Source organism: Nymphalis io, chromosome 2 (genome assembly GCF_905147045.1).
Source record: "Nymphalis io chromosome 2, ilAglIoxx1.1, whole genome shotgun sequence".
NCBI lineage: Eukaryota > Metazoa > Arthropoda > Insecta > Lepidoptera > Nymphalidae > Nymphalis > Nymphalis io.
Genome location: NC_065889.1, coordinates 13,880,254 through 14,024,432, shown reverse-complemented (window position 1 = coordinate 14,024,432; position 144,179 = coordinate 13,880,254). Strand labels below are relative to the sequence as shown.

Sequence of the window (144,179 nt, the reverse complement as noted above, 5' to 3'; positions counted from 1 at the left end):
TTATTTGTAAAATGCTTTTATGGGACAATGTATACACTTTTACAACAGGATCCCAGAAAACGTTTAAAAATATTCAATTGTGAAATTTAAACGAATCGTTAAGGAACGCTTGTGTGCTAAAGGATATTACACATCGGATGACTTTTTAAATGATTGCACATCCTGGGAATGAAACGATCGCCTCCAGGTTATCTCAAATTAAAAAAAAAGGTATATATAATTTGGATAGTATTGTATATGTATTGCACTTCTTGTAAAGAAATGAGATATAAAAAAAAACCCGCTGAGTTTCTTTCGCCGGTTCTTCTCAGGTCTGAGGTGTTTATTTTCGAACCGGTGGTAGAATAATGACAATCAATAAGCAAGTGTAACGCTTCTATATTGAATAAAGATTTTTGACTTTGACTTTGCTATACATACTTATTTATATATACATATTTTAAGCAAACACACATTCGATCATAAACACTGACACTGTTAAATATATTAACGACCTCTCACAAAGTCAATGTGCTATTTCCCTTGTGTCTTATATTCCACTGACTTACTCCCCTTTCAAGCACATAACAATATATACTGTATAGTGGTACAATAAATATTACTATTACCCTAATTATCCAGAGTAGATACACAGACTAATTTACATTAAGTCATATACATAAAGTCGACCCGCCGGAATTGCTAATTTATTTTATATTTACGTTCCCGTATAAATAATTCTTGAACTACTTTAATAATATATCAAAGAGAAATCATTCTCGTATTTAATTTATTTTTACCTACGAATTATTTTTATTCAATCAACTTGGAATTTTCTTTTATCGCGTTTGTTTATCTGTGATGTATGAATTATGTACATGCTAATTACTTATTAGCTTTCACTTTACTCATAAATGTTTGTTGCAGGGTTATAAGTATTATGTTATATGATATTTTGACCGTGATTATACTTTTTATTTATTTAACCGGCGTAGTGAAAATCTATGAAATTAAAATTTAGTAACAGTAACAGCCTGTGAATGTCCCACTGCTGGGCTAAGGCCTCCTCTCCCCTTTTGATGAGAAGGTTTGGAGCTTGTTCCACCACGCTGTTCCAGTGCGGGTTGATGGAATACACATGTGGCAGAATTTCAGTGAAATTAGACACATACAGGTTTCCTCACGATGTTTTCCTTCACCGTAAAGCACGAGATGAATTATAATCACAAATTAAGCACATGAAAATTCGGTGGTGCTTGCCCGGGTTTAAGCTCACGATCATCGGTTAAGATTCACGCGTTCTTATCACTCGGCTTCTTATTAATAAAATTTAATTAATGTAAAATTTATAATATACATCGTAAATGCTTAAAAAGGTAGCAGTTGTATTTTTACATTATAGTTAAAACTTACTGTATCCTCCCCTCTATTAAGAGTAGAGTTTTGATAAAAGCCGTAGTGACTGCTAGCATCGGATTATAATAAAAAAATTGATTAACGTTTGGATTGTTAATTTAATTAATTGTCATAAAATTTTAATCTTATTACATTAATTTATGAATCATTTTCGAAGTACCTTTTTTAAAAAAACTTTTCATGATTTTAAAACATCCTGTATCACGAAGATAGATGGCTCGTTTAATATTCACGAGAGGAAAGCAATCGGTTCAAATCGTCCGATCGGAGACATCCGAACCTTGGTGTTATCAGGTATCGAATTTGAGACCGAGGGTGGTTTTTGCAAAGGAACAGCCACACTTTGTAATACTCTAAACCATTTAATTTATTCCGGGACAATATGAGATAACGCGGTGTAAGTGGATGCAAATTATAATTATTACGCAAATTTGTTAAGTCTTGTATTAAGAAATAAATATGCTTCGAGTCCAAGCTGAATATTTTGTCAAGCCAAATCTTAGTTAGAAAAATGTGTTGCGAGCTTCAAATCAATGAATTTATCAGCCAATCACAATACATTACTGGACATAAGCCTTGTTTTTTTCACGCAGTGAAAACCTTCAGAAAGGTACCCAGCTCCCATGAGGGGGGGAACTGGGTTATGTGGGATTCTTACCCACTAAAATCACTGCGATGGCCGTCCTCGGCACGGATCGGAGAGGCTGCGGGATCGTGTTGATATAACGCATCCAAGGCCTCGCCCGTGCTGTGCTCCGCTCGTGGCTCGGCGGAGCTTTCCTCAAGAGGCGAAGGTAATCACCCTCCGCACTTCTCACTAGTGCGTACGGCAGCACGAGGCCATCCCGGCTGCCGTCCTCTTCAGGGCCGTCTGAAATAGGTCACGCGAGGCTCACGCATCCACGCTGGACATAAGCCTCTCCCAAGAGGCGGCACAGCTTTCGATTCTCCGCCTTCCACATCCAGTCTTCTCCTTCTCCATCATATCTTCTTCAGATCGGTTTCGTTAGTATTTATTGTTAAATCTTCACAGCCTGAGCGTCTGGTGTTCGTTGACTTAATCGCATGGTTCATACTTTTGATGTTTTTCTCACTTAAAGTTCTTTGCCATTTTATATTTAAAAAAAAAAACACCCGAATTTTTTTAGTATCCTGCGTCAGGTTTTTCGTAAAGTTATTCGTTTTGTATTTTAAAATTATCAATTATTAAATGGTTTAATATATATGTATATATTTTTTGTATGGTTTAGGTAGGCGCCCGCCTATATATATAGCATATGGGCCACCTGATGGTAAGTGGTCACCAACACCCATAAACATTGGCATTGTAATGTTAACCATCGCTTACATCACCAATGCACCACCAACCTTGGAAACTAAGATGTTATGTCCCTTGTGCATGTAATTACTCACTCTTCACTCGCTTATTCACCCTTTAAAACCGAAACACAACAATACCAAGTACTGCTGTTTTGTGATAGAATATCGGGTACCCTACTCAGACGAGCTTGCACAAAGCCTTACCACTAGTACCAGTTGTACAAAATTATTGTTATTATTCGATTTTTATTCTTTAACTAGTAACAGCCTGTAAAAATTGAATGAATTTGAATGGGTGAGAGACGGTTAATTGATGTGTTGATTGACTAAGTGAAGTGGTGGGAACGAAATGAAATTATTTTGTTTTTTTTTTTTTTATTTGATAGACAGAAAGACAGCGATGGATCAGTACGGATATCAATTTACTATTATAAGAGCAAATTGATACTGTTGGGCAAGCAATAACTGAACTGTCAAGTCGAAACCTCTGCGCCTTGTTCATAAGAGAACGATATCGGGAAATCTATTTCCTTGTAGACAGACACTCTTGAGAAATAATAGCTTCAGTTTCATTTAATTCCTATATTGTATGACATATAAATGTAACTGTTTCTTGTTTAATTTACAATGTTTTGACTGGTGGTCGCTGACCGCCAGGTCAGGCCAGTAAAATATTTCAAAAACAAAATTAAAATATGTTACTTAAAGACGATTTAGCAAACTTTTCAGCAAAAGTTATAAAAATAATCAATTAAACCTAAATTTTGACTAAAAGTCGACTTACAAATGTTAATACATTAGAAGTATTACGAATTATCAATGAAATTGAAACGCCAATTTTCTTGAGTATATTGATTAGCAAACGTATTAAATATGACTCTTTGTACAAAACTGTGTTATTGCCTTTATGAATGGCTACGCTTCGCCTTTGATCTATATAAATGCTGGTTCTTCTCTCAGTCTGAACTAGACTTGGAGTAAGGTATCTTATTATTAGTTCGATATCTGATAACTACAACGACAAATAGACAAAGAACTATTTGTAATGTTTTTTATTAAATAAAGAAAACTAAATTAAATACCTATATTCAAAGTAAAAGTGGCAATCTGAAAATCCACTCACACAGCTGACTGAAGATATTGTATTCCTATCGTTCGAAGCTACTGGTTTGAGTTTATTCCATCACGCTGCTGCAATACGAGTTAATTAATTAATATGTGGCTGATTTTCATCGATATCTGATAACTACAACGACAAATAGACAAAGAACTATTTGTAATGTTTTTTATTAAATAAAGAAAACTAAATTAAATACCTATATTCAAAGTAAAAGTGGCAATCTGAAAATTCACTCACACAGCTGACTGAAGATATTGTATTCCTATCGTTCGAAGCTACTGGTTTGAGTTTATTCCATCACGCTGCTGCAATACGAGTTAATTAATTAATATGTGGCTGATTTTCATCGATATCTGATAACTCCAACGACAAATAGACAAAGAACTATTTGTAATGTTTTTTATTAAATAAAGAAAACTAAATTAAATACCTATATTCAAAGTAAAAGTGGCAATCTGAAAATTCACTCACACAGCTGACTGAAGATATTGTATTCCTATCGTTCGAAGCTACTGGTTTGAGTTTATTCCATCACGCTGCTGCAATACGAGTTAATTAATTAATATGTGGCTGATTTTCATCCTTATTATGTAGGTTTCTTCACTTTATTTTTTATCACCGCAGGGCATGTTATTAACTTCATTTCCATTTAATTCAAAACAAACTAGGATATTTAAACGACAAAAAGATTAAAACTATGTATAGTTTACGTGTAAAAAATATGATTTTTATTAATGTTATTTGATTAAAAAAAAAAAAAACTTTTTAGGATATAGTAACGACGCTATTCCTATTCGACTGCTCCCTTAATGGTTTTAATACTGTCTCTTATTGTCATTTTTTATGTATCTCTTTTCAGATATAAGGAAACATAACATAACACTCTATACATATTTCTTTGCTAGGGATATTTCGTTGTATTCTTAAATTAAGAAATAAATTAATTTGAGTCTTATTTTTTCAAAGACTTTTTTCTTGAACACACTAATCTCAGGATCTGCAGGAGCACATAGTATTTTATCGATTGTCCTAAATAATAAAACAATTGATCAAAAGTAACTCAAGCAAATTGACATAATAATAACATATCAAACTGCATATGTTTCTCATAATGAAGACAAGTCGATATTCAAACCCGATAAAGCAACATTAGTCGTGTCAAGTAACGTATTATAACAGCATTGCCAAATTCAAGGTATAATTAATTAATTTTAACCCCTATATTACTCGAGTGTCGTAAGTCAAAGTGACATCGTGGAATAATTTAGTTTGTGTCGTGGCAAGATGGTAACGTGTGGCTTCGTAACGTAATTTGAGAAGTACATTTATAATATAAGATAATTTCAGAATTGACTTCGTTTGTCTTATTAAGAGGACCAGTGGTTGATATGAAGTACGAGTAAAAAAGTTAATTAACAGCCAGTGATCCATTGCTGGGTTTAAGCTTAATCTGTATTTGAGAAGATTTGGAGCCTAACCACTATGCTGCTCTAACACGGCTTGAAGGATACGTATGTACCTCATTGTAGATTTTGGTACATGCAGGTTTTGTCAAGATGTTTCCCTTAACTGGCTTTGTACAGCTAGCCTGGGTAGATACCACCCACTCATCAGATATTCTACCGCAAAACAGCACTACTTGGTATTGTTGTGTTCTAGTTTGAAGGAGCCAGAGTAATTACAGGCATAAGGGACATAACATCTTAGTTCCCAAGGTTGTAAGCGATGGTTAACATTTCTTACAATGCCAAAGTCTATGGCCGTTGATGACCACTCACTATCAGATGACCAATATGCTCGTCTGCTTACATACACTATAAAAAACCACCGAGCACGAAATTAATTATAAAGTACATGAAAATCTGAGCAAACTCAAGTATAGTCTCATTAATAAATAATAAATTTTGAAGTCTAATAATAAAACACCTTTATATCCAATTTGTAAAACAGGCCTTCATTATATTATAATGTAGATCATTATAAGATCATAATTTAATGCTAAAAATGTATTATGCAAATAAAAAAACTCATTTTTTTAAGTTAAAAGGCCTGGTTTTTCAATAACATTAATGGCTCCGAGCCACCGAGATTGCACGTTATTAGCGTTATTAAATTAATCATGGTTTGTGGTTTTAGCAAGTATATATACAAGATGATTTTTATCGTGTCCATATAGTAAATACATTATTTATGTAAATAATACACAGATTATTTAAAATATGATCATTTAAATAATAATAGATTATGTAAAAAAATAACACACAATTGGGATTAGGGTGAGTCTGAGTGAGAGCATCGTATTTTTTTATTTTTAAAGATAAAGATAGTTTCTTATTCAACCACGTGAATGAAGTCAGGACACATCATCTCGTATTCAATATTCCAATCTCTCTTAACGCATGAAGAATGCTCATTACCTAAACCGACAGCGAGTCAGATTGATGATGTGATCCTACATTTACATACTAATGTATTAGCTCCAGTGCCCCAAGTTATTAGGGTTCGGTGGAAAGCACAAATTCATGGAGCGAGTCTCGTGGGGTCGCATTTATTGAACCACCTCTAAAAGCTGCTTATTGCTATATTTTAACATTTTAAGAAGCAGTTTTAATATCTCATACATGTATATTTTTAAAAAGAATTTATAAGTACTTTCGTTATTCTATTTATTTAACTTTATAATGGCCACTAATAACAAATTATTTAAGGTTTTATGAAATTAATTTGAGTAAAACAAATACTAACTGAAAAAAACGTCTAGTTATCTAGTATATCTAAAATCTTCTATGATATTATTTTAAAAAACTCAAACAAGATACCTCTGCTGTGAATTTGTTAGAAGATTGGTATCCTCCTAATTCTAGATGATGCTGCTTTTCATTTATTTTATTGAAATCACAAGATATAAGTCGAGATGGCCCAGTGGTAAGAACGCGTGAATCTTCGCGTGAACCGATGAACGTGGGTTCAAACCCGGGCAAGCACCTCTGAATTTTCATGTGCTTAATTTCTGTTTATAATTCATCTCGTGCTTTTCGGTGAAGGAAAACATCGTGAGGAAACCTGCATGTGTCTAATTTCATCGAAATTCTGCCACGTGTATTCCGCCAACCCGCATTGGAGCAGCGTGGTGGAATAAGCTCCAAACCTTCTCCTCAAAAAAAAAAAAGGGAGAGGAGGCCTTAGCCCAGCAGTGGGACATTTACAGGCTGTTACTTACTTACTACAAGATACTAACTTTGCTCACATACTTTCAATAACTAGAAATAGCTTACTTTCAAACAGCTCAACTTTCTTTAAATATAGCTAAAATACATTCTCAATCAAATTACTCAACAAATATTTATGATGGGAGAATAGGTTTAAAAACACTTTTATACAATTACATACATCATAAAAATGACCTAAAAATAAATTATTAAAAAAAAATCTCTCAATCTCATAATGTCTTAAATCTCGTAAAAATGTTTACAAGATTTAGTCTGTGATAAAATATCTTAATTGTGCGCTTATTTACTTTATTAAAAATGTTTTAACTAAATGAATTATAAATATTCGTAATATTAGACATCCGGAAGTACGTCGAGCATTAATCAACAAAAATCAGTAATGAAACTCAGAAAGAATAGTTCAATAAGAAAGTCTATTATATTTATTACAGCGTATTTGTTACAAAGAAATTCGATCTCGAACGAAGAAATTGTGAAGCTAGTGTGCAGCAATTGAAGGCAATTTTAGAAGGTAGAAGGTTAAAATACGACAACCAACGATTTTATATTTTCACTTTCTTTGTCTATTGATTTTGTCAGATTATTTTGTCGCCTGTTTTATTAATAACTAGTTTCTGCCTACGACTGCTCTTGCAGAGAAGGAGATGGGGGTGTTGGGTACCCTATGTCCTTTTCGGTAAAGTGTATCAATGGTGGTAGGGCTTTGTGCAAGCTCGTCTGGGTAGGTAGCACACAATCATCAGACATTCCACAAAACAGCAGTACTTGGTATTGTTGTGTTCCGGTTTGAAGGAGCCAGTGTAATCACAGGCACAAGAGACATAACCTCTTGGTCTCCAAGGTTGGTGCCGCATTGGCCATGAAAGCGATGGTTAATATTTCTTATAATGCCAACATTTATGGGCGTTGGTGAACACTTGACATCAGGTGGCTCATATGCTCATCCGCCGACATATGCAATAAATAAAATCGTAATGATCGGTTGCTTACATAACACATAAAAGCGTCACAAGCAAACAAATTCATTTTCACATTTTTAACATTCGTAAGGATAAGTAAATAACAACAATTCATGAAGCGTTTAATGTAACTACATATTAGCAATCTAAAATATATCGATAAAAACAAGACTACAATATCAAGCTGTGATATCCTAAGCCAAATTGGACCATATCAGCCAAAATTTAAGATTTTCAATCCCTTAATATTTGTCAACTTCTTTACTCGCGTTATAAGATAAATATTGTTAAAAAACTTGCACGTTATGTGTGAAATTTTAAGATATGCTGTCGAAGAATTGGATGAAGAAATTGGTTAAGATAACACCAAATAACCAACTTACTAATACAATATCGCCAAAAACTATTTATAAGCCTGTAACGCTATAGCTACGGAACCGATCGACGTTTTTAGACAAACAATTTTTTATTTTTAATAACGCCTCCTTTGTGATTTATGAACGAGCTGCCGTTTCGCCGTCTTTCTTATATAGATATTTCTTATGATCGCAAAATTATTTTATAAAGTCTATTATGAGATATTTCGAAAAGTTATTTTTACACGAAATTTCAAATGAAGTGTAAAATATAGTCACAAAACTTGCGACCTCTATTATATTTTTGTATGTTTTTATAGTTTTTTTGAAGGAAAACATTTTTGTTGCAATTTAACGAACAATATATAACCTACGTACATATGTACCTACAGAACTAGGTTACTACTAAGTTGTAAATAATTTTAATACGTTTAAGTCTCTTGTATCGGATTCGAAACCTTGAAGGGAATAAAACACACTTACACACGCTGTTAATTTTGCCATAATTTCTAAAATAGATCTCTGCGTAAGATATGTACTAATTAAAAAGTCAAACGTGAAATTCGACGAATATCAACGCCTTATTTTGTGTTCTACGCGACTTGTAATAAAAGCAATAAAAACACTCATGACAATGCCGTGATACGAAGCCATAACACAAAGCAATAATACTTGAAAAGAAATGACAGACTTTAGTCTAGTAATGTTTTATTTGACTCATATTTAACGACCCAATTTTTATGAAACGCTTGATTTTATTACTAGAGTGTCTAGGAGGCTCAAGGGATGGATCTTTTACCATGAATTTTCGTGAATCTCTACCGAAGACTGTGGGTTCAAAATTTGGCATGTACCATTGAGTTTCCGAACGACGGCCGCTGGGGCAGAAAGGTTCTCGAGTGGCGACCACGAACCGGAAGACGCACCGTGGGCAGGCCCCCTACAAGGTGGACTGACGACTTAGAACGAGTCGCGGGAAGCCGTTGGATGCGGGCAGCGCAAGATCGACCAACGTGGAAATCCTTGGGGGAGGCCTTTGTCCAGCAGTGGACGTCTTTCGGCTGATATGATAATGATGATATGATGATTGAGTTTACATTTGCTTATTATTTGTATCATAAATACTTCTCTAGTGGCTAGATGTAGGGCCACACACCCAAAGGTCCTGGGTTCAATTCCCAGGTTTGGCAAATAAGAACTTCACTCTGGAAGTTTGTGCCTTTGGTACTACTCCTGAACTCTTCCTGGTCGCGTCGGATGGCCGTAACATCGGATTATGAGAGTTATGGAACATTTGAATATTTACAGGCTTACTTTGTTTTTTTAAATTATGTATAAACTAAATTGAATGCGATCGAAAATAAAGCACACAGTTTATTACTTATAAATGCAATAGTAAATTTATCAAACTTCAAATGTGATTTTTTTATAAAGAGTACCAACTTCAGAGTAAGTTTTTTTTGTTGGAAAATGCCTTAAGACTTCCATTTATAATATAAAACTTGTCTTGGAACTATCAATGTCAAACTAAAAGTATTTTATTTGGATCAATCTCGGTCCTCGGTATCCGTGTTACACTTTATATATTTATTAGTATAACGATATATATATACTTTTTTATTATATTGTCTTGTAGTATCGACAGATGTGCCGTCCGTGTCTTAGTTTGATAATATTGTAATAGTGTCTTTATTGTAGATCAACATTCTATGATCCAGAATCTCCTTTATCGTCGCCATTTGTGCTCCGTTCACTAGTTTTCCCGCCGCATTGTTACTGTCATCGGCTTAGTATGCGAATTTCTTCTTTTTTATAGTTAAAAACTTTATTATAAGACACGCATATAACTTATACTTATAAACGTTATTATTATAATAAACAATAAGATTACCAAAGTTCAGTTCACATGACGTCTGTGAATTTAATATTTGTTAATTTCATGTATATTTTTAGTCACATTTTATTATTTTGTGAATTAATGAATAAAATAATAACATGCACTGCAAGACCATGAGATGGTAGATTAAGCTCCACGCACTTTCTTAAGAAAAATTAAACATTGGTAGTAGTAGAATATAACAGGCTTGTTACATTACAATTGAAATGAAATGTATATCTCGCAGCTAACCACCTTCACAAGTTTACTTTTAATCCGTGGAATATTTTCGCTTAGAGTTTCTTTAGCTAGTATAATGCTAACGAAGTCTAAAATGTAATTATAGATATATATCCTTATACGTGTACTATATAATCACCTTCTATATAAAAGTGCAGTTGTATGTTATCAAAAAAACGTTATTTATTAAGCTAATTAAGTTTATGCAACTTATTTATTTTTATATTTGTTATTTACTTATTCAAATTATTGTGAATTTCTTGTAAGAAAAACTTCATAACATTTTATTAGTCTCACCCGTCGCTTGAACTCAAGCCCTCGAGATTTTCAGCCTTATATATGTACTAAACTTAACGAAGCATATGCATGCATACATATATATATACAATAGATAATGTCCTTCAGGCTGATTTCGGTAACATCAGCTTTTTTTCAACGAGGGTAGACGAGTATTATTTCTTTCCATTGATAGTTTTTTTTTTATGTAAATTAATAACCACATGCAACGATTGTGTGTTGAGTTATTAATAAAGCACACAGTTTATTACTTATAAATGTCAATAGTAATTTTATTCAAGATATCAAGAGACAAACTTTAAATGTGATTTTTTTATAAAAAGTACCAACTTCAGAGTAAGTTGTTTTTGTTTTTATTTTTATTCAAAATATAACATGTGCACTAATGTGTGCAAAAATACAGGTACTCGTACAACTTACGCAGCATTCTTATAAAAAGTGCAATTTTTTGATTTGTCAATGTGTGGGACTTGTCTTGACTTGATAATAAACTAAAACGGGATAAACTCAAAAAGTTTACAAGCATGATTTTTTTATTATCAACCTGATAGTTCAGGAAGATAGGATAGATCAGGAAATCAAATCGATTATAATATTAAATTATTCATTCAAATTATATGTACTTTATTTGAAATGGGTACGACAATTAAAATTAAGTTTAATTCAATGGAATGTTTATGAAACTTATTCTACAAAAAATTAAAAGCATTTTCACTCAAAGAGTGAATACGTCGGCAATCTGTAGTTCCTTTCGTTAAAAGTCGATGGGATAAGAACAATCGAGGTGTATTTGCTTAGCCATTACAGGGATTGGGAATGCTTTTAAATTCGGCGCCTTCGCAGTTGTTTTATTTGCATGTTTTTATAGGATCAGAAAGTTGACGGGAATTCGTGTAAGAGCTAACGATATATGCAAAGGACTACCACGAGCATTTCTCACTACTTTTGTGTTATGTTTTTTTTTTGAAAATGTAATGTTCTCCACCTGCCTTAAATATTGGCATTGTAAGAAATGTTATCTATCCCTTATATCGCCAATGCGCTACCAATGGGAACTAAGATGATATGTCTGCTGTACCTGTAGTTACATTAGCTTACTCATTGTTTTAACTGGAACATAACAATATTAAATATAATAATTGCTGTTTGATTTGGTAGTACCTAGATACCCGCTCAGACCTGTTTGTCCAAAGGCCGTTTGTCAGTAATAAAATGTTTTAATTTGAATATGTTATTATTTATTTATTAGCTTAAAGAATTAAAGCCTTAAATATCGCTAATAGTGAAAAATAAAACTCCTCCATCTCGTCTAGTCTGTCTGTGTGAACGCTATAAATTCAAAAAGTACTGAACGGATTTTCATACGGCTATCACCAATAGACGGATTGATTCATAAATAAGGTTTAAGTGTACAATGCATTAAGGTTTTGTGTAAATTGTCTGAAATAACGATGATTGAGGATGTCAGAAAAACCTGAAAGCGTTAAACAGTCGAAACAAAGTCAAATGTATTACGATATAAACGTGTTATGTAGGTCATTATTCAACTCGAGCAAAGCCGGAAAACAAGCTACCCGAGCTTGTATACGAAAAAATAAAATAGGTATGGTATGTTGTTGTCACATTTCGTATTTCTAAATAATTCGGTTTAATAATTAAATCGCCTCTTCTAAATGATATGAGGAAAACGAAATGTTGAATTAAATTTGGGCCCAGTTTCCTTTTCACAATCAAATAAACATCTCTTTGTCATGAACAAGGAATTCTCTAATTTAAAGGTTAATTTGTTTATTTCGTATGTATATCTCGGCGCCCTGGTCTCGGGTAGATAAGAACATATTAAGCATGTTCAAGAGCTCTTTGTCGTGTCTTCAAATTATGTATATATAACTATAAATAAAACTTTACTAATATTTTCATATCATCATTAAAACCGACTTGCAATAAGAGTAGGGTGAGATAAAATTTAATTTCTCTGATCATTTGAAGGCGTATAGTTACTTTAATTGCATTTAGATTTGTTCTAGTCTGTTAGGTGCTGAGGAGGTTTATATATATATTTTCTTTGACGTATATTATAGTGTTTCAGAGAAATATCTATATAAGGCTAAATTTATTATTAGACTAATCAATGTTTGCTTTTCATTAATAGAAACCCCAACAAGAGGAGTAGTTTTAATATAACGATTTTCCTAGTAACTTATTTATATAGCAATACAGCTTACTTTAGTGCTAGCACCATGGTTCTCCCACTTCCCGAGAACTTTGTTTAATCGCAAAAGAAAATTACCCCTTAACTTTAAAATATATAACTAACTTTTAACCTTAGTAAAGTAACTGTAAATGTCCCGAGGCTGGGCTAAGACCTCCTCTCCGTTTGAGGAGAAAGTTTGGAGCCTATTCCGCCATGCTTATCCAATGTGGCCTGTTAAGCCTAAAGATAATCTTAGCAAAAACTTTAAAGGTATTTTTGTCCTTTTAAGGTTATTTCAATGTTGTTTAATTTGTTTTCAGGCAATAGTATTCTCAATACCGTTAATTTAATAACATTTTTTATAAATTCGAAGACGAACTTTTTTAAGTTCTTTCAGCTGTTTCGATTGTTCTTGTTTTGTTAATAATAAATAATTAAATGTAAATGATCGGATATTCTCGTTGAATATTTATTCCAACACATGCAGGTTCATTGCGACATTTTCAGTTAGCGCTTGATGTTTGATACATAAACCCAAATTAAGCATAAGAACACTTAGAATGCTTATTCGGATTTGAATTCATAATCTTGGGTTATTCACTAGCTCATTTCAGCTCTTGAATATTTTGAATCAAATAAGATACATATTAAGAGAGCCGGGATGGATCAGTGGTTAAAACGCGTGAACTTTAACATTCATGGTTACGTTCCAATTTATGCATTAACACTGTATAAATTCCTATACCATTAAAACATTTTTGTAGACATTTAAAAATTTCACTCACATTTGTAAGAATAATGTATATTATAAATACATAAATATTTTAGCCTTTAACTAATAAACTGAATAAAATTTAAATTCTATACCAATCAGTTTAGTAGTATTCGTGTAAATCCAAAGAGAAACAAACGATACGATTCGATAATTATTATTTGTAGTTCATCTCGTAATTACGACGTCACAAACATTCACGGCACGTTTTGTAATCACATCACACTTACATTGTAATTTATTTAAAATGTGTTTGTGTAAGGAAATAATCATTATTTTTCATTCGTAATAAATGTTTAATTATAAGGTTTCTTGTCTTTACTTATAAAACATTTATAACAGTGTAGGCGATAAAAAAAGAAGGAAATGATGATTAAAATTTTTTGCCTGTCTGTATGTACACGCTAATCTTTGAAACTACTAAACAGATTTTCTAATAGTTTTAACAGGTAGATTAAGCTTACCTTGAAGCAAGAGTTACGCTTTGTTTCGTAGAAATCGGATGAGAGTGAAAAAAGTTATCATCATTCAAAGGTAAATTTAAATTCGTCTTACATATAATAAATCAGTTGAAACCGTGTGTCTGTTGCATTTATCGACTTTAACGAGGACGAAGTCGGGTTCATAAGCTACTCTTAAATATATAATACACACAAATAACGCAAGAGAAAGGAAAATGGAACAACTTACTTACTGGTGGTAGGGCTTTGTGCAAGCTCGTCTGGGTAGGTACCATCCACTCATCAGATATTCTACCCCGAAACAGCAGTACTTGTTATTGTTGTGTTCCGGTGTGAAGGGTGAGTGAGCCAGTGTAATTACAGGCACAAGGGACAAAACATCTTAGTTCCCAAGGTTGGTGGCGCATTGGCGATGTAAGCGATAGTTAACATTTACAATGCCAATGTCCTGGGCGTTGGTTACCACTTACCATCAGGTGGCCCATATGCTAGTCCGCCTGTTTATCTGTTTTAATGAGCATAATTTAATATATAAGTCTAGAATAATTTCCCTTAAAGTTACGTATGTAGGATATTTTCGGCGATACGGCAATGCGCAAGCCCAAATATCAAACTGAATTGTATTTTAGTTTAAAATATGAGTGAGCCGGTAGAATTACAGGCAATAGGGACTTTAGATATCATGTTACGATCTCAATTTAACGAATATTTCTTACAGATCTATTGTCTCCCTTTCTGTTCGTTTAAATAAATAAATAAACAATTTAAAATTAATAAAATACTAAGATAAATAGCTGCGTCTAAAAAACATAAATCCTTTTTTTTAAATGGGTTAAAATAATTTAAAAAAGCTTTATCAACATTTTCGTCATTCGTGTACACAACGTGACATCACTTAATTCAACAACGAAGCCACGCGATACAATATAACAATGTGCGTTTAGAAATATTTCGGAGAACATCTGCAAACGGAACAATTAATCATCGTCATATGAATTTCGTTTGTTATTATGTCCTTATTGTTGTAAAAGCCAGATAGACGCTTTAAATGAAATTATTACACTAGCGACACACCGGGTTCGCTTGCATGGAATCTATGAATGTAGCTTCAGTTAGGATTAATGGTGTGAAATGTCTGATTCTAGCAGAGTGAATAGAAGCACTCTCACTCACCCGTGGGTGACGTAGAGCCGAATAAAGGAATATTTGTTAAGCGCATCTATTTTATTCAACATAAATAAATTTAATGTATTACGGCCTTACTTATAACGTTGCTTAGTACCAATATAATATGTAATATAAGATAGATAAAATTTTTATTAGCACGTCAAATTGATGACTCATGTGTTGAAAAATTAATTTAAAACTCAAAAAAATTTAACTGACTACAAATAATATGACTGCTTGAACACTTTATTAAAAAAAAAACATCTTTATCTATGATTGTGGTTTTGGGGTCATTAGTTAAATAATGCTGTCTCCTTTAATGTCATATCAATGATCAAAGAAAGAGAAAAAAATTAACAAAAATGCGGCATTATAATCACAGCGTTCACTTAGTTATAGCACTAGTTACGAAACTAATCAATTGTAAGATAATAGAAACTTGATAAAACATCAAAAGATTTGTTGCAGAATTAAGGTAATTTTAAAATATAAAAAACGCTCAGATTTTCCTTAGTGAAATCGTTAACCCACGCATAGCATATAAATTGACAAAACGAATGTATTGTAGCTCAAGTCATAGTTTTAAATGACTTAGCATTCACGAGGAGATGAAGTGCTGACGAAAACTAACATCGTGTAATGCTATATACTATTAATCCAAGGATGTAAGATTCATATCAGTACAGTACAGTAACAGCCTGTTAATGTCCCACTGCTAGGCTAAGGCCTCCTCTCCCTTTTGAGGGGAAGGTTTGGAGCTTATTCCACCACGTTGCTCCAATGCGGGTTGTTAGAATACATATGTGGCATAATTTTAATGAAATTAGACGCATGCAGGTTTCATCACGATGTTTTCCTTTACCGTCAAGCACGAGATGAATTATAATTACAAATTAAGCACATGAAAATTCAGTGGTGCTTGCCCGGGCTTGAACCCACGATTGTCGGTTAAAATTCACGCGTTCTAACCACTAGGCCATCTCGGCTTTTTGATATATTTCGTTTGTTTAAACGAAACATATTTTATTTAGAGAGTCAGCATAAAAGTGGTCTAACTTCGTGAATCTAAACAAAACGTTACGGGTTAAAAATCAAGCAAGCATTACTGTATCATGTGCCTATTTCTCATGCTTGTGAATAAAAAAATCCTAAAGAAAATAGGTCTAAGTTGAAGATCTGTCATTTATATACCAAACCAGAAAGCTGGGTGAAATAAGCTTCAAAAGTGTCACAATAAGAATCTACTTGAATTATATTTTGATTTTTACATTAAAAAAAAATAAACGATTCTAGTGTTTCGCTATTCAATCACATTACTGATTTATTTATCTGCAAAGTTCTTATGTAACGCTTCTGACCTGTCACGTTGCCATCTGTTTTCGGCGTGTCCACTCCATGATAATAGGAGACACGATATGTCCGAAGCATATCGTACGTTCCTTGATAAGTGACGTATGAATAACAAGACACGATTATAATCATACACAACGATGGTAGTAATATTTATTGCACTGAGAGTTTTCGCACTTACATGGTCTTATATTATATCAAATTATTAACGTTGCCATGCATCTACATAGCAGATTGTTTCGTAAAGAAATTCAAAAACAATTACTTTGAGACTAATCAGAATATTGTATCATTTAATAAGCGATATCCAAATAAATTGTATATGTCACTTTATTAAACAGCTCTCTGCTCAAAGAGTTGTGACCGTATGATAGTGAAAATTTATAATAAGTTGCCTTCCGACATTAACGAAGTGCCTTATTTAAGATTTATGAAAAAAATACTTGACTGCTTGGTTGACAAATGTTTTTACGCTGTAAAAGAATTCCTGCAATAAATATTTGACATTTATTTGTCAATTTTATAAGTATTATTTAAATGAAGAATTATAATGTAATGCCTTTTAATTAAGTTAAAATAATTTTATCTCATAAATATTGGCATGTCATAAAATATAATATGAATATATATCTTAACATAGGTTATATGTTAATTCCTCGTTAGTTAGTAGTGTTCATTTATATAAGTTGAGCATTTTCAATAGAAGCCCACAATCTGGCTTTTAAATTACTTATTTCTTATTTAGTCCATTAGACAGCTCAGTGGTGATATGTGAATCTTAATCGAAGATTGTTCGAAACCTATCGAATATATATATTTCCTATAAGGAAAACATCGTGAGGTAACATATGTGTATCGGGTATAAACTGTCTATCCTAATTAACCCTTAGCCTAGGAGTGTGACATTTACTTTCTTATTGACCCCTTGAATCTGAATGTTCCGACTTCAGGTAGGTAAATTTTATTTAAAAATTCCTTTAATTGCCTCGCCTTAAAGTTGAAATTTCAAAAAATAATTTCTTAGTGTAAAAAAAAATCTATGTTCCAAATTTCGGTTTTCTAGACTGGGTAGTTTTAGTTATGTGTCGATACTCAGTCAGGACAAATTATTTTATGAGTATAAATCGCATAAAAAGAATTGAATAAAAAAAAATATACTTCACGTATTAAGAACGGTGGTTCATAAAATCCTGTATTCAGAATTACTTCGACATCCAGTTGGCTCGTTGATTGGTATTTTTTTATGAAAACAAAAAAATATATCCACGTTCATACATTTGCATGATCTCCGTTTTTGTTTCAACGGCACCATCGGCATTGTTCGCCGGATATTAACAGGCTAGGCTTTGTGGCCGAAAAGATTTAATTTTGAACCATGACGTCATTGTTAATATTAAACGTAAAGGCTTTCAATATTCTAACATATTGGGTTTTGATGTGAGCGAGTTTTAGTTATAAAAATATTCTATTAATTACTAAATAAGTATATACATAAATATTTTAATAATAAAACAAGTTCCATAACACGATTGCTATATGTCATAATGAGAAATAGAAAATTGGCTACAATAATTGATTATAACATTAAAATAAGACACGCATCAAAATAGTAAAAACACTGTATACCGGTTTTTAATATTTCACGAGTGAGATGTTAGTTTTTACAGAATAGCACTACTGTTGGGATTTCTCAGAATCGATCAATAGATTTCAATGTATTTTTAGCTAATCATTTACTAGCCCAGCCCAATTGAACTCAGGACCTCGTTACCTGATGATGATATAACATAAAAAAGATCAACGAGGCAATTAATTATATTATATAATTCATAATCATAAGGTAAAGCAAAATATTATTCATATTAAACAAAATTAACAAGAAAAAAAATAATAACTCGTCGACTTTCTTTATTAAATCAGTGATACAAAACGTTTGCCCCGCGGTAAAAACAAGTTTCATTATTAGAGATTAATTTCACAAATACAACCAACATACAGAATACACAAGATGGTCGTTAACAATTAGAAAATAGCACACGAGAAACATATTCAGATAAATCGTCCGAATTTATAATTGATAAAAATATTTTAAAAGCGACCAATGGATTACGGGCTGCCTAGCCACATAAATGGTACAGGTTCGATCCCGATCCCTTGGCCTAATGTCGTCCCCACCAGCTTTACGCCTAATTAGAGGGCGTATATAGGAATATTAACATTAATAGCAATGGACGTTATTATATTTTAATTTTTTGATTCTTTAAAAATAAAAATCGCAAAATATATATCAGTCTTGGCCAATGATCTAATTTTGTTGCTTATATGTACGTATGTATTTATGCGTGAATTGAAACGACTACATGAAATTAGATCCAACGCGATGGCCTTCTGTGAAAGTGTGATGTCGCAGAAGGAGGCTGTGGAGCGGGAGCGCGAAGAGGACGCCGCTGCAGAACCACTCCGCCGAAGAAGACCGGAGAGAAAAAAGAGGCGCTACGCGCACCTTCTTTCCCGCCGCAATAGGCACCGTCAGTACTAGGGCGTTCACAGTACCCTGGGGAAACCTCCTTAGAGAATTGAGGCCCGCATAGGCGGGCTGGCAATCAGACCGATACGATAGCATGCGCAAGCGATTCCGTGGCGTTTCTCGTTAAGACGGAAAGGCTGGTTTTTTGCGCGAAATCCACATACCCACCTACTGTTTCCGTGAGGGAAACGCCTGATGTGTTTTTCCAGCGATAAAAAAAGTTCCCCAAATAGACTCGTAACAACTAATAAAACACACCAATGTATATATATATATATATATATATATATATATATATATATATATATATATTTTTGTATTGTAAAATTAATTATATATATTTGCGAATTGACTAATACGTTTCGCAAGGAAATCTGGACGGTCAGGGGTAAACGATCGTTGAGAAACTGGCGGACAAACCGAGACTAATCTAACTGCGCCATTTTCTGCATCTTGGCTACAAACGAATTACTTTGAGTACCCATCTCACATGGTAAGCGGCTAGGATCAAACCGGTTTTATTTACTTCATGGGTACACTCATAATAAATATATATAAACATACACATTAATACGGTGAAGGAAAACATCGTGAGGAAACGTGCATGTGTCTAATTTCACTGAAATTCTGCCACATGTGTATTCCACCAACCCGCATTGGAGCAGCGTGGTGGAATAAGCTCCAAACCTTCTCCTCAAAATGAGGAGAGGAGGCCTTTAGCCCAGCAGTGGGACATTCACAGGCTGTTTCGGATACACATTAATAATAAATTAATGGTGACATGTTTATTGATATGTACAATAATGACAAGCGTGCACAGCATTAACCACTTGAGGACCATTATAACGATCTTACTAAAATTATTATTGTATGTTTTACATATGTCAATAGGATTGGTTTCGCGTGATTCCAGTTTATTTCCTATATATTTTGTTAATTTGTTTTTATAATTGTTGTTAGTTGCCGGTCGTAGTTAATTTCCCTTTATAAATATCTAGAAATATATAAAATTACTTTTACTGGTGGTAGGGCTTTGTGCAAGCTCGTCTGGGTAGGTACTACCCACTCATCAGATATTCTACCGCAAAACAGCAATACTTGATATTGTTGTATTCCGGTTTGAAGGGTGAGTAAACCAGCGTAATTACAGGCACAAGGGACATAAAATCTTAGTTCCCAAGGTTGGTGGCGCATTGGCTATAAGCGATGGTTGACATTTCTTACAATGCCAATGTCTAAGGGCGTTTGGTGACCACTTACCATCAGGTGGCCCATATGCTCGTCCACCTTCCTATTCTATAAAAAAAAAAATAGTTACTATTATGATAAGACCAATTATTTAGAAGTAACAAATGTACGTATTTAAATATCTTGGTTTAAATTTGAAATTCATATTCTTTAAAAGTTCGATGTTAAAATTCTAATTACAATCCGAATTCGCATCCCTTATCTCCGAAACTTGGGCACCATTTTGAATTTTATTATATATTAATTACTTGAAACTTCAAGGTCAGATATTTAAAGTACCTTCAAGAAAGTAGCACACGTGTGTTTGTCCTTAAGCACCCTCGTCAATGTCAGGCAGATTAGTGTCACAATTGATTTCCCGAGGAATGTTTTATGTTCCGAGAGTAATGGTTTTCTGTCGTTTCTATGGGTTACTTAACCCGTGTTAGAAGTTAAAGTTATAGCGTGTGGCTTTATATAGAAAATCATCTTTATACGCTTTATCAATTTTGTTTGCGATAGAAAGTTCAAGCGGTGGAATTATATAATTTCAAGGAATTTTAAAATCGTCCAAATTCTAATCCTCTTATTAAGGTTCATGTTTGAACTTACGATTTCATCTTCAAAATACGATAAATATTTTTTGACGTCATTTAATTTCGTTCGTAAATAAATTTATTATATGGAAAAAAAATCTAATCTGATCCGGAATTTGAATCCAAGACTAGGATCTGTAATTATATAAATTATATATGTTTGTATATACTGTATATGTTAAAATTTATTAATAATAATTCTTTCTTAGTTATTTTCTACTTTGCATACTTATTATCTTTCGTAAGCGTTTGTAGATTGTTTAAAAGATAACGTCGCGCTTGTCGTCGCGTTGTCAGCGCTTAGCCCAGCTTCTGTGCAATTTGCTTATATATATTATATAAGGTAATATTATAATTTAATATGGAATATCATTGATTAAATATCAAGAACTAAAACATTTTCATTTTTAATCGTGGAATGTATTTATAAGATGCTGTGCATATGACTGCTGGTGACACTATTTATATATTAGATATTATTTACAAATTTTATTTTATAATTCATTAATTATCCGAAAATAAATGATTTTGAAATATAATAAGAGTTTTCGAAGCATCAGTTGAGTTAAATCGAAAGGCGATATTGGGTAAGAATATTATATAGATATTATTTTGTTTCTTAATTTTTTAATTTGTATAAATTGCTACTGATACCTAATGCTATTATTACTAAAAATTATTATTTCATCTCATCGTATAAATTCATCCTCATTTTACACACGTATAATTATAACCCCATAAAAATATTAAAAATGAGATCAAGGTCAATATGTTACCAACTTATTATATAACATAGCCCTCCGACCGTGCCGATCAATTGCCTTCGTGTCTTCTCTGTCGCACGTGACGTGGTCCAAATAGTCTGTGTTTTGACTGATATAATAGCCATTAATATAGCAATACCAAAATAAGCTCACACTATTCATGTTCATAATGCTGTTTAATAATTATAATTATTTTTACATCTTATGATTTTTTTTTCACGCGATTTTTTTTATATACTGACCCAATATGCAAATTCAAAACAGGTTGAATAACCAAAAGTTCCCAAAATTAATGCTATAATTGACTTTATGAAAAAAATGTTATACATCTTAAATGAATTGAAACTAAGTTTTCATTTCATTTTCCCCTTTTATTATATGAACATGACTGTATATGGTTACTTTGACTTATATAATATAAATAAACAAATGCTGATGGCAAAGTTTTATAAAGGCATTTTGGAGATCCACAAATCTATTATAGTTCATCTCGTGCGCGACGGTGAAGGAAAACATCGTGAAGAAACTTGCATGTGTTGGTAGAAAAAACTGCCACATGTGTACCAACCTGCATTGGAGCTGCCTAGAATAAGTTCCAAGCCATCCCCTTAAAAGAAGACTAAGCCTTAGCAATGGGACATTTACAGTATTTGCGGAGCTGCAATCACTTGATGTACGGAAAGCTAGCGGTCCCGATGGAATACCAGTCCTAGTGCTGAAGAAGTGCGCAGCGGAGCTGTCTCCTGTATTAACGCGCCTGTTCCAACTTTCTCTCTCTTCGGAATGTGTGCCGGAAGCTTGGAGAAGAGCTAATGTGCAAGCGGTTCCCAAAATAGGGGATCGATCTGACTCGGCAAATTATCGGCCAATAGCTATCACCTCAGTACTTTGTAAGGTGATGGAACGGATTTTAAACAACCAACTGATCCATTACCTAGAAGATCATTGTTTAATTAATGATCGTCAGTACGGGTTTCGACCAAAACGGTCCACAGGTGATCTTCTAGCGTACGTAACACACCTCTGGGGTGAAGCTATCGACAAGCATGGCGAATCGTTGTCTGTCAGCCTCGATATCTCCAAGGCTTTCGACAGGGTCTGGCACAGAAGTCTTCTCTCCAAGCTACCGGCATATGGTCTGCCTGCTCAGCTATGCACCTGGATTGCCAGCTTCGTACACAAGCGTAGCCTTCGTGTTTTAGTAGATGGTTGCGCTTCACAATTCTATGTAGTGAATGCTGGGGTCCCCCAGGGATCTGTGCTATCTCCGACACTCTTTCTTTTGCATATCAATGATATGCTCTCTCTTGGGAACATACATTGCTATGCAGACGGTAGTACAGTGCATGGTGAATACCACGGACGCGCAGTGGCTGGGCGAGCGGAAATTGAGGAGAGGCGGAAGGATCTTGTCATTGAACTCGATAGGATATTAGAGCTCATCGCCAAATGGGGCTCTGATAATCTTATTGAGTTTAATGCCAAGAAAACACAGGTATGCGCTCTCACAGCGAAAAAGTCAGCATTTTCCCCTCTTCCCTCCCTCTGTGGTGCTCCACTGGTGATACAAAGCAAAATCGCCATGCTGGGGATCGACGTTCGCTGCGACCTTAGTCCAAGGGATTACATCGAGGCTGTTATAAAAACAGCTTCACGGAAACTGGGAGTTCTGAACAAGGTGCAGCGTTTTTTCACGCCACAACAACTGTGCCTGCTGTACAAAACACAGGTACGGTCTTGCATTGAATATTGCTCGCACCTTTGGGATGGCTCCGCTAAGTACCTACTGGAGGCCTTGGACCGGCTGCAGCGACGTGCAGTACGCATTATTGGCGACGTAAAGGTCACAAACACCCTTGAACCTTTACAATTGCGTCGTGAGATAGCAGCACTGAGCGCTTTCTATCGACTGTATCACGGCGAGTGCTCTGAGGAATTATTCTCTCTAATTCCTGCTTCCCCCTTCCTTCTTAAGTCCACGCGAGCTGGTTCTCGATGTCACCGCCTAACTGTGACATCAATTACATCGCGAACAAAGAAATTTCGCAACTCCTTTCTTTGTCGCACTTCCAAAAAATGGAATTCCTTACCAGCTCACGTATTTCCCTCCTCTTACAACCCGGGTTCCTTCAAACGAGGCGTGAAGAGGCATCTTGCGGGCCGGCAAGGCGAAGGCGGCTAGTGCAGAACGTTTTTCCCATCTGTACTGGCCGTCGTCGCGTTTTACTCTACTACCACTTACCATCAGGTGGAGTAGAGTCATTTGCCCTCCCGGCAAATATAAAAAAAAAAGAAGTAACAACATTACAGTATTAAAATATCTATGGTAACATTAATTGTCTTATTTATAGCAATCTTCTAAAAATGTTTTAGGCAAACTTAAAAGCGAGAAATAACTCGTGACCGCGAAACTATTATCACTTATTATCTAAATTGATGGAAGTTTACGAGTTTCGGGCGCTGTAAACAAATGATGAAACATTAACTCTAACGATGTAATTTTCTGTTAGCGAGCCGCTTTGTTGTGTGGTATAAATTGCAAGTGTCATGCGATGATATTTGTAAAATCATAATGAGACATTTGAAGCTGTAAAATGTTAATTATAAGACCACAATCATGAAACTTCGAAAGAATTAATATTATAAAGTTTCAACCCTGTTTTAAAGATGATAAAACAAGACAAGGCTCACACACACAACCACATGTATATGCATACAACCCAATATCCATAGATATAATTGACGGGCTGGTTGGCGTAGTTGCTGGGGCTGTGGGTTCGATTCCCACCCAGGACAGACATTTGTGTGCATGTGTGTCTGTTTGTCCTGAGTCTGGGTATAATTATCTATATAAGTATGTATTTAACAAAGGAAAGTAGTATATGTAGTATATCAGTTGTCTGGTTTGTATAGTACAAGCTCTGCTTAGCTTGGGATCAGATGACCGTGCGTGAATAACGTCTCTCAGGATATTAAAAAAGGAAAAAATAATCGACGCACTACAAAACCCGAAAGTAAAAATTACAATTACTTTTAACAACATAAATTATCTACATTTATTACATATGTATATTTTTATGTAAATTGGTTTTATTAAAAAAATTAAAATTGGTTAGTTGAGACTTAGTTTTAAAACACAGTAACATAAAATATATTGTCAAGAGGTTTTAATCGGTCGGGTCGTATGCATTAGAATATACGCATTAGAAAAGAAAAAGTTATTAAACGCTTTCAATTAAGAAAAAATGTATAAAGCACATTTTTTAGCCCAGCAGTGGGACATTAACAAGATTAACAGCCTGTTACTTTATTGTATAAAGTACATATCGTCCAATGACGGTAACAGCCTGTGAATGTCCCACTGCTGGACTAAGGCCTCCTCTCCCTCTTTTGAGGAGATGATTTGGAGCTTATTCTACCACGCTGTTCCAATGCGGGTTGGTGAATTGTGTGGGTTGGAAATTTGACACATGTAGGTTTCCTCACGATGTTTTCCTTCACCGTCAAGCACGAGATGAATTATAATAACATTTTTTTTTGGAAATTGGAAGATATGTAAGGACACATCTTCCAATGACGATCCTTGATCAAACTAAATAATAAAAATGAATACAGAGACCCTCTACCCTTAGCCATTTGGATCAGTACGTATATTGTTAACCTGTAAGAATTAAATTCGTTTTGTTCCGTAATAAGTGCGAGGTGAAGAAATGGAAATTTAAACGAGTATTTAATGTAACACTTTAATTGGTACTGCAGGAATCGTAAAGCGCTCGGTTGGAATTTCTCTTTGAATTCCAGCACTAATGGTAGAGTAAAATTGTTGAATAACTGGTTCACAAGGCTTTGTGCAAGAAGCAAGACGTCGTTTCTAGGTTCTACAATTATGTGTTTTCTTTCTATTAAAATTTCTTTAGATCGTCATATCTACTTGTCAGTTCGAAGAGCAGGTGCTCACATATGTTGTAAGGCTATAATAGATATAAGCATGGAAAAAAAGAGGGACCATTTCGTGTTATTTGTCTATTAATCAAATAATTATTTTAATAATTACATTTTTCAGATCTAGTTCTGGGCACCTTTTACATATAAAGTATCATTATTTCACCGAAAATAGCAATACTTACATAAATATGTTGATTTTGACAACTAACGTAAGTGTATCTGATGTACTACAAGTGGTAAGTGTAGTGTGATAATGCCAGTTTTCCATTTACCAGTTCACAAATCTGATGATTTAACTGTACTAAATTTGTTCAACTATACTAGACAAAGGTTTATAGGACGCGAATGAAACATATTTTACTTTTTAATTGATTTTTATTAAAAGTTTTTAGTCTGCATTATTTTATTAATTCTCGTATCTTAACAGACTCAATATTTGATTCATATGTCGAATTATTTATAAACACAATTGATGCTAGCCAAAACATTTTATTGAAAATTCGATACGTAATCATATTTTAAGATGAAATATAATAATAATAAGGTATTCAATCTAGAAGAAAATAATGTTATAAAAAATAAGTAATAACTACTGTAAAATAGAGTTAAATATTCCATAGTAAAAACAGCTGAAATTTTTATTTCGAAACAACAAAAATTCGCTTAAGAACAAATTGAAACTGTCTGGCATTCATACGAAACACAATATCTCGAGACGATTGAAGTAATATATGAGTAACTTAATGAACGATTAAGCGAGTCGGAAACAATATAATCTCCACTATAAGTAAAATAAATTACATATTGTTAAAGGAAAATACCCAATAGTATTGCAGATGAGGTAATTTTGTCAGTATCAGAAGAATTGCATCAAACTGAATAGCTAATATTTGCAAATATACTTTTATTATCAGATTGAATATAGAAAGAAAATTATAGATAAATATTTTCACAAAGTTATCAATCTAAAAAATTGCAGGTTTCTAATAAAATATTTAAAGTGAAGGTAGTTCAATAATTTAAGATATACATTATAACAAAGAGTTTCTATTTAATCAGTCAATGACGTAGTCATTGTAAATAGAACAAGGATTAATGCATCATTACAACCTGTTATACCGTTAGCTAAATTTATTTACATATTTACAAAAACTATTGGTCCATCTATGTAAAAAATAATGCAACAATATATTTTAAAGAAACCTATTTTGTTGAAAATCTTTATAAGATCAACTAAAATGATTAAAGAATACATGTAGGTAGCCATAATGCGTACCGTTGTTTAGCGGTGGTATAATCTTGTGTACATTAGTTTCTAGCATTTTTTAATTTAAAATTAAGACAAATCATAATAATTATTATTGCTTACTTCTATAGCATCAGTTGGGTGAAAAATTGGTGTTTCACACATAATTAGTTCTTTAATTCCTACGTATTTCCAATTTTCATATAATATTTCAGTTATATTAACATTAAGACTAAATTTTTTAATTTGATTTGTAATAAAAAAAATCTAAAATGATTCTTATGGATTTCAGCGGCAGAAAGGACTTGCAATTTTGGTATGACTTTTAGTAAATCTTCATTATTAGGATGGATATGCGGCTGAGCCTCATTATTATATATTATGTACACGAACTTAGTCTAAATTCTATTTATATACAAACATTTACATCGAATACATTAATAACGTCCAGTACATCGTTAAACACTGCAATCAGATTTAGATTCACTATCAACTTTTATGGATATGGTAATAATATTACTTTAAATAGAATGTTCGTAACATCATTTTCACTAATAATTTCACGTCTTTTAAATTTGTCACTATTAACGCCTTCTAGATGCAAGCGCGTTTAAAGTCATATATAATCTGTAACGCACTTGAGAAGGTCCGGCGGGAGTCACACGATCTCGTCGTGGTGGACCACATCACTGCAACTGCCGGCGCGCTGCAGTCAGGCACGCTGGCGTCACACCCTCAACTCTTCCATCGTAACATTCGATTTCGCGTTTAACTGAGTGTTCTTCTTTGTCAGTGTGCTAGTATTCATTATTTGCATTTGATGAGCTGATAAAAGTGGTTGGTTTTCTTGCAGTTGACCACTGGCTAGAGTATTTATATTACTTTTCCCTATCTTAGGAGGTGGAGGGGCTCGAGGTAAAGTAGCCATACCTGCGACATTATTACTAGGGAGATCGGCAAATTCTGGTGGAGGTAGCTGATGGTGTGAGTGTGTATGATGATGGCTTAAAATTGTAGCGGGGTCATTTTTCAAACTTGTTTGGAAAGTTAGAGCCCCTTCCAGATCACCACAAATATTGTTCGGCATCTGACCATTCTCTACACGTTTTTTTAAATGCGAGCCATTAGCATGGCCATCCTGACCATTCATTCTCGTCTTATCACGCTGGTAATATACCCCAGCGAATATGAGAACGTTAAGTATGAGTAATGAACATCCAATGGCAATAGTTACACTCAATGCAGTCGAGTAAGCTGCAAAACCGTCTTCAGGAGGAGATGTCGTTGATCCATCAGTTTTATGAACTTCAGAGATTGCTATAGTACTTTGAGTAACGGCATTTAATCCTACAATATTAAAGTTTAATGGTGATGTTACGTTTAAAACAGTCAGTAATGGAACTTTGGTGGCTACACCGGAATCTGTTAACACCATTTCTGTAACTTTCTTGAAAGGTGGTGTAAATGTTTTAAGAGTAGGTTGCAATGGAGATTCTTCATTTTCTAGTTGATGATGTGATTGAGGGACATCTTCTCCACCAGGTCGGTGGAGATCTGGTACTAAGTTTAACCAGAATGACAGTCTGTGGACAATACAATATCTAGTTTACAATTAGTAAATTAGTACAATAGTACTAGTATTTGTCAAATATGACAAATTAAATTTAAGAGTAAAAACAGCTCGTAAAAATTATAGAAAAAAAAGCCTAAGAGGTTGCATGGAGTTTATTTGAATTAATGTATTGGAGATTATTAGCCATATACATATTGTAAACAACGGTAGCATAAAAATGATATATTTATCTTCACTAACTCACCTATGAGCTCGATAATGATTCTTTAGCTTTGATTTGATGTCAATATTTAAGTACTTCTTATGCACCGCTTCATATGCAGTCCATTCAATATTCTTCATTCTTACCCTTTCTTGTCTGCCCGCTCTAATAGGATCACTTTCTTGAGCTTCATTTGGATTTCTGTTATGAATATTGAAATATTATTACTTACTTATATAACCATTGCGTGATACAATAAAAAAATATACTTGTAAAGGTTATTCAAGTATATATTTAACAAATATCATCACAATAGCTTACCCAGTCTTCGCGAAATTTCCCCAATACAGCATTACTGATTCAGACAGCGCCACTTCAGATTTAGTATAGTTTCGTGGAAAATGCGCCAGTCCACCGACCAGAGGTGCTCCGAATATGTATGGAAGCTCCTCACCATGAATACAGCCTTGACGCTGTTAGCAAAAATATTAATTAAATATTACGACAAACTATTAATATTGACTATATAAGAAGCCTTTATTTATAAGACTGAATTATTAACTGATATTTGTATGGAGTAGTTATTTGTTCATAACCCTTTTATCGGGTACATATTCATCAAACAACGCTTTATTGAATTTCATAAACTAGACTAGAATTTTAAAGTCCCACACATAAAGGCGATCCTATTAAATACTCAAAGAAAATTCAACCTTAATTTCCTTAGGATAAGATATAATTTAGCGGAACATCGCGTATCCAAAATTTGTTAAGTTAAAATCATAAATGCGATATTTTTAGTTAAAGCAGAACAATATGTCACATTTGAAATAAGTTCATTGAAATATGTTGGCGCAAAAAAAAAACAAATTAGTCTTTACCTATCCGGTTCGGTGGCTTGTAACATAAATTTAAGTAATATTTTTCTGTTCATATTTTATTCAAGATCATATCAACTTTTATGGCATTTTTTATTAGAATCCGTATAACGTTCAAACGTGATTCCGTAACAAGCATCCGAATATAAACATTCATATTTATAAAGTTAGTAAAGAAGCATTGAAATTATAAAAAATATTTAATATAAAATGAGAGTTTTACAACGTTCAATATTTGACTTTCAGCTACGTTACGATTTTCAAAGGCAATATTAAAATATGAAGTAACATTTTCATACACCGTTCAAATAAAATACGGGAGCGATGATTTATTTTAAAACTTTACACATTTCCGATCAAAGAGGTTATTTTTATGTCTTTTCCTATTCAAAGACACATTGGAAGATGTATTGACAGTGTAGGTTATCTAAAGTACACAGTTCGTGGTACATTTGAGATTTATGTTTCGTGGCTAATGTGTCGACCGCTTTGAGGTAGCTTTGGGTAAACAACATTTTAATAGTAAAATATTACCAACAGTAGATGATTTGTCAAATTGCATTCGTATTACATAATAATATTTCTCAATATCAACTTTGAAATTGAAACTTTGCTTAATTTGGATTGTGTACTTAACTTTTTTCTTTTCGTGTTAGGTAGATATAAGGCAGACTAGCAAGTAGGTTACTCGATGGTAAGTGGCCAGCACTACCGCTAATTAATAATAATATCCTGGTACATTATTCACAGATGGCCATCTGATCCCAAGCTAAGCAGAGCTCGTACTAAGGAAACCAGACAACTGATATACTACATATACTACTTTTATTTTGTAAATACATACTTATATAGATAATTACACCCAGACTCAGGACAAACAGACATGTTTATAAACACAAATGTCTCTCCTGGGTGGGAATCGAACCCACGACCAATTGTCTTTAATGCGACACCTTCAGATGTTATATCTCTTGTGCCTGTAGTTAAACTGACTCACTCACCCTCCAAAGCGAAACACAGCAATATTACGTATTGTTGTTTGGCGAGTATATGATGAGTGGATGGTACCTACCTAGACCGGATTGTTATATTGGATTTATATACATAAAATATTATAGCAATCTATAAATAATAACAAATATATAAAACGGTGTATCCGTTTTATATATTTGTAGAATATAAATTATCAATATGATAAGCTTTTTACAATGCGAACAATCGTACATATCAAATATTGATTGAAAAGATTATTGACGAAAATCTATCGAAAATATGAATATTAAGCATAACACTACACATAATGTGGATTAGTACTTTGATAAAACTATAAGCTATTAAATAAATTGTTTAAGCCCTGTAAACGCAATCACAGATTTTAAAATCATAACACAGGATAGAGCAAATAAAATATATTTAAAAACCTATATCGGAAAGCATAAACGTAAAAAATATTACTATCAAATACGTAATCTGAGTCCATAAAATCGAACTAAACCGAAAACCCTGTTAATTTAGGTCAACACAATAAAAATCAATTTAAAACTAGTACACGAAGTACGTTAATATAGACGAGCTAGTAATTTAGATAGGTAGCCTGACCACCTCATTGGTTCGGTATCTCGTTAGTAACAACAACCAGTGGAGTAAGTAACTTGAGATATTCCGGTATATTAATAGCTCACGCTAACAAACCAACCGCTTACGAAGACTAAAGTTTTACATAGCCCAGACAATATCGATCGAACAACTTTCTAGATTTATTATTTGGATTTAATTACATGGTAACATTAGTATTACAAATAAAAACAAATCAAGCAGGATTAATGTTTTATTGACGAGCCGGTTGGCGTGGTTGATAGATACTTGCCTTTCATGTCTGTTTGTTCTGAGTCTGGGTGTAATTATGTATATAAGTATGTATTTACAAAAGAAAAGTAATATATGTAGTATATCAGTTGTCTGGTTTCCATAGCACAAGCTTTGTACAAGCTTAATTTGGGATCAGATGGCCGTGTGTAAAAAATGGTCCAGGATTAATATCCTTTATTATATATATATATATATATTTAATAAATTAATAAATATTTTATCGGCGATATATAATATAATTATTATAAATATATAATTATTATTAGGATATTATATTGTAATTTACTTTAAATTGACAGAATTATAAGAAAACCAGTGATTCAAATATTTTATATCGTTATATATTTTCGATAATCTGGAGCAACAAAGCGGAACTTCAAATTAACATAAATGGAATTTAAATAATATCAAACGGAAGTAAATTTTTCGTTTATGAAGACGACCGTCGTGGGTTCTTTTTGTTTCAATATTAAACGTCGCCGATAAAATATTTATTAACTTATTGCGATGATGGCAATGGATAAATTAATAAAAGTTTCATATAAAATTTACTTAATTTAATTACAAATTGTAGCTCAATCGAATTGTTTGATCATGCAACTTTGGCGTTAAAAAAGTTTTTAATGATTACTGTTTCAGTGGTTACCAGATAAAGTTCAGCTGAAATGAGAAAATGAGTTTATTTGTGTTTGTTTGTTGCCTCTTTTACGTTTTCACTCCTCAATTGATTATTTTGAAATTTTATACGTTTTATACGTTTTCAGGGGTACAGAACAGGACATATGGTACCTAGCATTTGCACCCTCCTATGATTTCGCGGACTGAAACTATTTCTTGTAAATATTATTATCCTATTTCTTTTGAATTCATTTTATATTTTATATTATGAATATAATTTTATTTGCACGTACTTTAAAGTATATGTTACGGATACGGATTTGAGACTTTTCCCAGAACTCTAGAAGAGATCCATAGATAGAGAGATCGGTATATCTAAATATTGGCATTGTTAATAGTATAAATCACTCTTAACCCTGGCCTTTGTTTATGGAAGTTGTTTCGTCTCTTGGAATTGTTATTATTCTGGTACAGTCAGCGTTAAAATCGGAATATTAAATAGTCTAGAAAAAAACCTTTAAAATTTACTATGCGGAATACAAATGAGCACTTTTAATGTTCGAATCATATTTTCATTTGAGTATTATTTAAATGAGATACATAAATAATTTATAAAATGCTATTTAAATGGTATTCAAAATAATTTAAATAAAATCACATTTATCATTTGGTGATTGGGCTTTGTGCAAGCCTGTGCATCAAATTTTCTAACGCCAAACAGTAATACTTGTTACACTACAGCATTGTTGTGTTCCGGTTTGGAGGGTGAGTGATTGGGTGTAACAAGCACAAGGGACATTACATCTTAATTCCCAAGGTTAGTGATGCATTGAAAATGTAAGAATTGGTTAACATGTCTTACATCGTAACACCAAAGTCTAGTTATATTGGTGAAGATGAACATTTACCAAAAAATCAATGAACATATTACTTGTATTATATTTATATATTATATTATATTTGACTCAATTCGGTAATCCAATTCGGCATATTTATTTCAAAAGAAAATAAAATCAAAATTCCAACTGTAAATTATAGGATATAGTTTAAAAAGTTATGTGCTACCAAATAAATGATATAAAAATAAATTTTAAAGCGAGACATCTTTTATCATTCAATATTTTCTGGCAACCAATAACTAAAGTTTTATCACGCTAGTTATGCTATGAATAAATAAGAAAGGAATTCAGACGATTATGCTTTTTGGCAAACCCGGTAAGAAAATAACGTTAACGGGCTAAGTTATGTCGCAAATTTCGAAAAGGCATCTTATATATGTCAGGTTGGACTTCTATCGTAAATGGAGTATCGAATTTGGCAAGGTTTCATTTTTGTATACAATTCCTAATGCACTTAATGAGTGTATATAACTTGATCCAATATAAATAAATCTCTTAGTCCACTTATTTTTCTGTTTATAATACACAAGGCTATTAAAAATTCTATACATTTAAGACATAAGTAGAAGAAAGTCATGAAACAAACAGATAATTAAAAGTAATTGGCAGTTTTATGTTTTGGAGTTCATTACTTATTCGTGTACTTAAGGACCGTTCATTCATAACGTTTATAGCTTTTGGTTTTAAAACATTAGAGCTGAAGATATTATAATGTGTATAGTTACTTAAAATGTTCATTGATGTAACAAATTCAAAATGTTTACAAATACATAAAACCTTCACACGCTTACGTCTTCGATTAAAAAAAAATATATATATAAATTCTTTAGTTGATCATGTATTTTAAACAAGTTTAAACTTGTATTTTGGAATACAAACAATAAGACAATATATTGTGTTTTTATATTTTGCTATGAAGCGTCAATATCAGTATAGGGATTTATAAAATTGCTTTCTCAAGTTTTGAAATGTATAGATTAATGTTCACTATTACAGTTTAATTGCAGACTTAGGCCTATGATTATGGGGTCTGTAATCGTCTCAAATATTTCAAGCATTAGTTGATAAAACATTAAAGATCGAATCATCATCGAAATACAATTTATAGCAGAATTAATACTTAAGGCTTATTTGGTAGCAGATACAATACACTCATAAGCAACTAATAGATAATAAATATAATCCTTATAAAAAATACTTTCTATAATGAGTACCTTACCTGCGGATAATCTCCGTACTTAGTTTGATAGTCAAACACGTACAGATAGGAGTTCCTCCTTAAAGCCGAATGAGTGTCCGCAGTCAGAACTGTGGGGGCTACCACCTGTGCGTCACTCAAGGCCTCGAGTGTTTCGTCCCTGGTGTAATTTAAAGATTAAAGTTTATTTGTTTCTTTGCAATGTTTATAGTATTATTAATTAGTTTTTATTTGTTTAAAATGTCTACACATTTTGATTCCTTAACGAATTTGCTTTTTTATCTTAGTTAATATAAAAATATATTTTCAAACACTTAGATACATGGAATATAGTAGCGTTATACTTAAAGTACCATAAAACCATTAGACATAATTAAATAGAAGTAACGAAATTAGGTAAAAATAATTACTAATATATATTTTTTTCTATATTTCAGATATCAGCGGTCATATAAAATACCGAATCTAAATTTTTATTTTTTTTAAATATTTTATTTTATTTATTTATTTATTACAATATTGGGACATTATTACGTAATAATATAGTCAGAATTACATAATAAATACAATGAAAGAATTCTGAATCCTTTCACGGAACCAATAAATAAATCTAATTTTTCGGCAAACCGATTGAGGACGTGCTAGAGACTTTTGTTGACCAAGCTAGTCTTACTTTTCAGTATCACGAATAAATTCGGGCGTCTCTTTTGATAAATGTTTTCGTACGATATATGACTAGAAAATGGTAATTGAATTGTTCAACCTTATTATTTACCTTATATTAATAGGGTGTTGAACGGGCCTTTCCCAGTCTGTATATTCGTTAATAATTGTAGCCAAAATTTCCGAAAGGTGATAGCTATATGTGTTTCGTACAAATGATTTAAGAATCTTAGACCTCCGGTCAGCTTCTATTCCATATTGAACATCATCTCCACTGAAAGCGAAATACGCTTCTGCTTTTGTTACGCCCAACATGAGATCGTATCTAAAACAAACAACAAATATAAATATAAGGTTCTTATCTTTAAATAAATGTCCATTTTCTTTTTTCCATATATAGGAAATTGAGTTTGAATAGACACTTAATATATTGGATCAAGGAAACTTTAGGTCATACCAGATAAAATGATAAAATATATTATGTATTATAAATATTTACTTACTTCGTGAGCTGAGCTATCGCACTTTTGCGCATCAGAACCGCGTTGATAATATTAACAGCAGTCGCTCCTCTTCCAAGGGCAGCACGTGCTACCTGCCATTCATACCCTGGCTCCGGGTTAATAAGCATGTCTCCGGTATCTAAGAAAAATAAAAACAAGGTCAAGTTGATACGAGACGAGTCTGAAGATTTGAACACACTTCTTAGAATACGTGACTAGATAACACATCACTACTCTTAAGATGTCACTTTTGTACAAATAAGAGTTTTCGTTTATAATAGAGAATAAGTTACTTCTATATATAAAACATTGAAAATGTCTCATGAATTTTTATTAATCTATCATAAAACATTACATAAGCCTTATCTAAACAAAAGAGTTACACACTTTTTACTGATGCCAATAAAATAGACCAATAGATTTAACTCGCTATGAAAGATTATAAAGAGAAATTCGATATAGCCGAAGGTAAAAATTCTTGTACAACTTCGAAAAAATAATTCTCTTTGAAGCTGAAAAAAAAGGAGAAGTGAGTACAAAATCAAAAGGATTCCTCGTTGGACGAACTGAGATAACTGAAAACATCGACGACACAAGGGAACGAGATGAGAAAACTTCGTGAGACAATTTAATAACGAAGCTCGGACGCGAACGGCTTGTCAACCGAGAAATTTCACGATAACAATTGGAGAATCCACAAAAACTATCAATTTCAGATACAATATATAAAATCAGGATTCATTTGCACATGTGTACGTGTTTACCAATTAAAAATAAATAAATCTGTTATACTTAACTTTACTAGCACAAATTAAAGTACATTTCTCTAAACGTAGTTGTGGAAAGTCACCAAAATAATTTCTCATAATGAAATAAAAAAAAAAATTAAAAGTATTGTTAAAAAAAATATTGATTTAAATTTAGAATAATGTTATTATTATAGGTGGTATGTTAACGCTGGTTTAACGATTTGCAAAACAATTTAGCGTAGTAAATTGAACACTCAAGCGGTTGTACGAAATTTAACAACCTTAATTTTCACCTCTTCAAATTTCAATAAGTAATCAATTAAGAGTATCATTACGTAATGGTTTTGACTTTGTTATGAATATTTTTCTTATCATAACGCACTTTTTTTTAAGATTTTTACATTTTATACGTGATTTGGTTAATCACGGATAAAATGTGTATCTATTATAAGAACCAAGACTTACTCGTTCATTAAAAACTGTTAACGATTGTAAATCTCATCGCTAAGCAAAGGCCTGATTTCGTTACAAGGAGGAGCTTATTACTCTACCCGGCTACTTCAATGTGAGTTAATTTCATGTGATGCAAATTCTCCCGAATGTTAGGGGGGGCATGTTAAATAAGGGGGTTAGATATAAAAGTCTAATTTAAATTGTGCTATCCTGGATTAGAATCCGCTTTCTTAGGTTAAAATCCGCATGTTATATCCACTGCATCATCAGTTATATTACTAATAATAAAATTGCGACCACAAAGCGATTGTTTGACGGATTAACTTGACGATTATGGTGATAGGATCACGTATTTGTTGTGAGTTTAGTTTATCCCGAATGTCATTGTCAGGTTTCTAGTAGTCAAAGTTGATTATTTGTAAATTGGTGAAAACTTAGACGTTGGTTTGATTGATCTATTTGAATAGGATCAAAATGAATTGATTTGATTTGTCTTGAAGATGTTTCAAGTAAATTTGGAGACACGATATCTATTGCAAAATCTATAATAACCTATCTGCCTCTTTGGTCTAGTGGTCAGCTTATAATCCAATCTTACTGGTGGTAGAGCTTTGTGCAAGCTCGTCTGGGTAGGTACCACCCACTCATCAGATATTCTACCGCAAAACAGCAGTACTTGGTGTTGTTGTGTTCCGGTTTGAAGGGTGAGTGAGCGAGTGTAATTACAGGCACAAGGGAAATAACATCTTAGTTCCCAAGGTTGATGGCGCGTTGGTGATGTAAGCGATGGTTAACATTTCTTACAATGCCAAAGTCTAAGGGCGTTTGGTGACCACTTAGCATCAGGTGGCCCATATGCTCGTCCGCCTTCGTATTCTATAAAAAAAAGCCTAGAGGTTTTGGGTTCAAGCCTCACGATGGGCCATTAAAAAAGGTTATCTGTCGAAAATTTTACTTTAGCTGCTACTGAATTTGAAGTTTGGTCATATTGAAATGCCGTTTCATCGGATTAAGAATGTAATAATAAATAGCTTAAATTAATAATCTAATATGTCTATATTGGATAAAAAATTATATATTTATCTTAGATAAAGTAAAGCCAGAAAAAAACACTGAAATTTATAAAAGAAAATAAGCGTCGCTCCATTTAAATTTCAAATAATTGAATACTTATACAGCTAAAACTAAATAGAAACTTTTTGTTTACTATTAGCACGACATGAATTGCTATAACTAACTGAACATCGCATAATCCTTTGGAACAACAAAGTTGGGTAAAGGCAACTCAACAGAATTATCTTGTATTACGTAGTATTCCCGTCACGCTCTGTCCGTTCGTACTACTTGCGAATTTCCTCAAACTTATTTCACTGTTTGTCCTTCAACCGCAGTTTGCTAACTGGACATTTCAACGGAGCATTTACTTTGGAAAAGTATACATTTGTCTTCGCTATGACCGTTACATAATTTTTTAACGTATGTACTATAAAGTTTATTATATCATGTTATTATTTACGCAAAAATATAAATATCACTATCATTGTGGTCGCTCACAATGGGCCTCATAAGAAGGCTCAAGGTCACTCAAAGGGCAATGGAGAGGGCTATGCTCGGAGTTTCTCTGCGAGATCGAATCAGAAATGATAAAATCCGCAGACGAACCAAAGTAACCGACATAGCCCGAAGAATTGCTAAATTGAAGTGGCCGTGGGCGGGGCACATTGCTCGCAGAACCGACGGCCGCTGAGGCAGAAAGGTTCTCGAGTGGCGACCACGAACCGGAAGACGCAGCGTGGGCAGGCCCCCTACAAGGTGGACCGACGACTTAGAACGAGTCGCGGGAAGCCGTTGGATGCGGGCAGCGCAAGATCGGCCAAGGTGGAAATCCTTGGGGGAGGCCTTTGTCCAGCAGTGGACGTCTTTCGGCTGGTGATGATGATGAATAAATATCAGTTTGTAGATGTTTTTATATATTATATATAGTGCATGTATCGAGATTTCATGTTGAAATCTTCTTTATGATTATGTCTGAATGTAATTACTAATTAGCTATAAGACAATCCCTTGTACCATACTTTTCAATATTTGGTCCTGAATCTTTTTCTATTGTACTGTATTAATATGGCGTACAATAAAGATAAACTAACATATTGTATGCATTAAGAAAAATAATTAAGTGTTTTCTTATTATATAATAAAAAATACTCAGACACTGATGTATTTAATCGGTCGATTAAATCACTTAAAAAGATATCCTTAAGGCTCAAAATTCAATTTAACCAATCGCACTCACACAAACACACGTACACTTAAATACTTACACTCATACGGTCACTTATACATACACAAATAACAGGGTAACTACACAGCCACACTCACCCACTACATAGTCTGTGTCGCCTAATTGAATCGTACTGTTTTTTTAAAATAATTATTATTTTTTTACATTTACATTTTATTTTTCAAAACTGTGTGTTGCTACTTCTGTTAACTATTATTAGATTTGTATAATTCGATGGAACAACAGTAATTATCTAAATCTATTGTCTGTATATTTTATTTTTAATGTCAACATATTTTGTATCGTGCTATTGTTTCCCTAAATAAATAAATAAATATACGGTAACATTTGTAACTGACCAATTACGACTCCATCAACGCTGGGACCGAAAGCGTACGCAAAATCAGGTGCTTGAACAGGTGCTGATAATAAAGCTTCCAGTGGTCGTTCTCGTAAACATCGCAGTAAAGCAGGTGGAGTAAGTTCTGTTGGTTAAAAAAAGTATTATTTTATTCTAATAACAATTGCAATGTCTATTTTCAATGTCTATTTTCCTTTGCGTAAAAGCATGTGTTAAGAGCGAGTATAATATATATTGCTCAAAATATCAGGGTCCTACCAAATTCACGTTGCAAGATTGCCCCTCTACCATTATTCCAAATAATGTTCTAATGGGCTTAAATGGCAAATGACAATTTTCACTTGGACCAGCGCCTTAATGAACTTGCTTCTTAGTTAATAACCGATACTTAAACTAACTTTGTATTCTTAGCTTTTTTTCAATCTACCCACACTTTGTAAACATCAAATAATTACATATATTGTTCTCATGTAAGTGACTAGTGCCTTAATGGGAAATAAAATTCTTTTATCCGAAATGACCAACTAAATAAGAATTTATAATTAGCTTTAATAATTTAAATACATCTCTAAAATTCAAATGAATATTATAAAATGTAAAAATAGACTAAAAGTTACACAATGAAAGACATCCTTTAATATTAAAAAAAAGGTGCTGTTTAGATTCCTCAAGTCAATTAGGGTAAAATTTGCTTACCAGGGGAGCAGTTGGCGTGAGTGGCGACTATCTCTGAGTACTTATTTGGGTCAGCCACTAGTGACCAAGGACTTAAACCTGATCCTGACATTAAGATGGCTCTGTGGAAGAGCAGACCTGAAACAAAGATGAAGTAATTAACACGGTCCAACTTCGGATGAGAATTAATAATTCATTGCGAGCTTAAATTATTAATTAATTATTTCACTGAATTTTCTTGCAACCATTGTTTTCTAAAGATATCTTAAATAATCTTAATTGAATCAATGCATTCAAATAACAATATTCAGTTTCTTATTTTTTTTTTTGTTGATAATGATATACTGGTCAATTTTTGTTTGACGATTTATTTGTTGATTGAATATAATGTATTAATGTATTGAATATTGATTGATTGAATAGCTACGTGGAATTCAATTGAAGACATGAAATCCGGGCAAGCGTCAGTGGCGCTGGTGGCAGTTTTCAAGATACATATTGAAGAGGAAACCCTCTTAAAAAGAGAGGGCTTCCTTGCCAAGCATTGGTACATTTACAGGCTGTTACTTTACTAAACTTTTTAAAGGAATTCCTCCGATTACAGCTTTAATTAACTTATATCACTGGTTTATGACTATCGTAAATCAAGCTAAATACGATGTCGTTATTTATTCCGATCCCTTAATACGAAAACGGTTAAGCCGCCATTATCCATATACGATAGAATATTTTACGGAGGACTTTAGGAAGATATTTTGCGATCCACAAATACTACAAAAAAACTATTGATATATGTACATATTATATCTCAATAATCACAATAATTATAAAATAAAGCATCGCATCTCTGTCTGTCTGTCTGAAAGCGTAAAAATAAAAAATTAACGAACGAATTTTTATACAATTTATACGTTACGATTTTACCTTTGTACGGGGTTGTTTCATGATTAAGGTTTTGTATAAATACAGTTTTATATATTGCGATCGAAACCGAGATGGATATTAGTGGTATTTATGCAAAGATTTGTCTGTTGTTTGTTAGAAAATCACGCTCGAACAACTGAACGGATTCTAATGATATTTGGTATAAATTTTCATAATTCCGGAATGAAATAGGATATAGAATAGTAGTTTCCGTGCTCAAATAGTGAAACTCTAATATTCAGCTCCATGTGAGCATTGTTACATTGTATTTTTAAATCTTAATAGATAACCAGTTGAAATTTAAATGACGACTTGATTACGAAACCACGTCTTCCTTAAGTCTGACTGACTGTATTTGCAATTCATTGACATTTTATAAATCTCCCTAAATCTTTAGAAATAAGTTATTTCATTATTATATAATTTATCATTACTTTCATTTAATATTTTCAATAATTTAAATTATAATATCTCTATGTTATTTTTCAATGATTTTTATTATAACAATGACATTATTTTATAATTTAATTTCAAAAATTTTAAAATATGACCCATGATTTTTTGTTGCTTTTAATTTATGAATCTGGATCTATTAACTCTATGTACACTTGTTATTGACATGCATATTATTTTTTATTTTAATTTATGTGAATAGGATCTCCAATACGGAATACACATGACAAGCTTTTAATATATTATGCGAGTTATAAGCCTATGTGTCTCAGTTACAGAAAGCCGTAGCATCCATCACATACAAGTAACAGCTAATATAAATAGTAAAATTAAAATTAAGTACTTTAAAAATTTTAAATAATACGATATATAAATTAAAACACAAAACATAACTTCTTATGTATACTATTGTTTTATAAGTTCATTTGTTAATGCTTTATATGTATTGTAAGTGTGCTTTTACGTATAAATAAATTTAATTATTATACGTCAAAAAAGGACTATACAAATGTACAAATCTAGCAAAGTTTGCGGACCTGTTATAACTTTCGTTGCGTCGAGATAATTACCTGAAACTTAACACAAAAATGGGTATTTCCTCTTATCGTTTACTCTGTTACATCCCTGCAATGCTAGTATTCGTAATGAATAGGCGCTTAATCAGCACCTATATTTTCTAAACAATCATTTGGTAATTAAGGTTAGCTCAGTTCGGAAATAAAATTTGTGTCCATCTTAAAGATGCCTTTAAAGTCTCACGTTTATCGCCTTTGATATTTTTGCGTTAATTTGGAAGAAAAACAAAGCGTTTTTAAAATATTACCATGATTAATATAGTAGTAATAAGTCAATTTAAATTCTGATTAAAGTCTTTGAAAGTATTACCAAGATTGCTTAAGTTGTAAAATCATGTTCAATTTTATTCGAGAATAATTTTTTACTTAAAAAATATTATATTTTTTCTTCCATAATTTAAAGTAATTTACTTTTTTGAAATTGTTTTATTAAGCCTCGTCCAAAAAATAAAGAGTTGCCTTTGAAGTTTTATTAGCTAATTACACGTTTTATATTCTTTATGGAATATTTTTATTAAATGATAATAAAAGTTTCGTTAAGTAGCCACGCCTTTGATTATTAATTACCTGACTGGAAATTATATTAATTGCTCTGTTTTTTCTATCAAAATCACGATATCACTTCAAAGAAGTAAGATTCTAGAAAAAAATGTGATGTGAGTGCATGTGGGGAGAAGTTTGATAGGGCCTTGTGCAAGCTCGTCTGGGTACCACCCTCTCATCAGATATTCTACCGAAAAATAGCAGTACACAGTATTGTTTTGTTCAGGTTTGAAGGGTAAGTGAGCCAGTGTTTGATAGGGCCTTGTGCAAGCTCGTCTGGGTACCACCCTCTCATCAGATATTCTACCGAAAAATAGCAGTACACAGTATTGTTGTGTTCAGGTTTGAAGGGTAAGTGAGCCAGTGTAACGGCAGGCACTAGGCACATAACATCGTAGTTCCCAAGGTCAGTGGCGCATTGGCATTGACGATATAATGAACAATATATAATAATATCTCCAATAAGTTAAACGGAAACTACGTAAACTTTTCTAAAACTTCAATAGAAAAGTTTCTTTGTTTTGCTGAAGTAAGCGATACAGACAGCAAAGTATATATTTGCAAACAAAACAAAAATGAAATTTCAGTGAAAAATCCGTTAAAGAAGTGAAATATTTCTTCGTTTCTTTTATTTGTCGTCAAAGAGCTGACCTACTGTAGTTTTATCTTTAGTCGGAAATATATTCTTTGAAAGAATAATATTTTTTATAAAAGTAGATTTCGAAAGGTATAAAAACGGAAACAGGTTATATATTTACAACAGAACAACGAATTAATTTAAATGTCTCACTTTAAACTGAGATGGTTCAGTGGATAAAACATTGACTTTAAGAGAGATTTAATTTTAGTAAAACGGAAATCTTGGGAGATAAATTTATGTTTTGTTTCATCCCATGCTTGGTGACGAACGACAACACCTGAGGAAACCTGTGTATATATCTACAATATATTTCTACTAAGTCTTCTACTTTTCCTTTTATGAATATAATTCTAGTTATTCTCTATTGTCACGAGTTGAACTGTCTGCACTCCGCGCTTTCTTCTTCTCGCGAAAAATAGTGAGGAACGTCTTCCTGAACTATATTGTGAATATGTTTTTAATAATTGTTTTTTGAATTAAATTCGAATTTAAATGAAACTTTTTCTGACTAAATAATGTTTTACATATACTGTTACGAATTGAGTTGAATTCCCTTTATTTTGTTTTGTAATGGAAGTCCATTATTAACTTTGATACCAAATTTATATTTATTTAATTGATATTGCGAATAATACGAAAATATTAACGAAGTTACATGACTGTAGATATTAATAAAATCGCTCGTTAAGGTATAGTTAAATAAATGACATAGGTTTAATATTAAACCGCATGCACACGTATTTACGTATAAAATTCATGATATTTTAACCAATCCTAGCGGTTTACATAAATCAGCTCGATATTATTTATTTTGTGAAATAAAATTTCACAATGCATTGAATTGTTACCAATATTATAAATGATAATGTATTTTGTTTGTAACTTTTAAAAATATTTTATTTTATTTTTTTTTTAGATTTAATTTTACGTGTTTTTTTTCGGATAGTTGAAATATAGTTATGGAATGACTTATTTGGCTTAATATTTGCAATCTAATGATTAGATGATTTTTTCATTCCCAAGATATTATCATTCCAGTTTTGTATGATATTATGACATACATAGAAAAGCTCTAAAATCTCTAACGCATTTTTTAATTTGTAAAAAGTAGTTGTTACAATTTAGCATTTATATTAATAATTTCATTTATGAATAAAATCTTTGTTATTAAATTATTCGCTATCGACGGAAATTAGGTTTGATGGGCTACAAGTGAACGTTAAGTGTCTGGCCAGGGTTAAAAGGAATTTTGGAATTTCTATTTCAATTTGAAATTTTATCCCCTTGCGCCCATTGAAGTTTCGCTTCAAATAGATGAACTTTTTTAAATGGAATCAAGTCTGTATCGTCCTAGACGACCCATATGCAGATCTAAGTTTAAATTAAAATGATTTACGGTAATTTTGAGTTTCATAGACTATGTCCTAACTTCGTTATGTGTACTGAATAGTTAAAGCGCGGTCAGACGAAACGCAACTTCATATCTCATACATCGGTATATTTGTCTCCTTAATATTCAGCTTGTTTTCATTTCACGTCGAAATATTTATGATTTATTCTCGCTCGTACTATTATATATTATTATTATAATATAATAATATAATATAATAATAATATAATAATAATCTAAAAATATAATCAGCCAGAAACTTAGAAATATTGTTGTAAGAATAATATCATTAAAGGAAAAAGAAAAATAGAAAATATAACTGAAATACATGTAATATATGAACAGTATATTGAATATAAAACAAAATGGTTATTTAGATGCTGCGATGAAAAATGAATAAAAATCAGTAATTGACTATTTCTTTAAATATATTGTTAACCAGAATTTAGAATTAATTAAACAATTTAATTTTATACAACATTTTGCCAATACAATCAAAAACTCGTTGTTTAGAAAACAGTAAAATAATAAAAAAAGTATTGAATTCTCATAAACAACGCGTCGTAAGTACTACCCGCTGAAAATTTTCAATACAGAATATGTGTAGATTTCAAGCGAACAAATAAAATAATCGACGACAAATATACTATTTGAATTTTGAAATAGAAAACGAAATAAAATTGTACAGTTATAACGAATTGAATTAATTAACAAACATGTAATGTACAAATATTTTTCAACTGTTCAATGTGATTGTAGTATTTTTTGGTTTAAAATGTGTTATCGCTATCGGGTTTCCGGTCATGTTTCTACACCAACTCATTGGACGGCAGCACTGTGTAACATGATTTTCGCAATAGTCAACTTCAGTGATACGCTGGTTGAATCTGATTCATATGGAAAAGTGTTATGAAACAGTGAACACCTATTTGTATTACCATAACTTGCTGTAATAATAATTTATTATAAATACAACTTGGTTTATATTCTGTTCAGTTTAATAAAAGTATACAAAATATATCGAGGATATAGGAAACTTGACACGAATTTGGTGACTACCAAACTGCACAGGATATATAAGTATAGTACACATTATTTTACAATTTTTTTTTTGGATCAAACCCTTTTTTGTATCAAAGGCTTAAGGTCTGCATTTTTATATGTTCTTCATACGGTACCTGATCAAATGCGCAATTAGTGTGCCAAATATTATCTCAATTAATACAAAAATAGAAGTCAAATCGAAGTCGATTTATTATCGACTATCACATTGCTTAATTTTCCGGTTTAATATAATTTCATATTACTCAATTTGATGCAGTTACTTGGATAGACATAGTGGAGTAATCCCTTATAACTATTAAGACAAATTATCCATAATTAGTTGCTGTAACCGGATACTGCGTCAAATGTCAGCTTGCATCCTGGACTCATACGTTTGATGTCGCTACTAGTCTAGATTACCATTGGTTAACCGTATAATGTCACCAATGCGTCTTAATTTAAAAATCATTAACTTAAAAACAAAGTGTTAAAATAAATAAACATCTAAATTCATCCATTTAAAACCGTCACGTTAAGATGATATTATTGTCTGATATTGGGCTTTCAGAAGGATGTCTGTGTGTGTTACTATGTATTGTTTTTTCTGTCAAGTGTTCCTCATCTGGAAGCCTGGAGTAAGGTAGTGGGTATTTTACATTCCCGTGCCTTTGCAAGCACGTAAAGCCTCTACTCCTATAGGTAAACTATCTTTTTCTTACTCACAAAGTCCAATATTTAAGAGAGTCCGAAGAGAAATATCAGTTTTATATACAATTTTTTTTACAGTAAAAGCCTGTGAATTTCCCACTGCTGGACCTCTTTTTCCTTTTTGAGGAGAAGGTATGGATCTTATTCCACTACGCTGCTCCAATGCGGGTTGGTGGAATACACATGTGACAGAATTTCAGTGAAATTAGACACAGACATTGAACGCAACATGTTTAGCACGATGAATAATAATCACAAATTAAGCACATGAAAATTCAGTGGTGCTTGCCCGGGTTTGAATCCACGATCATCGACTAAGAGTCACGCGTTCTTCCCACTGGGCCATCTCGGCTCTTCTACCATGGCAGTGTAATATTGCCAACCCACGATTCAATCTGTCTATACTAAATATTTAATTTTAGTTCATAATATTTTTTTACTGTGTCGGTACTAAATTATTTATTGATGACTTTCCAGATATTTCCGAACGACAGTAGTTACTATAAACATGGAGCGGTCAAAATCACATCACTGACTAAAATATGCAGTGTTACGTAAACCGCTCGCATATATTCTGATATTTCTCAAACATTTGATTTTAGTTAGATTTCATTATATCCAGCTATCACGTAATGGATTTGTAATACGTGAAAAATATATAACAAAAAATTTAAATGTTATTAAAAACATTTCAGTTTTTTTTTTAAATTTAATTTCATTCCCACACATCTGTATATTATTCTTTGTTCAACTTTGACCTAATTCCACATTCTCAACTCATATCCAGCTCGTTACAAAAATGTAATTTACTTTATGCAGAATAACGCTTATATTACAACGATGTGAACTGAGATGCTTAGCAAAGCATTCTCTTAATACAAAACGTCTCATTTATTGTTCTCGAAAGCAGGTCCTATATAATACCCATTGTGCGTTTGGTAGAGTGGAGTATCTGTGTACCCGTAGCAATATAATGTAATTATAGTTTAAGGTGAATGCTTATTTTAATGAGTGAACTTAAATTTTTACGCTTTGTAATTATATTTACAAAAGTAATGGACGTATTGCAAATAGAATGATGTCTTGAAACACTCTTTGGAATTGATGCTCAGATATTATTTGTCAGTGCTAAGAATTTTCTTCGTACCTCATTATTATAATTTCTTGCGTGTACTCTTTAAATGTTTTTTTTTTTTAATTTAATTCCAGATAAATTAATTACTCAATCCCAATATGTATATTAACTTGGTGGTAAAGTTTTGTGCAAGCATCATCCAAGCAAGCGTGCAAGCCATCAGTGTTGGTACCCATTTATCACATATAGGGTGCAAGGAGTACCTTAATTCCCAAGGTCAGTGACTCATGATTGGCACGTATTAAGTATTTTGATTTTATTTACAATGGCAGTGTTTATGGTCAGTGTTGATCACTGACCACTGGGCGGCACATTGCAAGTCTGCCTATTAACAATATATATATATATGCATAAGCAGGTGAATAAGTTAATTTGATCATATAAATAAACATATAAGCCGCACATAAAAACGCAGTTTGTTTCGGATTATACTCTGTAGTATGGACGTTTCAAAGTTGCGCATAGCTTTATACGCGATTTGGGCGTCACGTAGCATGAGCAAGCAATCCCGTGACGGTAAGGGTAACGCTGGTTTTTTAGTTCGTACTACGACGGCGTCAGTGCCAGCGAGTCTCACATACCCCACCTCATGTGGGTAAAACGCGTAAATGGGTTTATCCAGCTAAAAAAAAGCTTTATGTTTTTATTGTCGATTTTATCCTTAGAAATAAAAGTACTATATTTCAATAAAGTATTTATAAATATTTAATTTATATTTGTTTATATTATGTATGTTTGTTTTTGTTGTTGTTATTAGATGTATTATTTAGTGCAAGTTATTCAGTATATAGTACCTAAAGTTATATGTTCTAATAATGTTATTTTTATGTAAGTGAATAAGCTCCAAACCTTCTCCTCAAAAGGGAGAGGCCTCCTCCTCAAGGTTTCCCCCTTAGCCCAGCAGTGGGACATTCACAATCTATTACTGATTATGTAAGTGATCATCAATAGAAACTATTATTATTAAATCATTTAGTAAATCGAAGATCGGAATCATTTATGATTTGACATCTTTATTCGTGGAATCATAATTAGTAATCCGTTTAGCCAAGATTAAAGACGTGACTTGACTGTATTGGAAAAGGGTCTTCTTAAAGAGATTTCACGTAATTAAGCCACAGACAATTAACGAATTCATTGATTACAAGTTTTATAAACGATTCGATAATGTAATTATTATATAGAATACAAATCAATAATAAAATTAAAAAACTAGTGTGGGCGATAAAAAAGAGTAACAGAACATAAAAATATGGTATAATATAATTAGTAAGTAAGTAACAGCCTGTAAATGTCCCACTGCTGGGCTAAGGCCTCCTCTCCCCTTTTTAAGGAGAAGATTTGGAGCTTATTCCACCACGCTGCTCCAATGCGGGTTGGTGTAATACACATGTGGCAGAATTTCGATGAAATTAGTCACATGCAGGTTTCCTCACGATGTTTTCATTCAACGAAGAGCACGAGATGAATAATAAACAGAAATTAAGCATATGAAAATTCAGAGGTTCTTGCCCGGGTTTGAACCCACGTTCATCGGTTAAGATTCACACGTTCTTACCACTGGGCCATCTCGACTTAATAATATAATTGGTAATTTACTATTCTTAACACAGGTTATCTAAATAGCCCGTGAAGGATAGTGAGTTCCAGTCACTTAAAAAAAAATCCGTTAAAAATGTTGGTTACATAGATTTAAGTCTGCAATGTAAAATCTTAAATCATATTAATTTTGAATTTAAAAATTTATTAATTGGTTTTTGGTAAATAAAAATCCATTTTTTTAAATACATCGTTATAAAACCGGACGAAGTCGAGCACATGAACTCGTATAATATAATACTAGAAAAGCCCTATAGAGTTTGTGTATGAAGATTACATTAGATGTATTGTCCATCTGCGGCAGCACCTTCTTGTGATGAATAACTCATCGAACTAAGGAAGTGGATAGTATAATAATCTTTTTTATGAAAAAATACGTATAAAAAATGTCAACTTCTACGTGAAAATTCTTCAAGTTGTGTATCCGAATTCCATTCTATAGAGTAGATTTTTCTTATAGTATTCGTCGTTTGTTTACATTATGTACTATGTTTTATTGTTATATATATATAACCAGTATCAGCTATACAAGGCATGCCTTTTAAGTTCTGTCGTTTCCATATTTCCCGGCAATTTTGAATTTGGAACTGTTCTATATTCGAATGTGTTTAAATTTTGAATCTCAAAACAGTTGAAAGTAGTAGGATTCATGATATTGTTTAGTCACAGCGTCGATTGGAATCTGTCAGGTTACGTACGAAAATGAATCTTTCTAAGGAAAATGTTAGTGCAATAATTTTCTACAACTTTAGAAGAGGCCTGACACGGCTTCAGTGTTTTGAAGAGTTAACATTTGTATTCAGTGATGAAGCCCCATGTATGCGGACTGTCGAACGCTGGTATTTAGAATTCCAGCGTGGACATACTAGTGTTAGTGACAAATCTCGCGAAGGACGCCAAAAATCCGCATTCACTGAAGATAACATCATTGTTGTGAGACAACTAATTCTGGAAGATCGTCATGTGTCGTATCGAGAGATAGATGCTCTATTAGGCATCTCAGGGACAACCATTCAGAAGATCTTGCATGAAGCGCTTGGTGTGAGAAAGCTAGTTTGCCGTTGGATACCGCATCTGCTTTCCAACGATCACAAGGCAGCCCGCGTCAGATGGTGTAAGAAAACTCTTCAAAGGTTCAACCGAGGAGAGTCAAATCACGTCTACGACATCATCAGTGGTGGCGAATCTTGGATCTATGCCTACGATCCTGATTCCAAACAACAATCTACAATCTGGGTTTTTCAAGACGAGCCAAAGCCGACTAAAGTTGTTCGTTCTCGAAGCACTTCAAAGAAGATGGTGGCCACGTTCGTTGAAAAAACCGGCCATGTTGCGACTATTGCACTCGTTTTTGAAGATCGTAGAACGGTTAACGCAGAGTGGTATACCACAGTTTGTTTACTACAAGTCTTCGCCGAACTTCGAAAATCTAACTCAAAGCGACGCATCATCCTGCATCACGACAACGCAAGCTCACACAGCGCTCGTCAAACGATTGAGTATTTGAAGCCGGAAAAAGTAGAAATTCTTGACCATCCTCCATTCAGTCCTGTCAATCATCATCAATCAAATCATGTCAATGTGTTCAATCCTGACCTAAGCCCTAACGATTTCTTTACATTTCCTAAAATTAAGAAAAGTCTTCGTAGTCAAAGGTTCCAGTCCGGTGAAGAAGCAGTCGACGCTTTCAAGTCAGCCATTTTGAACACCCCCACTTTAGAGTGAAATAAATGTTATAATAACTGATTCGAGCGAATGGAAAAGTGTATTAAGCTACGTGGTGAATACTTTGAAAAACAATAAAAACTACTATAAGGTTCTAGTTGTGTTTTTTTCTTCAAACGACAAAACTTAAAAGGCATGCCTCGTATTTGTATCACAAGACATAATCAAATAATTCGAATTTTGAACTCTACAATATTTACAAAGGGCAAAAATATTTAATAAAACGTTTTTAAAAGTAGGTCGGAAATGTTAAAACGAAATAGCTTTTTCTAGTACAATATTTCTTTAGTACTTGGGTTCTTCAGTATTCATAAAAGTTAATCTAGGTCTAGAGAGCTTAGCTGGGATCTTAAAATAGTAGACTAAGCTAAAAACAACTGTATAATTTGTGTTTCGTTCCAAATTTTAACATTTATATAGCTTAGTGTTTCGTTTTGTTCCATCTTTTATTAACAAAGCCAATCTTAATTAGAGTTCTATATTTAAATTTGAACATAAATTATTTTAATACTGCCAAGCCTAGCGTAATGACTAAAACGATTAAATCTTAATAATGATAGCAATTTCCAATTCGCGTATCCACAAAGTTCTATGCACAATAATTTATGTTATTAAACCGTACTCGGTGGTGAAGAAAAAACATCGCGAGAAATATGCATTGTTTCAAATAAAATTCTAGCACACGTGTCCGCATTGGCGCAGCGTATCGGAGCGTGGTATAATCTCCAAGTCACTCCTCAAGGGGATAGGCCTTTGCCCCCGAAGTATGATATTTACTGTACTTCATTTTAAATTTTTAATTGAAACAAAAAAGGAACATATTCTATTTTCAGCGTACGTTTATACACGTTTCTATTCTAAAGGATATTATCAGATAATACAATAAAAAAATCCGATTCATTCACTGTTGTAATCTAAATACCAAATAACTTTTTATTTTCATAATCAAAATTTTAGGAAAATTTGTAAATCAATAGGATTTACAAACTTTAATTTTATGTTCCAAATTCAAAATCAAATGATGTCATTTCAATATCGCCGTGTTATCTATATTTACATTAATAGCTTTGAGAAATGTGGGTGAAGTGAACGCAGTGGGATTATTTTATAGTAAACTGATTGTTGTCGCAGCGCTTCTAAGTTTCATTTTATTAATATTGGAAATCCAGAACAGGCGATACTCTGTAGACTTAAATATACGTGACTGCTTTGCGAGCGTTAGAATTATCTATATTAGTTTGAAAATTGTTAACATATAATACATTAAATTTATTTTTATATATTAATCGTTGTAATATTGTAAATAAAAAAATTCATTGTTTGTTGGGTTTTTTATAGTATGTAGACAAATAATTGCAATTAATTTTCTTATCGTACGTTATACTCAAGCAATGCTTGTCGAATGATAGCTAGATCGAAATAAATCAAGGATAGTACTTTCACGATGCACTTGCATTTGTATGTTTATATGTGTAGTGTTCACAAGCATATGTATATTTAACATTTTTAGTTTTAGGTATGTATGTATTGGTTTTAGTATATGAAGTATAGTAGACGCATGACGCGCGTTTTTATTATTATATATATTTTTTAATAATAATTAGTAGTAAATAATAAAGAAATATAACTTTAGAAAAAAAAATATTCTATAACGTTCCTTTATTTATTTGATAAAATGGAAAACATTTGTCACAATTGTGATTTGGAAATTGTAAAAATAATATATTATATATGAATAAAGTTATAAAATTCGACAGTGAATTGTAACAGCACAATGACTTAATCGTTATATATTTTTTCTATAGTCGTTCCCTCTCAAACCATGATGATAAAAAGCTACGTCACGTCGACTTTCCTTTGTTTTTAAGTGTCATTGAAGCTTCAATAAATTAACACAAAGGAATGAAAAACCTTGAATTTAAAATACCTGAGAAAAAGTTAACCGTTATGAAAAAATAATAATAATAATAAAAAAATATTCACATAAAATTCCACATACAAAGGTAGGACCAGAAAACTTAAATAAGACTATTAAAATTACAACATTATAGCGAAAAGGAATAAGCTAGCTTATATTGATTATGTGCTATGGAGCGAGCTATGCTCGGAGTATCTTTGAAGGATAAGATCAGAAATGAGATTATCCGGAAAAGAACCGGAGTCACCGACATAGCTTGCAAAATTAGCAGGCTGAAGTGGCAGTGGGCTGGTCACGTATGTCGTAGGACCGATGGCCGTTGGAGGAGACGAGTCCCAGAGTGGAGACCGCGGATTGGCAAACGCAACGTAGGGCGCCCTCCAGCCAGGTGGACCGATGACCTTAAGAAGGTGGCGGGGACCGACTGGATGCGGAAGGCGGAGGATCGGGAGCTTTGGCGCACCTTGGGAGAGGCATATGTCCAGCAGTGGATTACGAAAGGCTGTTGATTGATTGAAGCTTATATCTGCTTTTCAGTACAGTTTGTGTAGTGAAAGATGAACTCCTTCACTATACAAACTGTAGGTTCAATTATTTACAACATAAATAGTTACATGTATAAATTACATTGAAAAAATAATTGTATATATTTTTTATCACTAACTGGCATTGCAAGTTTGAACCACTGACACAGCCAAACTTAAATTGGAAAACAAAACTCATAACCTAATTGCAGTCAAGTCAGCCATTCTCGTTCGATCTGCGCAGGAGATGACGAGATAACTAAAGTGTATGTTAAAACTACTGAACTACTGCTGTAAGGGTGCTCTGAGAATTTCTCGACAAAAAAAAACCATTAACTTAATTGGCTTTGAACCCAGAACCTCAGGATCGAGCAGCACTTTAAACTCGTCACTAAGTCGCCGAGGCATACCTTTTTAAATTAGCACGATGTTAATAATGGCATTAGTATTGTTCACGAATCATTGTCTTGCTTTTGTAAAGAATTGTCATTCAGAGCTCTATTATAATGAAATGTTGTGTTTTGTTTTGTTTCGCATTGAAAATTAAAAGTTACCCGTCATATTATGTTCTCGTGGGTAATTATTTTAATTATCCCGACTAATATATAAATTTGAGAGTGAGTTTGTTTGCTACGCTTCCCGTATTAACTACTCAACGAATGACAATGAAACTTTGCTTTCACGTTGTCAGGGTACGGAAAAGGCCATGACCTTAAAACTAAGCCCCTTCCTACATATGGGCTTACTATATATGTTATGATATATTATTATAAATCTCATTAAAATAGCTACTAATAATGACGTATAGTTCCAAGGCAAATGTCACCCACGCAGTATCATCCCGCTCACATTTGATCCTTTTAAGTCCCTTTCACGCTTAAACGCACTTTCATTTTGAGATGGAAATTAATATTTTTATTTGAAAAATAACATTTAACCGAGATGGTCCAGTGGTAAGAACGCGTGAATCTTAACCGATGATCGTGGTTTCAAACCCGGGCAAGCACCACTGAATTTTCATTTGCTTAATTATAATTCATCTTGCGCTTTAAGACGATGTTTAAGAAAACATCGTCAGAAAACCTACATAACAGAAACAGCCTGTTAATGTGTTTCATTTCACTGAAATTCTGTATTTCACCAAGCCGCATTGGAGCAGCATAGTGAAATAAACTCCAAACCTTCACCTCATAAAGGGAGAGGAAGCTTTAGCCCAGCGGTGGGACATCACTGGCTGTTACGATTACAATTACGAAAAAATAACAATTATTCATTGATAATTACCTATAATTCTATCACAACTTCAATTTATCCTTAACTAAGCAAGCTATCCGCTTTTATAGTAAAACTACAAATACTTAACAGATAAATAAATTCAAATGTCATGGTTAAAATCATGGATAAATAAGGTTTTAATTATGATAAAAAATTACCACTGATAGAGCTTTGTGTATAAGTCGAGATGGCCCAGTGGTAAGAACGCGTGAATTTTAACCGATGAACGTGGGTTCAAGCCCGGGCAAGCACCTCTGAATTTTCATGTGCTTAATTTCTGTTTATAATTCATCTCGTGCTTTTCGGCGAAGGAAAACATCGTGAGGAAACCTGCATAAATCTAATTTCATCGAAATTCTGCCACATGTGTATTCCACCAACCCGCATTGGAGCAGCGTGGTGGAATAAGCTCCAAACCTTCTCCTCAAATAGGGAGAGGAGGCCTTAGCCCAGCAGTGGGACATTTACAGGCTGTTACTTACTTACTTTAGAGCTTTGTGCAAGCTCGTCTGGGTAGGTACCACCCACTCATCAGATATTTTACCACAAAACGGCAATACATGGTATTGTTGTGTTTCGGTTTGAAGGGTGAGTGAGCCAGTGTATTACAGGCACAAGGGACATAACATCTTAGTTCCCAAGGTTGGTAGCGCATTGGTGATATTATTGATGGTTAACATTTCTTACAATGCCAATGTCTATGTGCGTCGGTGACCACTTAGCATTAGGTGGCCCATATGCTCGTTCGCCTTCCTATTCTATAAAAAAAGCCTTGATTTAATATTTGTTAATTTTCAAGCAGAATATGCATAAATTTAATTGTATTTACTGTAATTAAAAGTGTTAAAAGTGCTACTGAGTTTCGTGCCGGTTCTTCTCGGTAGAATTTACATTTCAACCCAGTCGTAGCTTTACATTTCGATATATATTTACTCACAACAATATTAACTTTATGTAATGTTATTAAAATCAGAAATAATTTAAAGATACAATACAAACCAATAAGGTTTTGCGTCAATACAAATATCTTCAGAGATAACATAACTTGAATACCCAAACAAAGGGATAGTATCCATAATCATAAGCATTCAAGAGATATATAATATTATTTACAAACACAAACTTGAATAAGCTAATATTGTGAAGACTGTATACATAGGACTGTTAGCTTATGTACACATACGATAAAAGAAGAGTTCGTAACAGCACCCTCGGCGTTACCATGAAAGCAGTCGCGTCAGAACATTTAGGGAAGAGAATTAAATGCCTAAATCTCTGTTTACTGTATGGCGGTCGGGGCTTCGTTTTATCTGCTATATTCAAATGGGTTGTAGGGACTCGCACGATTTAGCTATCTGTGAAACGTTATTGTATTAAATTTTCGTTTTCATTTAGGCTTTTTGCGTTTTTATTGCACTATATGTTTGTTCTTTATAAAATATACCACGAAAGAGCAATACTTAGTATTTTTTGTTAATTGTGTGTTTATTTCACGGTTTCAGTGTCAACGTCTATAGGCGGTGGTGATCACTTACATTGAGGTGTTCCATTTGTCAGCCTTCCTAGATATTATAAAAAAAATTGAAAATCTGCTGTTGATCTACGAAATAGCGATAATTTTTCACCAAATTTCATCCGTATCATGTCATTATCATTATGTGTACAATCATCTTGCATTTTTATTTATTAACACAAATATAAATAATGTTAAATGATAAATACCTTCTGGTACAGCAAGCGAAGTAAGCAAGAAGTGAACACAAGCCGCACCAGTCCCATGTCCCATCAACGTCACATTGGTCGGATCACCACCAAACACAGCTACGTTCTCTTTGATCCAATGCAGTGCTGCGATCTGGTCCATGAGACCGTAGTTTGCTGGCGACCGGGGGAAGTCATCTGATCGAGGATTCAGGAAACCTGGAAATAATAAAAAAATTAACTAAAAGCTCTTTAGAATCACTATTAAAGTATTCGTAGAACTATCTTATTGATATATAATATAATATCCTGGGACATTTTTCACACACGGCCATCTGATCCCAAATTAAGCTTATACAGAGCTTGTGCTATGAAAACCAGACAACTGATATACTATTTTTCTTTTATAAATACAAACTTATATAGATAATTACACCAAGACTCAGGCCAAACAGACATGTTCATGCACACAAATATCTATCCTGGGTAGGAATCGAACTCACAACCTTCGGCGTGAAAGACAAGCATCCACCAACCACGCCAACCGGCTCGTCATAAATAATAATTGCCTATCGGCACAGATTACGTGGAAAAAATGTCGTTTTCAATAAACTGTCAACATGCTTACCATAATTATTTTATCTAAAAAGACTATATTTATCGTGAAAGTTGAACAATTTATTATTTCTGTATTTTCAGTACCACAAAATAATATAATCTATCATTATTATTTAATAATGATAAAGACTGCGGATTCGAATCCAGGTAAACGGTATGTATTTTTAAACATGAAGATGAGTTGAAACATAAGTTTGTGTATTTTGTGGTTATAATTCGTTCACTGAAAATATTTTTTAAAGCCATGAAATTCTGGACACTAGCCGAGGTGTATCTATCAACGCGTATAGGAATAGCGTTGTGGAATAATCTTCAAGTCTTTTCTTTAAAAAGGGCCTTTGCTGAAAGGACGATTGATTATTAGCCACTGGAGCTTATAATCAATCGTCCTATAGAAATACCTTATCACTAAATACATATTTAATTTAATTATCATTGTATCATCGATTAAAAAAGTCAAGACATATTTTAGGAGAACATTTCTCGAAATAATTACATTAATTCATACTTTTTAACTTTAACTCGTCGTTTTATACTTATCGTTTATACTTATATATCTTTGGCTGTGTTAAAAAGTGATGATGATAAAAGTTTATGTAATTACTTAAAGATGTCAACAAAAAGTGTAACAGATGTCTTGAATCGTGTCCACGTTCCAGGCGGTTATATAAAAGGGATACTTAGTACACGTGTATTACGCTGTGTATTATTTTTCAGTTAAACTTACGTTATTTTGATATGTGAAATAGAAAACGAAAGTTTTTGATTTTCTAAACAATATCAAAATGAAAATATAGTTTCCACGAGCACTTTGAGTCTACCGATAAATTTTTCATGGCACATACATGCAATAATCATAACATACAATGTTTATTTTTTGAAATGTTTTTTTTTTATGAATGGCGCTCGGGCAATTACCATCGCCGACAGGCATTGGCGCTGTAAGAAATATATAAACAATTTCATTCACTGCGATTGCGCCACCAGCCTTGATAACTAAGATGTTACAGCTCTTGTGTCTGTAGTTACACTAGCTCACTCACCCTTCAAACTGGAACACGAGAAGACTAAGTATTGCTGCTTAGCGGTAGAGTGAGTGGTATCTACTTAGACGAGCTTGTTAAACATATGTATCCTGTATAAAAATTAACAAATACTAACTCTTAAACATTTTAATCAACTATGTAATCTTGTGCAGTATATGCTTTGTTCATTAATAAAAACTGAAATATTGCCAAATATTTCTTTAGAAAAGTACCTTTGCAATTAATTACTTTTTGTAGCAGTTCAATTTATTTAACGATCTTATTATCCTTATTTCATTCAAAACTGTTTTCATTTAGCATTAATTATGCAAGCTTCGGTTATTGTTCGTCTAATCTTTCAACGATTTATTTAAAGGATTTCCTCTCAAATATTTCTAAGAAGTTTAATTCTTTAAATGCCTGTATTTAAAAAACGAAATTACTAATAATATGTAAGTTTATATTACAGAAGTAAGGTTTTTGTTCTCGTTATCTAGTATAAGACATTCATATAAATATAATTTACTTTGTAAAATAGGGAATACCTTAAAGAGGCCAAATTTCTTTACTTAATTACAAAAAAGCAATTTACTTCAAATAAATAGTTGTTATTATGTTTAAAGCTTTGATAATTTAATCTCTTTGTCATTATAAAGAATTCACAGATCAAAATACAACATAGCATAGAGAACTACTTTGTCATTTATTGTTTTTTTTTTTGTTTTAATGAAGAAAGGCGGACGTACATATGGACCACCTGATGGTAAGTGGTCACCTACGCCCTTAGACATTGGCATTGGTAAGTTTCTGGACATGATTTCTTTGTCTGTATATAAGAGTACTTGAAAGGGGTATTGATTTTTTGTCGAGTACTTTTATTGCTTCGTTAAATAAGAAAAATAAATTTAACCTTATGAATATATGAAAATATGTTATTGAACCTTCAATATCATAATATAATAACATGTAGAAAGTAAGAAAGAAAATTCACAAAAAAATACACATATACACATTTTATTTTTCCTGTAAGTGCTAAAAAAATATGATATTGACTTCAAATCATTTATAACTAGCTCTATTATTTGTAATGAAATGTAATTTGGCAAACATATTGCAAAACTCGACTATCAAAATCTTCAGCACCTATATGTATCAAAGTATACACAATATTATAATCTTCTTATTAGAGCCTAATGAAAACAATACCTTTTCCTGTTTGATGTACACCCAAAAATTGATTAATCATTATCAACGCACATTTGTCAAAATGGTCACCTACCTCACAAAAGACACCGACCCATAAATACACATATATATTATGTATAATCTATATAAGTATGTATTTACAAAAGAAAAATAGTATATCCGTTGTCTGGTTTCCATAGTACAAGCTCTGTACAAGCTTAATTTGGGATCAGATGACCGTGTGTGAAAAATGTCCCAGGATATTATTATTATTATATATTTACAACATAACAGAAAAGCTTTGTGCAGGTACGTCTAAGTATATACTATCCAGTTATTACTTATTCTACCTTCTAAGTGTGACTGAACAAGTGTATATCATTATTTATTTTATTACCTAGCAGCACTATTTATTATTATTGTATTTCAGTTAAAAGGATGAACGAGTCAGTATTATTGCACGCAAAAGAAACATCACTACTGAGTTCTGTACTTCTAGCAGTAACATTAATATGTTTATTATTTTAACCAAAATAAAAAATCTGGACTAAATGACTCATTTCTTCCACGTCGTTTCGAATATTAATGAGCTACTGAGGCTACAAATCTTATCAATTTACATTTTTAAGCAATAATAATGTCCTCCAGACCGATTTCGGCCACGGTGGCCCATATCAAGAGAGATTGGCCGACTTCACAGGACATATTATAGTGCCCAAGTGTGTGCGCAAACACAGGTGCACTCTCTATACACTAATTCTCATAATCTGATGGGACGGCAATCCGACACACTTCCAGACTCCGGGATTCTACTAAGGATTTTCTGACAAAAAACCCAGGACCTCACACTAGATCAAAGAGGCAGTTAAGTAAGGTACAGCGTCAAAATGAGTTCAGTGGTTTAGTTGTGAAAACGTAGCAAAAAAACGGAGTTATTTTCGCATTAATAATATCACTATTATAATTATCTAAAGTATTATACATATAAGCAATATAATGTGAATTTGAAAATAAAATCTCCACAGCCTAAGAAATAACAAAGTTCGGGTAAGAAAACGGTTATGTAAGATCTAGAAATGTTTATGTAAAGTAACACATGTGAAGTGAAGCAAAAGCGACCTCGATTTGATTGCTCACTCACTATAAGAATATTCGAATACAAAAAAATGGCTCAAAGAAATATAAATGCAAATGTAAATGTCCCATAGCTGGGCTAAGGCTTCCACTACGTTTTGCGGTGAAGGTTTGAAGCTGATTCCATCACTCTGCTCCAATGCGGGTTGGTGGTAACACACGTGGTAGATTTTCAAATGATACATTCAGGTTTCTTTACGATGTATCCCTTCAACTGTGCACGAGATAAATCATTAATACAAATTAAGCACATGCAAATTGAGTGGTATTTGAAGTTAGTTGAACCCATAATCAACGGCTAAGATTCAAGTGATTTAGGTGCGCTATCTCGGCCTTAAAATTTGCTTATTGATTGTCTAAAATCTACAACCGATTTGTTAAGTAATTCTATTGATCTGAGATATAACATCGAAATATTTAATAGAACAGAACTGAATATTACAACACAACTTTAACTGCTCCTCAAAACTTGTCACTTGTACTTTTTTCCCTTACAAAGTGTGACTAATTAGTAAGTCGATCACTTTCATATTTTAAGGATATTGATTTCTGACAATCTTTGTTCTCGTGTATAACATTCCAACGTGCTTGTTTGTAATTCTTGTTCTAAGCGGCTTATTTTTGATGAAATAATTTTTTTACTTGTAGTCAACAGATGGTCCTTAGTTGTAGGTATGGTATTGACTTATCTTATATTGATCTAGAAAAAAAATCGTCCGAAATCGGAGTCAATAAATATGTCGAGATAAGAAAAAATATTCGTCCAAAATCGGAACGGGTAGCAATAAAAAGACAATAAAATATATTTTCTTCTTCAAAATAGCTCAAGTTCTATTTGAACTTAACTAAGACGAAATATATTCATATACGAAGCTATCCTAATTACACAAAGATCGGTGGAGACTTAGAGATACGAAAGGAAGGCAGACAAACAACAGTCACTTACACCGTATGTATATATATATATATATATATATATATATATATATATATATATATTGTGGTATAATGAAGTCGCTTGTTATCTAGTGTCTAGCTCTTTAAGCTACATATCTCGAGGTCCTGGGTTCAAACAAATACAATTTTTAAACGCTGAGATATCCACGGTGTTTTATTACATCATGGGATTGATATTGACAATTCAACTATTAAATAAGTTGCAATACAGTTTTTGATAACCTTAAAAATATTAATAATATTAAAAAGTTTTACGATATAAAATGTATATAACCGTCAAATCAAAATCAACTCAAAATACTTTATTTAACAAAGATTATATTATATATATAAGATGCAGATTGCTATGAATTGTACTTATTTATGGTTATTTCTCCACTATTTAGGATCGTAGCGTGTACATATATAGGTTACAACTATCCTCAGTAAATGTTTTTTTAAAGGTAATAAATTCGAAAAGATCCAATCCTAAAAACTCCAGATTTATTACAAATATTATGATTGTCTAAACGAGGTCACGTGATGCCTAGCGATGAAATTGTTGCAGGTCTATCCTGACTCTTTCAGCTATTATTGTGTGCAATCCAAGGTTGTGACTTTATTATTAGACGACGTGAGGAATGATTAATATATCCTACATCGCCAATATCTATGGATGATGACCATTTACCATTTGCAAGCCTTATCGATTTAAGAAAAAGAAAAACATTTAAATACTAGTACGAATATACGAATACTAAGCTAAAATTTAAATTGTTTTAAGGGAGGTTTAGACCACATAGTTTAACATTAGCTTTGTTGAACTATCCAAGCATAATAACAAATATTGTAAGAGTCATAACCATAGCTCCACTGCGCAGTCGCTAAACAACCCTTGTACAATCTCAATGCTTCGTTGGAGAGGAAAATAGAAATGTTAGCATTGCTAATAATATTTTCATATACACTCTTTGAAATATTATGTATTATAGTTTCGTAGTAAAATAATTAAGAACGAATTGAAAATGGTTTATAAAAGTCAAATAATATACGTATCCAACCGGTGGGAACAGTTCTGCAATCCTACTACATAATTTTTTTTCAAATTAATTTATTGTATTATATCCACGGACATCTTTTCCGTGCCTTTGGAGCATTATATATTCAATTTATGTTTTGGTTAAAATATCTGAATGTTTTATTAGAAAGCATCTCAATCTAAGTTTTAGTTATGAATTTATGAAAATTTTGTATTCATATGCAAATAAATAGAGTCCAGATGACTTCTTCTCTAACCGACATTGAAGGAGTATTATTTGTCTTCGTTCGGTTCTGGATTCCTTAGCCGGTCTGGTCTGGTGGTACTCAGCTAGTCTGTCTAATGGGAATAATATAGATCGCCATTTTAGGTAATAATCAAGAACCTCCTTGATAGTCATAATTTGTGCTCTTTTCACCAGTATTCCCAACGCGTCTTAGCTGTCGTCGGTATAAAATACGAAGATTTTCGTATTATACCCTTATATTTATTTCGTATTCTTTCACATACGACATAACAACAACACTCGGAAATATTATATTCAACACTAAAGACGAGACGAAACGTGACTAACGCACCACTTACAATACACGCGGGTACTTGAAGACAGTGAAAACGTTCGGTTATAATAATTTTCCAGATATATCTACTATATATGCTTATATATTTCTTTATATATATGTGTATCCAAAAAAAGATAATTTGTATAATTGTTGTGATCCAGTTGAAAAGGTGTAAAGGGAAATAATAGAGACATAACATCTTAGTTCCCAAATATGGTGGCGCATTTATGAGAAATGGTTTTAATTTCATACGGCACCAATGTCTATGGTTGTGGTGACCAATTACCATTAGTTATTGTTATATATATTGTTATTGTTGTGTTCGCTTACATCACCAATACGCCACCAACCTTGGGAACTAAGATTTTATGTCCCTTGTGCCTGTAATTACACTGGCTCACTCACCTTCAAACCGGAACACAACAATACCAAGTACTGCTGTTTTGCGGTAGAATGTCTGATGAGTGGGTGGTACCTACCGAGACGAGCTTGCACAAAGCTCTACCATCAAATATGCATAAATAAAGAAGTTAATTCAGCTTTAAAGAGAGCTTCACTCACTGTTGTCATTTTAAATCATTGTAAAAGCGTTACGCTTAGACAAATTAACATAACAACAGTAGTCTAACAGCGGCATAATGAGTTCTACGGAAATCCTTTTCCATTATGAAAAGATTTCTCGGTGACATAAAGTATTTATTACTTTGTAATTTGTTTAGAATTTTTACATAATTCAAGATAACAGCTTACCAATAAATACTAAATTCAGTTATTAGATAGAAATGTCTTTCGTCACCTTTTCCTTGTTTTTTTATTTTTATTAAATTAAATTGAGAAAAGTTAGGACTCGTAACTAGACTAATATTTTTAAAGTTTTATATAATTTATAAATAGATACCTAGGCCTAGTCGGAGAGCCGGGAAATTGGCGCTTTTTGGAAACGATTTCAATAATATTTAATTTACTAAACCTTGTATTTGTTTTCATTGCTCATTTCAATGTGAAATCCTTTAATCAAACTTTGTCTATGTTATTTTTGTCACGTCAAAGTAATTGCATTTAAATGCGGCTCAAAGCGCGCACACTATATGTCACTGCAATAAACATTTAACATGTTTCGCTCAGTTGACAAGAGATTTCATAATAAAAACCTTGTATGTTGTTTTATAAACATCGAGGCATAAAATACGATATTATATTTTTATTTATAGCATTATTCAGTCGAAACGCTAGAAGAAATAATTGTATAAATACTTTTTAGTGTTTGACGGAACTGATAAGAAAAAAAAGTGAACGCTATGATTTGAATAAATGACATATTACGTAAAAAAATACATTAATATAAAAACCAGTAGTAGTCTAATGAATATATTATAATTATTAATTAAATTAAGTACCAACTGATTGTTACGTTGAATATTCTCGTTAGAAACTATATTCCGAACCGAAGCTTCTACGGCTTTAAGTTTATGTGGTCTTGTAAAATGATTTAATTGTGCCTTAAGAGCCTTCTTGAATAAGGTAATAACTTCCTTCCAAGCAAACGGCAAAAGCTTATTACACAAACAATAACGATATTTCAATGCGGGTATATGTACGATTCCTATGTTTTTTATTCATATTAAAGGTAGGCGGACGAGCATATGGGCCACCTGATGGTAAGTGGTCACCAACACCCATAGACGTTGGTATTGTAATTAATGTTAACCATCGCTTACATCGCCAATGCGCCACCAACTTTGGGAACTAAGATGATATGACCCTTGTGCCTGTAATTACACTGCTTCACTCACTGTAAAACGGAACACAACTATACTAAATATTGCTATTTAGTAGTAGAATATATGTAGAGTTGGTAGTACAAGCCAGAAGGGCTTACCCAAAGCCCTACCATCCAGCGAAAATGCCTTTAATAACATTTATTATTTCGTTCTTGCTTGTGCTGTCTTGTGTTATGTTCTAAAATTACTCAACCATTATAGCACTCTCAAGATTATGTTTCTTTATGTATGTTGGTATAACAATGTTTAACAAAATACTCTGCATTGTTTAAAACCACGATTCCTGGAATATGAACAGAGCTATGCAACATTTTGGTATAAGTTCGCTCTTGATGTCAACAAAAGGATGCCAGGGGGCGAATCGAATTCTTTACAACCATAATATCGCGACAAAGTACTTTGTAAACTGCAGCATGAAAATATATGCATATGTAGAAAAAAATGTGAGCATATTATTTCTACGTATCAGGTAACCCATATGTCAGAGTGCCAACGTAGAGTACAAAAAAAGTTACAAAATAAATATTGGGCCAGGGCTAATAAATAATTCAAAAATAAAAAAAATAATTTTAAGACAAAAAAATCCATCGAACCCTTTAATTACATTTCCAAGTAATATCGAATTCAAAGATAGCTCGAGGCCTTCCAGACTATATCTGGGAACTTTATAAACGCTCTATTCAGATCTAATATTTATCAGGCGAATGCGGGAATCGCTTTGTAGTCAAAACTTTGAGATTCCAAAGTCGAAAATGATAAAAATATGAAATCGTATGTATGATCATTAAATATATTTTGTTAAATTGAAAATAAATTGAGATATAACATAATTTGATGATCAAATATTATTATACATTATTTGTCATGAATTTATGTAATTTGATTGGTTTGTATTTGGTATTGAATTTTTAAGACATATGATATATTTACAAATCTGCATTGGAGCACCGTGGTGGAGTCTGTAACCTTCTACCAAAAGGAAAGGATCTTAGCCCATCAGTGGACATTTACAGATTGTTAGTTTACTTTATTCGGTCATGTCAACTAAAGTCTAGTCTCGTGTAGTCATTATACAATTCCATGAGAATATCCTAGATAACAATTTTATATTTAAATTACATTATTATTTATTTGTATAGTTACTATTCAAATATTACTATTACTGTTCAAACCTAATAGACGATGTTATGATCTTTTCAAATATATTTTTTTCATTCTGTAAATGCAGTTATTATAATTCTTATAACATGGAACACAAAACCAAATTAATTACAATCGTGAAAACTATTTTTCGAGTTAAATTAAAATTTCTATAAATCATAACCAATACCGTGATTTGTTAACTAAGTTATCAAGGAATGAGGAATGGAAATATTCGATTAATTGCTTTGAAATAAATACAAAATTTGTACGTAAATTGTTTTGGCAACTTTCTGCAAATTATAACGAGACGTAGTTAATATTCATTGCTTCGATGAAAACGTTTTCGTTTCTTGAAAATAGAAAGCCAATTTGAAACTCAACGCGTTACTACTTTAAAGAGTTCTAAATAACAAGCATTCCTGTTATCATTGTTAAAAAGTTTGTACATACTTAATTATTATGAAATAACTCTAACAATAATTATGTTTTGTTAAGTTCTTAAAGCAATCTTATATTATGTATCGATAGCTGTGCCCCGTGGTTTGGCGTGCGTTGGATTTAAATTGTATAAGCCTTCTATATACAACAATATGCTCATGATACCTAATATACTTGATGAGTACTTTACAGACTGCATTTTTTTTGTATGTACTATGGCAATCATACCCGATAGTAAGAAATGATGTAATCCACGATCAGGATAAATAACACGTTGACTGACATGAGTAATGAGGTATTGAAAAGTTTCGTGCAAGTTGGTGGAAATTTGATGACGTAGGGGTGTGACATCACACTGAGCATAGTACGTATTAAGCCATCCTGTGCGCTCTCTCAGAAGAATAGTAAAAGACTGTGACACTAGGTTTCATCAACCCCTGTTAAGGGTAATAGGTAACAAGCATGTTGGTATATAAAATGTCCCGAGAATATTTTATCGAATTTGCCTAATAAATCCTAAAATTAATGCGTTCCAACAAAAAAAAATACAGCTTTATAAAATTAGCTTAAGACACTATTGACTTAAGAACTTAAGGACCGAATCTGGAAACAATGGATACATACAAATTTTATCAATTAGAAAATAGTCAGTTTTTTTGCTCTAATATTAAATATAAAATACTAAAAGTAAAAGAACAAAAAAAAAGAGAATTATTCATAAAATCGTTAAACTAGATAATACGAAATAGCAGACAGGCGATAATTACGAAATGCATATTCACAATACAATTATCACTATCAACGAGTGCTTCTATTTCTAGTTTATAATTTGTTTTCAATGTTTCATCGCTTTTAGAACAGACTAATTAAATTTCTAATACTATGTGTTCATAAATTATGCAGTAGAAATAAAGCGAAATGAATATAACATTTTACCTACTACTAAGAATAAGCAGTTACTTTATTATACTACGGTAAAGATATTGGATCAAAACAAAACCAAAAGAAACCTCAAAGCTGGGACCATTAAAAGGATTAGTAGCAAACAAAATGGTAACAATAATAATTCTCTTTAATACTTTTATCTAACTGAATCAGAAATAACGACACATCTTCAAAGAATCCAATTATATTTATTAAATAAAAAAGTAAATGTATATATCTATGTACAATGTCAGCTGGTTGTCGTCTTGGGAACTGGTCAGAGAAATAAGATATTTTACTTTATCAACTCGTACTACGTGTTCCATAGCGAGGCGCATCTTTGAAATATAATATTACGAATTTCTCTAAAATTTATGAAGAGATACGCCCAATAAGAGCTCAGTAGTTTTCTTAACAAATATAAGCCTTTATAAGATATTGTTTACCGAATACAAGCTGTCGCGAGTGTTTTTATTTATTTCAAATTATGTTTTTAATCTTGAGCTGTGATAGTCTAATGCTCTAGTTAGAACACGTGAGTTTGATGTGACGCCCGTGCAAGCACTTTGGATCTCTTGCACTTGACTTGTCTTTATAAAATAGTTTTTATTTGATAGGTAGGCGGACGGGCAAATGGGTTGTATATACCTCATGGTGAATGGTCACCATCACTCAAAAACATTGGCGATATAAGAAATATTAACCAAAAAACGCTTATACGCAACTAACCTTGTGCGTGTAATTACACTGGCTCACTCGTACTTCAAATCGCAACGCAAACATACTAAGTATTGCTATTGAGCGGTAGGATATCTGATAAATGGGTGGTACCTACCCAACCCAGATACACACACACACACACACTTATTCAACCATAAATTTATATGCGTAGGTGCTCTGTTGAGAAACTGGACTAGTTTGAGATTGCACTAAGTATGTCGAAATTGCCAATAGTTTTTCAACTACAAAAGCTTAAGTTCTTTTGCTTTTCTCACACTAATTTCACCTTCGTAACTCATAACCTTGCTAACTTTTAGCTTGCTTTGTGTTTGATGTTTGTATACACGATCCACTTATATGGTGACTATTTGCAATCAGGTAGTCGACTTACCCGCTTCCTTTTGAATATATAATTAAATAAATGAAATTAACACTACTGTCTTGAAACTTTCACTGAAAGGAAAGTAAAAATATTTTCCAGGAAAATAAATAAATGACAAAAAAAACATGAACTAATTAAAATAATGAAAGACATTCGCACGTGTACGTTGCTGTTACATAAACCGATCTTTTGTAAAACAAAACAAAACAAACCATTAACCTCACTCAGCTTTCACTTCCTAATAACGCAAGTTAACATTTATTCCTAACAATATCCTAATTTCCCAAAACAAGACAGTACGGATCGTATTATGCTTGACATTGATGGTTCCATAAATATAGATATAATTCCCAAAACGTTGTCTTACAAATGTAACTACCTATTTGAGACGAGTTGAGAAGCATAATATCTCGTGTCTAAATTGTGTGAATTGTACCTTAGGAATATAAAAGATATTATAAGAAATAACATGATATTAGATTAGGATATCTTTCTCCAAGGCACGAATAGGACAAAGTTTTAAGAGCACGGATTCTCATAGGGAAAGTTCCTAGTTTTTATTTTAACTTAATTTAATTTTATACATAAATATTATACTAGCGGTAGTTTGTTAAATTCAAAATCCTCCAGAATATTAATAGAAATAAATGATTATTATTTAAGGACGACGACAGCGTATATTTGACATTTTCTCTTTTACTTCTTTGTAGTTTTCGGTTCTAAACACTAATAAAATATTTAGTTTGAATGGGTGTGATAATTTCATTCCTTTATTTTCTTCTTTTATTAACTCTTCTCCTCTTATCTGTCATCCTTCTTTGCTGGTGGATACACTTTTGGTAGAATTTCATCCAAATCATGTAGATTTTTTTGCCAACACGAGTGGAAGCAAATGAACATTAAAACTTATATATGATATTATTGGTTAAGATTCACGCCACGCACGATCACGCAGGGGCTGATTATTTTGTCATCTTGGTTTAATTATTACTATAATGTCTGCACATTTAAAAAATAAATAAACTTAATACATTATTAACCATCATTATTAGATCTTAGATCCATACAAAAGAATAAATGAATAATATATACACAAGGATCTTACCAAATGTATACCACAATATTACTTTAGTGATAAATTTAAAGAAATCGCACAAATACAAAAGTTCAGCTTTCAATAAAAATCAATGTCTCACATCTAGTATTATAATACTAATACCACTTATATTTCATTTTATACTCCCAGTAACAGCCTGTTAATGTCCCACTGCTGGGCTAAGGCCTCTGTTCTTATTTTGAGGAGAAGATTTGCGCTAATTCCACCACACTCGACTGCGGGTTGGTGTCCAGTTCTCCTCGGTAAGAAGTAAATGCGTCATAAAATGAAATTGTTAATGACTTTAGAGCAAATCATCAAAAAAAGTTTGAAATTATACTCCCAAAATTTGTTAAAGTTATTTTGATTTTATTTCTATTTTCTTTGATTATAATTTTTGATGCTCAGTGTCATTTTTGCATGCCGAGGTTACCTATAAGTATGGCAACCTTATCCTTAAACCATTTTCTTTAATATTCATTCATATTTATTTGTAAACTATTAATTTGCAATTATTACTGTATGTCACGTTGGTGATCCTAAATAAATAAAATAATATAAAACATAATAAGATAAACATCACAACTTATTAAATACGTTTACAGAAGAATTAAGTTCCCGTTTATATTCGTAACAAAAATAAACATCAAAAGAGATGTCATTTCATAATGCAATGTATAAGATTTGGCACTAACCAACTTTTCATTTGCATAATATATAAGTAAATAGACAATATGGGCTATGAGAACAAAATTAGAGACATACGCATGTCTCGTAAACTACACGACTTATCGTGTGCAAACATTTGGTAGGGTTCGTAGCTTCGTGATTACAATAATAAACTGACTCGTAATATTATGGGGCTCAATCACGCTATATTGTAATTAAAGAATCTATTCACATGTATGTATGATAACGCATGTAATTTTGCTTATGAAAATAGTATTTTACAAAGCAAATTAAACAGTATAACTTATAAATGAAATACCTATTTATCACCTGCGACTCAATAGCACTTCTTATTGTTTTTGTAATCAAGTTTAAATGGTGAGTGAGTCAGTGTGACAGGCACTAGAGACATACTTATGATTCCCAAGTGGCGCATTGGCGATGTAAGGATTGGTTAATATTTCTTAAAACCGTTACGGGTAGTGGTGACCCATTTGCCGTGTACTTATAATAAATAAAAAACATGATTCCTACGTTAACGTCACAATATGACGCTAATCCTGTTCACGGTCACGCCCTAAATACTACACGGTTTGCTTTTTATCTTATTTTTGTTATTTGTAATCTTTCTGTTAATATGCCCATATCGTAGTAATCTTTAAAATCTATTAATTTAAGCCTTGAGTACTGCTTTTTAAGTGCATGTTATATTGGTTCCCTATATATAAATAAATATATATATAAAAGCTACCTACCGACCGACAGAAAAACCAAACTAATAGGGCTAGCACTATAAAACTTTGTTAACGAGTTTCTTTTTATTCATTAGGTTAACGCTAAGGAAGGATTTTTGAAGATTTAACTCCTATGGTAGTGATAAAGGGTATGAAATTTTGTATGAAACTTATTAATATATGAAGAAAGAACTATGGTAATTAGCAATTCTGAACTCTGATGCGAGCGAAGTCGCGTGTAAAACACTTCTTCACCAGGAATGTATCCCTCAAACGTCACACATAGTTATATATAATTACACTGTAACTCGATTGACATTTCGTTTAACGCACTTCAAAAAATCAAAACCTAATCACGTGATAATAAGTATAAAACAAGAAAAGTTTTACGAGTTTTAACAGACGTGTAAGTTAAAGGAATATTCTAGTAAATAATATATATATATATATATATATATATATATATATATATATATATATATATATATATAAGTTGAATAACAAATTTTATCAACCTAAGTTTAATAATTCATCGATAAGAGGCTTTTCTGTTATAGAGCTATAAATTTAATTAATAAATAGTTAATTTAAGTTGAAATGCAATGTGAATATTATGAACTGTAATTAAATACGTGACGCTGACGTCACACGCATTAATCACTGCGCCATCGTCACAGAAATTAATAAATTATGGCTTCTATTACAATAATATTAAAGCTGACATTCGTATATAATAACCCATGACATATAATTTTCTCCGTGTTATAATTAAATTAAAATACATACCCAGTATACCAAGTCTATAATTGATAGTTACAACCACGAGACCCGCGTGGGATGCGAGGACGGTCCCATCGTATGGATTTCCAGAACTCCATTCATAACTTTCTCCGTGGACGAACACCAGAACTGGATATCTTGCTACAGCATCACGTACTCCTGCTGGAAGAAGCAAATATTTAATTAAAGTGTTTTAACGACAAAATAAGACGAATTAATTAAGAAGGGTGTTTGATTAATTTTGCGCAATAAAAAATATTGGCTCATTAATCTGACAGAATTATCTTAAAAACAGGGTAAATAATAACATCCTAAAGAGGCCTTAATTAAGAAGTTGATGTTTTTATTTACTCTTTGTGGTTAACTCAGCTTACAAATATTTTCACTGTAGGAAATATAAATTAAGATTTCAACATTACTATCGGATGTAAAATGTCTTGCCTGATTATCTATTTTGTTACATACGCTTTATTTCACAGTCTAATAACTGAAGAATAAATGGTAAGTACTTTACTTTTTGGTAGATATAATTAAAGAATTAATAATAATGTTTTCCCACACATTAATGTAAAAAAAATAATGCGAAAGATTTTAAAAACTAGACAAATACAAACAAAAATAATTATAATAAATACAAATACATCGTATAGTACGTATAAGAGACCAATCGATTGAATTAGATGGTCAACAAATGTCAGTTAAAAAAATAATATGCTGTCTATAAGTCCATAAAAAATTCCAGCCCATCTAAGATTCATATTATATTTCATTCGATTTAATAATTAATCGTCTGTTATATTATTCACTTCGAACACACTTATTATTACAAGTTTCTAAAATAATATTATCATATAAATCAATTACTACAAAACGTCAGGCGCAGTTGACATCACTTTGATGTAATTGAGATACCCCTCGCCCTGTCACTTTCTATTTACGCACATATTAAATTAAGCTTCATAGGAAAAACGTCTTAACTAACAAGGCGCGGAACGTCTTTGCGGATAAGCTAGTGACGATAAAGAGAATTACAATTTCAAAAAGTAATATCCCTAAATCACTTCGCCAATGTCCAACAATATAAAAAGAAAATGGCGGGCGTATGACGCCATTTCGTTAAATGGAAGCTTTAATAAAATGGCGTCCTGCGGCCATCATTCGCGAGTACGGTCACACTTTTTATGTTTTATCTACATTTATGTCTTCTAGCGCTTAATACTTAATCTAAGCGAACGACCAGAACATGTGCAATCAGCTTATTTTTATGAACTTATGTCATATTATTGGCTTAACTTACTTAAATGAATATATTCAGTCTTATATTAAATGTGTATAAAAATATTAGAAATATCTTTAATGTACTCATAATGAAAAAAGTCGTATGTTACTTACTTTATTTTATTAATCATATATCAATAATTGTATCTCCACATTTTTTAACCGTGTTATATTTCGAGTTATTTACTCTGTATTGTTTCACTCCGCTAGTTGAGAACCTAAGCTCTAATACATGTTATTGCACATAATGCGACCTTTTGCAATAGTGCTTGCACATTATTATCAATAAATATTTAAACATATTTATTAATTTATATATAGTAAGTAAACAGCCTGTAAATGTCCCACTGCTGGGCTAAGGCCTCCTCTTCCCTTTTTGAGGAGAATTATTAATTCATATATCACCTTAACCTATTTTCTGACATTATATTCTCATTAGCCAGCTGGAGTTCGCGATGCGATATTATCGTTTCTCATAAAAAAGGCACCCACGTAAAACAGCGAATCTTCCGTGGTTCCTGTCCGATTGTTATCTTGTCGGATTATGTGACACGAGAATTACGGAATAGCGGAGTGTTTGCTCACACTATTGTGCTCTTTAATTTTGTATTTGTAGTTAGTTGTCTTCCGTACACTAACTTCGGATCGTACATACGTAATTTATCTTGAAATTTGACATAACTTCAGTCGTATCTGTGCGATAGAGGCTATAGTGCAGTGATATGTGTAAGGAAATGTATATATAATATATATATAATATATGTAATAAAATAGATTTATAATAGGTGAAGACAATAAGAACAATAAAAGTGACAAATGAAGTATGTTTTAATTAACTAGTTTCCGCACGCGACTTTACCCGCGTAAGGGTGTTCTCTATCTATGTCCTTTTATGTACCTCTGACAACGTATATGTAAAATTTCACGATGATCAACGGTGTAGTTAAGACATAAAAGCGTAACAAATGAACAAATTTTCACTTTTATAATTTTGTAAGGATTATAAGCTTACGAAATCTATAATTTTTTGTACTTGTTATTAAAACGTGGGCTATTCTCACATCAATCTTTATACCATCAACGGAAAATTGCTTCAATCTCCTATCGACATAATTGCTCAAATATAATAAGTTATGAAACATAATAGAAGTATATTATTATAGTACGCTTAATAGGTACATTAGTAGTTTCTTAAAAAGACACAGGCATTCATAGTATTAGTATTCCTTCTAAAAAAAAATTGTTGAAGAATCTAAATTATAAACGAATAGCATTTAAACCAAAACGTATTCAAGTGCTCTTCTGTCCTGTTAACATTTCATAATACGCTCCGCGATCAAATTAAGGCTATTAAATAAATACTTCAATTAATAATTCACTGCAACATTTTACAATATAACATACATTTGATACTTTTTCATTTATAATTAAGCAAAGTAAGATTTTTTATTGAATTAATCATTTGCTTTTCAAGGTTCTAGCTTGAATATTTATTATTTTATCGGTTATGTATGTGTGTATATTATTATTATATTTCAAACCTACATCGTTATGAAAAAAAACAACATTCGAACCGACTTACATTTTTCTACTAAAGAGTTTTAACTTATTCGATAAACGCTCTATTAATAAAAAAGGAGGCAAATTAAAATATAAAATTTTATAATTTATATTTACATAATAATTATTTACATTTATGCAAATGTATATTAAGAAAAATAATAATAATGTCCTCCAGACCTATTTTGGCCACGGCGGCCAATCTCAAGAGATAGATATTATAGTGCACAAACACAGGTGCATTCTCTATTCCCTAACTATCATAATACGATGGGACGGCAATCCCACACGACCGGAAAGAGTTCAGACGCAGGACCACCCGCTTTACGTGCTTTCCGAGCTGCTACTGAGAATGTTCAAACAGAAAAACCCAATAACTTTTTATTGGCCCTGGGAATTGAACCCAGGACCTCCAGGTCTGCAGCCTTACATCAAGCCACTAGGCCAATGAGGCAGTCATATTAAGAATAGCTATAGTACAAATTATGACCAAGTAGAACGGTGGCAATAATGTTAACATTTTGTATAAATTTTCCGTTGAATAGCAATTCTGATTGCGCGAAAAATGAACCAGGCAAAATTACATGTTTTAAAAATGTATTTGAACTATTATTCCAAGATCAACATAGTGGTATAATTTGCATTGATATGTTCCGATTTTAATAGTAAGTCAGTTAGTTTAATGACGAAGCAGAAAGGACATAACATTTAGTTCGCGTGGTTGGCAGCTCATTACCTGTGAGTTTTATATTGCTTACATTATCTATTAGGTTTAAGTGAGTTTTATTAGTAACAAAAAAAAAAACAGGCAGTCATAGGGCCGATAGAAGTGATGACTTGAAACTGTTAAATATATTTGCCCAATTTCCACATCTATTGTCACTCCAAGTAATAATTCAATTCTTTTTTATTATATAGCTTTTTATTCATCAAACTACACAGCATGTTGCAAGCTTGGTACAAAATATTAATACAGCTAAATTTATATAAATAATAGTCAAAATACACTTATATTATTTGTACATACTGTTATTATTTACATAAATTTCAACCATTATTATCCTCAATAATTTCCGCAATACTTAAATTATTTGTACTTACAACGATTTCATTATATTAACATTAGCATGTCGGTGACGCGAAGCCACTATCCCCTTACTATCTAATTGTCTATCCCCTAAGATAAGCCAGCACAACTAAAGAAGTTTTTACTTCAAAAACAAAATACAAAAAAAAAACATATTACTCAAATTCCACTATCATACGAAACGCGCCCAAGAACTTTGATATCCAAAGTTATTTTATGTCAGCATACTTGGAAACAGTCATCAACGATTTTTCGTATCTGTCAAAAGCAATAATGGATGAACAATAAAACTAGATGGAACACGATTTATGTGTACAACGAAACTTGTAACACCACTCCAACTAATATCTGGACACATATTGGAAAACTAGTATAACAAATACTTTTTATACGGAACTTTAGCGGATATATTTTGCAACTATGTTTTTGTATTTTGCACGCGTATCATTAAAGTTTTAATACTTTTTGATAGAACATTTTCATTCGATGTTTTTGACATTTAATAAAATGCAAACATTACTACATTTAGGGCAAACGTAGTGTAGGACGCCCTGCAGTAAGGTGGACGCTTTGAAAAAGGTGGCAGGTACGGGATGAATGCGGGCTGCCCAAGATCGGGATGGTTGGCGTTCTATGGGGGAGGCTTTCGTCCAGCAGTGGACGGCGAAAAGCTAAAATAAATTTATGAGCATTCTTTAATTTGGTTTTAGATAAATAGATGACATCATAAGTAACTGTGTCAGGCGTTACGGTGCAAGTAGAATTTCGGTAGAATCTACATTTCAAACCGATGGTAGTTTTATATTTAATTCAATACTATATCAAGACCCTTAATATAACGCAATAAAATGAAAAATACCCTTATATAAGTCTACTTGAATAAAGAATTATTTGATTTCATAATGTTCCTAAGACTATATGGAAATTAATCTAACGTGCTATTTCACTTTGAATTTTCTATATAAACAATATGTCAAGTTGTTGACAATGTTTTATAACGAGAAGATAAATATGTTTCACTGTCATTTGAAGACTCCATGATTCTTGCCTAGATTTTAAGATAATGAATTTATAAAAATGTCAACGATGATACTTACTCTTGACGACTTAAATAAACATTTATGAAATTTTGAAGACAATTTTAATTGAAATCTTCGGCTCCTACTAAGAATTTCTTGCCAGAAAACCTAAATTTGATCATAGAACGGAATTCTGGGTCTTCAGCCTTATAAATAGAGCAAAGAGTTAGTTTGTTTTTACTTTTAGACTTACCATAACAAAGTATGAATAAATATTGCAAAAGTCATTACACGAACAAGTTCATAAAACTTGATAAAATAAACTCAGCCTAAAGCAGTAACCTTTACCGTTGTTTGTCGAAAGAGTGGCCCAATCCAAGTAATATCGATATATTATTTTTACGACTATTCTCTAACCAATAAAGAGACGGACGGTCACTATATGCGTATTTAAGAGGCTTATCTGATTATTGAAATGTGGAACAAAGTCGTTGACTATGAAAAAATGGTAATGCAAGTTTCTCTAACATATTGTATATAAAGTGTTCATAATAGGTGGTTGTGTGATACTGGAATCTTATTAGTCTATGATTACTAAGTTAATGACATTATTTCACTTGTGTTGATAATTATGTTATCTGATTTTTTAATATAAATAAGTTAAAACTCATTGATGCTTACTCAGATTAATGCTTATGATATTTAGTTATGGCTGAATCCCGAGGTCAGGACTAGTAGCAGTCCAGAGTTTGAAAGTTAGAAATGTGTTCATTCTCGTGCCTCGTGAAGCACGTAAAACCGTTGGTTCTGCACCTAAATTTCTTTCCCATCGGGTTATGAGTGTAAGGGAATAGAAATGCATCTGTCGTTTGCGCACACACTTGTCTCTATAATATGCCCTGCGCAGTCTGGCTTGGCTGTCGTGACGGATATTGGTCAGAAGGATTAATGGATTTTAGCAAAATAATAACATTTTGCTAAAATCCATTAATTTAATTACACTAAGGCATCTCGTTCAAATGTGCAATAATGCGATGAAACGTGGTCAGTACGTTGCTGCTTATATGTACGTGATAGAGGGTTTACATTAAAGTGAGATATTAAATACTGACATGCATTGAAATATTTAATGTCCATTTCTTACATAAATTAGATTGCTATTTTAATCAGAATTAAAAACTTAAGAATATTCCCTCAAATGTGAATGATTGAATTATTTTTATAATCTTAACCATAATGAGTTTAATAAATTATATTATTTAATTAATGACCAAGTGAGCTTAAAAACAGTAATTATAAGCATATTCATTATATAACAAACTTCTAGTACAAATCTCTGAAGGAAAAGTTATAACGTAACTTTTATATTTTCATACAATATCCTTTAATATATTTAAAAATATAACAGAATTAAACCTTAAATTTATCCACGCAAAGTTATGGCCAAGTATTTGTATAAGCCTGTTTCGAAAGATTAGGCGTGGGAGACATTATTAACGACACAATGAAACTCGGGGGCTTTCATTAAAATTCTTCCAATGATTTCTGCGAGAGAGGTCGAAAAATGTGTACATGTTTAGTAGTAATAAATATTTATAATTAATTCTCAATAATATACATATGTTCATATATAGTAATTAGTATAATATCATATATCGAAAGTTTGACCGCTTTGGGGCCAGACAAGAAAAATGAAAGAAGAGCAAGCTGTACGAAATGAAAATAACGACCTAAATACGTTCTTGTAACATAAGTTACTTTCGCTCAGGAATTTTTGGAATGGTGGTGCTATGCAAATTGTGTGCCTTAGTTACGTCTATCGATGAGACGAGTCAATATCACTTATTATTTTGAACTATTTATACTCCGCATCAAAGATTTTATCTGCCGGATACAGACACTGATAATGATCGCTCTTACTTATACATTCGTAAAAATCAACAACTATTGATGCTAATATATTACAAAGCCGTAATATATTAGCATTAATAGTAACAAAATACAGGTAATTCAGTAATTACTTCTTTATTTCAAGTGAAAAGAATTGAAAACATATAGGGATCCGAAGTTCGTATCTCCCATTCAAATGCGGGCCGTAACAAAAAGGAGAGCTCCGTATCTAGCAGAGGTTCAGAATTGGCAAGACTTGGTGCCTTATCGCGGCCATGATGGATCGTGAAATAAATCAAGTTTTTGTCGAGAACACGTTTTAAAGAAAACAGATAGGGGATAGAACTCGTTTTTTGCGAACTTTACAATACTTGGCAGGTATACAGATGTTTTACGATTAAACTTTCTTGATTTAATCCATCAAATATTTAAATTTAAACTTCTCGAAGTTAAACAGGCGGGGATGAAATTTTTGTTCAGTTTTTATATGGGTTTTATTTATGCACTAAGTTATAAGTTTTTGTACAGCTGCAGCTATATTCAATGTAATACGTTTGTTATATATAGACCTAAAATATATTTTTTATTTTAAAACAGGTAGATAGTCTGGCATATGGGCCACCTGATGGTAGGTGGTCACAGCTGTCCATTGGTAGTAAGAAATTATAACTATGCCTTACAGTCATCAATGCCCTATTGCAGGAACTAAGGTTAAATTAAAGTTAATTTTTTTTGTAAAAAGGGTCTTATTATTATACCCTACAATAAAAAGTCCCTCAAACACCACATTATACAAATCGAAAGGACGAATGAAAGCCGACCAAAACCTTAATACATAAAGTAATGGAAAATCAGAGTTGAAAACATCATTTACAAATCGGCAAACATACTGAATGCGTTTCCATTAATCAAGCAAAAGTCACACGAGCCAAGTAGGTCAGTAGCCAAAAGTCAATACAAAATTTACAGAGCGTAACATTATAACCACAGGCCTACCGCGAAAACTCAAATAAATTAATGGTGGTAGGACTTTTTGCAAGCTCGTCTGGGTAGATAACACACACTCATCAAATATTCTACCGCTAAACAGCAGTACTTGATATTGGTGTGCTGGTACACTTACCATCAGGTGGCCTATATGCTCGTATGCCTTCCTATACTAAAAAAAATCATGACACGTATTTGATTTTTTTGAATATCAACGGATTGTTGTTTAATTGTAGTCACACATAATTATTATATAAAAAAATATTTAACTATTTATTAATTTTTTAACTATTGTTGTTTACGATGAATAACAAATTATTTCATACAATACTATGTGTCCCTCAAGACTTTATAATTCTAAACTAATAATCTTTATTTCATGTAAAATGGATGGCTCAGTGCAAACTTGCATGTGTCTAATTTCATCGAAATTCTGCCACATGTGTATTCCACCAACCTGCATTGGAGCAGCGTGGTGGAATAAGCTCCAAACCTTCTTCTCAAAAAGGGAGAGGAGGCCTTAGCCCAGCAGTGGGACATTTACAGGCTGTTACTTACTATGTAAAAAATAAATAAAAGAAATCACGAACATGGTTGATGTGTAAATTAAATCGGATAAAATTCGAAATGTAAACACCAACGACATATGACCGCTTTATCAACGGGATTAATTTTTATTATTTTGCGGATAGACGCGGCTTCCAATCCGTGATTTGGTTTTTTAGATATAAGGGTTTGTTTTTATAGTTGATTGGTATTTTATCCGAAGGTTATTTTAATTCTAATATTAATTCTTTCTTTTAGCGAATTTTTAGTTGGTAACAATAAATTATATGGATATTTATAATAAAACTCAATTAAGTAATTAAATAACAATTAAATGTACATTTTTATATAAGTTGCTTGTATTAATATTTACAAAGGATTGGAAATTAAAATTTTTACAAATTGTCCTTGATTTGAATTGAAATTGTGGAAATACATGACGTATATATGTAAGTTACGTATATGTATTTATGTACCTGATTTTTATGTATATCTAACAAAAAGGCTTGAAAATACCATTTTCTGGTGTTTTTGTTTGATTTTTACATTGAACGTTTTTGTAGATATTTTATTCAATTCAAGGTCTTGATATACAACAAAATTGTTAAAATGTCAATTTAATTGTTAGAATTATTAATCACTTATTTTATTCATATATTCTATAATTAAAATAAAAATAAAAATTAATGATTGATTATTTATTAGTCTTGATTATTTGTGATTTAATTTACGTTTTCAGATTCATTAAATATTTTAAAAAGTTCTGCCTTCCTTATGGCATTTTTTAATCAACGCTGTAAAAACAAGAATTTGTTGGTCCCATTGCTGATCAGAGAACTCTTAGATTTCATTTCAACGTGATGTTTCTTATAATGATAAAAATAAATTAATTATTTGAGTGAATCGAGGCCTGATTTCATTACAAAATACCATTAACTTTATTGGCAAGAGTTTCTGTAAGACCTTTAAGACAATTAGGAAACCGCTGCATCGTGAAAGCATCGCTTCTGCATGATGAAGACCTCTATATAATCAAATACAAATTCATAGTTCTTGAAATAAATCACATAAACAAAAAAACAAAAACGATTTTCAAATTCCTGTCTTTATTTATTACATTTTAAATAGTTTATGAAAAAAATAACTACCTACGAAGTTTTTGCCAGATCTTTTCGTTGGAGTTTTAGTGGAGTTTTAGTTATTATGAGAAGCTTCTTAATTAACAAGATACTATATATTATTAACATTATTAAAAAATAAAATTAAAAAAAAACCTTTTTTTTTATTTGAAAACAACTTTTCTAATTTTAACTACCAATTCATATCATAACATGAAAACATCGACTTAATAATTAAAATCAATTTCTGGAAGGCATTATGCATTACGAATAATAATAGGGGAGTATGAAAAGCAAAAATGGTGGGGATCTACGACATCGCGAGTCGGTAGTCGGCTAGGCTACTATTAAGCTATTGAACCTTTGTTAAAATATACAAACAACACGCCATACTCGTCTAGACATGGGTTATTGAAAAGGCCGTTTTTGTATAAAGGGTACTGTATCTAAAGTCGTGATCATTTTCAGTCACAAGATATGGTTTTATACGGTTTTAAAGAGAATTTTTGTTCTGTTGAAGTAGACTTATTACATTTAGTACCATTTTTAAAGCCGTTCAGCTAAGGCCTGAGCTCCTTTTGAGGAGAAGATTTGGAGATATTTCCGACATTGCGTTCAAATAAACTCAGTTGATACACAAACGGAAGAAAATAATCGAAAACATAACAGTTTTCCTTCACTGCCGAGTATCAGATGAATTATAAATACTAATTTATGAATTATAGTTACCATTCCCACTGCTGGGCCTCCTCTCTCTTTGAGGAGAAGGTTTGGAGCTTATTCCACCACGCTGCTCCAATGCGAGTTGGTGGAATACAAATGTGGCAGAATTTAAGTGAAATGAGGCAAATTCAGGTTTCCTCACAATGTTGTCTTTCACCGTCAAGAACGAGACGAATTACAAACACAAATTAAGCACATGAAAATTTAGTAGTCCTTGCTCGGGTTTGAACCCACGGTCATCGGTTAAGATTCATGCGTTCTAACCATTGGACCGTCTCGGCTATAAACGGATGAATTATAATTATAATGAAGTATATGAAATCTCAATAGTATTGCCCGGGTTTCAATCTACAATCTTCATTTAAGTTTGACCTTGAACCAACTCTGCTCACAAACGATTAAATTTGCTATCTTTTAATCTCAAACATCGATATGTGCATTTCAACAAACAATATTGCTGTATTGAATAGTCGATCAATAAATATTTGATAAATGACATTTCACTATTCACCAGTCTTCTGAAAATATTTTTTCATTCCGTCGAATTCATAGCACAACGTGATCTTTTACATCAATCGAAAAAAAGTACACCGTTACAGAACGTACGTTAAAAAAAGGCAAAAATACGCGCACGTTGAAACGTATTCATGGCATTTCGACGTAATATTGGAGAACGCTAAGCGAGCTCCTATTTTTGGAAACCTTTTGTTGCTTTTATTTGGTGCATATGTGGTGTTTGTAATTGACGTATCATGCATAGTATTCGGATGATTAGTATCGATGGTTTTCTTAGAAAGGGTTTACAAGCCACAGGGATTGATTATGGAGGAGAAACACCCTTTCCTCTAGTCTCCTGGCTGGATTGAAAATTATGCTGGACTAAAAAGCAAAATCAAAAGTCAAAACCAGAGAGTCAAGCTACGTAGATTTTACATCATGTTGCAAATAACGATATAAAAGTTTATATACATTTGTGATAGAAAAAAAAATATTTTTTTAAATTATGAATGGAATATAATTGATAAAAATTGAGACTTTTGAGTTCGATTTATAAAATGTTCGTGTTATGGTTTTAGTATATAGTTCGTTAAAAATTTCTAGCATAATATTTTCTTTATATACAAGGACTATAAACGTTTTAAATACAAACTTTTGTCGGATACGTTAGTTGTAATTAGTTAATAAAATAAATGTATAATTCGATACTAAAATTCAATTAATATAGCGGTTATGCAGCTTTACCATTTTTATCAAAAATCTAATTTGCCGTCCAAAAATTATGAGAAAACACATCCGGTCCTATTTAATACCATCAAATTCTCCGATCATTCACGCTCCAATCAAATAATATGATTTTCCTCCAACGACAAAATTGCTTTGAAAATTATTTCAACTCAACGCTTTGCCCTTTTGCAATTACAAATCAGATTCCTAATAATACTTTTAGCTATATTGATTCAGACGATTAAAATACATTCAGATGATTTTTATTTGTAATTTACGTGTGTGTGCATAATTTTGTGTTACACACGCTTACCTTTATTCAAATTAATTATAAAATTAAGACCAATTAAAGAATCATGAGAATTTATTGAATATTATATACAAACATACGTACGTAACTTTCTACCTTTACCGTTATAGTATTTATTTTTTATTTAATTGGCTAATTACTGAAATACTAGTACCAATAGTCGCTTAGATATTCGGCTGTATATTTTAATTTAAAATAAGTTTAATTTAATAACATAGTTACCTTGTGCAGGAGCGTAGATATTCAAGTATAGACAATCTTCCGACTGATTCGTCAAGAATGGTAAAATTCTTTTCAAATATTCCAATCGTCCTTTAGATATTCTTTTTAGAACAGCGGTTTCATTTCTAATATCAGGCAAAACTTGAGGACAGACAGGACTAAATTCTTCAGCGATTTTGACACCAGACCATTGCGCTCCAGAAACTGGCGGCATGAATCTCAAGGAACCAACAGGTGGTGACGCATACGGGATACCTCGAAATACTTCCACTGGCTCCAGATACCTCGATTCAGGTGTTACAATGAAACCTCTGATATCACCATATTTAGTTCGTACAACTCTTGAGCTGATAAGCGGTAGATTTTTGTCTTCCATTACTGTATCGCCTCTGACAGTTTTCGTGGTCAGTGCGGGAAGCGTGATGAAGTGGACTATGATCAACATTAACATCTTTTCGCTTACTTCGTTTGAGGTAAATTATGGTGTCTGGTGCTATAAGTCTACCATTTTGCAATTTGGTCTTCCCTCGCCGGACCATTTACCGCTTTATCTGAAACAAAATGGAAATCTTTATCCCATTGAATAAATAGGATGACAATTGGATAGGAGCTTTTATATTCATTGTTAACATTACGTTTAATGAGTTTCTGTGATAACCTCTGCTCGTTCTTTAAGGTTCCCTTGTTTGAAGCATATATAGTACGCTCGTTAGCTTAATTTAGAAATCGGATTACAGAAGTGGAGGCAATGTACGGCAGACAAAATGTAACGGTTAAATTTGTTTAGCTTAAAAACATTTTAGGACTCAAAAGAATATTTAGCTCTTTGCATGCATTTCTGAAACATTCAGCCATCATGTTGCGACCCACTTTCATGTCAAATTGCTTTCGAAATCCATCGCATGTAGGTAGGTCTTGTTTCCGCGTTGCGACCTCAAAACGAAAATGTACAATTCGGAATAACATAAAACTGTCAAGAGGGGATCGAGCAAGCCGAATGAATGTTTCAAAATATTTGCCTTATGTTTTATTTAAGGTTTCTGTTTTATAAACGGAAAATATGACCACAATCTTAATTAAATAATATGTATACATATACATATATATACATATAGCGATTAAAAGTAATCAAGTCAGTTTTGTCACTAGCGATGTTTGCAAAGTCTCTGCTCAATCGGTTGGGTTGAGATGGCCTAAATATGCGATGTCACATACAATCAGATATAAACAGTACAATCAAAATAGTTTGAACACATCTTACGTTACGTTTCACATTTTCTTACCTTTGCCATTTAAGCTCTATTAAACAATATTCAATCTAAATGAAGTGAATACAAAACATTAGGTATTTGTAAATACTTCATATAGAATATCTTCTAACTAAAGTGTGGCTTTGATGCAGGTAAAAATATAACAATCACTTAATACTATTATACTCCGGGTTTGAAGGATAAGTTAATTATCTACAATTAATTACAAGGACAAGACATAATAACAGGGATACCACATTGACCTTGATGAAACAGTGTGTGTTTCTCACAGTGCTAGTCTTTATGAGCAACGGTGACTTACTTGAAATTCATATCAAACATGTCTGTTTTTGCTCACAATAATAATAAAATGTTTTGTTTGACGTATCAATATAGTTTTTATAATAACCATGTTGTAATTAAAATATATTTAAGTGATATGAAAAAGCCGAGATGGCCTAGTTGTTAGAACGCGTGAATCTTAACCGACAATCGTGGGTTCAAACCCACTGAATTTTCATGTGCTTACTTTGTGATTATAATTCATCTCGTGCTTGATGGTAAAGGAAAACATCGTGAGGAAACCTGCATGTGTCTAATTTCATTAAAATTATGCCACATGTGTATTCTACCAACCCCCATTGGAGCAGCGTGGTGGAATAAGCTCCAAACCTTCTCCTCAAAAGGGAGAGGAGGCCTTAGCCCAGCAATGGGACATTAACAGGCTGCTCCTGTACTGTACTAAGTAATATATTTATGTATCACTATAACAAGGAATTTAATTGAGGAATGTCTTTGTACTAAAGATCAATAGATATTGCCTTTGAATAGGTCTATTACAGGTATCTTTTAATTAAAGGACTTCTTAATTTCAATTATGATGTATTTAATATTAATACTGACACAATATAATATGATGCTGATGGGCAGTACCTTTTTTATAGAAAAGGTAGGCGGACGAGCATATGGACCACTTAAAGTGGTCCTCAACGCCCATATACATTGGCTTCGTAAGAAATGCGCCAATGCGCCACCAACCTTGGGAACTAAGACGCTATGTCCCTTGTGCCTGTACTTAAACTGGCTCACTCACCCGTCAAACTGGAACACAACAATACCAAGTACTACTGTTTTACGGTAAAATATCTGAAGAGTGGGTGGTACCTACCCAGACGAGCTTGCACAAAGTCCTACTAGTAAAAACTTGGTAAGGTATTCTATTATTTATTAATTTATACTTGAAGCGGGACAGTGTACAGGATGTAGATACTGCTCTTATTTAAAAAATATGTCTTGGTACATTATAAATATTTTAAAAACGTATTTTATAAAAGTATAATATAAGCCACTATAATAACGAAGCAGTCAAATATGATATCTCGGATGACAATATAATAATATTGTATAATATAGTAACATATGTGGGAGGTTGAATTTTTTGAATTATAGCAATTTGAAAATAGAATAAGAGAATGTCATAGGATATATTTCAAATAAATAACATCATAAAATAGGTACAAACGAGCTGTAATAATTTAACAATAAATATAATTGTAAATGTAAAAATGTATGAAGAATGTCTTATGATTGAAGTATATTTTTTTATATACAAAAACCGACAGTATAACAGTTCTATCCGGTTAATCTGATAAGGGTGATTAGGTGAACATTAATAGTATTTTTTTGACATTGGGAACTAAGATGGTTATTATGTCCGTGCCTGTGTTTAGTCTATCTCGGTCATCCTTAAAAACGGAATACAACCATACTAAGCATTACTGCTTGGCGTTACAATATAAGAAGCGAGTGGTACCTACCCAGTCGGTTCTGCACAAAGGCTTCCAAGGAAGGATATTAGAACGCTTCAATGGCTATTAGTAAGCTAATAGAGTTTGAGTATGTTTGGTGTTTACGAGATTTATATATCTTGCAGAAAAGTATATAATAAATAACAAGAATACCCAGAAGATTGAAACAAATAATTAAAAATCATTTTAAAATGTAAAATTCCGTGGACTATCTGGGCCAGATATGGCCATGTATTTTTCACGCTCAGTTGACCTGTCTCTTGTAACGGTAAATATATGCACTATTTATCATCGAAAACACACCATGAAAGGCGACTAAGCTCCTGGCTTGAAATATTGAAGTTTTAAAAACATTTTTCTCGCAACATTTTAAATATCAGATTTATAAGAACATTTTTAGACATTTTAGAAGTAAAATCTTTGTAAAGTAAATGTGTGACGTTAAACTATTACTTTATATTTACGCTTGAAAAGTTTTTCCATTATGAATGAGATTATTATTTGATTTTTATTAATAAATGGAAAATACATCTTTTTATAATTGCACAACGCAGCTACAATGTGGTTTGTTGATTAAAACTTCCTTATTGTTTTGTCTTCACTGACATGAATTATCTAAATATTTTTCGGCTTTCAATCAGTCTTAGATTGATAATGATCTAAGCTCCACCTTACCCTCACTTATACATTTTGTTTAGCAAGTGATTACTTAGTGATTGACCGCCTTGTTGGTCTAGTGGCTTGTCCTGGGTTCAATTCGCAAGTCGGGCCAATAAAATGTTTTTAGGTTTTTCTGTCAGAAAATTCTCAGTAGCAGCCTGGAGTCTGGAAGTTGGAAGTGTGTATACTCAATTGCCTCGGAAAGCAAGTAAAGCCGTTGGTCCTGCACTTGAACTCTTTCTGGTCGTGTCGGATTGCCATTCCATCGGATTATGCATGTTAGGGAATAGAGAGTGCTTGCGCACACACTTGTGCACTATAATATCTCCTGCGTAACTGAATAATTATTACTTGGTAATTACTTAAGGCCGCGAGAGTTCAAACGACTCAAATTTGACTCAGCTTAAATTTGGTCAAATTAGCTTTCAAAATAATAATAAGTATAGTTTAATACGGCTGCTTGTAAAGTGATATTTTTTATGATTATTTAAAAAAGAAAAAACAAAAATATATTTGTATAATAAAAATAAACTTTTCACACTGACGTAAAGTATCGCACTTATAATTAAACATGAAGATATCCACACATTATTCTACAATCATATGCTATTCGTCATCTTGGTAGTTCATCCGTATCCAATATATTTCCCTGTCGGTTTATTCCTATAGCGCTGCCATAGTCGGTCATCCAGCTAGTAACTCCGGTTAGCCGTGGTTTACCAATAAAGCCTATATACGTGTTAGTCGGTTACGTGTACACATGCTATAAATTTTAGCACACTCTGGTCAATACAAGAAAACTTGATTGTTGATATCAAAACTGTAATAGACTTATTGTTAATTTGTAAAATACAATCATAATAAACCAAGAGAAAAACAATTTAGGAACTTCAATGACGTATTAATTCTCAGACTTTATTTTGCTTTCGTCGTATACAATACAAAGAATTCTGCATGTGTGTGTTCAAAGATAAGACGCGAGAATTCCACACATCGACATTTCGAGTTATTGGCGCAATAAATTTAACTCAGATAAACATACACTGTCGTAAAACGTCCTTACAAAGGAATCTTGTAACTCTCGAATGCGGACATAAAGTTGTAGATAGGATTTCTGAATATTTATTGTATGGACGGACAAACAAATGAGTGGAACTGTAATGCGATATAATCCTGGATTTTCGCTCGTAGCGAAATACTTTGGATTTTATCGTATACCCTTATGTATTATATCTTAAATAAAATCCAAATAAGTCACAAACTCATTATGATAACATCTTATAAGGCATACAGTACAGTAACAGCCTGTTAATATCCCACTGTTGAGCTAAGGCCTCCTCTCCCTTTTGAGGAGAAGGTTTGGAGCTTTTTCCACCACGCTGCACCAATGCGGGTTGGCAGAATACATATGTGGCAGAATTTCAATGAAATTAGACACATGCAGGTTTCCAAACGATGTTTTCCTTCACCGTCAGCACGAGATGAATTATAAACACAAATTAAGCATTTGAAAATTCAGTGGTGCTTGCCCGGGTTTGAACCCACAATCATCGGTTAAGATTCACGCGTTTTATATAGGCATCGGTACCATTATTTAAAAATTACAGTCAAATTATTTTGTAGTAGTACATGTGTTTTTTTCTTGTAGTAGTAGTAATAGTAGTAGTATCTCCAAAGACGTGTTTTCCGTGCCTTTGGTGCATTTTATCTTTAATTTATAATAAAGTTATTTTAATGTATATGCAATCTGCAAATTTATTACTATTAGTTTCAGAATTAAAAAGTTTTGACGTCATGGAGTCAAGACTATTTCAATGACTCAGAATGTGTGCCAGTTGACTTCCTTGAAGTGGTGTTGGTTATCTTCGTGGTTTCTGGAGTTATCTGATCTGTATGGTATTCGACCAGTCTTGCCATAATCGGGCATCTCTATTATGGATTGCCATTTTATCATATGTCATATTATTTTATCATTTTTCCCTGTTCACCAGTGTTCCCAATGCGTCTTCGCTGTCACCGATATCATAAAACATAGTTATTTATGTAACGCAAAATTTAGTACATAGTAACAGCCTGTAAATGTCTTCTATTGACGAGAAGGTTTGGAGCTTAATTCGCCACGTAGTTTCAATAAAAGGATACACATTTGGCAGAACTTCATTCGAATCATACAGGCATTCGATGTTTTCATCCGTGTAGCATCCACGATTTTATCTTCGATCAACGGTAAGGCAAAACGTCGTGATCACACATACGCACATCTGTATTTACCAACTTCCACTGAAGCGGCTTGAGGTCAGGATTTATGTAAAGTTACCCCATTTTTTTTAATAATCTCTTTTGTTGTTGATCTCTTTTGATGTTGAAACCCATTTATTATTATTTATATATTTTTTTGCCTTGAATCTTAAACCAAGATATATCCTTCCGTTTCTGGCTGGCAACATTACATTACATATATGTAAATATATATAAAATTAAACATATATGATTAATATTACATATTATGTGATTACAATGATTTATTATAGAAAATTATTTGATACGAGAGAACGGAAAGGTATTAGCGGTGGAGCTCAGCGGAGCCTATCTAATTAAATACCTATTGCCAAACAGCAATGTTTCAATACGTAACAAACTACTGCAACGTTGGTTTATTCTGATAGGGATCCCCAGTGACCCGGTATATTGCAGCCACATGGATAATTATTTCTAACTTTTATTACGTTCACTTTACCAAAAAAATAACAGTATAACAAATTAATTGTAAAGAAAAACCTACCATAATATCTGTGTTTTTCTTGTATAATTTACATTATAAACGCTGTATAATGTTTATACTATACTGGTGTTAGAGCTTTTTACTGGTGGTAGAGCTACGTGCAAGCTCGTCTGGGTAGGTACCACCCACTCATCAGATATTCTACCGCAAAACAGTAGTACTTGGTATTGTTGTGTTCCAGTTTGAAGGGTGAGTGAGCCAGTGTAATTACAGGCACAAGGGACATAACATCTTAGTTCCCAAGGTTGGTGGCGCATTGGTGATGTAAGCGATGGTTAACATTTCTGACATGCCAATGTCTATGGGCGTTGGTGACCACTTACCATCAGGTTGCCCATATGCTCGTCCGCCTTCCTATTCTATAAAAAAAAATACTCAATTTAATATTGTCTATAAGAATTACCATTCGATTTCAATTTTGATTAGACGACATATGCAAATGTGAAACGTAAAAGTAAATGGTCATTGATATAATTCAACATTAATAAAATAACATATATATTTAGTATAATTATTATTATAAATAGTAATAAAGTCGATATATATAAGCGGAGATGGCCTAGTGGTTATAACGCGTGAATCTTAACCAACGAATTGTCATGTGCTTAATTTGTGATTATAATTCATTTCGTGCTTGACGGTCATGGAAAACATCGTGAGGAAGCCTGCATGTGTCTAATTTCATTGAAATTATCCCACATGTGTATTCTACCAACCCGCATTGGAGCAGTGTGGTGGAATAAGCTCCAAACCTTCTCCTCAAAAGGGAGAGGAGGCCTTAGCCCAGCAGTGGGACATTCACAGGCTGTTACTGTTACTGTTACATGATATATTGGTATACGCGGCGCACGCCAGTTAAGCTCCCAGTGTCATGATTTTTTTCGACATCTTCAGCAATCGTCACACTTCCGACAATTTACACAAAATATTCGTGAATTATACACTAAAACTTTCCTCATGAATCACTCTGTTTAGTGGTGAAAGCTATATGAAAATCCATTTGATAGTTTTTCAGAGAATTAGTATTACTGATACATGTTACTTATTAATTTGACACTTGCTTGTCACGCCCAAAGTTGTGAATTCCATTCCCACCTAGGACAGACATTTGTGTGCATGAATATGAACACGAACAGGTGTTATTATCTATATAAGTTTATATTTACATCAGAAAAGTAGTATATGTAGTATATCAGTTGTCTGGTTATATAAATATATATATATATATATATATTTATATAACCAGACAACTATGGTAAATATATATATATATATATATATATATATATATATATATATATATATATATATATATATTATATATATCATGTATTACGATATAAACATTTTATTTATAGCCTTATTTGACCTGTGCGAAGTCGGTACAGTAAGCTGGTATTATATAATATATATAATTATATACTAAGACATAAATAATATATATATACACAAAACAACCTACGAATTATTATTGCAAGATAAAAACCTAAAACATAAAATTCCATCTTGTTGCCTTCATTGATGACAGGAAGGCGAGATGCTTTTCCCTCATAGAATCAGGACTAAACAAATAAATCCTTCGAACATTCTTACCTAACTAACTTGAACCTACGAGTCTTTTATATAAATAAATTAAATAAAAAACAGTCGTAATATGTCTTCACGACACAGTTATTAACAAATAAATGGAGTGACTAAAGAACAAGTAGAATTTCGCGAAAGAATACAAAGAAAAAAATATCATTGAATCTTTTAAAAGATTTATCGAGTACGAGTGATATGGGAACAAAATAAATGTAATACAAAATAAAAGAGAAAAACTACAATTTATCAGAGATTTCATCAAGAGGATACGCACGGACGAACGTCACGTTTTTTGTTTCTATTATGTACATAATATTCTTGATTTGGTCGTGCGTGTATAAAAAAACCTTACGCATGTTCGACAGAACGCTGTAACGTATAAGATACCTTTTTTAAATAAGAAATATTTGGTATCTTTTCTTGTATGTATGTACGTCTATACATTTACACATACTGGCTTAAGTCTTCAGCTTCATGCGTGTAAGGAAGAGGGAGGCAAGTTAGGTAGGTGTTATGTATATAACGTGTTTGCATTTCATGATGATAGGTTGACTAGTTAAAACGTGTAAGCGTAACAAACAAACTTACTTTCGCATTTATAATATTAGTTACGATAGTTAGGATCCATACAGTCCACTAAAAGGGTTAAAAAATAAATGGGTCACGTTGCTCTTTGTTGCTTTGATCGAAATTTCAATTCTATTATCTAACTAATACACTAAAGTATTTACTAGTTTTTAAGGAACTACTAAGGTAAGCTGTACAGACTTATAATTATATACAGACGCATATATTATTTATGTATATATATTATATATGTATAATAAATAATGTCATCGATATATCGACATTCCACTCATTCGCACGAAGCGTTTTACTTCCTCATGCGCACAGCCCAGTTGTGGAATATCCTTCCGGTTTCTTTGTATCCTGAGCAGAATTATCCGGATATCTACCAGGCAAGAGTCAATAGGCATATTTTAGAGATGCGCATTCTAGCTAAAGCTGTGTAATTTATTAATATCAGGTATGATTGTGGTCAAGCGAAATGGCAGTGAATATCCTTGATGTTGAATTGAAGTTTCGTCTATTTATAAGATCCTTTTCTATTTCTCTGGGTAATAACGGGCAGAGCGAGATAACCTTCTTTCATTTATATGTGTGAGTTACGACGAATATATGCGAAATATTACGAGAGAGGCAGCGGATGCTTTATAGGAAGATCTGGTGACCTCTCCGATCTACATAAATGTCGGTCATCGCATTCGCAAAGATTTTAAAGCTTAAGAACTCACACATAACCTTTATAAATATATATTTAACCCAGTTTTAATATTAATACGATAATTCTTCAAATAAAAAACGAATCAGATAAAAAAGCTTTTATATTTAAAAACGATCGAACTTTCAATTCAAAGCCGCGTCTATCCGCAGAACAAAAGAAATTAATCCCGTTGATAAAGCGGTCATATGTCGCTGGTACATTTCGTACCAATGTTTAATCGGTTTTTATTTACACATGAATCAGTCCGTTACATTTCTAAAGTTTTGACAGTATTCACATTTGATTTGCCCAAGATTAAAATAAATTGAAAGCTTGCAGGTCAGGATTATTCGTCTGTTTATTTTACGGAGAAGAACTTATACGATTGTAACACTTTTCCATCGGTTCATTTAATTGCTTTTATATTCATTTAATTAAGCTTTCTAATTAGTAGGTCTACTGGTGGTAGGGCTTTGTGCAAGATCGTCTGCGTAGATACCACCCACTCATCAGATATTCTACCGGAAAACAGCAGTACTTGGTATTTTTGTAGTCCAGTTAGAAGGGTGAGTGACCCAGTGTAATTACAGGCACAAGGGATATAACATCTTAGTTCTCAAGATTGGTGGTGCATTGGCGAAGCGACGGTTAATATTTCTTACAATGCTAATGTCTATGGGCGTTGGTGACCACTTACCATCAGGTGGACCATATGCTCGTCCGCCTACCTATTCTATAAAAAATAGTAGGTTTTTCTCAAATTATTATTCGTGGGAAAAATCTGAAACAATATAATTAACTCAGGATTTGATTTATGTGGATATCAGCCGTTGCCCGCAGTAGCACTTAGCCTACTTCACTGGCAGTGTCTTTCAACCTCCTTAGAAGTTGATTTACATAAGACTTATTTTTAGAGCATCGTCATATAGACGGATTGGCGAAAAAATATTTATAAATTAACCAAATCTCTCGTCACTTGTCGAAGCGATTGGACGAGATTATATTTTTAAGAAATGTTTTTTTTTTCACTCTTTGGCATTCAAAGGTATAAATGTTTCAACGCAGTTGACCGTGAATATATAAACACTACGCCATAATTATATATATATACATATTTTATAGACCTTCAATTTATTAAAAGGTATGTTATCCGTTGTTGTCTCTTTGTAATTACGGAACTTTCAATTGATCCATATTCATAAAATTTAATTTTTATCACGATAAATATTCAGTTTGGTCCCGTTTTCTATATGATATAGCGTTTTTTGTGAATAAATAAAAAAACTATATGGAGTTAAATGATTTATATTTACAAATTCCGGACTTGATAGAACTCGCTATGGTCGAGTTATAAAATTTATTGTTCGTTAAGTTTGGCGTTCAAATTGCTGACATTGTATGTTAGAATATTCTTATTTACTTTATTATTGTCAAAACAAAGGCTAAGTTAATATAGCCTTCAGACTCCGTGCTCTAACCACTGAATTATCTCATCAGTAATATTGTATAACAACGACAATCATGACTTATTCAATTCAAAATGTAATGTTCAATATTTCTTCAATCAAGTAATAAATCGTAAAAAAAAGCATCAGCCTTATAAACTCGATAAAAATTCAAAAGTCATTTCAAAACGTTCTGAAACGATTGAAATGAAAGTCAAATAGTCTATACGATTGATAAATGATGTCTGGGATGAGCGATGAATCTCATGTTTATTAAACGCATAAGCGCATTCAAACGCTATCCGTTCAACCGCGCTGATGTCATTTGCATTACAACTGCTGGAATTAAGCGCGTAACTCGCAAACCTTTCACTATATCTGACGTTGTTAATTACATCGCTAATAATGCACGATGATTTTGTGAGCGTGAGTTGTTTTGTGATGAATACAATATGCGCAATCTATGTTGTCCGGGCAGAAATTAGTTGCGAGTATCGACGCTATATTTTTTTACGAAATAAAGCGGAGTATGTAGACGGTATCTTTAGCTAGATATAAGCATTTAGTAAAACTAAATAAAGATTGGGTTCATAAACGGTTTTTTTTGGCTTTTATTTCTTCTGTTCTCTATAATATGGACACGTATAACATGAAAAATATTAATATATTATTGTACTACGGCGGACTTGTAACAACAAAAATGGATTTCTTTAATCAACCTAAAAAATTTGTTTAAGCTAAACATTATTACTTAAGCTAGAATCAATTCCAATTTAGCAAAAGAAAAAAAAACCACCCCCGTTGTTATGATTATGAATGAACATTGATTTTATATTCGTTTTAATTTGTTGCAAGTCTTTTCAGTCGACTCAAATTGACTTAGCTCAACTTATATGAACGCAGCTTATAAATAACGTTAAAACAAATTTCGATTACTTAAACTTATTCGAGTTGGCGCAATTTGCAGAGATAGTCTGGTGGTTAGAACGCGTCAATCTTAACCGATGATCGTGAGTTCAACCCCGGGCAAGTACCACTGAAATTTCATGTGCTTATTTGTGTAAATAATTCATCTCGTGCTTGACGGTGAAGGAAAACATCATGAGGAAACCTGCATGTGGCTAATTACACTGAAATTCATTGTGTATTCAACCAACCCGCATTGGAGCTGCGTGGTGGAACAAGCTCCAAACCTTCTCCTCAAGAAAGAAGAGGAGGCCTGAGCCCAGCAGTGGGACATTCACAGGCGGTTACTTTATACATAATATTGTTGTATTTATTTTTGTACGTTGAGTGGGCCAGTATAATTACATGCACAAAGAACATAACTTCTTAGTTCCCAAGGTTCGTGGTTCATTGGCGATGTAAGTAATGGTGAATATTTCAACAGCGCTTATGACTGCTGGTGACAATTATACCCGAAAGAGATATTTCTTCATATTACTATAAGTACTATGAAGTACTATAAGTAATATGAAGAAATTTGCGACAAAATACTTTATGATTAAAACTACCTGATTTACTATAAAACTTACTTAGCAATTATACGTAATTATAGTACTCGGAAAGCATCGGATTAAAATATTTCGTAACAATTATACAACTTAGATCAAAACAAATTGTATTTGAAATTGCGTCAACAGCACTAAAATTTGACCTAATACCAAAATTTGAGAATTTGAAATAATTCCAAAGTTAAATTCGTTATTTCGAAATTGATTTAGCTTATTGCATTAAAAAAGTTTCGCTTCAATAACAAAATGACTCATGTACTGTGAACAAAATGCTATGTATACTATGCTATGTACAAAATATACTACTGAGTCACTAGCTTTACATCAATCAGATAAAATCGATAAAATACAAGCAATAAATTCTTTTCATATAAATTCTCTACAATGCGCTTCTATCGATGCATAACGTAGACGTCATTTGTCAGTCACATTCAATGAACTTACGAGGTATACGTCTGCGGGAAATTGCTGGCACTGCGATTCTATGCATTCAGCTAACGTAACAATTTATACATAGAAAAGAACTGTAATAGCGCCAGGTGTAGAGCATGATATATTTTTTAAAGTAATCTCGTATCTTTCTTTTATTTAGAAGCAAAAATATCAATTGTAAAAGAAAATGTCTGTCTTAATGCTGGGATGATTTAGCTATGATTCATCTTGAGTAAACATATTATAAGTTACCGGAAATTTATTGGAAATGATCATAAAAAAATTGTCATAAATTCAATACTCTTTCTGTATTTTGTTTGATTTCTTAATATTATATATTTTACTGGTGGTAGAGCTTTGTGCAAGCTCGTCTGGGTAGGTACCCACTCATCAGATATTCTACCACAAAACAGCATTACTTGATATTGTTTTGTTCCGGTTTAAAGAGTGAGTGAGCCAGTGTAATTACAGGCACAAGGGACATAACATCTTAATTCCCAAGGTTGGTGGCGCATGGGTAATGTAAGCTATGGTTAACATTTCTTACAATGCCAATGTCTAAGCGTTGGCGTATGAAAATACTGTATTTTAATTTCATAAATCAATATATGATGTAATTGCGTCGAAATGTTCATTATAATAACATTGATACGGAATAGAACTGTAGATAGAATAGAACAAGACACATTTTGTATTTCCTTTTTTAAATTGACAAAAACTACAATTTCGTGTAAATTTAAACCCTAAAACTGAAGCCAAAAATTGGATACATATTCACAGAGAAAATCCAACGGCCGTTTTTATTCCGGACACAAAAGTAACGATTCGTAAATAAAAATTACTGTACCGATATCGGCAAAGTTGCTTACAATTTATATGAAATATTCAGTAATAAAAATAGCGCGTGATGGACGGAAAGTTGGAGAAGTCGTAAAAACTCTGAAAGCAATAAAGCCAGTGCTTGCTACGCCCGATGAATAATAAGGTCTTTCCAATCACGAAGGCGTTGGATTCCAATATATTGAAGATCAAAATTAATATTGGATTTTTTTGTGAAGGACGGTCTATGAATTACTTCGTTTTGATCCGTATCGCTTCAAAATAATTTAATAATCAATTTCCACATTTATCTGAAGTTTCTATATTAATCAAGCAAATTTTGACGAAATTGTATACGTTTTATTTCACACAAATCAAAAGATAACACAGTAGGTTTTGGTTAGCTCGAATAGACGAATAATAAGCACATATCAAAACAAATATAATCGTAATATATATCTTTTGAATCATTTTACAGAATTCCAATATTAAATTTAAAGCGACAACCGATTCGGAACACCAGAATAATTAATATACAATGTTAAGATACCTATGACAAATTAAATAGAAGGTATTATTGATGATGTTGAATTGTTATCATAATATAGAAATCCTTTTTTAATATCGCAAACACACTGTATTACTTAATGATTTTATAATCACCCACCCAATGCATGCTTATATATAAATAATGTATGATTAAATATACCTGAATAAATTATCTGAATTGATTTGTATATGATGTTAGGTCGAGATGACTAAGCGGTTAGAAGCGAAAAACAAAAGGTCCTATAATTGAAAGCCAGGCAGACTTTTTGATGAAATTGTGTTCATCATTTATTTAATTTTTGGTGCTGATATATATCGCACAAAAGCTTTATATGTATACTTTAAAGGTATTTTAAATTGTGTATATAGATCGTGAGATCTTTGTTGCAAACCCATTTTATCAATTTTATTTTACATGTGTGATCTCGGGTCGCTAGGTTGCGCTGTTAAGTTAAATCAACAAAATGTTAATAGAAACAAATTATATACATATATGTGTATATAGAACGTCTGTTTTCTTTAGCGGTTGAAAGCGATCTTTCACTTTGACTGGAAAATGTTCCTGCACTTAGGTCGGAGAGTTTTTCAGCATTACCCTTAATAAACAGCCAAGCTATTCCATTAACCCACACTAAGCCAAGAAAACGTCTAAAATGCTTTATTTTTGCCAATTACGAACGCTACAGGAAATTTTCTGCCTTTTTAACAATAGTAATTTATGACGTCATGATTTCTTATGACGCGTATAATTATATAAGTAACGAATAATAAAAATGATTTAAAAAATCTCACTTCGAGATAATATACAACTAATTTATAATTCAATAAAAACTGACGGCTCAAATTATTATATTTTTATAAATCAGAAGAACAACACATAAAATATACTGAGTAATATATTTTAAGCAAATAAAAAAATATATATGTAAATTAATAGTGGTGGCTTTAAGCATTCTCTTCTCGCACTCAACAGCTCGTCTGACACCAACTCACTATCCTCCTGCTAAACCACAGAGGTGTATAACGTAACACCATAATTTACAATCAAAGTTACATGCAGTCTCATAACGATTTATTCGATAAAAAAATTAAGACGATAAAAGTTAAAGATAATAAACTGATATGAAGCATCAGCAAAAAAAAAGTCCACTGCATTTTTACGGCAAATTTTTTTTTTTTAAATTGTTTTCTAGTAAAAAAGATAGTTCCTAAGGTTTGTGGCGCATTGGTGATGTAAGAGATGGCTAACATTTCTTACAATGCCAATGTGTATGGGCGTAGGTGACCACTTACCATCAGGTGGCCCATATGCTCGTCCGCTTTCTTATTCTATAAAAAAAAACTTCCTATCCATTTATGGAAAGGTGGCGGGTGGTATCTCGGCTCGAGAAACTTAACAACACATTTATCGGCCGCGATTGGTTAAATATAAATACTGTTCCCGCACCCCCTCTGCTTCATCTCTATACATTCGCTTAAGACATTACATGCAATTTTGATTGAGAACCTAACGCATCTTTATTTTACACCTTCGAAACTCAACATCATATTTCATCTATCACCTTGAGTTAATCAAACCCTCACTGCTGCTGGTACAATATGTTTGTTTGTAATCGACAAACTCTGAAACTACTGAACCGATTTTAATAATTCTCTCATCACTGGAAAGCTACTTTATTCAAAAATAAGATGGCCCAGTGGTAAGAACGCGTAAATCTTAACCGATGATCGTGAGTTCAAACACGGGCAAGCACCACTGAATTTTCATGTGTTTATTTGTGATTATAATTCATCTCGTGCTTTACGGTGAAGGAAAACATCGTGAGGAAACCTGAATGTGTACAATTTTACTGAAATCCTGCCACATGTGTATTCCACCAACTCGCACTGGAGCAGTGTGGTGGAATAAGCTCCAAACCTTCCCCTCAAAAAGGGAGAGGAGGCCTTTAGCCCGATCGAACCGACTGAAACAGCACCTCTCCTCATGGCCTTTAGCCCAGCAGTGGGACATTCATAGGCTGTTACGGTTACGGTGAGCATTTAAAGCCGCGAACACAGCTAGTTATAAAATCTTACGTTTTAACAATAATGAATGTGATTGATGGGAATGGACAGCATACTAAATGAGTATAAAAATGTTTCAAAATAGCTTTAGTAACAGATAAGTCTGAACTGATTATATGGTATAGATATGTAATACGAGGCAATGGGATTACTACAAATAGAGTGTCAGTTGTGAGTATAAAGCCGTAAAGAAAACTGAAAAAATATAGAGAATAACTGAGAATTTGGATAAATAAATGATTTGAAATGTATAATTACGAACGCGTTTAAAACATGATCATGGCAGATATGACCTAGAATCTTAAAAATCTGCCTGTAGACTAAAAATTATCATCATATTACATAATTTGTTAATATCCGTACACCTACAAACCACTGATCCACTGAACCTTTAAGTATTCTTTTATGATTACATCCACCTGACTAATATTAGCCACGGTGGCCATTCTTGGTAGATATAATCCAACTGTGTGGGCGATAGTATTATTGTTTACACGTACAAAGGCGTACTCTATGTTTTGGCACTTATATTTCATTTCATGGAAAGGCAATTCGACACATTTCGTCGACGGCCAATATTTATAGAAGCATCGGACTTGCTTATTGATTGTCAAATGAGACACTATCACCGGTTCGGAAAATAAATACCCTGACTTGAGAAGAACCGGTGAATTAAATGAATTATAATATTAATTAAAAACATGTAGTTGAATAAATTACAATAATATCAACTATAGTATTTATAAATTGCAAATAGCTTTTAAAAATGGTATTTATACCAACTTTCTCTTGCTTATTTTGCGCTAACATTTTAGTTACCATCCGCTGTTTTAAAATTAAAATGGGACGTATTGTCTATTTCAACAGGAACCGCTCCGAGCGAGATTTCTCAGGAAATTGCAACCACAGTGAGAATACACCTAACCACAAAATATTCTTAAGCAATGCTATCCTTATGACCAAAGACATAAGGATCATAATAAGTAATGATAAAACATGGTGGTTCGTTGTATTTTTTAAAATGACAGCTAATTTAGAGCACAAAAGTTATTTTTTTTGTAGCATTTCCATGAAACATATATTATAAGCAATGAAAGAAATGTACGTTACAAATAATGATGATTCAATTTGCGTCGTCATCTTTGTTTTTTCTGAGGATAAAAACATAATTTTTGGAAGTAAATAGTAATTATTTTAACGTGTAACGATTAACAAGCCTTACCGTAAGGTAGTTTGAATTTAAGAAGATTTCTTTCAGAATAATATTTCCTGTGTATATATCCAAAATGATTTTGCCATACAAGGCTTATGAATGTACAGTAACAGCCTGTTAATGTCCCACTGCTGGGCTAAGGACTCCTCTCCCTTTTGAGGAGAAGATATGGAGCTTATTCCACCACGCTGCTCCTATGTGGGTTGGTGGAATACACACGTGGCAGAATTCCAGTGAAATTCGACACATGCAGGTGTCCTCACGATTTTTTCCTTCACCCCATAGCACGAGATGAATTATAATCACAAATTAAGCACATGAAAATTCAGTGATGCTTGCCCGGGCTTGAACCCACGATCGTCGGTTAAGATTCACGCGTTCTAACCACTAGGCCATCTCGGCTATAGTTTATGAATGTAATTTAAATTAAATCAGAAATTTTATGCGTGTAAACAAATGAATATCTGAATGCCGAGACACTATATACAGATGTATTTCATGTAAATATATAAAATAGACCGTTTTCAAACACTACGTGTATAGTTAAGAAGCAAATCAAACTAAAAAAGTATTTTCGTAAATAAATGCTAAATACAGTGAAGAAGCCTTCATAACGCTCACGTTATATTTACCCTAAAGTAAGTAAATATACCACCATACTACTATACATACACCAGAACACGAGTTATTTTATTACAAATTGTAATATACGCAACTGAATTTAGTATGAAATTATAATCACAATTATAATAACTAAAAATGTAAAATTATAATAAATTTATTTTATATTTATTATTTTTTATCAGTGATTCGAACTTTTTATTTAAATGAAAATAAAACAAATACATAATTGTTATGACACGCGACGTTTATTTTTAGTAGTCACGTTATACTTTAATTAAAATATCATAGAAGTATAAAAATAATTTTAACATCGAATAACAAAAAACGCTAAATTATTTGCTTTATAGCCAAAACTCTTTCAAATCCGTCTTTAATTCGCACGGGTAGGTTTATTTTGTTTCCATTCTAATATACGTACAGCTAGATGAAAAAAAAACACGGAGTTGAAATTGAAAAAAAAAAAAAAAAACTAAAATATCTACTGAATCCGGAAAAAACGTATTACAATACTTTTCTAAGCAATTGTATTCTCGTATATTCGCTAACACTCGCTTCGCACGCGATTTGATCTCATCCATTACTCGGTATCGAGTCATTAACGAAGTCTCGATTAACGAATACATCGTTAATCAAAATGTATTCGACTCAGAACCGATACGAGCGTCATTACGACGTATAAATGAATATTGCCTTACTATTCACCATATTCGATTATTATATTTCGTAACTGTAATAACGTTTTTAATTCTGTAATTACACGTCATTGGTAAAATATACATTTATGATTTTATGAAGCCGAGACTCCCTAGTGGTTAGAACGCGTGAATCTTAACCGATGATGAGTTCAAATCCGGGCAAGCACAACTAAATATTCATGGGCTTAATTTATAATTCATCTGAAGGAAAACATCGTGAAGAAACCTGCATGTGTCTAATTTCATTGAAATTCTGCCGCATTTTTTTTTTTATAGAATAGGAAGGTGGACGAGCATATGGGCCGCCTGATGGTAAGTGGTCACCAAACGCGCTTAGACATTGGCATTGTAAGAAATGTCAACCATCGCTTATAGCCAATGCGCCACCAATCTTGGGAACTAAGATTTTATGTCCCTTGTGCCTGTAATTACACTGGCTCACTCACCCTTCAAACAATATATATAAATATCAAGTATTGCTGTTTTGCGGTAGAATATCTGATGAGTGGGTGGTACCTACCCAGACGAGCTTGCACAAAGCCCTACCACCAGTAAAATGTGTATTCTACCAACACGCATTGGAGCAGCATGGTAGAATAATCTCCAAACCGTCTTCTCAAAATGGGGCCCTTAGCCCAACAGTGGGACTTTAACATGCTGTTAATGATAAATATATATTTATATTCTATTCATTCTTATAGGCCGGAGATATTAGTTGGTTATAAATTCTAGGAAAGGCCAACATATCTACTTGATCTATCGTGTACGTATTCCCATTAATTCGAATTCTGGATGTGCTTACAAACACGAAGCTCGAAAAGCACGTAAAAACATTCAGCGCTTGATCCACCTTCGCTTGTGTCAGTTGCCGTTCCATAACATTAGATTACCAGAGTGAGGGTATAGAGTACACTTGTGTTTGCACACAATCTTGGGCACTTATATCCTGTGGCTGTATTGTCTCACTTGAGAACGGCTGTCGTGGTTGAAATCGGTCAAGAGGACATCCATATATTATATACTGGCTTTCAACCGCGGTTCTGTCCACGTGTTACGGAAAGGATGTTAGGTAGACTATATATTAAGCGGTATAAGCTATCTATATTTTTTTTAACCAAATCTGTTTAGTAGTTTTTGCAAGAAAGAGTAACAAAGGTCCATCCATACATCCTCTCAAGCTTTCGCATTATTTATATTACTGTTTTGTACTTTTATTGTAGACACTAATGTAAACTATTCTAGCAGTATACGTTAGCACAATACAGTTTTTGACAAAAATAAATATAATCAATGTTAAAGTTATTAGAATTTTTATGCAAACAAAAGTATGCTTAATCGTCTACTCCACTCGTCTACTTTATGTTAATAAGTTTGGATGTAAATATCTTACATATTATAAAACTTTGGATCTAATTTCACTACTCGATTCAATCCGGGTTGATTGAAACACATGTGGCCGATTTTCTGTGAAATTACATACATGCAGGTTTCCTCGGGATGTTTTTTCCACTGTCAAATACTGTATGAAATATAAACACAAATTGAGCACATGAAAATTCAGCGGTGCTTGCCTAGGTTTTCACCTACAATCATCGGTTGCGAATCATGCATTCTAACACCTGAGCCATCTATGCTTATACATATTTAAAAGCAGCGTCAATCAAATCAATTTTTAATGACTCTGCCATGATTTATCGTAAACGGGCGCTAGAATTTTTGAGAGATGCAAATAAATAATAAATAAATAAATAAATAATAAATAATGTTATCTTAATTTTATTTTGTATTAATTAGTATATTTTTAGTAATTTTTTTTGTAACGTAAACTTTGCATGAATTTATTGAATTATTTAATTTTAATTTGTACCTATATCAATTTCAAACTATTTGTGTTATTAATTTTAATTTTATTAAGTGCATGTTTATTTTTTTATGATCTTTAATTTGTACCAATTTGGCCTTTTTTTTTTTTAATCTTTCTACTCATGTTGCTATAATTATGTGTTAATGTATTTTTAAAACAAATATTGTAATTGTTGTGGCTACTTTAAAAAGCTTCACATGTTAGCTATTTTCACTAAATTGTTTTACATTTGTCATTAAAACATGTAGTAGCTACTAGTGGTCCTTAAAATAAATAAAATAAAAAAAATAAAAAAATAAAATAAACCACGAAACTAGTTACACACTATTTTAATAGAAACGTCGCACCGACGATGACGCAGCCACACGCACACATATAAAAGCTTAACTTAACTAACTACATAACAATGGGCTATCTGGCTCATCAATAGGCTTAGAAATAAACTTTTATATCTGCGGGTGTCGCACGACAGCGACAAAGGTACTGCCTATCTGTTTTCATCTTCAACTAATGTTAAATGTGGTGATAAGGGTTCAATCTTAATCGAAGATTAGTTAAAACCAAGACGAGCTTTGAATTTTCAAGTGCTTAATGTATTTATTTATTTATTTATTTTATAGAATAGGAAGGTGGACGAGCATATGGGCCACCTGATGGTAAGTGGTCACCAAACGCCCTTACACATTGGCATTGTAAGAAATGTCAACCATCGCTTATAGCCAATGCGCCACCAACCTTGGGAACTAAGATTTTATGTCCCTTGTGCCTGTAATTACACTGGCTCACTGACCCTTCAAACCGGAACACAACAATATCAAGTATTGCTGTTTTGCGGTAGAATATATGATGATTGGGTGGTACCTACCCAGACGAGCTTGCACAAAGCCCTACCACCAGTATTTATCTCATACAGTGAAAAAAATCATTATCTTGGATGAAAATCTTCTACATATGTATCCAACAACCCGCAATGGAACAGCGTAGTGAAGTTAACTCGGAAACTTCTCCCCAAAAGGGGAGGTCTTAACCCAGAAGTGGGACATTTTTAATCTGTTACTTTAATTGTAAACTTTCAAAGTCAAACCAGCAACTTTCACTTTTCAAAAAAACACTATTAACGCTTAATATAATACTAGTTTCCAACGAAAGGGGTTTTTTATGTTACATACTCTTCTCTTTCTTCTTCCTGAATATCGGTTGAGTGGTTAAGACACTAAACGTAACAAACAAATAAACTAACTCAACTTTTGCGTATATAATATTAATGTAGCATTATGATATTACAATATTATTGACAATTATTCTTACATTAAGACCCAAACCTATTTCATTTCTACTATTAATCATTAACGTTTTATTATTTTTGACACCCCTAACGTATTCGACCGCAAAATTGCTCGATGTCTAGTAACGAGTTGAACTTTGTACAAAAATAGCGGTATAATAACGAATACGTTGAAAATATTTTTCCATTCTATTCGCACGCAAATCCTTTACATTGTAGCTGAATGCCAAAACGACCTACATTCAAACACATGCGATGCAGAAGTAAAGTTCACATTTTTTTATTCAATTTTTTTTTACAGTACTATTTGACTTTTCAAATTTTTAAGTATCATTAACCTACATGCAAGGATATAGATGTTTTTAAAAAAGCGCTTCTTATTCTTTTAATTATTTGAGTGTTTTATATACTTTATAATCGACTGTCTGATCTGGTAATGGCTTAAAGCACTTTTAGCGCTTTGACATAATTTGTTATATCTGTGAACATGTTTATTTAGGTGATGTATGTTTTCGGTGTTGAAGAATCAATTCGGTATTCTTTTCATTTGAAAATTAGTGCAAAATTATCTTTTTTGACGTAATTTAACATTTAATGCTGACATATCTATCATGGTCAGCATCCGATTGCATTTGTCATCATCCACATGTTCCTTTGCTGATTTATCACAAAAAAAAAAAAAAAAATTAAGACCGCATTCTGTTCTACGTGTGTTTTCAAGAAAAAAAATCTTACTTGTTCCTTCCTATTTTACTATCACCTTTGCTTATATGTTATTTATGAAAGGAAAATATGTTACCCGATTATAAATAGATTAGTTATAGGAATCGCATCGTATAGTAATGGAATCGACGAGCCACCTGATGGTAAGTGGTCATCAATGTCCATAGACAATGGCATTGTACGAAATTTTAACCATCGCTTAAATCGCCAATGCGCCACTAACCTTGGGAGCTAAGATATTGTGTCCTTTGTGCCTGTAATTACACATGCTCATTCACCCTTCAAACCAGAACACAATAAAACGAAGATAAGTGGGTGGTACCTGCGCAGACGAGTTTGCACAAAGTTCTACCACCATTCTCTAAATACCAGCACTGCGGTATACAAGCCAAACTTTACACCGTATACGATGACCATGAAATCCAAATTTTTCCCCCAATGCCTGTAATGGCTCACACCTTCAAATATAACACACTAATAAAAAGTGTATATATTTTGTGCCAAAAAAAAATGATTAGGGGGAATACCATACCAGACGGTCTATATAAAACTCTACCAATATAATCTAATATTATAAGTATTTTTGACAATACTTTTAGTATATTACCAATCTCGACAATTCGCTCTCATTTCTCAAACGTCAAGCTAAATATTTGAGTTCTTTTACTTATATGTTCGCGAACATAGAAGTAATTTTTTAAATTGGAGTTATTTAGTATTATTCATATAAATGCTGCAAACGTTTCATTGCATTCGCCATGAAAAATATTATCAACTATTTTATAGAACGTCCAATTTATTTCTGTATGAATTTGTTTGAAACTACTAAAATTTTCGCTTCTATTTCGTATGTATCTTTGAGTTTTCTTAATAAAATACAAAGTCTGAGACAGCGAGAAGTATTTACAGAGACGTCGTTTCATTTCTGTTTGACTCAATGCACTGTTTTTTTTTTCTGCTACGTCAATAAAACAACATTTCTTTCGTATAAACTAGCTTTAGGAGAGTGTACAGTTTTACAGAATTTATTATTAACTCATGCGAATGTCGAAACGTTTTTACGGTTTCTGTTTTTGAATTTCATAAATAATTAATGTGTTTGGTCCCCGAGCGAACGATGAAATTTTAATACGACTTTACGTACGAATTTGAACTTAATAATGCGATATTAATAACGTGGAATATAATGCACCGTTGAGATTTCGTACTTCATGAGATGCGTTCGAATTACGATATAAATATTAATTCGTGTAAAAAAAAAATTTTCGAAATTTATAACCGTAACCGTAACCGTAACAGCCTGTGAATGTCCCACTGCTGGGCTAAAGGCCTCCTCTCCTTTTTTTGAGGAGAAGGTTTGGAGCTTATTCCACCACGCTGCTCCAATGCGGGTTGGTAGAATTCACATGTGGCAGAACTTCAGTGAAATTAGACACATGCAGGTTTCCTCACGATGTTTTCCTTCACCGTAAAGCACGAGATGAATTATAATCACAAATTAAGCACATGAAAATTCAGTGGTGCTTGCTTGAAATTTATAAAAATGTATTTTATTTAGAGAACGTTTGGAGCGTATTCCAACTACATAAAGTCGTGTTGGTAGCTGTGGATATTTTTAATCGATCATTAAGCACGATTTATAAGCCCAGTAGTGAATCCCCAAATCTGAACCTACGATCAACAGCTTAAGATGATGCGGATAAGGTGTTCTATTCACTAAATTATCTCGGCTCACTCGAAAATATATATAATTTAATATTAATATAATGTAGTAAGTATCTATGCTAATCACTAAGCACCTAAGCACTATAATATAGAATATTTAAATCAAATTGATTTATTATTCAAATGCAAAATTAAACATAAAAGGCAAACAGAAATGATTTCATAATATATTTACGATCAGTAACTCGTTATATAACTACAAACGTAATTAAAACGATATAAAATTCATTGGCAATTAATCACAGCCATCATTCAACATGGATTATTATCGGGGACCAATAAGTCATTGCTCTGATGTCAAGTGCAGATAAAAATTATTAAAAAGTAACTTATATTTAAAATATACTTAATTTAAGTAAATGCTCAGAAGCACTTATAAATCACCATTAAGATTAATTCAACGTAGAGCTAATACCGGTGCGAGATTACTTTCTTCTGAGACGTACTGACTTTTTTAAATAAGGATTAATCTATACTAACACTAGCTACCGATCCCGGCTTCGCACGCGTAGAATAAAAGCCGATATAAAATGTTTATATCGTAATACATATTACATTACATAACTATATTGATTTACATGGAGCAACAGTAAAACACAACAGTTGGCATGATTCAACAATCATCGTCACTTTTCAACCAATTTATCCAAAACTATAATTCTTTGCATTTAACAGCCCAATTCTGGAGGAAGGTTATTATATAGAGGATATTTAACATCACACTCCAGCACATGAGGGCGTTAAACGTTCCTGAACGTTTAACGCGTGTGAAGCTACGCGGTCAGTTAGTGTAAATTCCACAAAAAAAGTAGATGCTAGATCAACGTTTGCTTTGGAAGTATACATTAATAAGCTAATATTCAAACTCGTAATACAATAAGCACTGTAAATAAGTAAATATTTATATTATATGTTATTTGTTATAAGATAGTCTGCAGTCTACTATTACGAGTTTAAATAAAAACTACATCCTGTTTTCCAGGTACTGCATTGTACGCAAATGTAAAGCCTATATTTCTATTTATTTAACAGGAATAATTAAACGCTTACAACTTAATAAATCGAAGTTACAAATCCAGGTTTATTTGAAACATAAAATTGACTGCATTGAGGTCAGTCTGTACTTCCGAGTGCCAAACTGACACCATCTGTACGTCGATTGAATCCATTGCGCGCGTGCGTTTCAAACTATTCCTGCTAGTTTAGAACTAGTGGTTTAATTAAACTGAGTTAGAAACGTAGCAGAGACAGTATGTTCACTACGATCAGGAAATTCTAGTTTCTCTTTGATCGGAATATTCGTGATAAGATATCATTCCGTATCCGTAACAGCCTGTGAATTTCCCACTGCTGGGCTGAAGGCCTCCTCTCCTCTTTTTGAGGAGAAGGTTTGGAGCTTATTCCACCACGCTGCTCCAATGCGGGTTGGTAGAATTCACATGTGGCAGAATTTCAGTGAAATTAGACACATGCAGGTTTCCTCACGATGTTTTCCTTCACCGTAAAGCACGAGATGAATTATAATCACAAATTAAGCACATGAAAATTCAGTGGTACTTGCCCGGGTTTGAACCCACGATCATCGGTTAAGATTCACGCGTTCTTACCACAGGGCCATGTCGGCTTATATAGATATCATTAGTTTATGTTAAATCGTATGTATGAACTCTAGTCGACGTGTTAAAGTTAATTAGATAAATAATCATTTCAGTAGATAATGTTTATTTGCCGAACTGTTCCGAACATCGATGAAGCAATTAAAGTAATGAAGCGAGAGATTGCTTTTATATTATTATCTTGAGCTTCTCAAGACTAACACAAGCGGGTTTCTCTACACCTGTCACAGAGATTGTACTTCAGGTTTTATTATCTTGAATCTTCTACAGAAAACCAGAATCATACTAACATTTATTGTATAAATTGTGGGAATATTTTTTTTTAATGATCTTATTAGTTAAGTTGTAGCATCTAAGACGTTTTTGTTATTTCCGTTATCATTGTTTTTAATTTTATTTTATTTCAAACCAATATGTTTTTTTAATACCGCAATATCCTATCTTTCTCACATTTCATTTTTAATTTTTTTTTTTTTTGTTATTGTCACTTATTCACTGTAATCAGTGAAAGAACAATATGCATGCAGTGTTTGCTTTCAAATGGGTGTACATAAAATGTTCCTAGTTTTAGTACACAATTTATTAAGATATTATATATGTAACATACGCTAGCAGACATTTAATAAATAAACAAATAAAGTTAATCATTTCTAACAGTCTGCCAGTTTTAATATGAAAATTATATTTATAATTTAACAGTATAAAATATAACATAAATAGAATTAAATAAAACTAATACGTTATCAGTTAAAAACGCTTAAACACGTTAATTGGATTTAAAAGATGAATTTAAGTTAAACGAATTTAAGTAGTAATTAAACTTTATTATGTTTTACTTACATTGATCCGTAGTCGTCCTGTAACAGATATTAAAACTTACCCGACAAACTTGTTACACGAAGTTTTTGTTTGCACAAAGTTAATTTATCCTTCCTTAGGCAAGGTTTACGCTTTTATAATAAAATTTCGTATTATATATTATACAAAATAGTTTTTATATTTTTTTACCTTTGTCAATTAATTAATTTAATTTTCCAAAAACTAATATAATAAAAAAATACCAATTTGGTGCTGTTATTCTATTAATTTCATGTCGCATTTATAACTTTAATTGTATTTAGTTACATTATAATTATGATTACTGTTATATACATGTTGTATACAGTGTTGTATACATGTTATTTAATTTAATTACAAATTGGGTTTCAAGTGGTTGAATATTTTATTAATACGTTTTATATTTATGTAATTTTATTTTTTTAAATAGCAGGATAGACGAGATGCCAAAATTATGGTAAATGATCACCACTTTTAAATACGTGTTCTAATATTAAGTACAACAAGTAAAATTTATTAACTCGATATAGTATTAATCATTACAACTGCCATCTTATTCCCCATTATTTCACCACCAAACTAAACCAATCATACCCTCAACGGTCGACAACAAATTATCGACTTCTCGTCTGTAAGGTTTGATAATCCTTTTAATATTGAATGCTAGTCAGCTAAGCTGGTTAATGACCCTCATCTATCTCCCGGCTCTGATCACGCTCTTCGTTATGGGAAAAACGGGATGATATTACACAAGTGCTCGTTAATAACAATCTTAGCTTTATATTGATTGAAGGATTCATTATTCTCGTCCTTTTAGTTAAATACCCAAGAAATCGATTACTTATTTATAAAATATATACTAATATTATAAATTCGAAAGTAAGATTGTCTATTTGTCACACTTCCACGGCTGGAACACTGATCCGATTTTGATGAAATTTGATATGAAGCAAGCTTGTACTCCAAGGATGTCCATAGGATACTTCTTTATAACAACACCTCCCAATTACACCAACATCTACCCCTTTTACGTGAAATGCGTGCGAAGCCACGGGCTAACACTAGTGTAAAATAAATTGCTAATATGAAGCTATATCGTAGCTTATTATATACGGTATCATAATTGAAAGTCAATTTGAACTGTCATAGTTCCGAATCCGAGTCTAGTCAGCCAGTTTAAGAAATATCTTGTTAAAATTTCATCATATTGCTCTTATTATAGACACAGAAAGAATGAAAAAAAGCGTTCCATTGCACGGAAGGGGCCGCGAATGCATTATAACGGAACGTTCCCTCTTTGCGAAATGTTTCAGACAACTGACTCTAAGTTCTTAATTTGTATTCATAATTCGTGTAACCTGCTTGTGTCGAATGAAATTATTACACACGACGTGTAGCCAGCCACCCATATTAGAATAGCTTTAATTTAAATTAGGTATTTGATATAAAGTACCCATAAATTAACTATAATTTTTTGTTCTTTAAATAAAAAGTGTAAATGAATGAGTAATAAGGAAGTACTGATCTGTTACTACGACGTCACATTACACATAGTACACTCATTGACTGATTGGCTTTGGTCAGACCAGCCGTTTCGCATCCTAGACAGTTGTTGTTATGACATACATAATTATATAAGCCACACAAATAATTACAGCGTGAGGAAGTCACGAGTCTAGCCACTATACCATCAATAGTTAAAATAATAGATTAATCTGTTTCAATATCAAGTCTTATGTTTTGTGTAATAGGTCGAGTAATATAAATCCGGACACCATTGAATTTGGACTACTGAGTCGAAAGTCAAATCAGGCTTCAGACTGTAGCTCTTTTTACTTACAATGTATATTAATTAAAACGCATTTATTGTAAGTAGGTTGCTTGTATGTGTAGTAAAATTCCTTAGCGGGAATTTGTATATAACATTTCGAATTGATTGGTTACGAAGTTTATCATATCAGGGACCATTATATTCAATGAAAGCAAGTGAAAGAATAATAAAAAACTAGTACTATTGTTGTGTAGTCTAGCCAAAGCGACGCCATTGGAATCATATTACAAATGAATATTTAGGCTTTTTCCAGGCATTACCAAAATATTCCTTCCGATAGTTTCATATTTTTGTATTCAAATATATATTTAGAATCAAATTCGAATAATGTCAAGTTGTTTAGAAAGAACGATTTGTATATGCGGTTATATTTTGTCTTTTTATATTTGTAAATTATAATGGAATTAATGTGAAGTAGGCACTTACGAGTGCTTTTAAATCGTCATTTAAGTAAATTAAACTCAAAGCCTCAAGCCTAAACCTGTCAAACAAATCCCTACCACGTAGAAAACATAGTCACAATTTTTCATCAGTATATCTATAAACAATTATAATGAATAAATAAACATAGTATGCTTTAGCAATCCGACGTCGATTCCACGAAGGCAATACATCCATCCTGGGATACGTTATTCGTTTCTATAATAAGACGGCGAAAATAATATAAATATCGACAATTAATAAAATAATATAACAAATAAACATTAATACATAAGGCTTATTATATAATACAATAATATATATTTTTAAAATGGTGGACTAAGTATTCGGTAATTTCCATATAGGATATAAAACCACTAAACCGATGTTGATGGAATTTGGTACGAACAAGCATGAACCAAGGAAAGACAGCCCTAACACGGGGATGCCGCGGGCGAAAACTGGTTTATTAAAAAAATGTTTGTTATCCAGTTGTATGTATAACTTACTATTTATTTACTTTCAATGGTAAATTCATTAACTTTAAATTATGTTGATTCTACGAAGAGAATCGTTAACAGCGAAAAGATAATTAATTTCTCTTTTAAACATATTCCTGTACATATGTTAATCGTAAGTATATTATGAATACGAAAGTAATTATGTTTGTTTTTTTTTATTTATGACAAATATAAAATAAACAAACATACTCGTCATAACTACTCAGATTGTCATGAAATTTTTCATACATTTGTCAGGGGATCAGAAAAGGACATGGGTCATGATACCTAACTACTCAAGCATTGTTTATATATGTACTTCGTTTCTGGATAGTAAAAGATGGTATTTTCTCTCTTGATTTATTCATCAAATTTAAATGGGATATGCAAAGCAATTGTACGTCTAACGAAAGATAACATTTGGAACATAGTTTTATTTGATCATATAAGCATAGCTAAGACGGAATTTTTCGGAGGAAAAGAAATGGGTGGGGCAATTTTGTATGAATTAAACCCATGTAAAGTCGGGTTAACTAGTTGGTTATATTAAATATTGTAAGATATAAGAAGAATAATTAGTATAAAACCTATTTAAAAATTAAATTATCATCAAAATGTAACTACATTTAGCGAAGATACACTTCAATCAGCCCAATGACAATATCCAACTATTCGAAATTTAAAAAATCCTTATTTAAGAATGTGACACGAACAATATTAAGTGTATGTCGAATATCATTGTTCTCATACCAACAATCCTTAGAGTTCATTGATCTATTGTGTTTCTGATTTTAATAGACTACGTAATTAGTGTCATTCTTGACACCGTGTCAAAAATTTCAGCATATCATAAATCAGCAAATGCGTGACCTGATTAAAAACGATCATTACAATCGAAATTGAATCTGTCAGTGGGTATCTGGGTCAGAACCTCGCATTGTGTCGGCTTTGAAGTGACAGTCACAGTGAAATAGCGGCGAGACAGTATTTTGATTATAACTACGAGATGATTGCAATAAAACTATCAGAAATAATTTGTCACTATTAACTTGAAAATAATTGTGATTTTTTTATTCAACTTTTGTAACTAGATAAAATATTACAAGACACTTTCATGTGAATTTAAAGCTAAAGGAAAAACAATAAAATTTTAAGAGTTTGAAGGAGATGCATGAGTTTTAGTTTTAGAATATTGTCTTGAGGTATTGAGGACTAAGCTATTTTTTTCTGAAATCATCTCCAAGTCACAAGAGATACTTCTTGGGCTATCAGACTTTTACAATTCTAAGACGACATTATTAAAATAATTTCAATTTAATTATGCTACCTAAAATAAAATTACAGCATTCTAGAAACAAATAACACATTAGAATTAAATAAGTATAAAATCAACTCGCTATAATATACTTTCTTCTTGATCCTATTACCCTGAATACTTAAGTAGCGACGTCGCAAAGATACTCATTAGTCTTATGTTTTTAAGAGGGTAAAATCACCGAAACGTTGTCTTTTAAGAATACATACGTAATCAGGTTACTTTTTCGCATGAGTAGTTGGAAAAAAAAAGATGGAGATTAGTAGATATTTGTTTCATATATATTGAGTTGATTGAACTCTTGAACAATTGGATAATAATAGAAGATGAAAGCATTTTATAAATGATTTTGATTAAAATATTCAAGCAATTAAGAGACGCAAGCCACTAAATATTATATCGATAGATGTACCATTTTGTCTATTTTATTAGATCACCAACATATGAAAATATATGAAATACAATACAAATATATGAAAGCACGCAGTTAACGAAATACAGAATAAAGCGGTAACTCAATTAAAGGTGATAACTACATGAACAATAAGGCAACTCACTATAACACAAAAAGATATTCAAATATAAAACAAATCAAATTTTTAAACTACAAAAAACAATAAACAAAAAGTAAAATAAAAATAATATTAAGTACGTATTAATGGCTTTATCGTCCTTTTAAATTTATGTATACTGTTAGTCAAGAAGAAAGATTTTCATACTTTAAATAAATGAAATGGAATTGAATTTTGGAGAAAATCGTTTAAGTAATGGTTTGGTGATGGTACAATGTTCGAATCACCAAATCGACTCGTTTACCAAATCAATACAAATAAATATGGTCGTATACAATTTCAACAACATACAAACATGACAGGAAACGTCAGAAAGGTACTTGTTATATATATATATATATATATATATATATATATATATATATATATATATATATATATATAGGTATATAGCGTACTTATACTACATAGTTATTCAAAGTTTGGGTGGTTGGTTTTTTATAAATAAAATATTTTTTTTATTATAAATACACTTTGATTTAATTCCATCGCTACGTCAATCACTCCTCTCAAATTACCAATGTGCTTTGAACCATGTTTCTCGTGTCTGTAATTAGACAGTCCTACATCGATAAGTTTATTCAACTGAACATAACATAACAAGTACTGGCAGAACACTTAGGTGGTGGTTATACTATTTATATAGATAAGTAATCATTAAAACAAATGGTTAGAAAAAAATCTAATTAATAATAAACTATTATTTATTTAATTTTTAGAAAATTTAGAAAGCAAAAGTTCGTAGATGTCCAAGTGCTGAGCTAAGGCCTCCTGTCCTATTTTTGACGATTTGGAGCTCACTCCACCATGCTGCTTCGATGCGGGTTGGTGAATACACGTGGCAGGTTGTTTGTAGTCAAAAGCAGGATTACTGGAATATTGTTACAGAAATAGAAATATGTGTACAAGTACACACATGGATATAAAGTTTCCAATTAAAATAAAATATTATGAAGTGTACACACAATGACAAGAATGACAAAAGCAGTTATTTATATTTTTGGTTTTATTACCGTATATAATATGAATGAACATAAATATTCCAGTAAAAATTACGTCAGAATTTAATTGATAAATATGTAAAAAAAATGGTATAGTGCATTTTGTAGTTGAACGAAAACTATAATTAGTACATAATAATGGATATTGGTCTATATATTTTAGGTTAAAAGGTTTATATATAATAATGGTCTATCTGTTTTAGATTAATAGACTTTGACTCGGTTTGACCGAAAGATATACTTATATACCGATCAACCGTTCGTTATGACAAATGGTATATATTTAGCGAGGGAATATTTCAGCGCAAGTCATATAGTCTTCTGTTGTTAAGTCTTATAATTTTTGTAAGTGATTTTAACATAGTTTGATTTGGTCAAACCAAACAAATAGAGATAGTCTAGTGCTTAGAACGCATGAATCTTAACTGGCGATAGTGGGTTCAAACCCGGGCAAGCACCACTGAATTTTCATGTGCTTAATTTGTGATTATAATTCATCTCGTGCTTGACGGTGAACGAAAACATCGTGAGGAAACCGGCATGTGTCTAATTTCATTGAAATTCTGCCACATGTGTATTCTACCAACCCGCATTGGAGCAGCGTGGTGGAATAAGGTCCAAACATTCTCCTCAAAAGGGAGAGGAGGCCTTAGCCCAGCGGTGGGACATTAACTTAGGCTGTTACTGTTACTGTAACATAGTTTTAGTATATAAGAGTTTATGTAAAACAGTTAGTGTTTATTAGGAAATTTTATTTTATTTTATTTTTATTTTATTAATAAACGTTACACTCAGGTTCGACTTGAAGTAGTCCTCTTAATGAGCAAAAAGATTTTCGCTTTAAAATTTCTTTTATAATTTTCTGATGTCGGCTTTTTTATACTTATGACTTTTCCAATATACGTTTGAGCATTTCGTAGGATGAACAAGTGCGACGCATTACATGGCAAAAATAAACGCTTTTCTTTCTTGGCTGAAGCGTAATTGGATAAATGTATGGAGCTCCTAAATCATAAAAATACGAGAGGGAAGCGATGAAGTGGTGCGTCAAGGATTCTTCAAATCCGGGTGTTATACTTAAGCCCGATATTATGTGATATTGATTTTAATTCCGGCAGATTCCATTTACTTTGACCTTCGATCTTTTCATCAAGATTAACGATCTCCCTTTTACTCCACTAGCGTGATATCGGGGTGACGTTTTTCCCTTTTATTTTATTTATCCTGATATCTAAGTATTGACAATTAATTATTTACAAGATACATGTTGTAACATAAGGACGTCATTTGTGCTACCTCACCTAGAAAGGATCAGTCATTAGTTTCATTCAAATTCAAACTGTGTAGCGATTGAAAATATGAGTAAGTTATTTAATTATAGACAAAAATGACATACTATATATATATTATACCTTTATATGCAGCACCACTTGATAAAAGCACAGATGATTTGCTTTTCACTTAAAAGTTTTACAACAATCCTAAAACAAACTCAAATCAAACATGAATAATGGTAAGTTGATTTAAGGCATAATAATTGTAAGCGACTGTACCAATAAATAAAAGTACAGTCTCTTCCAAATATGGAAAAAAAATCAAAACTTGTCTTTTGTCACTGATTGATCTAATGTACATAAATATTTATGTACACGAATACCTGTAGATTAATCTGTATTTTTGCTAGCACCACCATAGTAGCAATATACTTACCGTAGGAATAATTAGTGACCGTAATACGAAACAATACAGAAACGAGGTTCATGAAATTATAATCGCGAATACAATTGTCATCAATTCATCATCATAAATAAATAAACTAAAGACATTTGCTTAAATATTTATTTTAGAAACTATTTTCCATATTTCAGTCACTACAGAGCTCAATATTTAATATCCGAACCCCAAATCCGATTCAAATCACATAGAATTCTATAGCCTTGGTCCCTTAGCTTTCAAAGAATATTTTATGCTTCAACAACAGGGCTACCATCTGCGCAGTTTTCCCCGGATTTACTTTTAAGCGAGGGCTTTCGAATAAAACAGTGCCCGGGTCTCTCATAATTATAAAGCTATTTTAAATTAGCCTAAAATATAATGAAACTCACGTTAATGGTGCCATTATATAAAGCATTAAAAAAGCTGTAATTCTAAAATTTACGAGTATTTTTGAAACCAGACTTCACGCTAATATTGTAAATTACTACTTACATACTTTGAACTGTACTGATTTTGTATGTAGTTTTTAAAGCATTATCTTTTTATATTTCGAAGAAACTGGTTATCAAATTTCGATAAAGAAAATTGTAACTTTGCTCAAATTTTTATAAATATGACGCAGTTTATAGAATAAAAATCGTAAAAAGTAAAGTATTAAAATATAAAGCAAAATCTATGAACGCATACACTGATAACAGTCGCAAAACATTATTTTACGTGTTTCCAAGTAGTTTCAAAATATAAAGTTTAAAAAAATTAAAGTTATAATTGTAACATTTGTAAGAACAAAAAACAAACATAATTTTTGAAGAAGGTTAAAAATAAAGACAGATTTAAAAAAATAATATCATTTATACTAGTAATTTTAACAAAATAAGATCTAAACTTGGCGATATCATAAAACATCTTAACGGAAAATTGCGGGTTCAAATACTGAATTTCTATAAAAAAAAATATTTATCAAAACACCAAACGCCACTGCTATCAGCACTGGATCAGCGAGGTTCTGAAGTATAAGCTCCGAACCTTCAAAAGGAATAGAAAATTTTCTTATTGCTAAGAAAGTAGAAGAAAATAGAATTTTGAAATGAAATAAAATGTTATTTTTACAAAAAAGTTAAAGCGACTGAACTCTGAAATCTCTCTTTCCTTTTCAACATTTATTCTGAACCAGAATAAATTATTTCTTAACGGACAGGTATTTCTTATAAAAGAGATCCAAGCGTCTGTAATAGATTTTGTGTAAATACTGTTTACGTCTTAACAAATTAAATTTAAATAAATAAAATAATTCAAACACAATTTATTATTTGTCTTTGCATAAATATTTAAGTTATCAATAAAAAAAAAGTATTCATGTTTGCGGAACACATTTATCTAATCTCATATGACTATAATTAATTAAATTATTTTTATGTACCAAAATCATGACAGTTTGAATAGGACTTTGGAAATTGAAAATAGAACACCTGGAGCACCCCTGTCATTTCAAAAATCTTATCTAATATCTCTAAGTTAAGTAACGAAGATTTCATTATTTAAGCTGACCGTAAGTCAGTCATTTAAGACATAGCTGTATAAGAATTACATATTATGCAAAAACCCTCAATTTCGATAAGGTTTCTTAGTACAGTAACAGCCTGTTAATGTCCCACTGCTGGGCTAAGGCCTCCTCTCTCTTTTGAGGAGAAGTTTTCGAGTTTATTCCACCACGCTGCTACAATGCGGGTTGGTAGAATACACATGTGGTAGAATTTTAATGAAATTAGACACATCCAGGTTTCCACGTCACGATGTTTTCCTTCGCCGTCAAGCACGAGATGAATAATAAACACAAATTAAGCACATGAAAATTCAGTGATGCTTGTCCGGGCTTAAGCCTACGATCATCGGTTAAGATTCACGCGTTCTAACCATTAGGCCATCTCGACTGTATAAGACTTTTTACCTCATTCACAAACCTCCATCGCAGGGTAATGGATTGACGTGTATTAATTACATACTACGTTTTGAATACGAACAATTTATAGCACAAGATTAATTATTATCATGAACTCAAACTAAATATTAAATTTACAAAACGATAATAGTTATCGTTTTGTAAACCGAAACGATTATAGTTAATTTTATTAAAACGATTTTTAATTAAGACGCTTATAATAATAATAGAGGTATTACTGTAGTTTAATAAGAAAATTATATAATGTCAAAAAAATATCCTTGTGGCACTCCTATTTTTAGAGCTCCTATAACTTCCTCGATGCGTCTTTCACATCGCTTAACTGCTTATATATATTTGAGCTATTGTTATTACAATTAACTGAGTAATTTCTTGTGCGATATCATTCGCATTATGAATAATAAATATATATCCGTTCTACACCCGAATTGTTTGAAAAACACGTTCACTTAACACGCCTGATAAATTCACCAATTTCACGAACGAGTTTGTTAAAGACGCGCGTACCTTTTAGGAAATATCTTAAATATCAAATTTCAGAATTATCGTTAAAGGATTCGGTGTCAAACGTACTTTGATCTGTGAGATTCAAACGTTCCAGAATTTCCAATCACGTTGTCACATTGAAGTTCATATTTATCTTTACGCGCGTGTCAACTGTGATTTAGATATTCTCAGCTTTTCATATTTTACATATTCTATCCATTTTTTTACCTGTACGTGTATAATATCCAAAAAGGTCAAATAGCTGGTTCTAGACAAGAATACTTTATTTAACCTACAATAAGAAATGAAACTGGTTCTCAATTAAATTAATATTTTTATGCTAGTTTGTAGTTATCGAGATCTTGAATAATATTCTATGCTATTCACTTTGGATTCACAAAAAATGCCACCGAAGTCGTAATCGAAACTTTGAACTAAAATTAAAGTGGATATATGTAAGTAGTTAAGTGGAATAGTGTTGTACTATAAATAAATATATTATATAACTAAGAAATCTTTGTAGTCTAATAAAGCCGAGCTATAAGCAAATCGCATAGAATATGTAAATCGAAAGTTTAGAATAGCTGAAAGTACAGAACCGATTTTCATAATAATTTCGCCGTTAGAAAGCTACTTTATCCAGAATTAACAAAGGCTATATTTTATATCAGTAATAATAAGATTTCAGACATATATATATTCTATATTTAATGATATAATGCATGCATAAAAGTTATTTATTTAAGTATATTGTAATTGTCTAAGACGTACAGCAACAAATAATTCCAAGCGTATCTGACAGTCTGCTTGTATTTTATAAAGAAATCTGTAGAACATTACATTAAAAATATTTTATTATCCGCATGTATAAACATGTAGCATTAATGTTATATATACTTATATATACATATATATAAATAATGCGATATTAATAATGCTAATTATAATATTTAATTGATGATATTTAATAATATAAAATAAATTTTATTTAAGCGGACTGTTATGAGCAGTTTTGAAGAATCATTCATGAACTTACAAAACGTAAAATAAATTTTAATATGGATTCAATGAAGAAAAACCAACCAAGAAACTTAGCAGTAACTCTTTTAGGTTACTAAAGTACTTAAAAATTATTTAATTTCTGTTTGTAAATCAACGAATTATGTGATTATAAAATAGTTAACGCATTACTCAAAACTGTTATATAACATAAATTTAAATTAATTAAATTGTATTAAATATACAAAATTAGACGATGAAAAAAATAATAAAAATCGTTCGTGCAGTTTCTGAAAAATTACTCATATAACAACATAAGGGACAATCAAAGAAAATTATTCCTTCAAATTCCGTTATAGCAGACCAATCAATTAAATCAACCATTTCTATAATTTTCTTAACATACCGTCTAAATTTTATATTCAAATATGTTTTGACCGAAAATACTAGAGACTCAATAAAATACTCTATATTTCTTTAAGCTAAATCATAACTTTTGACATTTCCCTTAGAGTATTTTGATTGATCGAGTTTTACGCAAAAGTCTTATAATACTTTAGCTGTATATAACTTCGAAATGATAATTTTGACGTATTTTACATTATATGTACATGAGTACTATGTACATGAATATAATGTGTATAATCAAAATAGTAAAAATTACATATCGACACATGTAAGGTAATTTATAAAAGTTTTTGTGTTTTTATTTTACAAATGGCCTGGCCTGTGGCCAGCAGTTAGTAGAAAATAGCGTTACACTCCACTGCCTCAAAAAGTAAAGTAGTTGAATACACTGATCTTTCTCCAGTTGTATCGGATTGCCATTCTATGAGACTAAGAATAAGAAAATAGATACGATTTGACCTGAATAATGTTAATTTAATCGCCCCGTTAGAAGTTCCATTAAGCAATAAAAAAGGTAAATAAACTTTGAATAACGTAAAAATTAAGTGACAAGTAATTCACTAAAACACGTTCATGATACTTTTTTAATTTGTTATAAAGTTACTGTTTATTTAAGTACTCTCTATCACACAAGAATGAGGCCCCAAAACATATTAAGGTGTTCATATTCATAAAATATAAGTGCCTTAGCACGGAGTGTGTGAGAGAACTTACTAAGTAAAACCGCACAATTTTTATAACGTGAAATGCAATTTAGAGACTTGAAGAAATTAAAATGATATAAAGATTAAATTTTATTTAGTCACCGGTTTATTTGTGGGCGATGATGAAACTTTTATACGGGACTTATCAAAAGCGATAAGTAGATCGCTCCCAGGCAAGCACAAATGCGTTGTCATGTAATTAATTTGTGCTTATACTTAATTCTGTAAAACTTTGTCACATGTGATTTCACGAGTTCACATTAGAATAGCGTGTTGCGTCAATTTCCAAACTTTCTTCTCGATAGGAAAATATGCCTTCGCCTAGCAGTAGGATACTAACAAATCATTACTATTACTTTTACATAAATACATAGAAATAAAAGTTCCACTATATCTTGTAACGTAAATACCGGATAATACTAGACATTATACTGAACTAAGGTAATCGTTGATGAAGAGAGCAGAGTCAGTCGTTAGACGCCAGTCAAGCAAAATGTTGCTGTCGACGTTGGACAGTGAATCACTGTGGCAGATCGTTTGAGGTAAAGCTCACTAGACCGTCTAGGATCTGTGCCTTTCAAAGTAATTCAAAGTTAGCCTCTTGAGATTTTGCAATGTCAATTATTTTATTAAAATATTCTATAAATATTAAATTGATATATTATTTTCAAATTCTGAATTTATCAATCAATAAAAAATTAACATGAACATGAAATTCACGCTTATTAAGTAAAAAAATCTAAAAGCTTAAAAATCTTAAAGCACGCGAAATTCTAAAGCGCAGCTGCTATATAATAGGATATTATCTACTTAAACTAAAATAGCTTTAGCTCTTACGTATATTAAAACTCTATTGCGAGACGCGCAGCGTCTTTTGGTTTAAGTTTTATGTATATATATTTATTAGTTTTTTTTCTACCCATAAATTCGTTAGTTGTGGTTTTTTTTAATATTTATTATAAATGGAAAATACTTTTATCATTTGATAGATTGGCGATTGGTAATGCTTAAAGGTTAAATCCGGAAAATTGCTAAAAAAAGAGCAAATTTCGACCATACGCGAACCTAGTATTTAAAATACATATTATTGTATTAAAATTAGATCTGTGTCTATTTTGACACTTCACGCTTTTACTTGTACCGTACTTAATAAGAATGAGCTATTCAGGTCAAAAGCTATAGAAGCAAAAATAAAATATTCTTCGTTGTGTATAAATATAAAATAATCATTGAAATTTACGGAGCAAAACAAAAAATATAACGCTATTGAAACACCACTTTTTTTTTTCAATTTGCAGTAAACTTTGAAAAGAGGAGATTTAAAATCTAAGAAACAATTAATAAAATATCAGCGTATAATATAAACACATAAATAATGGTTGACGGCAATAATATATAAATATGTATATACATACATATATATATAGAAGAAGGTCATTCTTAAGTTGAGAAAAACTGTCTTGAGATTTGGAGCGTTATCCCGAGTTTGAACTCGCAATCTTTGGTCAAGATTCACTCTTATTTCTCAACCATTTCGCCATTTCAAATTGATTATAAAATTATTTAAGCCCAGTTTTTATAGCTACATAAAAGTATCGTTATATAAATCCATTTCTCCAGTGAGTCACTGTAAACTCTTCACCAAAGATGTTTGTCTGAAATTATACAATCTTAAATTGAATTACGCAATTCCTTAATATTATTACCAACTCTTAAAAAATGAACTTCCCATTGGTTTTCCTTTTGTATTTTATTCCGACAAAATTATCTTGTATTTAAGTACAGGAAGGTAACTTTATTTTCCTTGATGGAATAAAAATTACACTTGTTTCTTGTCAACATAAGTCTTTGTATATATTGTTGAAGGCCGTGGAGTACCGGCTTAGAATAGTACTCCCCCAATCTCATCCCGTGGGTGTCGTAAGAGGCGACTGAGGGACGGGGAAAAGGGGGGATGGGCAGCAGCATCCCCCCTCCCATAAACATCTTACTGCGCTCGCCAACACGCCTGCCCAGCGCGGCGAGTATGGGCAAACCACCTCCCTAAATGGCAGATGCGCCCAAAAAAAGGCCCCCAGTTACCGGCAAGCCCGCTAGGCCCGACCAAGGTAGCGGTCGCGGTATCGGCAGGGCAGGGGGTGCTAAGAATCACCGGTTCACGGCAGGCTACCGTATAAAACGACTGAAAATGGCAACGTATAATGGACGCTCGATGAGGCTGGACCATCACCTCGACGAATTAGAAGTAGAGTTAAGTCATATAAACTGGCATATACTGGGGTTATCTGAAGTCCGAAGACAGGGGGAGGACACGATAACTCTAGAGTCCGGTAACTTACTCTACTTCCGCGAAGGTGATAACCTCTCCCAGGGTGGTGTCGGTTTTCTAGTCAAAAAGGATCTCATTAGCAGCATTGTGGAAATCAGTAGTGTGTCGAGCCGGGTAGCGTACCTTGTCCTAAAACTTTCCGACAGGTACTCCCTGAAGGTTGTACAGGTATATGCGCCAACTTCGACATACTCTGATGATGTGGTCGAAGCGATGTACGAGGACATCGCAAAGGCCCTCAACGACACCTCGAGGGCCCACTACAATGTTGTTATGGGAGACTTTAATGCTAAAGTGGGAGTACAAGATAGCGGTGAATCGAAAGTCGGACCTTACGGCTTGGGCTGCAGAAATCACAGGGGGCAAATGCTGGTAAACTTTCTCGAAGCGCAGGGGCTTTTTTTGATGAATTCTTTCTTTCAAAAGAAGCCTCAGAGGAGGTGGACCTGGCGAAGCCCCGATAACGTGACAAGGAACGAGATAGACTTTATCATCTCGAATAAAAGGCACATATTTAGAGATGTTTCAGTGATCAACAGGTTTAATACCGGAAGTGATCAACGCTTGGTTCGAGGCACTCTAAATATCAACTTAAAAGCCGAAAGATCGAGAATGATGAGGTCTACTCTCCGACCTACCATGCTCCAAGCTGCTCAAGGCTCCGAAAAGTTCCAAATGGAACTTCAAAATCAATTCACCGCGTTGGAAACCATAAGCAGCATTGATGAGAGAACCGACACGCTGGTCAAAATACTGCAAAACACATCCCGCAAGTGTTTTCCGCCACAGAGAAGAGACAACGCACCAAAACTCTCTGCTGAGACACTCGAGCTCATGAGAAAACGACGAGAACTACCATCGTTTTTGTCAGATAAGGCCTTAAACCGAACAATAAAAACGCTGACGCGACGCGATCTCCGACGCTTCAATACCCGTGCCATCAAGGCTGCGATTGAGCAAAATCGGGGATCGAAAGTGTTCGCTCGCAAGTTTGGGAGGCCGCGTCTGACAAAACTTAAAACTGAAAATGGTGGGGTCGTTACCTCTAGGCCTGAGATTATCGGAGAAGTAGAGAGGTTTTATGGGCAGTTGTTCTCTTCAAGATCGGATAAACCCATGGGAATCAGTATTGATGACCAGCGCGCCCCTCTTATGCGCCATTACTCCGAGGAGCTCCCGGTCGTTGACCAAGGAGAGATTAGGGCGGCTCTAGAACGGCTTAAAAACAACAAAGCTCCGGGAGATGACGGAATCACAACAGAGTTGCTTAAGGCAGGCGGGACTCCGGTCCTGAAAGAGCTAGCAAGCCTCTTTAATTCCGTCATCCAACATGGCAAGACCCCGGAAACGTGGAGCGGGAGTGAGGTGGTACTGTTTTTCAAGAAAGGTGATAAAACCCTCTTGAAAAACTACAGACCAATCTCCCTCCTGAGTCACGTGTATAAGCTGTTCTCAAGAGTCGTCACGAACCGTCTCGCCAGACGACTTGACGAGTTCCAGCCCCCAGAGCAAGCCGGCTTTCGATCAGGCTACAGCACCGTGGACCACATCCATACTGTTCGGCAGATTGTGCAGAAGACTGAAGAGTACAATCAGCCGCTGTGTATGGCATTTGTGGACTACGAGAAAGCCTTCGACTCCATCGAAACCTGGGCAGTGCTCGACTCATTGCAGAGATGTCATATCGATTGGAGATATATCGAGGTACTGAGATGTCTGTACAACGCCGCTACAATGACTGTCCACATCCAGGACTGTAAGACGAAGGCGATCCAACTGCGCAGAGGGGTGAGACAGGGGGATGTAATATCCCCGAAACTGTTCACCAACGCGTTGGAAGACGTTTTCAAAACGCTGGATTGGACTAGGTATGGAGTCAATGTAAACGGCGAGTACATCTCACACCTTCGATTTGCCGACGATATCGTCATCATAGCAGAGTCGCTGGAACAACTCACCGAAATGCTGCGTAGCCTAGGCGAGTCTTCCCGGTGTGTCGGTCTCGGCATGAACTTGGATAAGACCAAGGTCATGTTCAATAGGCATGTCGTGCCGGGACCGATATACGTCGAGGGGAAACCTCTCGAAGTTGTTAGTGAATATACCTACCTAGGACAGATTATACAAATCGGTAGGAACAACTTCGAGAAGGAAGCCGATCGAAGAATTCGCTTGGGATGGGCAGCATTTGGCAACCTTCGTCAAGTCCTCAAGTCGTCTATACCGCAATGTTTGAAGACGAAAGTCTTCAACCAATGCGTCTTACCTGCCATGACATACGGTGCCGAAACGTGGACACTAACTGCGGGACTAGTCCACAAATTCAAAGTCGCTCAGCGTGCTATGGAGCGAGCTATGCTCGGAGTATCTTTGAAGGATAAGATCAGAAATGAGATTATCCGGAAAAGAACCGGAGTCACCGACATAGCTTGCAAAATTAGCAGGCTGAAGTGGCAGTGGGCTGGTCACGTATGTCGTAGGACCGATGGCCGTTGGAGCAGACGAGTCCTAGAGTGGAGACCGCGAATCGGCAAGCGCAGCGTAGGGCGCCCTCCAGCCAGGTGGACCGACGACCTTAAGAAGGTGGCGGGCACCAACTGGATGCGGAAGGCGGAGGACAGGGAGCTTTGGCGCACCTTGGGAGAGGCCTATGTTCAGCAGTGGACAACGATTGGCTGTTGATTGATTTGATTGATTGATTGATTGGCGTGAACATTGTTTGTTGTTGTCCTGTTATTACTTAATATTCGTATTGAGGACAATATCATTAAATGTAATATATATAATGTAAGTCTGCAAACGAGAATAGAAAGTTACTACCACCGCCCATGGACACCTGCAACACTGGACGCTGCCGTCCTTTAATGAATGAGTCGGCTCTTCTCTTGAAAGTTTCTATGTCATTTCATAATATAATATAATGAATTTATTACGTAAGAGTGCGCAAATGGGCTGGAGGCTCACCTAGTAGAATGTAACTACTACCGCCCATGGACACCTGGTAAGACCAAGTCGTATGCCGTGACGGCAAAGGGTATGTCGCTCCCTTATGCCGTTATGCCCCCCTCTACGCCACCCTAAGCTATAACTTCGCTGTTATATTATTTACTTCCTTAAGGAAAGTTGTTTATTTATTTTTTATTTATACGTTGGTGGACGAGGAAATAGGCCACCTGCTGGTAAGTGGTTACCAACGCCCATAGACATTAGCATTGTAAAAAAATGTTAACCATCGCTTACATCGCCAATGCGCCACCAACCTTGGGGACCAAGATGCTATGTTCCTTGTGCCTGTAATTACACTGGCTCACTCACCCTTCAAAACGGAACACAACGATACCAAGTACTGCTGTTTTACAGTAGAATATCTGATGAGTGGGTGGTACCTACGCAGGCGAGCTTGCACCGCCATAAAGCTACCACCAGTAAATGTTTGTCATAAACCATTGATACTGCCATTGCAAAGATTAAAATTCACTCCTTATACCGTCAATTTGGCGCCAAACAGGGTTCTAAGCAGTTACGTCTTTTTAAGCCGTTTAAGCTTATTAATAACTGGACGGTAATTTCATGAAGACTTTGTTGTTGTAATCAGATAGAGTAAGATGAAAAAAATTTAATCCATAAATCATCTCAACAGGAGTCGAACAGGACACCAAGACCTTAGGAGTGACAAGTTGGAGAAGGAAAGCCAAGAATAGATCGGACTGGAGAGACTTACTGGACCAGGCTAAGGCCCACCCGCAGCTGTAACTCCTCAGATGATGAATCATCTCAAGCTTCAGGTTTTGAATTGAAAGTGTTTTTAACCAAAAAAAAAAAACTTGGGCTTTATAAGATTAAAATTTAAAAAAAGTTGTAAATTGGAATGAAATCAAATTTACAACTTTTTATGATAATAATAATAATAAGTTTTTAAAAACAATGTAAGTGATCAGAAAAAAAAGGATTTCCTGCCAAATTCCTAATTTAGAAATAATCTGTTCACAAGCTATTTTCTTAAGATAAATTTTCACTGTATCTCTTCAACTTGAAAGACGTACATAAATCGTTTATCCCTTGCTAGAATATAGGACGTACCACTAAGCCTTTATTTCAGACACTTTGAAAGTCTTTATACACAGAACATTTACTAAGAGATATCGACCGACACTCGAACCATGTTCCCATTTTGTACAAAACATTTTAGGTAATTGGACGTAATATTCCGTAAATATCCTACTTATAGACATACGACTTTTTTCGTGAATAAGTAGATATTTATTTTGTTTATCTGTAAATGCAAATATTACTATTGTAATCGCCGTGTTCCAGTATGAATGGTTCTTGAGACAAAGCTACAAGCCGTAAATAACCGCATGTTTGGCAAAACCTACTCTTTTCTTATATAATTCGATAGCCGAGATGGCCCAGTGGTAAGAACGCGGGAATCCTAACCGATGATCGTGGGTTCAAACCCGGGCAAGCACCACTGAATTTTCATGTGCTTAATTTGCGATTATAATTCATCTCGTGCTTTTCGGTGAAGGAAAACATCGTGAGGAAACCTGCATGTGTCTAATTTCATCGAAATTCTGCCACATGTGTATTCCACCAACCCGCATTGGAGCAGCGTGGTGGAATAAGCTCCAAACCTTCTCCTCAAATAGGGAGAGGAGGCCTTAGCCCAGCAGTGGGACATTTACAGGCTGTTACTTTTACTCTTTTCTTAATTTTTTTTAAAGGTGAGTGGCATATTGGCGATGTGAGAAACGGTTAATATTTATCTGTCTGTTATACTAGCATAATAATGCAGCCCCTTATGTATGATGGGTCATATCTATAACAAGGATTTTTCTTCTGTTGATATATATATACATTTGTATACACTTACTTTTAACGATAAATTAAAAATAATGTTTTGGATAAAAACAAAAGACATCGCAGCTTCCACTGAAAACGGTGGATTAAATATTGTTAGCGATTATTTGTTATGTGCTTCGGCAGCTTTAGCTGTCAAGGAATTATTTTGTTTTTCCTATTTTTTTACGCGCGTTACTCAAATTAGTTGTCTGTCAGTGTGACTTATCGATGAGATCTGTAAATGATTTTAATCACATAACTAGATAATTTGAGTTGTTCCGTTCATTCGTGCTTTGATAAAATGACCTTAAATTCGTAATTTTGTGATTGATACCTTTCTCTTTAATTGTTATTAGTTCTGTCCTAAAATATATATTTTTTATTCCTTCTATATTGTTTTTAACAAAACAATAATAATAATAATATTATTTTTCTTGGAAGAAAATTTGGTATTATATTATTTTTATATACTTATAGTTCAGTAATCTGTTTGTTCTATATATAAATAAGTTTGTAGAAGCGGAACAAACGTTCTGATAGCCTATGATACCCTTTGTAGTGTAATAAAAACTATTTATGCAAAAATTCCTAATTGTTTGTTTAAATATTTTTCGACATAAAATAAGATGTTTTCAAATGAGAGGACATAAAAATAAGATAAGTTGCGAACAATATTTCGTGAAAAAAAATTATTACTGGTATTTGCTTGTATAAAGAAAAGGGAAAAGTTTGCAATATTTCACTATGATTGTTATTACCACAGATTCTCCAAGAAAGTTTAGCTCGGCTGTTTCCGTTCGGTAACACGTAACATTTGTATTTGAATGTCCGAGTTAGATAGTAACGCTATGGAACGATATACTTTTATTGCTGCTATATTTGTTTTGTAATCCTTTATTATATAGGATCAAGTTACTCCCATTACAATTGGATTTCGATTCGAATAACTATTATGTTTCCATTTTCAAAACTACTATATCGTTAATTTTTTCAAGGTATACTTAGCTCCGATATAACTATTTGATATTCTCTTTAAGGGGTAGGGTTCTATGTACAGAAATATTCTATTGACTAAATTACGTTAGTTAATAAGCAACACATAAAACACAATTTCATTTCCGTAATTTACCCCCTCTAGGATATGTTTTGAGGAAATCAGTAAAAATAATTTTTTTTTTCAATTTTAGCCGAAAATTTCTTTTAACTTCAATGGTGAATATTTAACAGATCGTGTGACTCGTCACCACCGTTGCCAAATTTCGAGGTTTACTTGCAAATGGCTGCAAATCTTGAGCCAAATCGTGAACATCAAAAATTATTGCCGTCATACGTAGCAGATGTTCACAGTGCATTCAAGTTTTATATTTTTATCAGTATATTAATAATATTTTCTTATATTTTTATCATTTTACATCGAACAATAAGGACTTTTATACCTTCTTTGCGGTGCCAATCCTGAGATGCCATGTCTCTTGTGACTGTTATTATACTGGCTCACTCATCCTTCAAACCAAAATACAGCAATGCTAAATATTACAGCTTGGCATAAACAAAACGGTAAGAAAAAGAAATATTATTATTACTTCATTGATCATAAGGTCCTTAGAAAACTAATTGACCCCTACTTTAAATTTCCCCAAGAACTAACAAAATTATCATAAATAATGCTTATGATTATAAAATAAATGCATGATTCATTTGAAAAGTATAAAGAACGTCACGCACGAGAAAGATCTGTGCTTCAATTACACTTTTTTTAGTATAGCTAAGTGGACGAGCATATGGGCCACCTGATGATAAGTGGTCACCAACGCCCATAGACATTGGCATTGTAAGAAATGTTAACCATCGCTTACATCGCCAATGCGCCTCTAACCTTGGGAAATTAGTTGATATGTCTCTTGAGCCTGTAGTTACACTGGCTCACTCACCCTTCAAACTGGACCACAAAAATACCAAGTACTGCTGTTTTGCGGTAAAATATCTGATGATGGTACTTACTCAGACGAGCTTGCACTACGTTATATAACTATGTAACGTTCGGTAAATGCTTAAATCGTTCTCAAATTCGTAAAATACTCACGATCATAGAGAAACTGAATTGAAGATAAAAAAATGTTATATTATTACATATTTTTTTATTTTGCTAAGATTTTTTTAATTTATTCTACTCGCAGAACAAAAATGCTTTTGCAATTGCTAAAATTTTAAATTTCAAATAGGGGCATTTCAATTTTCTCCATTAAAAATCATTTGTGTCATAGGTCCTGAAATTGATATTAAACTTTCTATAATGAGCTACGCAAATACTTGCCAATGTCACTTATATTCATTCATAATTAATTCCCTATTTTTTATAAAAAAAAATATGAAAAAAATAAAGAGTTCATATTATTATCTTTAAGCAATTTAATTTATAGTATAAAGTAGAGACTATTAAGGAAAACTTTTATTGCAAGTATATGTACACACAATATCAGCCAAGCCGTAACGAAGCAACGTGACGCATTAAACTTCGAATCGCTTAACGTGGAGATATTTATAAGCTGGTAATTTTATTTCATTGCTTTTTTAGTTTTTTTCTTAACTAGCCACTAGCTAGCAACTTACTTACTATATAAAATATAGTACTAACTTTCATTAAATTCAATATAACTATGCGACCATAGTGTCACTTATAACCACATTTTTGTAACTAATTATGAACTGTGATTATGAGTCATTTATGCCTAAAAAATTTGCGACAGATAAGATCCTAGCATAACTAGTAAAATATTCATAATAAAAAAACACACACGAGTTAACGAAATCAAAATACGACATCCTAAAATAAAATTGAAACTTAAAACAAAAAAGGTTAACTTTGTTGAAATGAGAGCTCAGATCTTTCACGAAAGTTCCCCAGATACGAGTAATTAAGCTAAGTTCCTCTGCTAAGCGTCCTTATAAACTTTTTCCTCTTTTACCTCTACAGAGCAACTGTTAGCTCACCGACAAACCCTAGAATTTTTTAATACTATCTACCCGAGACTCATTTGCAGAACAATTATATGGAAATGAGTCTGTTTAAAACTTTTCTTCAACACATTTCGACTGAACTTAGTTTTGGAATCAAGCATGCATTAACTAGGATAACATTTTCTTACAATTGATTTAACAAGGCTTTTCTTACCAATTGAGAGGTCGGAAAGTATAATTGTAGAGGTAAAAGAGTAATCTGAAGAACTGTGTTATTATTAGTCAGACCAATTAATACTCCAATGTATTTAGAGACCTCTTCCCATGTGAAGTCGAGATAGTCTAGTGACTAGAACACATTTATCTTTACTGGATATTACGGGTTCAATCCTAGCCATTACGGCTGAGTTTTCTCGAGTTTAGCTTATGTTCACATTCTTGTCGTTGACGAAAACATGGTGCGCTAATTCGAACTCACTGGTATTAGAATTGCTCCAAGCCTTCTATACCAGAACAGAGGAGCCCTTCGTTCAGTTGTGGGATTATCCCACTTTTATCCATATATACATTAACATACAGATAGATTATAGCTTTCACAAGAGGCTTTAAGCTAAATTTCTGAAAATATTTTGGTTAATACTTTAGCCAAAATGTGGAATAATTAACCCGTCATATGTAAAGAGGATATTAAACAAATATAATTATCTGGAAATAAAACGTCATAGGAATTAGGATCGGTGTAGCGTTATACGTATTTAACAAAATTGTATTGATAGAATCGAATTACCTTAACATTGGTACCATATTTCAAGTCACCTTTCTTCCCAAACAAGCCCTGAAATAAGATACTATTAACCCGGTTAAAAGAAAAACCTTTAGCGCTTCGGCCTTCGTGACGAATCCGGGAAAGGGGACACTTAAAGTCGCTAATGGACCAGGCGGATGTATCGCTTTTACGCAAATAGCGACGTTTTATTGGTAGGAAATGTGGTGCGAACTGTTTGAGTTACGTCTCCTTTGTTTTTAATGTTCGCGTGATTCTGCGCCTTTATAGAGTTAATGATGGCAGCATTTAAATCAAACTACTTGTGTTTAAATTTTCTATTTGCCATGATTGATATTGCTGCTACTATAAAACCAAGGTTATCAATACCATCTACGTTTTACCAACAATTATTATAGAATTGTTGAGATTTCAAAATTACAAATTTCACACACTTAGAATTACATTATATACACACACAAGTATCGTAAGTTCTGGAACATTCTATTAAGTCCATTCGAGTAAAAACTTTAGCGTGATGTGTTTCCGTGAAGAATACTGAAAAAGGTACGAATCGAATCGCTAATGGACCAGACGAATGTATCGCTTTTACGCAAAAAGTGATTAACGATGATGTATTGTTAGAAAATATGGAACAAACTATTTAAGCTTTTCCTTTGTTAGCGCGTTTACTAATTTTAAACCTCAATTTATTTAATGGTATTTGTTATTTGTTTCATTTTAATTAAATTATCTAAATATTTCGTCCATATTGTTAGTACTGATTCCAATAACAACGTCACTTTAAGAATTCTAGAAAGGATGGAAGTTTCCAGAGCATACAGTTAACCCGGTAAAAAGAAAATGTCCGGCACTTACGTTTGACGAATACAGGAAAAAGGGTCACTTAAAGTCGCTAATGGACTTCGCGAATGTGTTGCTTCACGCATCTACCAACTTAGGATTAGCTAATACATATATAGCTCGTAGTTAGCTCAATATAATATGTAATGTGTATGTGCTTGAAAATGTTACTATTGAAATTTTACTTTTGAATGTACGGACATTTTTATTCATATATTCTATAAATAAATTTAAAATAAAAAACAAAATACGCATTAGAAATATATAGAAAAAACACGCCGTCTAAAATATTGTCCTGTAACATTGTACCCAAGACGCTGGCACTATTGCCTCTCTGCATCGCTAGACTCAGCCTTTGGGCTAAATAAGCACCAGTTCTTGGGTTTTGAATCAAAATTTTAATATATTGTTTGTCAACACAAAACTACCTATCGGCTGTTAAAGATCCTCATCGTAAAAAAAATATATAACGTCTTTGTGTTTGTTACATAATCTAAAGCTTTATTGAAAATGCCATTTCATTGATTTTTTTTCAAAATAGGTGATATTTGTATCAGTTGTCTAATATTATAATTTCTCAGAGACATCCGATGTTCAAGCCAGAAGCAATTTAAAATAAATTTCTCGTTTTATTCATAAGTAAAATACTCAACGTATTTAACACCGAAACGCTTTTATACAAAAAATATTTAAGCAACAAAAATAATGGAAGTTATAATACGAACATGATTCCAAAAACTGTCATAATGACAAAGATAACTCGACATATAACTTATATATTAGTGGCCCAATTGTAAGACGTAACTGCTTATCTACAAATTTATAAAGCTGCCGTCTTGGAGGTCATGAGTTCAATCCGTGTCGAAGTAAAAACGTTACTGACTATATTGATAAAGAATTTTCATCATAGTATAGAGTTGGAAACTCAGCAGTATCATGTTTTGGATAGCAATTAAAACTGTTATGCGCCTCATCTTCAGTTGTAATGAGCTACTGTGCTTAGGAGCCTTCTGATGCACTAGAATATCTCATACACTAGCCATAGCCTTTAGAAGTACTGTCATGGTTGAGATTCAATCAAGCGGAAATTATTATTATTTATCTACCTACGCTGAAACAAACTTAAGAAGTTCTTACGTAAGAAGGGTTTGTCAAAAACGCTCAACAAGGTACTCCTTAAGAAAATAGTAAAGTGTTGATTAAGCAAAACAATTAAATATAATTTTACAATCTTGATAAAAGGTAGAATGTATTGTTTTGTAAAACTGGCTACACGTTTGAAGTTAACAAGAAATCTTACCTTAGATTACATATGTGTCTTATTTGTAATTTGTGTGTTTGGTTTAGGGGCCGGTTGGCGTGGTTGGTAGATATTTACCTTTCACGTCAAAGGTTGTGGGTTCGATTTCCACCCAGGAAAGACATTTGTGTGCATAAACATGTCTGTTTGTCCTGAGTCTGGGTGTAATTATCTATATAAGTATGTATTTACAAAAGAAAAATAGTATATGTAGTATATCAGTTGTCTGATTTCCATACTACAAGCTCTGCTTAGTTTGGGAAGAGATGGCCGTGTGTGAATAATGTCCCGGGATATTATTATTATTATTATTTGTCATTTTTTTTACTTTCTCTATTAATATTATAATAACTAGCTGTGGCTGTCTGTATTTAATTAATTATACAACTATATCTGTTAATTAAATAGCCAGTGTAAGATTGGTGAAGTTCAAGGTTTTTGGTGGTTGTTGGCATGTTGGTGGAGAACACGTGAATCTTAACCGAAGATTGTGGATACGAACCAGGACAAGTACCACTATTTTCTTATTTTAATGTAAGTAAGGCTAAATAAAAATTTTATGAAAAAAATGTCGTATGAAAATCTAATATACATACGTGTATCCATTAACCCGCATTGGAATAGCGTGATGGTAGCTCCAAGCGTTTTCGATAATATTGCACCGTACCGAAAAGCTATATATATTTACTTAATAAAAGTGCTATTCAACGCAAAAGTTTTTTTAAATCGCTTATTATGTCAGCTCGCTTACTTATATACCTTTATAATATCAAATTAAATGGATATGTCGTTAATATTAATTAAGCCTCATCAAAAAATAAATTTAATGTTTAACATGTCTGTCTTCTTCTTTCAAATGTCAAATAAATAATAAGATGTAGAGAGAAAGAAGTATTTAACTTAACACCCGCTAAACGACGTTTATAAAAGACTAGATTGTTTGAATTATATAGCATATTTTTGTGTTAGACATTTCATGAAATATAATTAAAATCATGTCGAGTTGAAGAAAAAATTGCTAGTTCACTTATGAAGCAAAATCTAACAAAATTATATTTAATTATTAAACTAGTTTATCAGGGGTTTCACTTTTATAAAGAATAGTAGCAATTAAAGTTCATCTTATGCTGGTTGGTTTTGAAGATTTTAAACAATATGTTATTATTGTAATATCTCTAATCTAGATCTGGCCAATTCCTTTTCGTGCCGTTTGAACAAATATACAATTTGCATTTCAATAATAAAACAATAAAAGAAAAGTGCTTAAAAGTTTTTTTTTTTTAATTTATTTAACTCTTGTTGCACAACACATAAATAAGATGAGAGAAGTAGGCAACAATCAAAGGAAAAGAAAAATAAAAAATGGTGCGCAAAGGCGGTCTTGTCTTGTGCTTATAGCGATCTCTTACACACAACCTTTGGTGAAAGAATTTTTGTAAGAGAACAGGTTAGTGCACTTACATATAAAAAGGAGTTACTAAATATTTAATAAACTACACATATCTACATCCTACTAACCACATATAATAATACATACATATACACATCTCTGCATCTTTGACAGATGATTTAAGCAGCATCGCGAAGGTACTTACGTTCATGACTAAAGAGACCAATGCGAGAGAGGATCCTTCGGCCGCACTCCCGACAAGTGTATGCGCCCCCAGATGGGCGGCGGTTTGAAGCCCGCTCATGACGCCTAGTGCGTTTTTCTTTTAGTAATTCATTTTTATTTTTATTTAATTTAAACTGTGAGATTTATAAAGTTAAACGATTCTTCAAACGTATAAATCTCTTGATTTCTAAATTCAAATCAAATAAAGTTTAAAAAATCAAACTTAAATATTATATGAAATTATGTTATAACATGCTTCTTATACAAAGCTGTGGACGTGTCTATTAACAATAGGCTGTGACGTTAATATTTGTTCAAGATGATAAAATTGTAAGCAGCAAGCAATTCCTGTATTTTAATGCAAAAAGTATCAACTTTTTCGCAGGTTTAATAATAAGAATGTAAGGTAACATGGTATACAGCTTATAATTGGTCAAAGGCCATCTCTTTCTTAAAGAGAAGATTTGGAACTTCTACCAGCATGTAGTAACTTCCATTGCAATTCAATAATGCTTAGCCACCTTATATAAAATATATTTTTATTAATATATGTATGAAAGTAATGACAGACTCCTATCAATAAGACAAAAAGTCATATACCAAAACAGGCATTGTCAAAACGTTTCGTGGTCTATATACCGCAGTGAAACATTGCTCAAAATAGAAACTGGAACGAAACCACCTCCTGTGCTAGTTTGCCTAAAAATGCTCTCTTTGATAATAAAAAAAACGTGGGTTACGATGTTCAAAACGTAGAGATTTAAATATCATCAAGATTTTGTTTGATGTGCAAAATGTAGCACCAAAAGTATATTATATACATTTGTATCCGCGCTAACACTTTGTCCAGATCCCTGCGATTTGGGTGGGTTCAGATGGACCTGGAGTAAAGGTGAGTCGCGCGGGTACCGATTAAAAAGTTTAATTAGTGGGCCATACTCAATACCACATAGTAATTAAATTTTCATTAGCATTATTTATTGCTGTAATCCGGTTTATAGGGGTGAATGACCCAGCTACTGACAACATTTCAAAATCAAATCACAAATCGCAGGTGACCATGACCCTGTGGGTGAAGATAAACAATTTGTTCGCCTGTCTTCCTACAATAAATTTAAAAAAAAACCTTAACCTTAAAAAGCAGTGTTTTTTTTATTATGACTAAGTGTGAATTTTTTATTCTTGGTAAAGAAGAGAGGCTTAGAATATATTGCCAAACGTTATGGGTGAAGGTGAGCATGAGCCTCGGGCTGAGGTGATCAATTTCTCGTATTTTTTCCTAAATAAATTTAAAAAAAAATATTGCTTGCAATACCCACGTTTTTAAATAAATAATATAAAATACTAAAGCCTACCCGACATACTATGAATCTTGGAACAAACAGTATTGACTATAATATTTAATGTAATGTGTTAAGAATATTTTATTAATATCTATAATTTGTATAATTTTTTACTAATCATCCCGTAATCACCACGCTGGGCAGGAGGGTTGGTGATTGCAGGGTGAAGCTCGTCGCACAGGTGACGCTGTAAATTCGTGACGCAGTCATTACGCGTATGTTGTTGTTGCTCACTGCTGGTAGAGCTTTGTGCAAGCTCGTCTGGGTAGGTACCACCCACTCATTAGATATTCTACCGCAAAACAGCAGTACTTGGTATTGTTGTGTTCCGGTTTGAAGGGTGAGTGAGCCACTGTAATTACAGGCACATGGGACATAACATCTTAGTTTCCAAGGTTGTTGGCGCATTGGTGATGTAAGCGATGGTTAACATTTTTTACAATGCCGATGTCTAAGGGCGTTGGTGACCACTTACCATCAGGTGGCTCATATGCTCGTCCGCCTTCCTATTCTATAAAAAAGTATTTTATGAAATAACAGAATAGGAACCTAATTCAATCCCGAAAGTGAATATTAGTGTTGCAAGGAGTTCATAGCTTTATATAATTTTAGGATTAAATTATTGATTACATTTACAAACTTCAATAAAATATATTTTCTATTAATTTAAAACAATATTAACATTACTTTTATTTGGGTCATTATTAATATATTCTGACCGCGTTCTTCTAGTGGTTATATGGCTGTAGATTCCGAGGCGTTGTTTTCAAGACCGGAAACATATAAAATGTAGCAACTTTATTTAATAAATCAAAATATTTCTTTCAAATTAACTTAACAATTATTAATTACTTATTAAATATTTACTTATTTAACGAAGCATATACAAAATATAATCAAGAGCTCTGAGATTAATCATCAAACAAAATACACGACTGCAATTATAAAATGATATTGCACGAGCGCATTCTATATCCTCTCCGCGTTTCAGCCGAGCTAGATATGATTACTTGATCAACTAATCTGGTGACATAAAATATGAATGAAGTTTAATTACATCGAGGTCGGTGGAAGAGTATATAATATGATATAATGACGCAATTGTCAAACAATTAAAAGTCCATAGACTATTGACAAACACAAATCACACAAGGGTTTAAATGGAAAACTAACTGAATTAATATTAATTTGACATCGGCACAAAACCTTTTTTGATACAGGAAAAGAGGTGAATTCGCTAGTGTGAATCGAATGTGATGGCAGCGATCCCGGAGGGGAGACGAACGACCGGACTCCATCGTGGGCATCCATTATTTACGAGATTCCTAAATGCGGACTTTGTACATAAAACATCAGAATCAGTGATTGGATATTTCTAGTGGCTTTGTGATCTAGTATTAGTAAATGAAATTTTATGTATCTAAATTAGTAACTTATGTTTGTTGGAATTATTTTTTATTTGAGTTCTTCAAAAACATCTGCTTGGAGAAGAGAAGGCCTAACAGTGTAATAAAATATCAACAGTGAGTAAATAATAAATGATGTAAAATTAAGCCACGATTTGCTAACACACACACGTAAGCAGTATTTAAAAAATGCACTCAATTGGATTTTAAATTTAAACGTATTTTAATGTATTATACAACTGTCTGTAAAAAGCCGAGATGGCCCAGTGGTAAGAACGCGTGAATCTTAACCGATGATTATGGGTTCAAACCTGGGAAAGCACCACTGAATTTTCATATGCTTAATTTGTTATTATAATTCATCTCGTGCTTGACGGTGAAGGAAAACATCGTGAGAAAACCTGCATGTGTCGAATTTCACTGAAATTCTGCCACATGTGTATTCCACCAACCCGCATTGGAGCAGCGTGATGGAATAAGCTCCAAAACTTCTCCTCGAAAGGGAGAGGAGACCGCAGCCCTGCTGTGGGACGTTCACAGGCTGTTACTGTAATACAACTGTCTAAAGTCTGTGACAAACCCTTGAAAAAAAATGCTTCAACATTTCTATAATCTCTCTTGCTTTCTATAAAATCCTATTTGAATAAACAATAGATTTTATTAATTATTGAATTGTTTTACAAAATGTTTTTTTACACCTCGTATTTTAAGTCACTAATTGGCGATTTTAATCAAAAAAATACCTCGATATGTCCTGTTTATTCAATAAAAACACAATATAAATATTTGAATAAAGAACAAACCCGATATAGTCATAAACGAGGGTAGCAATTTTTAAAAGTCGGAAAGATGAGATATTGTAAATATAAAAACGAAAACAAAATATAAAACAAATTTGTTAATACGATACGATATTTTGTTAAAAAATTATAAAAAATTATACCAGCACAGACAATTTATATCGATAATTGTGTTAATTGGTTCTGTGAGATATCCGGAATATATCTTAAGATCTTTTCCACTCTGCAAATAGAATAAAACAATAAAAAAATCCAAGTCAGTTTTGCACGGGTTTCACTACATAGAGTTACGTATCGCCGTAAATATAATCTTAAATTCTTAAAAAAATATTCGGAGTTCAAACCCGAGTAACCATAACTAAAATTGAATGTTTTTAATTTGAATTTATAATTCATCTCTTAATCGGTGGTGAAAGAAAACATCGTTAAGAAACCTGCTCGTTTCGGATGATAATCTGCCACGGGTAGCCCGCATCGGAGCAACGTGGAGGAGTAAGTTCCAAACTTGCTCCTAAAAACGAGAAGAAGACTTTGTCCAGCAGTCGGACAATCACCTATTTTATATAGTATCAATCACCTGTTTTATATATAAGCTTGTACCTGAAATAACCTTGGCTCACTAACCACGTCTATGGCGAGTGAGTGTACTATTGGGATGCAGAATCATTGCTGTTTGGACGTAGGAAAAAAGCGTTGTTGGGGTACCCATATATAAACTAAACTAAATAAACTTTTAATATAGAATGCCTGCTGAATCGATTTGCTATTTCTTCCTGAATGGAAGAATCTTAAATTACGGCAATTATTTTTCATTTAGTCAGGATTTGCCGGTTCTTCTGCATTCTTTTTTTTAATACGTATGGTAAACTTTCCCAAGATTCTGAGCAATCCAAGTGGAATTCGTGTTATTTGATTCCGATCCTACTAAAACCTGTCGTCCTGTATCTGATGGACTACGTGATTTTGAAAAATGCATCTGCAAGATTATTAGTGTGCCAGTGAAATTACAGGCTTAGACCCCATGGCATATTGACAATGATGGGTTAATACTTCTTATAATACCAGCGAGGACCACTACGGGTATAGACTGAGCTTCCCACTAACTATGGTAAGTCCTTTTTGCACGCCTACCTCTTAAAACAAAAAGCAAATATCTGCACTATAGTTATCTTGCATTAGAAGACATTTCATATATTTTACTTCTCTTAAATGCTAAAGACATTCTTCAAAATATTCACAACACATTCACACTGTCTTACATCGATAATATAATTCAATTTTTATGCCCAAAATGTTCACGTTGTTTATTTCGTTCCTTTATAAAATCGTAAGAATTTTCAATGCCCCATTTAAACGACGCAGAGCATTATAGAATAATGTGTGATTTCACCTTTTTTGACAATTTTACAACACCAATAAAATTTATTAAAATAAAATCTGATGAAATCATCATTTAAAAAAGTATATTTTTCTTATAGTTAAATATATTCAACAAAATGAAAAAGTAATATATTTATTTTTTGTATTTATTACGCGTCCAGCATCTATCTTATTTATTAAGGATCGCACCCAAAAAACATAATATTAACAATATAACATTAAATAAATATAGATACTCTTTGTAAGAAACCTATTTACTGAATATAATTTAAAAAATTGAATTTCAAATTCATAAAGTTTTTTAAATAAACTTTTTAATACTTTCGTTTATAAAAGTTTGGTAAAAACTACCTTATAAAAGTTTTATTTAATTTATAATATAAACAATGAATATATTTTATTCAAAAACTCGATTCTTATAAAAAATACTCGAATATAGTCGTATCTACATATATACACATATCAAGACTCACCATTATGAAACTCGTAATACAACCGCGGTCACATTCAAAAGTCTTGCACACACAGAAATCATATACTCCATTGCACTGCACACACAACACAAAACACGATATCACATACCAAAAAATCGTATACTGTATACGAAAATTTACCGAAATATATTGTATTTTTCGGTAATTTCGCGGGCGCGGTCGCCAATGTACGGCAAGTCAGTTCGCCCTACTGATAGCGTTTGAGCGTAGCCTCTTTCTGCGCATGTGTTACCGCGCAGCCTCGCCGAGATAGCCGAATTCTGCCGAGAATACCCGACAACTAACACTCAGGGCTCGTTAACGGTTCGACCGAATGTCGCGTGATAATAAATCGCTGTTAATTCTTCTATTGTGTCAGTTATGCTTATGAAACGTCTTAAGCTTATTTCTGAATGTCCTCAAGATTAATTGTGTGATGTATTTTATTGCAAAATTGTAAGACATAATTTTGTGACAGACTTTGAAGATTTTAAAATATGTTCTGGTATTTTTGCAAACAATTTTAGCTATTGTATCAAACGTGGCTGTGGGGTTTTCGTTAGTTTGTTAACACATTGATTTCGAATAAATACCGCAGATTTTTAACATCTAAGATTAAGTTATAAGTATAACATTATTAGTGAGAACTGAATAGATAGTGTACGATGCTTAAAAAAATCTTAAAAAATATATATTTTTGTTCACATACAAATATTATCATGCAAAAGCCATATTTTGGCCAAAAAGGGCAACGGAGTCAATAAAAAAGTTCTCAACCTCTGATCTCGACTATTTGTAAGCATTCTATAGAGGAAGGCTGTTGATTATTCGCAAATGTTCCGGATACGTTCGGCCAACTTCGGTCATCATCGTGACTACAAACTGAGCTCCATTTTTACGACTGTACAGTTTGATACCCCTGCAAGAATATATTACGCATTTAAGTAGAACCTTATATATGTAGCTTTAAAGTATATTATTCAATAAATAGTAACTAGGATTAGGTTGTATGTTTGCGAAGAATCGTCCCGTGATAGCCTTTTCGGCATTTTTTCCGGCCATCTTTCTTTGAGTTAAGAAATAAACATGTGTATACATTTTTCTCTTAAATAATATATTTGGACGTTTTTAGAAGTTTGAATGAATTTTGTAAGGATAACATTTTCTTTGTATATTTCACGTACAAAGGATGTTTATTAGCGTCCAATAAAAAAATAAGAACCAAAAGTATACAGTTTGCTCATGAATATAAAAATATAATCAAAACAAACCCGTTTCATAATTTATGAGTACTGTGACTTTTCAACTCTTTATATACCATTTATAACTATTTACAGTATATGTTAACATTTTTTTAATTGCACTGTAAAAATAAAATCGTATTTTAAATAATATTTGTATTGTGTTTTAATAATTTCGCTTTTTTATGTGAAACTTCTGGCGTCACTGGGGACAAGACCGACTCGTATGCTGTGATGGCAAACGGCATGACGCTCTCTTAAGTCTACATACCTGCCACCGCTTTCTATACCCTTGTATGTGCTTGGCGTGTATACTATAGTAGTATAAATGTGTAGGTTATTTATACTAATATAATATTAATTTTAAAGAAGCCGAGATGACCCAGTGGTAAGAGTGCGTGAATCTTAACCGAGGATCGTGGTTTCAAATCCGGGCAAGCACCACTGAATTTTCATGTACTTAATTTGTGATTATAATTCATCTCCAGCTTAACGGTAAAGAAAAACACCGTGAGGAACGTGTGTCTAATTTCATTGTAATTTTACCACATGTGTATTCCACCACCACACCAACCCGCATTGCAGCAGCGTGGTGGAATAAGCTCCAAAACGTTCTCCTCAAAAAGGGAAAGGAGGCCTTAGCTCAGCAGTAAGACATTCACAGGCTTTTACTGTAATATTAATTTTATAAACTAGTCTATGTTTTTATTTATTATTTATTGATACGTAATAAAATTAAAATTTATTTAGATTAAAAATCACCATTATGACTCTAAGAAAAAATAGCAGAAGATATCGTAAGAAACTTGGTGGAAATTTATATTTTGTAATTAAGAAATAGTTAATATTCAGATACTTGTTGATATCTGTATGCAAAGTAAATATATTTTATTCCTTTCAAAAATTATTCCCATACATATTTCACACTCTACAAGCTGTGCTACGAATATT

At 32.7% G+C, this 144,179-nt stretch overlaps 1 protein-coding gene across 1 annotated transcript; it reads right to left on the bottom strand.

Moving 5' to 3' along the window:
- Positions 1–26,345: 26,345 nt before the first annotated feature.
- Positions 26,346–142,188, bottom strand: LOC126776450 (neuroligin-4, Y-linked). Its single transcript, XM_050498976.1, has 12 exons — positions 141,988–142,188; positions 83,250–83,800; positions 71,292–71,447; positions 56,140–56,337; positions 39,986–40,102; positions 39,288–39,413; positions 35,446–35,584; positions 35,055–35,267; positions 34,301–34,439; positions 29,139–29,290; positions 28,860–29,018; positions 26,346–28,625 (listed from the first exon to the last, which is right to left on the bottom strand). The coding sequence occupies exons 2-12, from the start codon at positions 83,698–83,700 to the stop codon at positions 27,770–27,772; spliced, it is 2,706 nt and encodes a 901-aa protein (XP_050354933.1). The 5' UTR covers positions 83,701–83,800; positions 141,988–142,188; the 3' UTR covers positions 26,346–27,769.
- Positions 142,189–144,179: the final 1,991 nt, after the last annotated feature.

Coding starts and splice junctions, on each gene's coding strand:
- LOC126776450 (XM_050498976.1), bottom strand. CDS start 83,700: ATGTTAATGTTGATCATAGTCCACTTCATCACGCTTCCCGCACTGACC. Junction 35,268..35,445: donor GCGATAGCTCAGCTCACGAA/GTAAGTAAATAT, acceptor TGTTTGTTTTAG/ATACGATCTCATGTTGGGCG. Junction 29,291..34,300: donor AGTACGGAGATTATCCGCAG/GTAAGGTACTCA, acceptor TTTTGCTAACAG/CGTCAAGGCTGTATTCATGG.